Source organism: Adiantum capillus-veneris, chromosome 15 (genome assembly GCF_014529385.1).
Source record: "Adiantum capillus-veneris isolate H3 chromosome 15, ASM1452938v2, whole genome shotgun sequence".
NCBI classification, from domain to species: Eukaryota; Viridiplantae; Streptophyta; class Polypodiopsida; order Polypodiales; family Pteridaceae; genus Adiantum; species Adiantum capillus-veneris.
The window spans coordinates 53,656,016-53,778,119 of NC_140945.1; the positions used below are offsets into that span (position 1 = coordinate 53,656,016).

Below are 122,104 nucleotides of genomic sequence, written 5' to 3' on the forward strand. Positions count from 1 at the left end.
CAACATTTTGCCGATCTGCAACGCTCTTCTGTAGACGATGAAATTTGTGCATAGTCATGATTTCATTCACAACGATCTACACACTAGAAATATTATATTATATTTTGGCGAGCAAGAATTGTATGTTGGGATCGCAGACTGGGGACAAAGTACACCATCAAACACCGTTGGCGACATTTCCCAAGCTGCCAAATCTCAACCCTCAAACTAGAGCTCAATTCAAGCAAGATTATCCATGGACTATCCCTAAAAAAATCAACACCAAGCCTCCTCCTTTCACCAAAGCATCTGATATATATAGTCCCTCATACATTCTTAAATGCTTGGTTGTGTGTATTCCAGAGCCCTCTGAGGTTCTCAAGCGCGAATTTTTACAAAATGTAAGCAAACATCTTGCTAGTGAAAAATTCACCAAACCCTTAGATAGGCCTAAAATATGGGATGTAAGCCTCTATTTGAATAGATCCCATAATGTTTGCTATCACAATGTAACCAAATCTAGCTTGAGGACTATTGATTATCAAACCAGTAACAATACTTTTTTCCATTAATGCTGTGCAATGTGTGGTTATATTTCAAACTAAATCTTTAATCGTATTTTGAATTAAGTCTTTAAAGTTCTTCAAGTTAGGGTTTTAAAGTATTTCAAGTTGGATCGCCAAAATCCCTTAAACCGTCTCTCTTTTCTAAGTGCTAAGGAGTCGCTCATTAAAGTCCATTGTTTTGCATTTAGATATGGAAGATATTGCTTCTGACCAAAATGCACAGTAGCCTAATGATCCTTTGCTTAATCACGCATTGGCACAACAAATTTACAAAGAGGAAGAGACCGGGTGGCTCAAGGAGATCTTAGCGCTTTGGATGTGTCCCAAGAGGACGAATTAGAACTTCAAGGGGAGCCATTGAATTACGGGCAATGCAAACAGCTATGCCCAAATCATTTTGTATGCAATACATTGTTTTGAGTTAGTGGAAATGCTAAGGCAACACACTATCCTTGCGAGAAATATCCTTTCAAGATTTATCCACTTATACAAATCGCCACCAAATAATAATCAAGTGGCGATTTACTTTGTACAATAGTGCTATTGTTATTATGTATTGCGGCTCAAAGTAAATTGGAACGATCATCCCACTACAGAAGGCATTGGCAAAGGACGCCCGGTCGAAAAGATTCGTGCCCTGGAAGCCAATCAAGAAGACCCTCCTCGCAAAATGGGTTACACATATTTGCCCAAAGAAACCGTAGTCATTGAGTAGCTCGCAACCCAAGGCATGGATTTGGCAAGTCAAGGAGAGACCCCAACCATGCTGTGTGCTCGTATAACAGAGCTAGAAAGAAAGCTAGCATGGTACGAGGCAAGATATGGGCCTATAATCAAAGAAAAGATAGGCAATGCAGGTCCAAGCGATTCATTCGGCAATTCAAAATTTTGCATATCTGATCTTTTAGGGGATCTAGCCCATTATCTAAATTAAATCTCCCAAACAATAATGAGCTCCTTTTGTATCTTAAATCTCAAGATTTGTAACTAAAACCTCTTTTTGATATGTAAATCTCTATTTGCTAGAACAAATGAACATGCTGGATGTTGTTGCAATTCGAGAATGATAGAAAGAAGATGGCCAAAAAGAGAGACAATGAGAGAGAGAGAGAGAGAGATATTGTGAAGCTAAAGTCCACACAGCTTTTTCATTACAAAACTAATGGAGAATATAGTATAAGATTTATAGCTCATCCGTCTCTCCAATCACAGGCACCATGTCATCAATTTCTTTGACATCTGAATATTCCGGATCAATACTTTCGAGTTTCATTCCATTTCATCATTGGAGTTGAGATCATTTGCAATTGCTTTGTGTGTTTGAAAGCGTTCGAAGTTTTCTTTAGTGGCACGTGTGGCTAACTTTGTTGGCTTATGCATACCTCGCATGTCACAAAATACATACACCAAGTCCGCAGCTCGTTATGGACTTAATCGATTTTGTTTTTTAGTATGCATGAAAGAAAATGAAGACCAATTTTTTGCACAACTACCACTTGAGGTGGAAACAAACAATACTCTCACAACCACATGTTGAAGTTCCACTTTTTTTTCACCAAACTGGTGCGCTCATCGTCTTGATAGCATCTATATGCAAAGGATCCCCAAACATTCCTTCTCTGCTAGTATAGGCCATCTTCTGTGTGTATGCCACCTATCCATCCACATTGCCTAATAGTTGGGCACACACTTTCTTGAAATCACTGATCACTTCATTGTTTGAAGATTTCTCGTGCATCTGGAACTTGGGATCTAAGACAAAACTTGCTCCATGTAAAGGAGTATACAGCTTCTCCCATCGCCTTTTGACAAACGACATCATGGCTTTATCTTTTCTTGCATAAGATGTACAGTCTTTTAAATTGCAAGAGGCTTCATGCATGTATAAGTAAACCCGTTCAAAGATTCGTATTAGATGAGTGATGGATTCTGTGACATTTTGTCTACATTTCTCCAAAAAACAGGAGAGTTTACAAGCTGATAGCATTTGGAAGCAGCAGGGTCATACTCGGGATATTTATCAAGCCAAATGTCTCATCTTCTATCTGCTAGTGTTTCAACAAGAGCTGCTTTAACCTGCTGCTACAGTGTAGAGAGAACACAATACGCTGTCGCAAAATGGATCACACAAAGAGTCTATAAATTTTTTGTTGGGGATTTTGTTCTAAATAGAGCGCAAGAAAATTAATGCTCTCTTATAAACTTCACCAAATGGTTTGCATCTAGAAGACTTTGCTTAATAGAAGGATCTTCTTTAAAGTCCTTAGAAAACAGATTCAAAGTGTGGATAGCACATGCAGCCCATGTAATCTCAGGATACTTTTCTTCAATTGCTTTTCCAGTTGCTTTGTAGTTAGATCCATTATCTGTGACAACGACTGTCACATTTTTAGGTCCCCCTGCTCTTCTGATCAAACACTCATATACACCAGCAAGATATCCACTAGTTTTCTCTTTTAGGGATGCATTGATCACTTCAAAAAGGATGGATGCTCTTGGACAAATCAACGTCACATTAATCAATGGTTTCTTTTGATAACTTTTCCAACCATCTAGAGCGATTGTGCATCCGTATTGTTGCACATAATCAAGAGTTGTGCGCTTTAAAATATTCTCTGATGTAGCTTTCACTTTATCTAAATATTTTGTATGCATCTTATTATAATCAAATACCACTACTTACTAAATGCACATGTACAATCAAACTCTTATACCATTTACATTACTTTATTTGCCATCGTTTTCAAAAATATATAAATTTTCAACCTCTTTAAGTTGTAAATACCGAAAATATAATTTTTTTCAAGTGTGAAATTTCACTCTATACCTGAAACACGATAAATAAATTACTTAATCTATCTCAATAACTTCCAAGTGTGAGTAAACTCTACACAAAGCAAGATATCTTTGAAAATCCAACCTTAATTACCTCCAAGGTGAGTGTAACTCTACACATGGCAAGCAATCAAAATTCATTACTTATCTAAATCTCTTGTAGGTGTGAGAATACCTCTACACGAAGCAAAAGATTATTATCTAATCTACCTAAATTGCCTGCAGTGTGAGTATTATTCTACACATGACAGACAATCATTAGTTAAATCTAACCTAAGTTAGTTCCTGGTGTGAACATAGCTCAACACACAACAAGTAACTCCTAACTTTAACTATCTAACTTAAGTTACTTGTGTGAACATAGCTCGACACAAAGTAAATAACATCTAACTTTAACTATCTTAAATCACTTCAAACTGTGAGTTTCCTCTACACAAGGCAAGTAATCACTAACCACTTTACTTAATTTACCTCCCAAATGTAAGATATACTTCACACAGAGCAGATAAATTTTCAACTCAAAACTCATAGCTTTAAAAAAACTACATTTGACTAATTTAACTTTTTATCCTACACTCTAATATTTTACAAAAAAAGTATATAGCTAAATTTAAAATGGTTTTTCTATTATATTTTATTATGTTATAAAGCTCACCTATAGATAAGATAAGGGGAAAGAGAAATCAATAGAATGAGAAAAATAATCCGTTTTCTCGATATATAAATGACTATATTTCGATCAAAATCCATATTTGGATTGAGCTAAATATTTTGATCAAAATTCTAAGAAATTATATGATATGGTTTTTTTTATGATGTGGCATCGTATAATACGGCCGAATAAAGATAGGTGTCATATAATACGTATAATGCAACTTAGGACCGGATTTACTTGGATCCAGTCCCCCCTCCAAAAGGGTTTTGTGTTATAGATTCTCCCATGAAGAGAGACTTGGTACAATATATGCTTTGTGTTCCATGGGACCTTGTTGATGTAATGAAGATGGTAAACTTCATGTACCAAAGTTATGCACGTAACTACCTTGCAAAAACATTAACTTGTCCCCAGTCTCAATTCCAAGACCTTAAACACCTCTAATAGTAAAGAGAGCTAGCAGGGAGTGAGGGAAGGGAAGATGAAGAAGATGTAGCATACGAGAAAGAAGTAGTTTCTTCACATATCATGTAATGGAAATGGCCTTGAACTTTGAAAATAGCGGAATTAGGAGAATAAGAGAGAGAATTTTTGTGGGACTACTCTGAGAACATAGAGGGTGAACTTATTTAGCGGTAGTAACTTAGCCATAATACTTAATTAACTTAGCATGAACAATAGTTTTGCAAGAGAGAGAGTTTAGAGAACTTGACAATAGTTGAGGATTGGATTTATGTGGAGCCGGTCCCCCCTTCAATAGGCTTTTGTATTATAGATTCTCCCATCAAGAGAGACTTGGTACAATACAATCTTTTTGTTCCTTATGACCTAGGTGATGCAATGAAGATGGAAAGCTTCATGCATCGCGAGCATAACATAGACTTTGTAAAAAACATTAACCATCCACAGCCTCAGTCCCAAGGCCTCAAAAACCTTCAAAGGTGGAGAGAGCTAGCGGGGAATGAGAATAGGGAAGAGGAAGAAGAAGCATTCATAGGAGAAAGAAATAGTTTCTCACTTATCTTCACTCTTCTTGCTTAGCATACATAATAACATAGTAATGAAGATGAAAAAGATGTAAAGCTTAAGCATTGGAGCATGGCTCTTGGTTGGATTTGTATTCCATAGCCAAGAGTGTTTGTGTAGGCTCTCAACTTCTCTACAAGCTTGGAGAAGGAGATGGAGCTCTTGCACTTTGCAACTCACACGATGAGAGAGAGAGAGAGAGAGAGAGAGAGAGAGAGAGAGAGAGAGAGAGAGAGAGAGTGTATGTGTGTGTGGGAGAGTATTCCCCCCAAGCTAGCCCTCTCCTTGCTTTGGTCGACCCCCTCTTTTATCACTAGCTTGCACTTGATTGGACCTCCTCAATATTGTCCAATCACATGCTTAGTGCATATCAAGCAGCAAGGGTAGCCTTGGGACAAGTGTCCCCCTTTCCCTTTTGAGAGAGATGACTTGATAAATTCATAAAAAATTAATTAAATTAGCTAAATTATTATTGGACCCCTTGGGAGGCCAATCAATAGTCCTTAGGCACACTAAAAAGGCAGCATGAAGAGGAGCTTGACAAGTGTCTTATTTGCTTTCTTTGTACCAAGTTTGCCTTGTGTGAGGGTGTGTGTGTTCTCTCTCTAGCTCCTACAAAGAGGGATCGCTCCCCCCCCCTCATGAGTAGGGATGCGCTTTGACTTTTGAACACCTTAACCCCTCAAGCACCTTAGTCATTAAGCACCTCAAGAACCTTAATCGGCAAGCACGACAAGAACCTCAAGAACCTTAGTCAGCAAGCAAGACAAGCACTTCAAGCACCTTAGTTAGCAAGCTCAACAAACACCTCAAGCACCTTAGTCAGCGAGCACGACAAGCATCTCAAGCTTGGGCCGGGCTCCCACCTCAAGCACAGCCCTAGCTTGCCTATGGTCAAAGGAATATTAACACTAACCTTTGGAGGTCTTTAATGAAGCTAACCCTAAGGTCTTTAAACTCCATTATCTAGCCTTGATCTTTGACAAATCATCTCTCATTTGGACCCCTTTACCATTGGTCCTATGTTGAGATAGGTCTGTAAGCACATGTCTATATTTTTACTCTTGTTCCCGTCTATTCTCCCACATTAAATGATCAGTTTAATATGAGAAAATCATTTGGGTTGGCTGGATATTAGATTTTATGACATATCATTACTCATAGAGCATAGCATAGCATAGTAATGAAGATGAAGAAGATGGTAAGCATTACTTTAAAGAATGAATCTTGGCTGGATTTGTATTCCATAGCCAAGAGGTGTTGGTGTAGGCCCTCTACTTCTCAAGCTTGGAGAAGGACATGGAATCCTTGGTCAACACAATGAGAGAATGTGTGTGAGTGTGTGTGGTAGAGTGTATTGCAAAATCAACCCCCCTACTTGCCTTGGTCGACCCCTCCTTCTAGCTCACCCTTTTACTTCATTTGACCTTGCCAAGATTAGCCAATCACATGCTTTAGTCATAATTAGTAATAGTGGTAGGATTTGCACCAGTGTCCTCCTTTTCCCTTTGAGAGAGAGGGCTTGAATTGAATTAATTAATTAATTTAAATTCTCATTGGACCTCCTTAAATGCCATCCAATAGGCTTTAGGCACACTATGAGGGGCAACCTTGATAGGGGCTTGATAGGTGTCCTATATGCCTCGTGGGAAGGGTGCCCCTTGGGTGAGTGGTAGTGTGTTCTCTCTCATCCCCTACTCTTGGGACTCACCCCCTCCTTTGTAGGCAACATGTTGACTTCAAGCATCAAGCACCTCAAGAACCTCAAGCATCTTAGTCATCAAGAACCTCAAGCACCTCAAGAGCATTAGTTAGCTCAAGCACGACAAACACCTCAAGCACATGCCTAGTTTGCCTAAGGTCTTATGTACCTAAAGGTCCTAGGTCTAAGGACTTTTAGCACTAACCTTTGGAGGTCTTTAATGAAGCTAACCCTAAGATCGTTTAAACTCCATTACCTACTCATTTCTCTTTGGTAGACCATATCCCTTTTGGACCCTTCATGAGATATAGCCTTCTCTCCCTTTGGTCCCGTGCCGACATATGTCTAAAAGCACATGTCTATATTCTAACTCTTGTTCCCATTTATCTTCCCACATTAAATGATCAGTTCAATAAGAGCAAATCATTTGGGATAGTTAGATATATGCTTTTATGACATTGCTAAACGAATGTGGAGAGTAATAATGTGCTTCATAGACAATGCAATCAATACATGAGCCTACACATCTCTTACATCCCAACGAGCTTTCTCAAACGTAGGCAAAATAGCTCTAGCAACAACAGTCCTGCCACCAAAACCTGCAACATCCTGAGCATCAGCTACATCTTCAAAACTAGGACGTACATCAATTCATTGCACAATATTCCAAACTCCCTTTGATACAAGAACATGCTACATTATATAAGCCCATATCGGGTAATTGTCCCCATCCAATCTATCCTGAGCAGGGAACATCTTGAGCACATCGGTTGTTGCCAGCCATGGAAAATGTTGCACCTAAAGTGAAAACCGCCCAAAAAGAGGAGAAATGAAGCGAGAAAAACACACACACATTTAGCACAAACCATAGAAGACAATAAAGGAACTATTATGCAGAAAATGGCAATGACAAAAATTCTGCACAAAATGACAAAATAGCATATACAATACTGCTTGTAGTGGAAACGAAACCCGAAATGAGCCCAAATCTGAAGCTTCAAGAATGTCGAAACCATTAACCTTGAAAACGTTACCTTCTTGCTTGGGAGATAACGAAGATGAATCCATAGTGTGTAAGGCCACTCAAGTGAAAAGAGCTGAACAGAACCTAGAAGTAGCCAACATTCATTCAATCATGTCTACGTCCGTCCAATGCACTCTTACCTTGTGAGAACTGTTAAAACCCAGACCATACTTATGGAATTATTTACAGAAAACCCTAGAGAAGGTGGGGATAAGGGAGATAATCTCGAAAATTTGGAAATTTTGAAAAGTGAAATGGACAACAAAGAGATTCGATCTGTTCCAATGAACAAAGTTAGAGAATATTATGAAGGGGAAGAAGGAAACACCACCCTCCCAGTGAAATATAATGACATTGAAACCATGGCGATGCTGAATAGTGGAGCGGGCATAGCAATAGCCACTGTCATAATAATCAATATCTAATTCTCCTAAATAATTTTCTCATGTTAAACTGATCATTTAATATGGGGAAGTGCCCGGGGAGAAAAAGCTAGAATATTGGTTAAGCTAGCAGACCGGCCACAGTAGGGATCCAAAGGAGGGAAAATAGGGATCCAAAGGAGGGGCCATCTGCAAAAGAGCTATGTGAAACTATGGGCCCAAAAGACCCTAAGGTTTATCCCATTAAGACTTCCAAAATTATTCTGAACAGACCAAGCTTTGCGACATTTCTTGAAGTATTTGTCGACTTACTAAAGCTCGCCAAAGCTCACAGAAACTGGAAAAAGTGAGCAGGTGTGTGTTGAGCTACTGACGACTAGGCCCAGGAGGATTCAACTTGCTTTGATACCAATTGTTGGAATTAGGGCTGCAGGAAAACACACACATCTTGTAGAAGACAAAGGAATCTCAAGGCACACAACATAGAGTGTATTACTCAATGTGCAATGGAAAGATAAGATAGTCCTAGAGTGATAGGCTTATATACAATGCACGGGGGAAAAAAACCTCCTGATGAGGGAAAAAATGTGTCATAAAAACTAATCTAATACTTCCAAATGATTTTCTCATGTTAAACTGATCATTTAATATGGGGAAAGTACCAAGGGAGTAAAAGCTAGAATATTGGTAAGGCTGCCAGATCGGTCTCTGTCAGGGATCCGAAGGAGGGAAAATAGGGATCCAAAGGGGGACAATCTACAAAAGAGCAATGTGCATCAATGGGGCTTAAAAGACCTAAGGTTCAGCTCCATTAAGACTTCCGTAGGCTAAGGTTCCAAAAATTAAATTATTTATCCAATGGCCAAAGCAAGGGGAGAATTGGATGGTCATGGGAAGACTAAACAGTCTTCCCACATCCCTAGGAAGGAGGGGGCAAGCCCTTATTGTAGGGGATGAGAGAGAAACACACACACACACACACTCCAAGGCTCCCACTTTACACAAAGGAAATACTGGACACATGTCACGCTCCTAGGCCAGTTGCCCCCAACCTCCCCTCAAATCCTATTGGATGGCCATAGAGGTGGACCAATGAGAATTAGGCTAGAGTAAATTTAGTCTAATCAAATTGAAAATGCATGATAAAAGAACCAATAGAAATTAAGCTCCCTAGAAGACTATTGGACAGTCTACCAAGGGGTCCAATGAGCATCCAGCAGCCGAATGGCTTGCGTGATTCCTATTGGTCAGAAGACTAAGAGGTCCAATGAGAGTTTAATTGAATGATTTAATTCCCTACAGCTCTCACAAAAGGGGAAAGGGGGACAAATGTCTCAACCCTATTAACTATGCTGCTAATTTGTGATTGGCTAAGCTTTTCAAGAGCCAATAGGATGCCAGCATGAGCAAATAGCAAGAGGGTCGACCACGATGAGAGAGAAGGCTGCATTTTACTCCGTCTACGAGAGGAGGAAAAGATTTCAAAGCAAGCCAAGAAAGCTTGGGATGCAAATGAAGTTTGAAAAGATTCTTAGGGCAGTTTTATGGGAGGGATTGGCTCCAATCAAGACATTTTCAAATTGTCATAGTTCCAGTGACTCACAGAAGACTCAAGCCCGAGTATCACTTGTCTTCAATGTGGTCCAAAAGAATGAATGTATCTCATCACAATTTGATGCAACCCTTTAATGTATGCACATATTTTCCCATTCTCCATTGTCTTCAATTACTAATTTTCTTGCGGCATGCTTTGTGAAGCATAGAGGAAGTGTATTTCATCTCAAAACAAACATTCAATTAGCATCATTTCAGCATGAGCTCGGAGCCAGCATTTCAAGAATATGGAGTCAAGACCATCAAAGTCTCAAAACCAAAATTTAATTAGCATATCAGAACAAATAGTTTAGAAGCATATCTGTAGAACAATTCACATTAGGATTTTTGACATTATCATTAATATGCGCATAATAAAATTTTGATTAGCAACATTTTAATAGTATGAATTTCAAGTCTTGAGTGATATTTTTCTCACCTGTTTCGAGTTATTTGTAGCAAGGTGCGCATTATGCCCAATCTTGCTTCCGCACCATAGGCATTGTCCAACCAAAGCTTGGTTGAGTAAGAGAGGTTTTTCTCCTGCTTTGTTCAGTGTGAGCGGTTTTTCTCCACACACCTAGGAAAAAGTTGAAAGGATTACCAGTTTTGGCCTCAGCTCATGTGGTATGGGGATCCAGATTCTCTCTAGCTCCCTCTCTCCAATTTCTCCATTGCCTGACTTAGACCTATTCTTTGCCTCAACAAGGCTGCTCGTGGTGATACACCAGCCTAGGGCTCTCTACACGTGATGGTCAGATGACAAGCGTGCTACTACTGGTCCTTGATTGTCACTGAATGCACTCCACAATGCTCAAAAAATGGGGGCAAATTCTCCACATGACAATATGCCTTTTTTAAACATAGTGAAGATCAATTTGATTGCTATTAGCTGGGGAGGAACGACCAACGTGCTCATATTTTTTGGTGTTGGAGAGAACTGTAGCATTTACCTTTGGGGTAGCCTTATGGTCTTGTCTATGTTTTGAGCAGAGGCCTCGATTATGGTGTCATAGTATTGGCCCCTCCACTTTTAGTACCCAACTCAGGGACAGGCTAGGCCATGACACAGTTCTAAGTTGCATTTATACGCCCGTATAACAAAATTATACGTATATTTTGGTATTAACCATTTGTATACCCGCATTATGCGCGTATCTCTAAATAAACAATATTTTGATCGAAATATATTTTGATCAAAATATTGTTTGCTTTATTAAAAAAAAGGCGTCGCGACAGTTCGAACGAACTGTCGCGACAACGATTTGCTAATAGAGAGAGAGAGAGAGAGAGAGAGAGAGAGAGAGAGAGAGAGAGAGAGAGAGAGAGAGAGAGAGAGAGAGAGAGAGCACAAAGAGAGAGAGAGAGAGAGAGAGAGAGAGAGCAGAGTAGCTTGCTTTGATAGTGATAGTGCCCTCGTGAGTCAGGTTATTTCTTCTTCTTATTTTTTATGATTTTTTTTGTGAAATTTTTTTGCTAGTGTTGTTGTTGTGGAGCTTTGCTCGCACCTCAGTGTTAATCTGTAGATTTTTTTTGCTACCGCTGTTGTTGTGGAGCTTTGCTCACACCTCAGTGTTAGTTTGTAGGTTTAGACACCCGTCCTTATCTGTGTTGATCCTCGTGACACACTGCAAGGGGGGTTAGAATTTAGACGCTTCGTCCTTGACTTCTGCTGACCTCGGTGTCGCACTAGAGGGAGTAGCTTAGGTTGTACAACTAGATTTTCCATCTTTGGTTGTTGCTGACCACCAAGTCGCACTAGAGGGAGGGATTAGCTATCTTACATCTTTTCTTCCTAGTTGTTGTTGACCATTGTGTTGCACTACTGGAAGATCAGATTTAATAGAATAGATTCTACATCTGTATTTGTTGCTGACCACCGTGTCGCACTGCAGGGAGGGGTTTAGAACTTTTAAATCCTTCAATCTTGGATGTTGTTGACTATTGCGTCGCACCGCAAGAAAATTGGATTTAATATATTCTTTCTCTCTGTCTGTTGCTCACCACCGTGTCGCACTGTAGGGAGGGATTTAGGGTTGTCAAATCCTTTGTTCTTAACTATTGCTAACCATTTTATCGCACCGCAAGAATATTGGATTTAATAGATTCCTCGTCTCTGTCTGTTGCTATCCACCGTGTCGCACTGCAGGGAGGGGTTTACGATTGTCAAATCCTTCATTCTTGACTGTTTCTGATCATCATGTCGCACTTGAAGAAGATTGGATTTCTCCTCTCTGATTGTTGTTGACCACCGTGTCGCACTGCAAGGAGGAGTTTAGAGTTTTTAAATCTATCATTCTTGGTTGTTTGCTGACCATCACGTCGCACTGCAGGGAGATTGGATTTAATAGATTCTTCGTCTCTGGTTGTTGATGACCACCATGTCGCACTATAGGGAGGGAATAGATATTTTACGTTCTTCGATCTTGACTACTACTAACCATCGCGTCGCACTACAGGTTGAGTGGATTTAATAATTTTTTTGTCTCTAGTTGTTGTTGACCACCATGTTGCACTGTAGAGAGGGGTTAGGTATTATTAATCGTTCATCCTTGATAGTTGTTGACTTCCACATCGCATTAGAGGAAGATTGGTATTATACGCTTTTTTGTCTCTGGCTGTTGTTTGCTGACCACCGCGTCGCACTGTAGGGAGGAATGATATAGGTTTAGGTCTTTTGTTACTAGTTGTTATAATTAGGTCTTTCGTTACTGGTTGTTATTATTGTCCATGAAATATTTTTGTTTAGAACTATTTACAATCATATATGTCAAATTTATATCTATTCTAGATTTACCTTCTTATAATTGCTTCATGTATTTTTAGGCTTCAGTCATGGTAGAGACAAAGTTAGCGCATCAGCATCGCAAAATCATTTGTGATGCTCTAGTTTTGTCTCTCTATGGAGCTTCAAATGATCATTTGCGTCAAGCATTTAATCCACTGTAGGCAAATTTCGATGATTTTGTGATTGAACTTGTGAAACAGTGTTGGCTGAAACTGTGCAGTGAATTCCCTATTTCATTTGGCCTAGCTCTGCATACTAATGGAGTAATGCATAACACAGTAAAGCAATTATTAGGCCAGGTCACTAGAAGCCTTGAGAGTATGGTTCAAATCAAATCCAAACCTAGAATCAAAGAGCGAATGCAGCTTGTGGCACAACTACATTCATACATTGTCACCCCAGCTTAAAGGCACATTGTTCTTAAAGTGGGAGGTTGTTGGGGTGGTAAAGCCCATTGTGCCGTGCCTGAGTGTTGGGCGGTCGGAGACTAACCAAGAACTAACATTGGCCATTCATTCTACATAAAAGAATGAGGACTCATAACCCTAACACTATTGTGCATTAGGGAAAATTTGGACTCACAAAAGGGCCCTATAAGGAGTTTGACTTCCTCTCTCATGTCCAAAACGGGCGTGCAGTAAAATTTTTGCAAATCAACTCTAAACTTGGCGGAGATTTGACAGTTAGAATGTCCTCTTCAAGATCTTTCTAATGATATATAGCACGCCACGAGATTCCTCATATTTTGAAAGATTCTATTTTTGATTCTCTAGATTCTAGACGAAGTTGTCACATCACAAAAGAATCAAAAATAGAATCTTTCAAAATATGAGAAATTTCATGGCGTGCTATATATCAATAGAAAGAGCTTGAAGAGTAGATTCTAACTGCAAAATCTTTGCCAAGTTTAAAGTTGATTTGCAAAAATTTAGCGCACGCCCGTTTTGGACATGAGAGAGGAAGTCAAACTCCTTATAAGGCCCCTTTGTGAGTCCAAATTTTCCCTAATGGTTTGGAGTCCACCCAAACCTGTGTCTCATCTCTTCTCCTCTCTTCTCCATTGTTGCACACATATACACATGCTCTCACACGCACACTCACGCATTAGGGTGTGGTGGGGAGAGAGGGGCTGGGGTGAGTGTGTGTGTGTGTGTGTGTGTGTGTGTGTGTGTGTGTGTGTGTGAGTGAGAGAGAGAGAGAGAGAGAGAGAGAGAGAGAGAGAGAGAAACTTCTACTATGCACCCCATGGGCTATACGAGGGTAAGAGAGAGAGAGGGTGGGAGTGAGATATGCGGAGAGAGCAAGAGCTAGGGTGAGTGAGGGAGGGGAAGATGGGGTATGTTTTTGCGTGTATAGGGGTGTTTGTGTGTGTAGGTAGCGAGAGAGAGAGAGAGAGAGAGAGAGAGAGAGAGAGAGAGAGAGAGAGAGAGAGAGAGAGAGAGCTACCCTGTTGCACCGTGGCTACCGACAAGAGAACGAGAGAGGGAGTGTCAACGGGAATGAGGGAGGGAGTGTGGGGCTGAACAAGGGAGAGAGAGAGAGAGAGAGAGAGAGAGAGAGAGAGAGAGAGAGAGAGAGGGAAGGTATGGACAAGAGGGGAGAGAGGGGCTATAGTGGGCCAGGGAGAGTGGGTGATGGGGAGAGAGGGGGAGTGGGTGAGGGAGAGAGTGAGATGCATGGCAGCCTGCCTTGGTTGACAAACAAGATGGAGAGAGAGAGAGAGAGAGAGAGAGAGAGAGAGAGAGAGAGAGAGAATATGGACGAGAGGGGAGAGATGAGAGAGGAAGGTGTGTGTGTGTGTGTGTGAATAATGAAAAAGAGAGCGAGAGACTCTTGTCCCATGCATGGCGGTACCTCGTGCGTTGACACTAAGAAGAGAAAACTTATTCTATGCACCCTATGGGCTTGGTGACACAGGAACAAGGGAGAGAGAGAGGGAGGCAGGTTGGTGGAGCCAAGTAGGAGAGAAAGAGAGAGAGAGAGCTTGTCCTCTGGTGATAATAAAGGAGAGATGGAGAGAGTGTGGCCAAGCTGAGAGGTGGCCCACTGCATGCAAGCATGGGAGGGAAGAGGGTGGTGGGGTGGCAGCTTAAAAATGTTTTCTTTTCTTTCGTTTATTATTATTAGGCTCCCCCCCCCCGAGTGGGGTTGGCTCTTGCAGCCGCGGCTTGTGAAAGCCGGCCATTGTTAGCCTTCCCCTTCTGGCTAGAGGCATTCATGCCTCTAGCTCTGCTTCTGATTCCCTAGCAATGGAATTGGAGGGTTTTCCCTCCTCTAAAATATCTAGCATGAACTCTGGATCAAATATTAAGAAGCACCTTTTGAGCCTCCATCGAGTGACTCTGGTTTTGTGAATATGACCATCTATTTCCATCAATTTGTAGCTGCCATTAGCGTATCTCTTTTTGACAATGAATGGTATCGCTTCCCATTTGGACTAAAACTTCTTATCTTTCCTAGTGTCAAATCTGTTGTCCTATCTCAACACTAACATGCCTTTGTTCAGACCCTTTTCCTTAAGCCCTTGATTGAATGTGAGTTGGCGTCACTCTGCTTGCATTGCATAGTGGTTAATCGCATCCCTATCTAGCTGAAGCCTTTCTAGATCCAAGATGCGGTTGTGGAGATGGGCAATTGGGTGTTGTAACTGGCTAGCCATGCCTTGCAAGCTGGCTATCTGTACCTCGATGGGTAGAATGGCCTCCTTTCCATATACCAGATGGAAAGGGGTGAAACCTAGTGATGTTTGGAATGTCGTGCGGTAGGCCCAAAGAGCGGCCATCAGATGTTTATCCAAATCACTTGCATGGTTATTCATTTGCTTTGTGATGATCTTATAGATCATGTCGTTTACCTTTTCCACTAGACCATTGCACTCTGGATAGTATAGAGTAGAGTTTCCGCATGTGATGCCTAACTTCTCATCAATTCTCCCACCAAATCGCCTCTAAAACCTGGCACTCTATCATATATTATCTCCAGAGGTGTGCCAAAATGGCAACAAATGTGCTCAAATATGAACTTCCCTGCTTCTTGGGCTATGATGCGTGTGGTGGCTGCTGCTCCTTCCGCCCATCGGGTCATGTAGTCTACACCAACTAGAATGTAGAGTTTACCTGATTGGTCCCTTGATAAAGAACCAATTGCATCTATTCTCCACTTCTCAAACGAGCGATATGAGATGATAGGAGTCTGTGGCTCATAGATTAGTGTTCGATCACTGGATATTTAAAAATCTTTGCATGTTTTACACCAATGATGCACATTCCTGTTCAGACTAGGACAAGAGAATCCTACCTGTAGAATCTTCCTACTTGTAATATCTAGAGCAAAATGGCCGCCGCAGACACCATCATGGAAACTTGAGATTACCTCCGCGATTTCACTGGAGATTGGTACTCACCTAAGAATCTGGTCTTTGCCCTTGCAATATAGGTTGTTGTTTACAAGGCGGTATCTTGTTGCCTTTCTGACAAGCCATTGTTTTTGGCCCTTGGTATACCCTTTAGGACATTCTCTTCTATCTAAGAAGCTAATGATATTAGGCATAGCATCGCTACCTTGAAAGAAGGGTAGTTTCAGTTTGATTGCTCCTATGAGAACATCTTGTATTCTTTCCTTGGCTAGAGCATCTGCCTCTTGATTTTCTACCCTAGGGAGTTGCACTTCTTCAAACTTTGATGAAAGATCCTTAACTTGGCATAATTGGCCAAGCAAAACCTGATTTTTACAAATCCAAGTGCCATTTATCTGCTTTATCCAAAGCATGTCATCACCAAACACATTTAGTCATTGAACCCCTTACAAAACACATTGTTCTAAAGAAAAAATTAGGGCCACGTACTCTACTTTGTTGTTGGAGTGGGAGTGTAGCAGCTGCCCTATAGAGAATACCTTTCCCTTTTGCTCATTGAAAATGATGATGCCAGCTGCAGCATGGTCCACTATTCTTTTGTATGCTCCATTAAAGAAAATAGAATGACCTCTTTCTAGCTTAGGAATTTCTACCATTGGTGTCACTTATTTACCTTTTGTGTTGACCTTTAGCTTCTTCTCATAGTGATGATGAGTAAGAATACCTGCTAGACTACCCCTGGTGGAGTTTTCTACTTGCATGGTGTAATCAAACTATTGTAATCTAACAAGCCACTTAGAGATTCTAATGAGACATCCATGTGTTGCATCACATATGGAAATACCTCTTCCATGTCAGAATTACAAAGGGTCTAGGCAATAGATAAGAGAGGAACTTTGTAGTGGAAAAAATCAATGCAAGAACCATGTGTATACCGCGGTGAATCCTTTTTTTGATGGGTTCATGAAGCAACTAGAGAAGTAGATAGGACACATGAAAGAGGTTTGGGGGTCCTTTTACATTAGTATGGATCCAAATGTATCACTTCCTACACTGGGGTTAACATAAAATGGATCGTCCCATCTAGGGGGTTCAATGGTAGGAAGCGTATCCACGATCTGTTTCACTTCGGTAAACTGTTACTCATTTTCATCACTCCATAGGAAGACATATTTATGGGTAACTTGTTCTAGAGGGAAAACCACTTCAGAGAGAAATTGAATAAACCTGCTCAGATATCTTACCTTCTGAAGAAAAGAGACCAATTACTTAGCTGTGGTGGGTGATAACAAAGATACCAAAGCTTGAATCTTTCTAGGGTCATCCACAATTCCCTTTGCTGAAATTACATGCCCAAGAAGAGTGACCTTGCTTTCATTGAATGTGACACTAATCTACGTTTAGCTGGCCCCCCAAGGTTTGAAGCCTAGCCAGGACATCATAGACCTTGCTCAAATGGAGGGAGCGAGAACTATAGATAGAAAAATCATCTATGAAAACTCGTATTGACTCACCAAAGTATGGCTGGAAGACAAAAGTTACATAGTGTTGGAATGTGGCCGGGGCGTTGGTGAGGCCAAAAGGCATCACCTTGTAAGCAAAACATCTGGATCATTCTGGTACTCCAGTCTTTCTTAGCCTCCATAGCCATGAGCCATGGTCTTCCAAGAATGATAGGGTAGCCCTCCCCTTTGTGCAGCATGACAAAAATATCTACCTCCACTTTTGTGTTAAATGCCTTCTCTTTGACTCCATTCACAATGCCTCCGCACTTTACTTGACGTATTTAACATTTTATCTCGGCAGGGTGCCGGCCTACTTACCTCTAGGCCTAGATGGTGCATCATTTTCTCACTCATGACACATATCTGTGCACCACCATCTATATAGACATTTGATATATGTTGCCCCTTGATGTGGGCATCCATGATAGGTAGGATGTCGTCAAGATTCCTCCGAGAGATAGCCTCAGCTATCCTTGGTCTTAATTTTGTTGTACCTACCATCTTCGTCCATTGTCTCCTCATTCTTGGTGCAAGATGGAGTAATTGGGGCCAGGTTATCTTTGGACCCTGCATCACTACATCCTAAACTAGGTCATATGGTTTAGCATATGGTTTAGATGCCTGCTTGCTAGACTCGCCTTTTCCTTTCATCTCCTTCTTTCATTGAGAGGCTTCTTCGTGGCTGGCATGCTTCACTCACATGGCATACACCTCCTCTACTTTTCCTTTTCCTTTGTTCTTCTCTCGGACCGGTTCTTCTATCTTTGCCTTCCCTTTAGCTTCCAAGCTAATGAAAATCACTCCTTGGTTTTCAACAGGTGGTGGAGGTAGAGGTGGAATGAGAGGTTGTGGTGGTGGTGGTGGTTGTATGGGTGGTCGAAGGATTTGGACTGATGAAATTGGCCTGGTTGCCTAGGAGGTGGTGTTCATGCCCTTAGCGGAGAGATTTGATTCTGCCTTCCTCCTCTATTGAAGTTCTGTCTTCTTGAATGTGGGCAGTAATACATGTCATGGCTGTCCTCCCCGCAATTATAGCAGTGGTCTTCTTGGTTTTGCCTTCTCCCTTGTTCTGTATTTTTGATGGGTGCATGTCCTTGTTGCACCAGATGCACGGATAGACTTTCAAGGTGAGTAGTGATGCGACTCAATAGGTCTTGTTGCTCTTCTGATGCCTCTGGTAATTGGGTTCTCTGAGTGACTGTTGTAGTCACTAGGGTTAGTCGAACTGAGCTTGATTCCTCTTACTTGTTGACTCTTGCTTGCATGTGCAGCTTCCTATCTTTAAGGTGGGCTACTTCCACTGCCAACTCATACGTTGCAGGGAATCTTCCCTTCACCTTCTCTTTAAGCGGCGACCACATGCTAGCAATGAAACGGTCCTTTTTCAAGAAACGAGGTGCTCCTTCACATTCCTCCAGTGAGGCAACCCACCGCTCCCACCAATCCACAAACTTGGATTCGTTAATGGTATACTCTAGCAGACCTCCCTGCTTTGCCAGCAACTACCATAACGTTTCTGAGGTTGTGCCTCCACCAAACCTCTTCACAAAGGCAACATGTAGTACGTCCCATGCATTCTTGGTAGCTTGGGGCAAAGCATTCTACCAAGACTTGGCCTCTAATTTCATCAGTAGAGGAAAGATTCATAGTCGTGAGGCGTCATCATCCTTATTGTGGAAACCACACAAGGAATGTCAAAGTCATCCCAAAAGTCGATGGTGATGTCTTCTCCCTTTTTTCCACTGAATGTGGGAAAAGAGACACTTGCCATGGTAGTAACTCAATGAGCAGGAAATAACAAATCTTTTTTTTAAAATCACAAATGACTTAGCGGCTTATAGAGGCTTTCTTACAAGGTTGGGTAGATAGATTTAAAACAAGATAAAAATGGAAACATTGAAAAAGTGGTGGTAATCCAACAAGGGGAGGATAATAGGGTTTAGGGAGCTAAGGATCTCTCCTAGCACCGCAGCACCAAACAGATATACAATCTTCTATTGGTAGATTATTTTTCTATCTACATATATATTTACATGCATGTGTTGCAAAAACCTAAACAAAAAGGTAGTTGATCCGTTATCCATGACGCACAGAGTGTGGATTACTTACTTACACCCTTACCATGCCGGTGCTGATAAGTCGGCACATCCACAGGAGGTCATCGCCCTTCATAGGCTCCACCTTCCCTTTATCTCTCAGATAGTATGGTGTGATGGCGACGCGTTTGACTACTCCTATCGTTTTAGCTAGCAGCAACTACAAGTAATTACTGTAGTTGGCTCATTGCATGAACTCCACTCCATTTAGTTGTAACTCGTCTCTCGCCCACTGAGTTTCACCCGTGGTGGACAGTTTTTTCAGGATGAGCTGTACGAGGAGAGGAGGAAGACCCTCTACTCGCCCTCCAAAGCAGCGAGGACAGTAGCCAAACCACTCCTCTTTATGGCATGGGAACCTTCTTACCACTTCTGCTTCGAGGTTGTCGAAGTGGATTGGCAGCACTCGCATGCACCAAGCAAATCAATAGGCGACTTTTCCCCGCTTCGCAAACTAGGCACAATTCTGATTCCCGAACTTGAAGCACTGGTGTGGTCAGGTGTTTCTTCCTTTGGGGTCATGTGATTCAGGACTGGACTAGCCCTTCCTAATGAACACGGGACACCACCTAGCTTTGAGCAGGTAGGACGCGAACATCTCAGAATTGAATAGCAAGAATAAGGTCAAAGGCTCTTCAAACGTCCTATGACAGAAGAGAATGTGCCTCCTCCTTCAGGTGCTAAGCCCTTAGCTGTACACCTTGATTGTTGGGAGAAGAGGGGGAGATCGACCGCTTAAAATACTCAACACAAGCTTCCAAGAAATCACCATCAAACTGTCCACCTCTTTTTCCAATTTCCAAGCACACACACTCACCTAGACTATCACACACACACACACACACACACAGTAAACATAGAATTGACATAGACAAGCTTGTAAGAGAGTGTAAGAGATGTGTAAGAGATGGAGACTAGATTAGAGAGTACACAACAAAATAACCATAGCATAAGAGAGTAGAGAAGAGAATCTGCAAGAGAAAGGCCTAAATCTAGTCCCAAACTCCACGGCACCTCTCTTGTGGAGTTGGTATTTAATGTATTATTTTGAGTTTAAGGTGCCAAAAATTGAGGCCCCTCTTTTTACAACCACTTTACTTTTGCAAATGAGTGAAGCTCATTAGTTCTTGCATGACCCATAAGGGGAGTTCCCACTACAACTATTTACAGAGCCATAGTGGCTTATTGAAATGATGTTCTAAGATACTATGCAAAGATAAAATGGCCAAGAGTAATTGCCGTCGCCTCTTCATCAACTCTCCGCATTCCACTCTACAAAATCATCATCAACTCAATTAGTAAAATAAATAGACAGCACATAATTAACCATTACGCCCAGCTATCCCAATTGCAGCTAACCACTACAACAGGAGGGTGCCCAGTCTCATAACATCCCTCCCACCAGGAATAGCAACTGTCCTCAGTTGCTCAATAGAGAAATCAACTGGACCGTGAGTGATGGAAAGTGTGGAGAAGGTCGGGAAAGTTACGAAAAAACTTTTCAGGCATCCATTTGGCATTCTTTCTAGGGTGGCCCTTGAAAGTCAAAAGGTAACGGTTATAAACCATTCCAGTGCGTGTAGTGGTGGTCTCATGGTCAACTATTTTATCAGGGATGAGTTGCTCTTCTTGGTCTACAAGTAAAGGTGGGTCTTCATAAATGTGGTGTGTAGGTAGGGGTCCTCAGAATGGGCGTAAAAGACTAATGTGAAAGGCATTGTGAATGTGCCAATGTGCAGGTAGTTCTAAACGAAAAGAAAAATCATTAATGTGACAACTGAAATTTTGAAGGGTCCATGAAAACGAGGAGCAAGCTTAACAAAGACATTAGTATCAACACTTTTGATCCTTCGTTTTTCGATGCGAAGTAAAACATGATCACCTTCTTTGAATCGGTGTGCCTTGCGGTGCTTGTTAGCATGCTTGGTGTAAAGTTCTTGTGAGTGTTCAATGGCAGAATGCATGCTTGCATAAATATCATGAAAGTCAGTAGTGAAATCATCAGCGACAGGCACAACATTAGAAAGACATGAAGCAGGAGTAGGAAGAGAGTGACCATATACAATTTCAAATGGAGACTTACCCGTGGCAGTGTGAGTGGTGGTGTTGTATGAAAATTGCAAAATATATAGGTAATCATCCCATTTCTTAGGTTGGGAAGAAACATAAGCCTTTAACAAGTCAATAATAGTGCGGTTGGGGACTTCTCTTTGACCATTAGATTCAGGATGAAATGAAGAAGTGAAGTCAAGTGTAGTGCCAAGATTTTCAAACACAGTAGTCCAAAAAGCACTACAAAATGTTGAGTCTCGATCAGAAATAATCACTTTAGGCAAACCATGATGTGGGAAAACAGTCTTAAGAAACAAAAGTACAGCTTGATGTGTCGTGAGGGTTTTCTTACAGGTAACAAAGTATGCTTGTTTAGAGAAACGATCAATAATAGTACATATCATGTCATGTTTGTGCGTTGTGAGTGGTAAACCAGTAACAAAATCCATTGAAATATGTTCCCAAGGTCTTTCAAGAATGGGGAGAGGGTGTAAAAGTCCCAATTTCTTACCTGTAGCTGCTTTGATTTTTTGACAAATCAAACAAGTTGACACATACTTTTTAACATCCTTTGTCATTGTAAGCCAATAGAAATCACGACATAAATTTTGAAAAGTTGCACCAAATCCTCTATGTCCAGCGTAAGGAGGTTTGTGCAATTCTTCAATAATTAATGTACGGAAAGGTTTAGTCACACACAATTATTAATGTACGGAAAGGTTTAGTCACACACAATTTTTGTTTGACATAAAGGAAGTTTTCTTGAATAGTGTATTCGAAAAATGAGTGTACAGAATTATCAAGCATGTGCAACCATGTCGTTTTGAAGTCATCATCATGTGCATAAGTGTCAGGCATAGTGTCAAATGAAGTTCCCGTAATGGTTGATAGATGATTAAGTGAGGGTCTTCTACTCAAAGCATCAGCTACAACATTTTCTTTACCAAGTTGGTATTGAATGTTGGGCTGAAAGCTTTGAATAAAAGCGGCCCACTTAATATGTCTATCATCTATTAAGGGCTGAGAAAGTAAATATTTGATACTTTGTTGATCAGTTTTAATGATCAAGTCAGTACCCATTACATAGTGTTTCCAAATTTTCAATGCATGTACCATAGCAGTCAACTCTTTATCATAAGTACTGAACTTTGTTTCAGATGGTTTAAATTTACGACTTTCAAAAGCAATTGGATGGTGATCTTGCATGAGGACTGCACCGATACCTTTTCCACTAGCATCAGTTACTACCACAAAGAATGGTCTTTCAAAATCAGGCAATTGCAATACAAGTGCATTAGTCAAAGCATGCTTAAGTGCATTAAATGAGCTTTCTTGCAAATCGGTCCATTCATAAGGCGTGTTTTTCTTCAACAAGAGAGTCAAATAATGTGATTTGTAAGCAAAATTACGAACAAATTTTCTGTAATAGCTACAAAGACCAATAAAATATCGTAGCTCATGCAAGTTTTTGGGTCTAGGCCAGGATTGAATAGCTTCAATTTTCTTTGGATCGACATGTATTCCCTTACCCGATACAATATGTCCTAAATATTCAATTTCAAATTGGAAAAATGAACTCTTTTCAGGATTCAAATACAAGTGATTTTGTGCAAGCAGATCAAATACACGTGTTAAATGTTGCTTATGCTCTTCTTCAGATTTACTGAATACCAAAATGTCATCAAAAAATACAATCACAAAATCTTGATGGTCAATGAAAATTCGATTCATCATGCGTGTGAATGTAGCTGGTGCATTTGTCAAACCAAATGGCATGACAAGAAATTCATAGTGTCCAGTTTGTGTTCTGAAAGCAGTTTTGTAGACATCATGTTCAAACATTTTGACTTGGTGATATCTTGATTTAAGGTCAATTTTGCTAAAGATGTGTGCCCCTTTCAATTTGTCTAATAGGTCATCCACTCTAGGAATTGGAAACCTATTCTTAATGGTGATCTTGTTTAAAGCCCTGTAGTTGATACACATACGAAAGGTTCCATTTTTCTTCTTGACAAGAAGTACTGGAGCTTCGTATGGTGAACTACTCGGTCGGATTAGGCCTCGGTCAAGTAAATCAGTTATTTGAGTTTGTATAATCCTGTGTGCGGTAGGATTTACATGATAAGGTGCTCTACAAGGAGGTTCACTACCCGGTATGATGTCAATTTTGTGGTCTTCTGGGCGTGATGGTGGAATTCCAGGTGGCAGATCATGCATGAAACAATCTTAAAATTGTGAGAGAAATTCATTGTGTGTGGAATTACGTGAAGTTTCAGTTTCTGCAAAAATTTGATTACCAATACTAGATATGTTTTCCCCTGTTTTCGAATTGCTCATTTGGCTTGGGTGTGAGAGAGGAGTGGAAATTTTTGATGTGCCAGTGTTGCTTGGATGGATAAATTTTTATTATTATGAGTGAGAGACATTGTACGTGTTTTATAATTAATCAACGGGTCAAATTCATGACGAAATGGCATTCCCAAAATCATATCAAGACCATGCATGGTGCTACCAAAAATGTACATGCTTGTGTGAATTCACCAATGCAAACTTCAACAGTGACTTGAGTTTTACAATTAAAACGTTGATTATTAAAAACAGTTTTGACCTTGTGAGGTGATGAAATTTCAGAGAGTGATAGTTGTTGTGCCAATCGTGTGGAAATGAAATCATGGCTACTACCATCATCTAACAGAATGGTGACATTTTCACCCTTAACAGTGCCCTGCACTTTAAACAAAGTGTGAGGAGATATAGGAGTACCTGAGGATGGGTTGTCATCGTTATCATAATCAGGATCATATCCCTCACCGTAGTTAACTTCCACTTCGTTGTCGTCGGGTATAGCATCTTCGATGAGGTTAAGAGTAGCTCCATTGGGGCGGTTGTTGTTGAAGGGTTTTTGACTTGAATTTCTGTTGACTCCATTGGAATGGCCATTGGATTGACCATTGCCCTTAGCATGACCATTTGGGCACTTATCTGCATAGTGACCATACTGAAAGCATTTAAAACACTTCACCTTTTTGTTACCATTAGAATTTGGAGGAAAACGCTCGTTGGAAGGATGTTGGTTGCCTTGTTGCTGAGTGTTGTTGTTGTTGTTGCTCGTATCAGGTTGAGCAGTTGTAGGAGGATTGTCAAATCTTCGTCTTTTGAAAAAGGTACGGCTTTGGTGTTTGCTTCTGTCAAAGTTAGGAGAGAAAGGAGGTCTCTTATTGCGGTTAGTGTTAGCAGGTTGATCAGTGTGAGAGGAATGTCTACCTTTCTTCTCGTTGAGAGCCAAATTAATGGCCTTTGACAGAGAATTTGGTTCGAACATATCTACCTCAGCACTAATTTGTAGTGCCAAGCCTAATATGTACTTTCTCTTCAATTTCCTGCGACTAACATGTTCAATAGCTTGCAATTGAATTAGACAATTCCAAAAACGGTCTGTGTAACCCTGTACATCTTCATTTCTACCCTGTCGAATTAAATCCCATTGACGTCGTGCTTTAGCTTTGTACTGTGTGGGTAAAATTTGGGGTAAAAACACTTTTTTGAATGCATGCCAGGTGCGTGGTCTTCTACCGTGTTGTTTGGTTGCGTTCCACCACAAATGCAGCGCTGCTAGTGAGATGATTTGATGCACACTTTACCATTTCACGCTCGGGAAAGTCTTCATCATGAAAATAGTCATCTAACTGACTAACCCATGCTAGAACTGTGCTAGCATCTTTAGTGCCATCAAAATCTTTGAAAGTGAAGGCTTTTCTGCTAATTTTGTTTTTCTTGGGTGTGCCGGTGCGTGCAGAATGCAGTAATTTATCTTCAAGTTCTTGTCTTCGCATGCGTTCATATGTGAGTGACTGCTGCAAATTTTGAAGTTGTTCTGAAATCGTGGGTGCATGAGGAAGGTGTGCCATGATTGCGTGCCCTTTTTTTTTCTTTTTCTTTTTAAATTTAAATAAATACTTAAATGGCAGTGCTTAAAGAGGCTATTTGGTGATATTCACAGATGAAATATGCGGGATAAAATCAAATAAATAACAGAAATGTAATGTACTTAGTTGAGAAATAGCGGTGGCGTCCAGTCCAAAATGGCGATGCGCTAGGAAATTGCCAGAGAGTAGACAGTCCGACGGTGTGTCACCAAGCCAGTTGAATTTTACAGCGTCCAGTCCCCCTTAGTCCCAAAATTAATGGCAGTCAGTTGGTAACGAAAAGTAAGGTTTACCGTAGCTTGAATGAATAGAAACGGCTTCCGTGAAAGGTAAAGCCAAAGGTCATCGAACTGTTATTTTGATTAGTATCTGTACGTCGATTAAAGAAGTCGCCCTTTTTGAATTATAACCGTGAGCGTAGAAAGGGCAAAGAGCGGGACAGACGGACCTCAACTTTGAGCTTGATTTAACAATGCATTGAAGGTCTGCAGTGGGGAAGTGCAAGAGGTGTGGCTTAAGTGATCAAACCATTGCTTGTAAAGGCATTGGAGCCACTAGGTGAGGGTTTTTGTAAAGCCTTTGAAGGTAAGTTTTTGTAAAGCCTTTGAAGGTAAGCTATAATGGGCAGGCGGACAATTTAAATCCACCTTTTAATTTTATAAAATATGAGTGAAGGCTATCAAAAGCCTTGCATGGCGGGCTGGTCGTCTGCAAGCAGCGCGCGAGTACACTGCATCCCTCAGAGTGGCGTGCAGAGCGAGCTTCGGACCGCGAGGGGGTGACGGCCTTTACCCAGCAGGCCTAGGCGACGGCATATGTGGCAGTTGCGGCGAGTTTTGTGCACGTCGACATCTCGACTTGGAGGTCCTTCCCACGGCCGGAGCTCGAGTTAGAGTCGCTGCTAGGCAGCCCTTCCCACAGCACGGGTGAACCGGATGGCGAAATTTGTGGATGTAGTATGGTTGAATCGAGGAAGCACAAGGCAAGGAGAATTACCGAACTTGAGGTTGTCAAGCAGGAGAATTACGGCAGTTCTCCGAGGGTTTCGATGGCTCTTTCCATCCTTCCTTCTATCTTCGATCCTTCTTTCCTTCCTCTTTAATTAAGCCTTCCGATGTCGTTTATCATGACAAAACAGTTACTCGTTCGAAGTCAAAATCTTCCGATTCTCCAAGCTTTTATGCTTTCTTCTTGCCTTCACAATCCGCCATAATTATGCATTAGAATTGAAAGTGAACGCCCGACATACCATATTTTGGGTTGTTATGAAGCCGAATTGGAGATCAGTCGCGCTGAATAGCCACCAATTAACAAACGAGATTTCTTCTGCAAATTCGATCAATTATACTTTGAATCTCCACGATTCCTTGAATCCTTGAATTGCAAGGTCGATGAATTGCAATTGGGATTTTGTCGATTAGAGGAACTTCTTCTTAAAAATTGAAATCTAGTGCAGATTTATCCTTGAACCGGAGGCTCTGATACCACTGTTGAGAGAAGAGGGGGAGATCGATCGCTTAAAATACTCAACACAAGCTTCCAAGCAATCACCATCAAACTGTCCACCTCTTCTTCCAATTTCCAAGCACACACACTCACATAGACTATGACACACACACACACACACACACACACACACACACACAATAAACATAGAATTGACATAGACAAGCTTGTAAGAGAGTGTAAGAGATGTGTAAGAGATGGAGACTAGATTAGAGAGTACACAGCAAAATAACCATAGCACAAGAGAGTAGAGAAGAGAATTTGCAAAAGAAAGGCCTAAATCTAGCCCCAAACTCCATGGCACCTTTCTTGTGGAGTTGGTATCTAATATATTATTTTGAGTTTAAGGTGCCAAAAATTGAGGCCCCTCTTTTTACAACCACTTTACTTTTGCAAATGAGTGAACCTCATTAGTTCTTGCATGACCCATAAGGGGAGTTCCCACTACAACTATTTACAGAGCCATAGTGTCTTATTGAAATGATGTTCTAAGATACTGTGCAAATATAAAATGGCCAAGAGTAATTGCAGTCGCCTCTTCATCAACTCCCCGCATTCCACTCTACAAAATCATCATCAACTCAATTAGTAAAATAAATAGACAGCACATAATTAACCATTACGCCCAGCTATCCCAATTGCAGCTAACCACTACAACAGGAGGGTGCCCAATCTCGTAACATTGATGATACTACATGTCCTCCTATCCTACGCCTCCTTGGGGAACATTCTATCTTTCACTTGCAAGCACCCCAATTAGGTGAAGGATGCTTTGCAAATGTGAAACAAGTTTCAGTGGCCCATCCTCTCTTCAAAGATCCTGTATATGCAGCAAAGATCTACAAAGACCAGATAGGAAGCAACTGCTACTACTGTTCAACATCGTGGCATGATATTAAAAATTGTGCTAGAGGAAGCAACTGCTACTACTGTTCAACATCGTGGCATGATATTACCCCGTGCTCTTGTTCGTTATAGAAAAAGGCCTTTGTTGATCTTCAAGCTTTGGAATGGAGGTCACCTTGAGCAGCGGATTTAGGCATGTCATCGTGATGGAAGCAAGCCTGCAATCAGAGAGTTTCAACACACATTTGGAACTGTACAACAGTTCATGGACAACATTTTGCCGACTTGTAACGCTCTTTTGCAGACGATGAAATTTGTGGATAGTCACGATTTCATTCACAATTATCTACACACTAGAAATATTCTAGTACATTTTGGCGAGCAAGGAGTTATGCTAGAATCTCGGACTAGGGACAAAGTACATCATCAAACACTTTGGCAACATTTCCCAAGCTACCAAATCTCACCCCTCAAACTAAAGCTCAATTTGAGCGAGATTATCCATGGACTACCTCTAAAAATATTAGCACCAATCCTCCTCCTTTCACCAAAGTATCTCATATATATAGTATCTCATATATTCTTAGATGCTTGGTTGTGTGTATTCCAGAGCCCTCTGATTTTCTTAAGCGCGAATGTTTGCGAAATGTAAACAAATATCTTGCCAATGGAAAATTCTCCAAACCCTTAGATAGGCCTAAAATATGTGATTTAAGCCTTTGTTTGAATGGAGCTCATAATGTTGGCTATTATGTTGTAATCGAATATGGCTTGAGACCTGTTGCTGATTAGACCATTAACAATTTTTTTTGTCATTAATGGTGTGCAATGTGTGGTGATATTTCAAACTAGAATTTTGATCGTATTTTTAGTTACATCTTTAAAGTTCTTCAAGTTAAGGTTTTAAAGTATTTCAAGTTGGATAATTGAAATCCTCTAAACCATCTCTCTTTTCTAAGTGCTAAGACTTGTCTCATTAAAGTTTATTGTTTTGCATTTCAAGTATGGAAGATATTTGTCCCGACCAGAATGCACGACAGCCTAATGATCCTTTGCTTAATCATGCATTGGCACAACAAATTTACAAAGAGGAAAAGATTTGGGTGTCTCAAGAAGATCTTAGCACTTTGGTTGTGTCCCAAGAAGACGAATCAAAACTTCAAGGGGAGCCACTGAATTACACGCAATGCAGACAACTATGCCCAAATCACTTTGTACGCATTACATTATTTCAAGTTAGGGAAATGCTAAGGCTTCCGTTCCCTTGAAAGTTTTAGATTTGCAACACACTGTCCTCGCAAGAAATATCCTTTCAATATTTATCCAAACCAAATAATAATCAAGTAGAAATTTACTTCTTGCAACAATGCTATCGTTATTATGTATTGCGGCTCAAAGTAGATTGGAACGATCATCCCACTACAAGAGGCGTCAGCAAAGAACTCTCAGCCGAGAAGATTCATGCACGGGAAGCCAATCAAGACGATCCTTCTTATAAGAGAGGTTACACATATTTGCTCGAAGAAACCATAGTCATTGAGCAGCTCGTAACCTAAGGCGTGGATTTGGCAAGTCAAGGAGAGACCCCAGCCATGCTACGTGCTTGTATAGCAGAGCTAAAAAGAAAGTTGACATGGTTTGAGGCAAGATATGGTACTGTTATCGAAGAAGAGATAGGCAATGCCGGTCCAAGTGATTTATTCGACAATTCAAAATTTTGTGTATCTGATCTTTTAGGAGATCCAGCCCATGATTTAAATTAAATCGCTCAAACATCACTAAGCTCTTTTTGTATCTTAAATCTCAAGATTTGTAATTAAACCTCTTTTTGATATGTAAATCTCTATTTGTTGGAACAAATGAACATTTCGGATGTTGTTGCAATTGTGTAAGTTTTGTTCTCTCTCCCTCCCTCTTTCTGACAATGATGGAAAGCAGTTGGAGAGAAAGAGAGACAATGAGAGAGAGAGAGAGAGAGAGAGAGAGAGAGAGAGAGAGAGATATTGTGAAGCTAAACTCCACACAACTTTTGCATTACAAAATTAATTGAGAATATAGTACAAACTTTATATCTCATCCCCATCAATCACAGGCACCATGTCATCAATTTCTTTGACATCTGAATATTCCGAATCAATATCTTTCGGATTTCATTCCATTTCATCATCGGAGTTGGGCTCATTTGCAATTTCTTTGTGTATTTGAAAGCACATGAAGCTTTCTTCTATGGCATGTGTGGCTAACTTTGCTGGCTTATGCATAAGTCGCATGTTATAAAATACATACACCAAGTCCGCAACTCGTTTAGGACTTAAATAGATTTTTTTTTTTAGTATGCATGAAAGCAAACAAAGGCCAATTTCTTTCATAGCTACCACTTGAGGTGGCAATAGACAATACTCCATAGCCACATGTTGAAGTTCCACTGTTTCTGCACCGTACTCTTTCCACCAAACTGGTGTGCTCATGGTCTTGATAGAATCTATATAAAAGGATCCCCAAACATTCCTTCTCTACTAGTATAGGCCGTCTTCCGTGTGCATGCCACCTGTTCATCCACATTGCCTAATAGTTGGACACACACTTTCTTGAAATCACTAATCACTTCATTATTTGAAGATTGCTCGTGCATCTGGAACTTGGGATCTAAGACAAAACCTACTCCACGTAAAGGAGTATGCAATTGCTCCCATCGTCTTTTGATAAACGATATTATCATGGATTTCTCTTTTCCTGCATAAGATGTACAGTCTTTTAACTTGCGAGAGGCTTCATGCATGTACCAGTAAACCCGTCCAAAGATAGAGGCTTCTTTGTCCACTAATCGTATCAGATGAGTGATGGGTTCTATGACAGTAACAATTTTGTCTACATTTCTCCCAAAAACAGGAGAGTTTACAAGTTGATAGCATTTGGAAGCAGCAGTTCATACTTGCTTTAACTTGCTGCAATGTAGAGAGAACGTAATACGTTGTTGCAAAACGGGTCACACAAAAAATCAGTAAATTTTTTGTTGGGGATTTTGTTCTAAATAAAGCGTAAGAAAATGAATTCTCTCTTATAAACTTCACCAAGTGGTTTGCATCTAGAAGAGTTTGCTTAATAGAAGGAACTTTTCCAAAGTCCTTTAAGAGCACATTCAAAGTGTGAGCAACACATGGTACCCATGTAATCTCTTGATACTTTGCTTCAATTGCTTTTCCAGCTCATTTGTAGTTAGATGCATTATCTGTGACAATGGTTGTCACATTTTTAGGTCCCCCTGCTCTTTTGATCAAATGCTCATATACACCAGCAAGATATCCACTAGTTTTCTCTTTCAGGGATGTATCGATTGCTTCAAGAAAGATGGAACCTCTTGGACAAATCAACAACACATTAATCAATGGTTTCTTTTGACAATTTGTCCAACCATCTAAAGCGATTGTGAATCCATAATGTGGCACATAATCAAGAGTTGTGTGCTTTAAAATATTCTCTGATGTAGTTTTTAGTTTATCTAAATACTATGTACGCATCTTATTTTAATCAGGTACTACAAAACCATTCTTCACTGTGTACATTAAAGCATCTTTAAAGATAGGATTTCGAATGACATTAAAAGGAATTCCACATGCAACAAATGCTTGCGTCCACTTAAGATGGAGTTCAAGCAGCCATTGTTTATCAAATGCCTGATGCAAAGTAGGACCACTTGGTACAGCTTCTCCTCCAAACCATACTTCACTTCGGCTTATGTTAGCAGAGCTTGCGGTAGTATTAGAGCTACAAGCCCCAACAAAGGATGAATGACACCCTCCTTAACCTTGAGCAGGGATCAAGGGAGGGTTTTGATCATTCTCAAGTGTCATCTCCATGTCCCTAGCCATAGATGGAGCCATCATTTTGGGACCTCCTTTTTTTTGCCCTCAAGATGTACTCTCTTTGACCCGAGCGCCCACTCGGGAATTTTTTCTTCAATACCTCTTTGGGGGTATTTGCAAGCTGTCACGTTTCCAGGAATTTTAAACACATTTTCTTTTATCCTGTGAGCATCTCCGCTAAAATTATGGCGGAAGGTCTTACACCTCAACTTTGATGTAATCTTTCCACTCATCAATTTATCAACGTAGTTCCACTCATATACTTTCACCATCTTCTTAAGATCTGCAAACTCAAACATGACTAATTACTATATACACATTTAAAATCAAACTCTAATTCCATTTACATTACTTTATTCGTCAACATTTAAAAAAAAACATAAATTTTCAACCTCTTTAAATTATAAATACCATAAATAAATTCTTTTAAAGTGTGAGCTTTCACTCTACACGTGAATCATGATAGATAAATTTCTTAATCTATCTCAATAACTTCCAAGTGTGAGTAAACTCTACACAAAGCAAGATATCTTTAAAAGACCTACCTAAATTACCTCCAAGTGTAAGTGTAATTGTACACATGGCAAGCAATCAAAATTCACTACTTCTCTAAATCTCTTCTAGGTGTGAAAATACCTCTACACAAATCAAGAGATTATTATTTAATCTACCTTAATTGTCTGTAGTGTGAGTATTACTCTACACATGACAGACAATCATTAGATAAATCTAGCATAAGTTAGTTCCATGTGTGAACATAGTTCAACACACAACAAGTAACTCATAACTTTAGTATTTAACTTAAGTTACTTCTAAGTGTGAACATAGTTCAACACAAAGCAAATAACTGCTAATTTTAACTATCTTAAATCACTTCCAAGTGTGGTACACAAGGCAAATAATCACTAACTACTTTACTTAATTTACCTCCCAGTGTAAGATATACTTCACACAGAACAGATAAAAACTAAACTCAAAACTCCAAAGCCTAAAAAAAACTACATTTAACTAATTTAACTTTTTATCCTATTCTCTAAATCTTAACTAAAAAAATTATATAACTAAATTTAGAATGGTTTTTTTTTTTAATGTTGTAAAGCTCACCTATATATAAGAAAAGGGGGAAGAGAGATTAAGAAAATAGTCCATTTTCACGGTATATAAAGGGCTATATTTTGATCGAAATATTTATTTGGATGGAAGTAAATATTTTGATTGAAATTCTAAGAAATTATATGATACGGTGTTTTTGCTGATGTGGCACTATATAATACGGCCTAATAAAGATAGGTATCCTATAATACGTCCGTTTAAAACGTATTATACGTACATCAATAACGTACAATGTAGCTTAGATTATGTGTACTAAAAGTAGCAAGGGACTTTTAGGTCTTCCCTCAATGACTTTAAAAGGTGCGTTTCTCGTAGAAGTATGGAGAGTATTATTGTACGCATACTCTACAAGGGGTAGGTACTTTTCCCATTGTGAGAGTTGATCTACTTTTGTAACATAAGTCTTTAGTAGATCGAGAATCGTAAGATTGGCTACTCACTTTGGCCATCCGTTTGTGGGTGATAGGCTTAAGAGAAATTCAATCTTGTCCCTAGATTTTCAACGAGACCTTTCCAAAAATTACTAGTCATTCTAGGAATTCTATCTGACACGATGGATGTTAGCAATCATGATGTTTGAAAATCTAAGATATGAAGAGAGTTGCCATTTGGTGTGCCTTAATAGTCTTTTTGACAGGAATAAAGTGTGCTTGCTTGATAAACCTATCGACTGTTGTCCATATTCTCGTATTTCCATGGATAGACTTTGGTAATTCGAAGATAAAATCCATGGATGTACTCTCCCATGGTGAATTAAGGATTGGCAATAGGTGGAATAATCCAGGTTGCTTCCCTCTATCAAACTTAATTTGTTGGCATACCACACATTTTGAAACATACTCTTGTATGTCCACTTTCATGGTAGGCCAATAGAAGTACGTCTTTACTCCTAGAAGAGTAGGTTGAATGCCTCTATGTCCCGCATAGGGAGGAGCTTGGGATTCATACATGACTTTCTCACGAAGGGAGTGAGTAACACATAGCCTATTGCCATGGAGAAGATAACCATACTGCAAGGTGAATGTTTATTCTTTCTTCCCCCATGCAAGGGCTGATATTATGTCTTTAATGTCAGGGTCAGTAACATACTTATCTATCATAGAAGATAGACCATTGTGAGCTGCTATAGACACCACATTAACTTTTGGTCATCGTGAAAGTGCATCAGCAACTTGATTATGCTTACCAGCAATGTGAGCAATATGAAAATACAATTTTGAAAGAAAATTTGTCCACCTCATTTGTTTGTCAAAAAGCTTGCTTTGCGTCATGAAGTACTTGAGACTTTGGTGGTCCATTTCCAAAATAAGTGGAGTCCCCAATAGATAGTGCTTCCATGTGTCTAGGGCATGTAGAACAGCTAAAAGCTCTTTTTTGTATATGCCCAAGACTCGCTCATCAGCATTTAGCCTTCAACTCTCATATACTATGTATGGCATGCCCTTCTTGAAGCAAGACTGCTCCAAGGCAATCACCACAAGCATCACATTGGACCTCAAATGGCTTTGAGAGATCCGGAAGTATAAGGACTGGTTGGGAGGTAAGCTTCTCTTTGAGCTTGTTAAAAGTATTTTGCTTCTTAGCAATCCATGAGTACTTAACGTTCTTCTTTGTTAAGTCATGTAATGGTCCCACTATTTGAGAGCATTTAGCTATGAAGCATCTATAGTATGAATACATACCCGTTAAGCTTCTTAACTCATGTAGATTCCTTGGATTAGGTCATTCTTTTATTACCTCCAACTTTGATCGATCCATACGAATACCATCTTGAGAGATAATATGACCTAAGTATTGAATCTCTTGAAGGAAAATTTCGCTCTTCTTTTGATTGATAAAAAGTTTGTTCTCCCTCAAAGCTTGGAAAATTACCTGGAGATGTTGCTTGTGTTCCTCCAAGGACTTGGAGTAGATGATGGTATCATCAAAGAACGTTTGAGTGAATTTGCGGTAGGGTCTAAAGATTTTCTTTGTTAAATGATTGAACGTGGCTTGGTGCATTAGTCAAGCCATAGACATTGAGAGCGGATTTTTGAGATGGGGCTTAACTCAAGGCTCCCACAAGACAACCACTCCGTGAGACCCTACACACGCATATTTCTTAGGGGCACCACCCTCTTTTATGGAGAAAGAAGGAAACCAAAACAAACCACACACACACACACACACACACACACCTTCCTTATGTGCTTCAACACAAAATGCCCTTCAACCATTCAACACACACTCCTTAAGCAATCCCTTTGAACACTGCACAAACTCACATGCAAAGAGTGACCTTCACCATATTAGTGCTCATATACTTCTAAGAAAAATCAAGCACACAACCTCTTAGCAAAGCTCAACACTATAATGCACAAATACTTGACAACTCCTTTCCTTTCCCAAAAGAATAGACTACTTACACACATAAGGTGGCATGCATATAGAGCTCTTCTCCATCTATGCAGCCCCAAGACTTACTTACACACAACATAAGGAGAGAATCCAAGCAAATAGACACCATGGTGCACAAAAACTTTCTCAACAAACAAGCAACCCAATGAGCACAAAATATGAGAAGCTGCCAAGATATGCTTACCAATTTTACATGCGTTTAGAGCAAAAGTGTGACGACGACACCCCAATTGCAACAATTTGTTGATCAAACTATGATATAGATCATTGAACTTGATATCCTTGCTCTCATATAGAAGTTACAATCCTTATTTAGGGATGAGTATGGTAAGAGAAATGTTTGCAAGAGAATGGTAGCAATAGCATATTGATGCTCTCTCTATGGCACCGCTTATAATAGCGAGCTTAGGAAATGGATAGGGAGACAAGAGGAGAGAGAGATTAGGGCTTCCCTAACCTTAGAGGAGATTATTTGCAGCAATGGAGTAGGTGTGTGTATTTTTGTGCTTGCCAAAGGGCCTTTTTATAGCTGTACAAGACCTTGGGTTAGGTTAAACTTGACTAGGGTAGGTAATTAACCATAGTTAGGTTCCCTTTTGACCATTCCTTCAATTATGCAAATAAGGGACTTATTTTTCATTAAAAATAGCCTTTTAAGTCGTGGAGGCTCCATAAGGGTTGATAATGTATGTGGGCCCCACCATGATGTCCCTCTAGTGGCTCCTGCAGAGTGTCTCTGGAAGCATCTTGAGCTGACCCCTCCACATGCAAGTGGTTTTTAACTCCCCATTGGTATTTAGAATGTTGAAGAAGTCAAGAAAACTTTTCACCTTTGTGGTTTACCTGATTGTAACTTTGACCTGCAGTAACAGTGTCCGCAGCACCTTGTTTTCACCATAACTTTCAGCTTGTAACTCAGAATCGGGTGTTGTAAAAGGAAAAGTTGACCTTCTCAAAGTGTTTAAGATGATTTTGGAGTGTTTCTCAAGTATATCCACGAGCTAAGGCGTTCAAGATGCATCCAAAACACCTTTTGAACCAAATCTCCTTGTAGGGGACCCTTTAGCATGCATCCAAGGTGTAGCATGCTTTTTCAAAAGAGAATCCACCTTAAACAAATGAGGTAGGCTCCAATCAAGTTTTATTTATTGGGGATATATATTATATTTAAGATTTGTTGACCAACACAAGTAAATGATCCAAGAGTTGGGTCACATAGTGGTGGGGAAGGGAAGGCCTACAAGGTTAACCCTACCCTTGAGAGAAGATGGGTAAGATAAGTGCCCATAAATTATTTATTTACAAATTATGGGATGTAGATAGCTATTTAACTTAGTAAAGGTAATTAGTTAAAAGAATATACAGTAAAAAATTAGGAGAGTAGAATTAAGTTTACTATTTACATTTAGCATGAAGAGAGAAATATGATGTAAATGCATAAAGATCTAAGAAGGGTAAGGTGTTTGTATGAAAAAAGGCTATTACGGAAAGAGAAAATGAACACTTGGTTAAAAATTTGATTAAAAAATATATACATTTGAGTAGAAATGTAGTGCAAATGCAAGGTTATCGTTTAACGCTACTCAACATGACTAGATATTCATAAAGACCAAACGTTGTACAAAACGCGGTCTTTAGGATATCTTCATTCCCTATCCTTATTTGATGATAGCCACTTTTAAGATCAATCCTACTGAAGTAGGTAGAGCCTTGTAGCTTATCAAACAAATCTTCTACCCGTGGCACGAGAAATTTGTTTTTGATAGTGATATGGTTTCGTGCTCGATAGTCCATACACATGCGTTATGTACCATCTTTCTTTTGCACTAAAAGGACTAGTGAACAAAAGGGAGAGGAGCTAGGCCTCACCATCCCTTTGTATACCAATTCTTGTACTTGTCTCATGATCTCCTCTTGTTGAGCTTGGGAAACTCGATAAGGAGGCTTGTTAGGTGGTGAGCTTCCTAGTAAGAACTCAATTTGATGGTCATCATCCCCTCGTTTTGGAGGTAAGTCCAGAGGGATATCATCGATCAACACATCTTGGAATCCTTTTAGAAAATTAGACACGTCTAACTCTTCTTGATTCCTAACATTTATATTTGATAAAACATTAGGACCTTAAAATCATGTACGAAAAAACTGAGCTTTTCATTGATTTGTCAAAAGCAAGAGAATTTACAAGTTGTATGGTACAACCAGACTCACTAGCATCTATATACATGCTCTTTTTCCTGTAAGTGAAGTAGATTCTCATTTCAATTTCATGTTGGCAGCCATACGGTTGAACCATGGTGCCCCTAGGATAACATCCTCATGTTGAAGAGATGAAAAAGTCTTCTTTGTTGACGTAGCTTTGGACATGAAGCCTCAACTTCCCAATCAAGGGAGTAACGGAGGCTTGTTGTCCCTTGAAAACTGTATCGACAGTTACAATATCTCCCATCTCAAAAGATTGAATGACCAACTTAGTGGCCAACTCCATTGATATGAAGTTGTGAGTAGAGCCAGGGTCAAACAACATAGAGTCATCATGCTCCCTTACCTTTCCCCATTCATAGGAGAGAGGTGATCATTCGCAATAAGCATTATCTTTTGGAGCTTCCATAATGGAAGCTCTAGGAGTCTCATTGCGGGCATTCCTCTTGGGGCAAGAACGATATCCATGTCCTCTCTCCCCACACTTAAAACATTTGTGGTCCTTACGAAAAGCTTCAAGCTCTTCAGGAGAGAGTTTACTTTTACCTTTGTAAACTCCCTTCTCCTTGGAGAGATTGTTGTTGTTGTTGTTGTTGAAATTGCCTTGGGAAGAACTTTGGGCATTGGTTTTTTCCTTTGCATCACTTTTATCTTTGCTTTCCATGGGCTTGGAATTCCTTCTAGCCCCTTGTTGGAAATTGATGCACGAAGCAACCATAGTGTGGTGGATTACTTCGGTGATAGAACAAGGCCATTGGGAGTTGACGTACTCGTCCATCTCTTCAGGCAATCTCTTCAAGTAATCCCGCATAGAATTGTTTCTTTTGCTCGACGAAGTCTATCTTTTGAAAGACAGTAGCCTTGAGATGTAAATCTCAAAACTTGTCCACATATTTGTGGATAGACTTATCGAAGAGAAGCTTCAAACTCTGCCATTTGGTAAGCACTTTGTCCTTTGCATCGCTTGCAAGGAATTGCTTCATAATGGAAACTCGTAGAGTTTTCCATGTCTTTGGGGATTCACCATTGCCACGAAGGCTAGCCCATCATTGACGAGCTGATTTCTAGAAGTGCATAGCTACATGGCACATCTTGGATGACTGCATGAAGCCCTCATCTCCAAAGGCCGCATCAAATTGCTGGATGAAGGCCAATACTTTGTCGGTAGCACCAAAGGTACCATCATAGGTGAGAAAAGAGTACTCTTTCCTCCCTCTTTGAACTTCTTTAGCTTTTGGGACCTTTGCTATGCAGGGTAAGATTTGCGATGTCCTCTCCTCTTGTATTCTCTAGGAGAATAGCTATTACTTTCATTGAAAGAGGAGGAATGTGAAGAAGAAGAAGGAGAAGAGGGTGACCTATTTCTTGTCTTTTTCTTCCTTTGTTTCCTCTCTTCCCTTTCAAAGTGACGAGGAGAAGGACTATGGATTAACCATTTCCTCTTAGGAGGAGTTGGCGATAATCTAGTTCGTCGTCTTCCTGGAGCCACATCTTCAAAGGAACTTAGGGATTCACTTATTTCTCGTTCTTTGGATTCCTCTTCTCTTATGGGAGAGAGTCTTATTTTGGGAGTCTCATCAAGAGGGCTCCTAAGCTCTCTCTCCCCTTGGAGAGGAAAGAAAATCCCAAAAGCACAAATTAGTTGTTGAGTAAATTCGGCTTGCAAAGCAGGATTGCCCATAGCTTACTACAATCTAGTAACAAGATAGTTGACAAACATGGCGGCATCATTATTAGCACCTTGATGTGCAAAATCAAAGTTATCAATGTTCATTCTACTCTCTTGGTTATTGTTAGACATGCTAATTAAACTTATGTATAGATTACTTTGTGCTTTGGTACCCTCAAAAACCTTAGTCGTTACTCTTCTTTACCTTTGAAAATCAGTTCTCAAGCAGCCACACCCATGGTTAGACACTATTGATTGCAAAGACTAGTAAAGATGGTCTAACATTGCTCGGTTGATTATGGTTCCTGTTGAGCTTGCTCGTAGCTCAATAATGGTTAAGCAAAAGGCAAGCCCCGAGAGGCTCCATTATTAAGACTATAGTTCCCAATGCCAATGTAATGGAAATGGTCTATGGACTTTGAGAATATTAATAGCGGAATTAAGAGAATTAGAGCAAGCATTTTTGTGAAACTACTTTGAGAACATAGAGGGTGAACTTAAATAGCGGTAACAACATAACCATAGTATCTAATTAACTTGGCATGAACAATACTTTTGCAAGAGAGAGAGAGTTTAGAGAACTTGACAACAGCTGAGGACTCGATTTATGTGGAGCGGGTCCCCCCTCCAATAGGCTTTTGCATTATAGGTTCTCCCAAGCTTGGGCTTGGTTCCCACCTCAAGCACAACCCTAGATTACCTAAGGTCAAAGGACCTTTAACACTATCCTTTGGAGGTCTTTAATGAAGCTAACCCTAAGGTCTTTAAGCTCCATTAGCTAGCCTTGCTCTTTGACAAACCATCTCTCATTTGAACCCTTTTACCATTGGCCCCGTGTTGAGATAGATCCATAAGCACATATCTATATTCTAACCCTTGTTTTCGTTTATTCTTCCACATTAAATGAGCAGTTTAATATGAGAGAATCATTTGGGTTGGTTAAATATTAGATTTTATGACATTGTGAGTCAATGTGGAATAATATCATGTAATAATGAAGAAAATCTATAAAGAAATGATTCTTTCAATCATAACAAATCATCATGGATTAACACCATGGCATCTAAATCATTGTGAGTCAATGGGGAATAGTATCATGGAAAATGAAGAAACTCTATAAAGCAATGATTCTTTCAATCATAACAAATCATCATGGATTAACACCATGGCATCATGGCATATCATCATGGTACAATAACCATTTGAATTGTAAGAAATCATTACAAAATAACTATATCAAAATTATTTCTATCATAATGAATCATCATGGAACAATATCATCATATTAAAATGACTTCATCTAACAAAGAACCATTTCATTATTAGAAAATCATCTTAATAAAAAACGATCAATACAAACAATTTATAATCATCATGAAAATAATCATTATATCATGGAACAACTCCATAGAGTAATAACCATCTCATTAACAAACAGTCAATACGGAAGACTTATAATCATTATATATGAAAACACATCATGTCTCATTGAATAACTCCATTAAATAATTACTATCTTAGTAACAAACGATCATGAAAACACATCATAACATCATGAAGAAACACTACAAATGTATAACCGTCTCAGTAAAAACAAACAATCAGTACGACTTTCAATTATTAAAAAAATGAATCATGGCATCATGAAATAACACCATGAAAAAAAATCATCTCGAAGATAAATGATCAGTACGAACGATTGTAATCACCATGAAAATACATCATGACATCATGAAACAACTCCAAGAAATAATAATTATCTAAAAAATGAGCGATCTATATGAATGACTTCTAATCATGAAAACATATCATAAAATTTTGCAATAACTCTATAAAAGAATAATCATTATAGTGAAAAATGATCAATACGAGTAACTTCTAATCATCATGGAAATACATTATGAAATCATGGAACGACCCCATGAAAAACGATCAATACAAATAATTTTTAATCGCATAAGAATATATGATGGCATCATTAAATAAATCTAAAGCAATAATTACATTAGTAATCAATGAACGATCAATACGAGCATAGCACCAATCAAGAGGATGATACCAACCATATCACCAATGACGACAAGGGTGCAATACGATGATAACAATCATAGCACCAATGACGATGAGGGTGCTATAAGACAATAACAACCAACAACAATCAGAAGGACTCTAATAACCATAGCACCAATGACAAAGAGGGTGCAATGAGACGATAACAACCATAGCACCAATGACGTCGACGAGGGTGTAAAAAGACGATAACAATCATAACACCGATGACGATGAGGGCGCAATAAGATGATAACAACCATAGCAGAAATGACGAAGAACGTGCAATAAGACGATAACAAATATAACATCAATGATGACGAGGGTGCAATAATATGATAACAACCATAGCACTTATGACGATGAGGGTGCTATAAGACAATAACAACCATAGCCCCAATCATGAGGACGATAACAACCATAGCACCAATGACGATGAGGGTACAATAAGACAATAAAAACCACAACACCAATGATAACGAGGGTGCAAAAAGACGATAAAAATCATGGTACAATAAGACGATAACAACCATAGCACCAATGATGGCAAGGGGGCAATAAGACGATAACAACCATAGCATTAATGATGATGAGGATATAATAAGACGATAACAACCATAGCACCAATGACAACAACGATGCAATAAGACGATAATAACCATAACATCAATGATGACAAAATTACAATAAGATGATAACAATCATAGCACCAATTATAACAAGGGTGCAACAAGACGATAACAGCCATAACCCCATAAAATACCAATTTTGAGAGTGAAACTTCTCATCATCATACACTACAAGAGGTTGTGTGCTCTTGTGACGCTGTTAGCGACGGAAATACACTGGGTTTTTATAACCCCCGGCGTCGCTAAAACCGTCGCTACGAGAGCGTCGCTATATGCGTCGCTATAGGCGTCGCTATATACGTCGCTATAAGCGTCGCTATAAGCGTCGCTATATAGCGACGCTCATAGCGACGCATATAGCGACGCTCATAGCGACGCTACAGAGCCATAAATAGCGACGCTTATAGCGACGTCCGAGAGAATTTTTTTTTGGTGGCAGGGCATTGAATGCCCTGCCACCCATCAACCATATTGTACTTGATTCACTTTTAAAAAAAAGTGCAAGGGTAGATAATAGAACCAAAATAGTCACCCACAAGACGCATTGTTTGCAAAATTGACAATTGTACACATCATAGGCAAAATGAATTGATTGGCAAATGTAATAATGACAATTGTACAACATCATAGGCATGAAGAATTGATTGGCAAAAGGAACTGCGGTGACAAATGTAATAATATACATGGTTCAAAAAGACGTATAAAATCCGTCTCATGATACATAAGCTATGAGAAACCCTAAACTAATGCTATCTAGCTACGGCTAAACTGACGTCGTTTAGTCAGACGTCTCATCGCGTCCAAGCGGCGTATCTGTCGGATTCTGCAAAAAAAGACAATAAGACAGCTTTTAGTAAGTATAAACATATAACGACATTTATAAAACAATACAAAAAATAAAAAAGAGTAAACCCTAATACTAACCATGCCGCCGCGAGAACTGAGAATTTCCATCAGGGCGTTTAAGCCCTTCCTGCCTGCGTACTCGCGCTCGTACGGTGTGGGATCACGTCTTGTCATCGACCACTATCAAAACATACAAAGATTTCATTATGTTAGAACTAAAAAACTCATAAACCCTAAACTATCGAACATGCATAAAGAGCAATGTGAAAACACTTACAAAATCGGCCTCAAATGATGCCCATCCACCGCTCCCCAAGTGGTGCAAGCTCCCTGCCTCTACTCGCGCTCTGGCTGCATCCTTTTGTTGCTTCCACTTGTCGGGATTCTCGCGCGCTGCTTTCTTCGCATTCTTCCAATCTTCTTTGGCCAGCCAATCTGGCCTGTTCCACCCATTCTTGATTGCTTTTTGCACTTCGGAACGCTTGTGTTTGCAGTATTCGCGCATTCGAATCTTCATCAGGTCTTCATTGAAGCGCTGATCCCGTGTTGGAACGGGAAACTCATCATGAAGTATGCTGATGACTCTGTTTTTTAAATCACTTGGTACTTCACTCCATTTGTTTATTCATCAGGTCTTCATTGAAGCGCTGATCCCGTGTTGGAACGGGAAACTCATAATGAAGTATGCTGATGACTCTGTTTTTTAAATCACTTGGTACTTCACTCCATTTGTTTAGTATGTAGTGTCTAAACAACTGAGAGCAAAGACCACGCATGTGCGAGATCACCTTCTTGCCGTCATCATCCATGATGATGCCGCCGCTGATGTCGACGGAGTAAGGCAAGCCCTCTGGCTGGTGACGCGTGAACCTGGGTGTCCCGGCAGGGGTCTCTAGCGGCGTGTCGATGGGGGTACGGACGTCAGGTGTCTCCACCGGCGTCTGGGCCCCGAAGCGAGGAGTGTCGAGTGGGGTGGCTCCTGGCGGAGTAGGTAGAGGTGTGTAGCTTCTAGGAACAGTCAGCCGTGCAAAACCTGGCGTAGATGGCAATTCTGTGGCTGGTGTGGGAGCGGGCAAAGAAGGGGAGGGTAAAGAGCCTCGTCGAACACGAGGCGGTGTGGAGGCATCGGTGGCGGAATCCCCACAACAACCGCCACCGCCACCACTAGAGCGCCGGTGTCTAGACGAGTGTGAAGCTCGTCTCGTCGACGCCGAAGCTTCGGAGCGCGCCGAATGCTCCGAAAGAGAGGGAGATGCGGATGGAGTAGGAACGCGCGATGATGCGCCAGAGCGATGACGCTCCACGTACCACTGTCTCTGCTGCGGTGACAAAGAAGAAAGAAACTCCTCATCATCCATACCTGCATTAAACACACGAATATTTAAACTTAATATTGAATGAATAGAGTAGACAATGACGCAAAGACCATTAAATACAATGACGTAATGACGCATATAAATACAATGACGCAATGAATTGAGTGATAGAAGAGGCAAGTCGAAAACTCAGAATTTTCAATCAAAAGATATGAGCGCGTGTAGAAAAAAGCGTTATACACCATGGAAGGTACTTAGAGAGCCAGAGCTTTTACAACACGGAGCAAAATTGTTCAAATACAATATTTGTGGCTTTAAGAGATCTCTCTCTCATCCTCGCATAACTCAGCATAACTTCCTATATCTATATAGAGCTCTCCGTTTAAACACATATCCTCTGTTTCATTTTGTAGCTCCTCTGCATGCACCCCATATAGAGTAGTAGCATCTTGATGCTCGTCTGGCACCACCGCAGCGGCTTCTGATTGAGCATCTTCTCTGATCTCCTCCATTGATGTCGTTGTGATTGGCACATGGTAGCCTTCATACGTCCTTGCACTACGAGGGGCTACCTCTATGACGTACCACCAGTTTGATGTAGACTTTGTAGGATGAAATATTACCTGCCAGAGCCACATAACTTACATGAGAGCTTTCAAGCACATAACTTGTAAAAGGGGGATGTTAACTATTTACATACTTACTTGTTCACAATGCTCGGGTAGTACGAAAGTGTCTCTTAGGTCAGTCCATTTCTTAGTAGAATCCACCTCAAGAAAACCAGACTCTCCTCTACGCAACCGGTAAAATAAACTGTAAAGTATGTGCAGCAATGATATTAAAGTCCACATTTTATGCAATGATATTAAAGTCCACTATGAACGTACCTGACACATTTTATGCCAATCGTGTGACTTCAAACCGGTAAGCTTTCCTTCTTTAGTAAAACACGTTCGGAGCGAGTGCATTACGCCAGTGGGGGTCCGCAAAGATCGAATGGTCTCTTTTACTTTGCGTTCCTGGGCTCCTGTGAAAATCCATGGTGCTTTAGGGAGTTTTATCGATCCATCAGACGCTGTTTGCGGCCAATATTGCTCCACACGATCCACATTTCTAAGGTCAACTCTGGCTCCCAAAGTATCTTTCTTGCCGGTCAAATGGTCCCATAGTAGATTACCCACATTCTTGAATATGTGCATTGGATCGAGCAAGTGATTGATCATGAGTCGAGGCCAGTATGGTAACTCGTACCATAGAGATAGTCTCTTCATCCCTGGAGGCAATCCGTCATCGCACATCTCCTTCTGCTCTAACCATGCTTGTGCAGACATCCTTGGTGGCTCTCTTCCCAAAAAGCCGTCGCGTAACACATGATTCTCTGGAAGATACGCTTGATGACCTTCGTAGATTTGCTTCTTCAGTGAGGGTGCCCTACGTGCATTCAGTCTAGGTCCACATGTGACACATGCTCTGTGTCCGCTTGTTTGAAGCCCTGCATGTATACACATGATAATAGATCAACTATGGGAAAAAACAAGATTTACAGTGTCTGAGTGAGGAGTGTCAATAGATCACCTGAGCATTCTGTTAGCCCGGGATAGTCATGCATGGTCCACATTAGAATGCCTCTGATCAAAGCATTCCGTCGTCCTGTGTGTCGGCTCATATCCACCACCTCTATGCCAATCCACAATTGTTGTAGCTCTTCCAATAGTGGACGAAGATACACATCCATATTTCCCACTTTATATCGCCCTGGCACAATCAAGCTTAGCCATAGGTGCCCCTTCTTCGTAGTCAACCACGGGGGAATGTTGTAGTTGACGATGACAACGGGCCATACACTGTAAGATGTTGATCTTTGACCAAATGGATTTACGCCATCCATAGCCAGGCCTAAGCGCAAATTTCGAGCTTCCCTGGCAAAATCCGACCATGTTCCATCTATATGTTTCCACGCTACGCAATCTGCAGGAATTCGTAGCACACCATCCGAAGATTTATTCTCCTCATGCCATGATGCTAGGGCGGCCATGGACTTACATTCGAAGAAATGCTTGATGCGAGGAAGCAGAGGGAAATGTCGCAAAACCTTTTGTGGAATTTTTGTCCCGTGGAGATCTACTCGATATCTTTCGGAATCACATTTCGGACACTTCTCCATGTCTATGTATTCCCCTCTGAAAAGAATGCAGTCATTAGGACAAGCGTGGATAGAATTGTAATCCATCCCCAAGTTTCGCAAAATCTTTCTTGCTTCATCTCGGGAATCTGGCATCACATTGTCAGCTGGTAGTATGTGCTCTTTCAGCAATCTACACAACATAAAAATATGATACAGTCGTGTAAAAATCTATCAGATCATTATACATTTAGAGTTCTATTAAAGTAAACTAATTGTAATAGATCACCTGAAAAGCGTTGTGACGCTAGTGTCACTCCATCCAAACTTTGCCTGCATGTTGAGAAGAACCAGGATTGCTTTCAATCTAGACATACGTGCTCCATTATACAATGGCGTATCGGCTTCAATTTTCATATCATCATAGATAAGCCTTTCTGAATCCATGATCGTCTCGATCATTTCATCAATCTCGGGCTCAAACATTGCCTCCTTGGGAATGTGCTCTGCATGATCATCCCCCGAGCTGTCAGAGGCTACATCTTGTCGCCTCACATATGCTGCTTGACCAAAGCGCCTGCGAACACGTCTATTGGGTTGCAAGATTGCTGCTTGTTGGCCAGCGTCAGAGTCCGACGAGTTATAATTGGCAACAACTCGATCTATAATAGATGGATCGAACTCGCCAAATTCGCGAACGTGCTGCAAAGAAACACGTCTTGTCCGTCGCACAGCATGCTTGCATTGATTACAAGGACATAAGACCCTCGTTGAGAGATAGGTGTTTCGGTTGGACGGTCCCACATCCTCGTCGCTACTCATAATGAGGATAAAAAACTTATAACCTGGACAACAAATTTAATATTCTATTGGCATTCTTCGTCTTATCTCTCTCTCTCTCTCTCTCTCTCTCTCTCTCTCTCTCTCTCTCTCTCTCTCTCTCTCTCTCTCTCTACCTCACATTCTCTAGTCATGTCTAATCCCCGCACACCTCGGTCTAGAGGTGCACGGAGATCAGAACCACCGGGTTATAATCTCGTCTTTATTGGTCAATACCTATATTTGTGGGTACAAGAAATCTACACACCCACGTCTACATGATACTGCATGTAGTGGACAAAACCCCTTTGTCTCTTCTCTAGCTGTAGCACTTCACTTCATCTTAACATCTTTTCACAGTAGATCTTTTCACTGTTCGTCTAACTCTAAACCCTAAACCGTAAGTAATTCTTGCGTGGACTCGATCTAACGTAAATAAGCGTAAATCTAAATAAACGTAAATCTAACTAAAAATAAAGCTAAATCTAATTTAACGTAAGTCTAATGACTAGAGGTTGTCTAGATGGTCATTGTGTCGGGGATGTAGTGACTCTTGCCGCCCTGAAGATCCACCTTCTTCCCTATCTTCTGAAGACATTTCACCAGTACTTTTGGATCGACGGAGCCCACCATGAGTGAAGGCAGCAATACCCTATATTCCATTGAGGGCTTTCTTCACCCGCTTCATGCAGGCATCGCAGTCTATGGAGACCTAAATCTAGTCTAATATAACGTAAATCTAAATCTAGCTTAAATAAACGTAAATCTAGTTAAAAATAAACCTAAATCTAATTTAATGTAAGTCTACATATAACCTAATCTTTAACGTCTTTTAAGATAGTTTCCTACGACGTTATAACTCTCTTCTTCTTGTGTGTGTGCGCGTGTGTGGATGTGTGTGCCAATAAAAAGAGATAAATGGTATAACCTTTCTATCACCCATGCCAAGTATGATAGATTGATTATGCCATTTCCCTCTTGAATAATAGGTCTTGAGTTCAACTCCTCGTCGGCTAGATCTTTAGGTCTTTTAATTTTAATTAGTTTCCTACGACGTTAAATTAGTTTCTCTCTCTTTCTCTCTCAATGTGTGTGCGTTTTTTTGGATCGTATGCATGTTTTCTCTCTCTTTTCCTCTCTCAATGTGTGCGTTTTTTGTTTATGCATGTTCTCTCTCTCTTTTTCTCTCTCAATGCGTGCGTTTTTTGTTTATGCATGCTCTCTCTCTCTTTTTCTCTCTCAATGTGTGTGTGCATTCTTTGTTTATGTATGTGTGTGTGCGTTTTTGTTTTTGTTTGTACTCTCTCTCTCTCTCTCTCTCTCTCTCTCTCAAAAACACTATGTGTGTGTCTGTATGTGTGTGTGTGAGAGAGAGAGAGAGGGAGAGAGAAAGAGGAGAAGGGAACATGAGAATGAGGAGAGGGAAGGAGCATACCTGGCTCTCCTTCCTCTCCTCGTGTGTGTGTGTGTGTGTGTGTGTGTGGAGAAGAAAAAGAGAGAGAGAGAGAGAGAGAGAGAGAGAGAGAGAGAGTGAGGGAGAGCGTTACCTGCTCCTTGCTTGAGGGCGCCGAAAAACTCAGATCTGAGATCTGAGTTTTTGGGCGCGCTCGGTTATTTTTTTACATCAGCCGGCGTCGCTATGAGCGTCGCAAATTTCTTTGTAAATTATCGACGCTCATAGCGACGCTTATAGCGACGTCGGGGAATTTTTTTTTTGAGTGTCGCTGTGTGAGCGTCGCTAATATGAAGAACCTCTTGTAGTGATAGAAATGCATCATGGCATCATGGAATAATAACAATATCAATAAAATGAATGATCATTATAAATAACTTCCAATCATAAAAAATATTTTATGATCTTATGGAACAATTCCATAGAATAACCATTTCAATAAAATCAACCATAAGTACGAATGACTTTCAATTACATAAAAAATGCATCATGACATCATGGAATAACTTTGTGAAATGATAACCATCTCAATAATGAATAATCAGTAAAAATGACTTTTAATCATGAAAACACATCATGACATCATGAAACAACTCCATGCAAAAATAATCATCTCAATGAAAAACGATTAGTACAAAAGATTTGTAATCACGATGAAAATGTATCATGACATCATGAAACAACTCTATAAAGAAATAATCATCTCAATAGCAAACGATCCATACAAACGACTTGTAATCACCATGAAAATGTATCATGATATCATGAAATAATTCTATTATCACAATCTCAATTTAATAAGCGATCATAAGACATTATCATGAATAAAGCTATAAATCTTTAATATCTATATATAAAGAGTTGATATACATTAATAAATCGTGATGATTTGACATGAGTTATCAAGAATAAAAAATCATTAGAAGTATAAATCTTTGATATCTGTAATCAAAAGAGAAAATAAATCATCAAAATAGAACTCTTTAATAAACCATCAAAATCATAACCGTTGATATTCGCAGGAAAGAGAAATAATATGAATTATTAAAGCATAAGCTTCAATATTGATTGAAGATTATTAAAAGAATTATCAAAATCGTAAGTGTTTGTGATGTAGCAAAATAAATCATTGAAGCATAACACTTCGATATCTAAATGAAAAGAATAAAAGAAATTGTCCAAACATAATTCTTTGAATACGACATGAATTATTAAAATTATAGTTCTTTAATATCTACAATTATAACTCTGTATGAATTATCAAAACCATAATTCTCTATGATGCATACAAATTGCTTTTTTCAAGGAAAACATTATACATTAAATTTTTGTGTGAAAAAAATGATGGATATAATTCTCTCTACAGTAGCATCATGCAACTCTCAATATTGAACATAAGAAAATATTAATTTCATCTTTATTATAAATCATACACAATAAATCAAATTGCAAATGATACATGAAAAGAAAATCTAAAAATCATGAAAAAAAAGAAAAAAACACTCAACATGTATCAATATGTGAATCCAATTGAATATAATGTAATTTTAATTTAATTAACTTTTAATCTAGTTACTTTTATGCAAAATTGAATTGCATATTATCTATGAAAAGTAGATCAAAGATTTCTAACAAGAACCTTAACGTAAATAAATTTGAAAATATCTTATGATAGTTTTGATTGAAAACATATTGAAAATAGTTACCAATTCGTTGGAAGTTACTTTTGGCGCAGAATTTTACAAATCTATCATGACAAGCAGCCTCGAAACGCCCCAAAACCTTAAAAATAACTCTTTAAACACTGAAATCTAAGTTTCGAGCAGACAATTATGATGATTTTATGTGAACTGTAGATTTTTGCTGTGCACGGGAGGCAAAAAACGCCCTATTTTTGTGAAGAAAAAACAACCACATTTTGATACCATGTTGAGAAGATAGAGAAAGAGAAGAACAAGAGGCGATACACAGAGAGTGCACCCCAAAAGTATACAGAATATGTACACATGATGATATATATATAGAGGGGACCTAGAGATATATTTAGAGTAGCTTCACATATAAGCTCAACACCTCTTCCCCCCCCCCCCCCAACTAGCAATCTCAAAGTGATCAATCTCACCAATGCCAATGTCTTGTGTAATGCCGTAGGCCTTCAAGGCATAAGCATACATGTCATTGCATCTAAATAAATGCCTTGCCTTCGCATTTGCTAAAAATGGCCCAGAGCTTCCTTCCCATAGCCATGCTAGACATTTAAAATCGATGCACTCCAACAAATGACAAGATATAAAGCTCATCGAGAACTTTGTGTGCTTTCATAAGGGCATTGTCGTGCAGCTCCCGTCGGGTCTGACATACACTAGAACCGAAGCACCACCAAACACTGCATGGTTTTCATCAACCCTTGACTAACACTCTCATCGTGAATGCCACAAACCTTCAAGACGCAAACATAGGTGATTCCATTGAGAGAGAGGCCGAAAGCTTTGTTGCCACGAGGAGCTCTTGTTGGGCATATACTGCTATAAGCGCATGCCAAGTGGAAAGGAACCCTGATTTTGCATCTACTACAAACCACTTGTGTGTTGCCGACTTGTATAAGAATGTGAAGATCAATTTGACAAAGACAAACACTTTGGATGTAGAGCTCATAATCCATTGGCATCGGTAGGATTTTACATAGGATGTGTCCCTAAGTTCACATGTTTTGTTCACAACTCTACAATAGGGAATCTTGGATGTAGTTTAGTATGAGGCAATGGGTCAACTTTATATGAGGCAATGGGTTCCCACGCTGGCATTTCTACATGACACGTTCTAGTTGGCATTTTTGAGGTGTGTTTAGCGGCCATTACTGCAATATCCATGATAGCTTCTGCTTGGACTTGGTGTTCCCACATATGTCACCATGAGTTGTAGAGAGGGTGATAGAAGTTATGGTGCATCTCATATGAACATTCTTATGCCTACTTATTATTTCTATTATATCCATTTATAGGAAATATACTTATTGTAATTGAGGTTGGGCAAGTTTTTAGTGCCTTACAAAAGAGCATTCGACCCCTAGTAGAAAACCACTTCTCTAATTCATTGCTTACATTAACTCTCTCTCTCTCTAGTCAATGCTCCACTTATTTCTCTACTTCTACTTTTGGCATAAGCAATAGTTACAAGTACAATGAGCATAACCTAGCTTCTTACTGCCAAATGTCCCAGCATGATCAAATCAAAAAATGGGCTCAGTACTTGAGAAGAAAAAGAGAAGGGTTGAAATCTAAACTAACATAATATGACGGAAGAGGGAGTCCTTTACACGTGTCGAAATCTACGACATGAAGGTTAAATTCCAAAACTGAAAGAAGCCCCTGTGCACATACCGGCCTTACTAGTTGACTAAATGGTTGGAACTTTCTTAGTCTTGGAAGGTTTGGAAAGGTGAAGGTTAGGATTCCTCATCACTATATGGCACGTGCACCTTCAAATGGGATAAAGGGTGGAGGTGAGAATGGTGAGGCGCGCACATTGTAGGCCGTGCAATCGGACGGGCCGTATTTACAAAATTTATGCGATCCAAGTTTACAAGATTGTGCGGCCTGAATTTACAAAACTGTTGCGAATTTACAAATCGGTCCGGATTTACGTATGTGGCATTCAAATGCCACATACTTTAATGAACGCATGCGGGGGTGGTGGTTAGAGCACATACACCGCACGGGGGAGGTCATGGATTCGAGGCTCAAGGTGCAGACCCGAATTTACCTACTGGCCCAAATTTATGTGCTGACCCAAATTTACAAGTCGACTCGAATTTACAAAAACACATCCGACGGTTCGGATGACCCTCACCGTTGATCCCATTTGAAGGTGCCCGTGCCAAATAGTGCGGAGGGTTATGACAGAGCTGACAGCTGTGCTGTTTCTCTTTAGCGATGTGTCTTCTTTCTCAGGTGGCAGGGCTACTTGTGAAGGGGCAACATGTTACGAGGTGGATGATAGAGGAGAGTGGGGCAACGACCTCTGAGAACAAGAAGCTCAATGGTCTGCGCCACAGCAACAGAAACGTAGACCCTCTACTAGAAACCTGACTTTGCATCTACTAGAAACCACTTGTGCATTGCCGACCCGTAGACTGTGGAAGATCTTCAGGCTATTGTAGCAGTGACCACTTGGATGGGCTCTCGACTTAGCCCCTCTCTCAACAGTGCGTGAAGAATTCTGTGAGCCCATACAAGCTTGCAGGACTACAAACCTACACTTTCTGAAAACACTTTTGTGCTCATTGTCCTCCAATCACATGGTGCTTGTGGCAAATTCAGTTCTCTGTCGTGAAGGTTTTTCCACGCTTTTAGAATAAACTCTATAAAATTCAAGAATGTGAAGTAGCAGAAGCAGGCTATGGCGGATCATGAAGATCATAGACGAGCCCCCGCCCCCAAAACATCTCTGATAGAATCAAAGGTGTGCTTCACAAAGACGGCTCTATGAAAGGCCACATCAGGAGGCAGCAAAGAAGAAAAGGAAAGGAGTGGAGGCTTTTGATTAGGTTGTGGATGACGACAAGTCTGCGAGCAGGAGTCCAAGAAATCAAAACCTCCGAAAAACCATTTTAAGATAGCTCCTCATGCGTACACTAAGGACATTTTTCACATTTGTCAACCTTTGTTCGTGTTTGCTTCTTTGAAGATAGTGTCCCTGACGGACGTTATGTTTGAGAAATCCCTTCATTTGTCTTCGACTCGTTGGCTGGCTGAACTGGCTGCTGAAAATGCTGGCTTCTCCTTCTTGCTTCAAGCGCTAGCAGATGTCTTCTGCAACTTGTCCAAATGGGAGCTCTCTTGCTCCCTTTATAGGTGAGGTATTAGCCTTATGAATTAATTTAGGTTGAGGTAGGCAACTGTCCACCAGGTTTTCCAACAAATAATCATAAAAATGATTTATTAAAAATAGGCCGTGGGGTCCAGATATGTGTGCAATTGTCACACATCCGCCCAACTGAGAATCCAATCGACGCGCGATCTGGCACGTTGGATTCCTCTAACGTAGAACTACATGCTCGTCATGTCAGATGCCCACAGTAGTGTAATAACATCTGTTAAAACGCGTATACAAACCATTTATGCAAGAGGGTTCCAAACTAAAAAACCTAATCTAATGGATTTGTCCGGACATGCAAGTTTTGTGAATAGGCTCACAAAAATTGCCGGTACTAATCTTCCTAGGATTCTAGATATCCTTCTAGGGAAAATTGGCTTTGGAAGTCGATGAAGCATGTCCACATGGCACACAGAGCCATGTGCAAGTGACATCCACGCAATCGAGGAGCGATGAACTGGGACTTAGAGACTTACATACGTATCTTGCCCAGCGTTGTACCGAGTCAGAAGTCTTGAGAAGACGACCGTCAATGCACACTCAAAACAAGGGAAGTGGTCAAGGTCTTAAGTGGGTCGAAGGAGTTCAATAGGGCATGCAATTCAAGGATCCGATTCAGGATCATGAAGAGAACGAAGAGCTCAAAGTCATATGAGAGAGATACGCGCTCGATTTGTGTTGTTCACTGTGCGTACATGCACAGCGCATGTGGTTTACGAAACTAGTTTTCACTTGTGTGCATAGGAAGCAACACTCGGAGACATTGACAAAGAATCTAATGAGAGTTTAGACTGCTTGTTTGAGGGTGATGAAGGACAGAAGAGTAAGAACAAAACAAATTTCCACTTCGACATAGGTTTTCAGGTATGTATGTGCAATTGTGCATCAATTTGCTTAGCATATACCATGATGCGTCACTATTCTGATTTCTCAGTCTTTGAACAGGTAGCCAAAGGCATGGACAATGGTGTGATAGTTCTTATCATAGAGTGTAAACATGTTAGTCATGCCTCTTATCTTTGCTTGCTTTCTCATGCTTTTAATGGTGCAACTCATTTTATTTTCACAATGCATTTTCCGGTTCTTTAGAAAGCAATCAGTTCGTTGTAGGCTGAGTTGGATTTTACATTCCTTGGCAAGCTCATATTCTAAGTGATCTGTAGGGTGGAATTTTATAGTCATTGGTGTGTTGAAATATAAGTACTCACCTGCGTTTGTTACGTTGAAAGAGCGTGATGCTGATTCAGACTCTTTAGTGTTGTTATATCATACTTGGGTTGATATTTTGCATTCTGTAGACTTTTTAATGACTTCCATTGGGGTCTGTCATAAAGTTAGAGAGCTGAATGAGCAGCCAAGGTTTTCTTTGGATGAGGCCATTGTTGTCGGTGAAAGTAGCATATGAGGATTCTTTGAGATTCTTTTTTAGGCAGAGGATTTATGTATGTAGGCGAGCGCAAAACAATTGGACTAGTAAAAGCTTCCACGCCCTGCTTCTGCAACCACACATATTATAAAATTTTCATACGGATGACCTTATCTTCATGTTTGTGAATACTAGATACTCCTACTGTTTGTGGTCTTTGAGATAACATATTAGCAACCACCATTTTTTTCCAGTCCATTTTCTGCTGAGACTAGTTTGTCTGCATCAAAAATTATCTCAAACTCTGATGATTGTTTTCAATGGCAAAGTCTTGCTTTATGGATCATAAAACTGTAGTTTGTTCATCCTTATGGAACACTCGGTTCTCATAGGCTATGACTTGCTTTTGTCGTAGTAAGCCCCAATACTGCTATCATAGGCATCACAATGTATATCAAAGTAAGTCAGAATGATTCAGCATTCATCCCACAGTCAGCTTTTTGTTTAATCTTTAGAATCGGCACTTCTTGTCGAGCCCATTGAAAAGCAGGCATTGCCTTTCAAGTAAGCTGATGAATGGGTGAAGCAATATCTGCACACATATGAATAAAGTGCTGATAGCAGAGCATAAGCCAACATAACTACTGGCATCATATAGATGTCTGAAGGTCGCGGAATCTTTGATCGTTTCCAGCTTTGTAGGGACCATGCAAACACCATTTTTAAAAGTAATGTAACTGGATCTCCTTGCTGGGTCTGCGTTTGGCCATCTGAACAGGGTGATTGAAGGCTGATTTGCATGGAATTGATGTAGGCGATGGCTGATGGCTACTGCAGAAAACACTGTCAATGTGGCAGCAGTGGCATGATATTTGGAGAGGATGGTGTAGATGGTTGTTATTGCTGATGATGGTTGCAAGCCAGGCATTGGGGAAGCTAACGTAGGGGCTGATTGGGGCTGTAGTGGCGATGAAAAAGGATGAGATGGATGCGAGTGAGGGTGATGGTAAGGGAGAGAGAAGGGCAATGGGGGACACCACGAAAACTTGTCCAATACACCATAACGGTAAGGGGGGAAGAGCGATGCTGAAATGGGGTACACATAGTAGGGTGCAAGTAGGGGTACCCGGCTGGAGAAAATCAAGCAAAAAAGGAATCGAGGAAGATGCGTTCAGGAGGTGAAGCTGTGCGGACGAAGCACTGACGACGGTGTGCGATAGCTGATGCGAGGCGTCAGTGAGGCGAGAGGAGGCAACAAACGACGAAGGTACGGGCATGAGGGGTCACGCACATGGGAGCTGAGGGTCGTTTACCTTTTTCCTCATTTAAAGGTTCCACCTTTTTGGCAGCATCGTCGAAATGTTGGATTGGCTACATGAGGTTTCTGTAACGTCATTGGTGGAATCTGTGTGAGTTCAAACCTTGAGTATGACCTTTTGAAGTGTTGATGAGCCCTGGCAGAAGGAAAATGTTAACGAGGCCCAGCATAAGGGGAAGAATCTTCGGAGTAAATAAATATAATATAGAACGAACCAGTATGTACCAGTAGTAGAGCAATGAATGGCATAAAAATATGGGGTAATGAAGGCGTTTGTCCTAGGGTTGATGGTCTAAGATAAAAGCCCCTCTCAGATTGACCAAAAGTAGTGTTTGAAACCATTGAGCTTTATGAATGTCTGAGGACCTACATCAATGTTAGAGGGTTACGTAATGTGCAACTTAATGAACATGGTCGAGCATGCATGTCTTGCAAATAGGTGTATGATGATGCCGAATACTAGAGGGTTATGTATTTTGCAACATGGTGGACATGATCATGCATGTAGTTCTTGCAATTAAGCTTTCGGTGGTGCCAAGTCTAGAGCTAGACTTGTGTGCGGTTGGGCGGTGAATTCGTTTAGTTTTGAAGATTTGCTCTCCCAGAGGGTGGTTTGTGCCAAACTATACGTCAAAGATCTTGATAGACCGATTCTTTTCCTTGTTTTCTTCTTTTTATTCAAACAAGAAGCTTCTATTAGTTAATCAAAAACTTGCCCAACAGGTTGCAACAACTTCTGTGTATAGAGAAATACAATAGAAAATCCGATGTAACTTAGGAAGTACAAGGACTCTCTTATAAAATGAGAGGATGAAAAAGCTATAGAGGTTGTTTATACAACCAACGAAGGCCATGCTACAGAGTGAAGAAACGTCGTGGCTGCCATGTATCAATGAACATCTAGCTTCTTTGCTTCCCTGGTAGACGACCTCAATGCGATCCTAGTGACCTTGTAGAGTGTGAATTGGTTCTTGCCAAAAGGCTCTTAAAGTCTTCACACATGTCTCTAGATGCCCCTCAATACCTTTGAAAATTGAAGCATTGAGCTTGCTAAATGAACCAAATGGTGAGGCTGTTGATCAGCTCCACATTGCTCGTGCTACTATCCTTAGTTAGGAAAAGGAATCTAGTTTGGCACCTTTGTGAGCCTCTTAGAGGACGTGCATGGAAAGACAGGTCATTAGTTGGTGTCACAAACTGATGATGTGGCATGACCTTGCGGATAGAGACTGAATGGACTGTTGACGTGGACAGCGTACGGACCTGTTGACGTGAAGAGCGTACGGACCTACTGACGTGGCACTGTACGGACGTTTGCTTTTGCGCCGACATGCTGACGTGGCAGCTGTACGAAAATTTCGCAAATTGTGCTGCTGCTTTTTGCTGGCAGATTTTGAGATTGATGATTTTGGGACTCAATTGCCTTTGAGTTTAGCGCTTTTGGGGCTCTGTTTTTAGCATCCCTTGTAATGTTTATAAGTGACTCAAGGGTCTAACTTCTCAGAGCATTTGGACGCAGAGTCTGAGAGCGAGCACTCGCAGGAGTTGTACTTTGCTCAAAGGTTAATATAAAAAGAAAAACCGAAAGGGGCACGAGTCTTTGGGGCCAATCTCTCTTGGCACGGAACTACGTCGGGCCATGTCGACTCTTGAAACTGTGAAGTATATTGAAGTGATGTCACGTGCACATCTAGCCCTATGTGCATGTGGACAAGCTACTTCAGGTTTAGGGTTAAGGTCAGCTTAGGAAGTGTTTTGGCACCTTTGTGAGCCTGTGCGTAGGCCGTGCATGTCCAGGCACTTAAGAGTAGTTGCATATCCTCTTGTTGCACACAACATGATCATCAGCATGACATTCAATACCCATCATGAGCATTTTACAATGCACAAAATCCATTGTTTCTATATATCCATTTTTCACTTATTATTTAATAAGTGACTTTGTTGAGAAACTGGGTAGGGCAATTTGCTAAGTGTCTATAAATAAAACCTAGTGCTAGCACTTTCTAACAGAAGAGGCAGCAGAAGTTTCAGTAACTTGCAATACACCTTCTCAGCAAGACTGGTAGTAGACCTAGCGTTTTTAGCCAAGAGAAGCAGAACATTCTAGCGTTTCCATCAACAGATCAAGCCTAGCGTTTTGCTACAGATTCAGCCTCGCGTTTTTCAGTTTGCAGACTCAGCCTAGCGTTTGCAGATTCCGGCGTCGGGTCAGCCCAAGCACATCAGCGTTTCTAGTTCTCAGTACTTAGACACAACAGATCCAGCCCCTAGCCTCGCAGATCTCACCTACCCGCAGCAGATCTTCACCGTACCGTGAGATCAGCCAGCATTTTCAGATTCAGCCCGCTGTCCACAGATGTCAGCATCTTCATTTTCAGTGCATCGTCGTCCCGCCGTCGCCATCGCCGTCCTCGCCGGCACAGTGTCAAAATTCAACAGAAAGTCAGCATTTTGCAGATTTCATCCCTAGCGTTTTCAAATTTTAGCCCGTCCTCGTCATCTTCATCATTGTCGTCGACAAGTACATTGCATCTAGACCATTGTACAAGATTTGTGCAATCAATAGCATAGACCTCTCTCGCCATAGAGAGGGGGGCCCTTGAAGGAGGGTTTGAGAACCGTCTGGTGTCATATTTCTCTCTCTCTCTCTCTCTCTCTCTCTCACACACACACACACACACACACACAGTCTCAACACCTTCATTCACAGTAGCATTCACTTTGTTTGTGATCATTTTACTTTCTCACTAAAGGAACGGAAGTCTCTCCCTCCTGTAAGTAAAAGGAACCCTTGAGCAGGAATCTCTTTTTGTGTCGCGACAGAATCTAGACTTGGGGTGTCCAAGTTTGGTATAGTCGTATCAGAGCAGGGCTGATTTCTCTTCTATAGGGAAATTTGATCCTTCTTCTCGCGGCACCTATGGATTTTGAAAAGAATCAGTTGACCTCTTCTCCCATCGCTGAGGTGGGAGGAGGCAATACGGAAAATTCAACGACTTAGCAGAGACTGAGTACGGGCCATCCTGGCTCACACAGTATGAACTCAGGAAGATGCAACGTCGACAGCAGGTTGATGAGTGCACAAAGTAGATGCTTTAGTTTTCTAAGGATCCCCTTAATGCAAAATTTTTGACCCAACAGTCAATGGCTGAAGTGCATACCCAGTGGCTCGATGGCAGAAAGCCATCGAGCCACCAATCAAACCGGCAATCAAGAAGCCTCCTATTCCGAGGATGTTGATTGCAGAAGAACTCCATGATGTGGTCCAAACTCAAATTAGTCAGCTTCTGGACACGAAGAAGCCATCGAAGAAGCAATTGAAGAAGAGAAAGAAGGGGTCTGATTACCCCGGTTATCAAAGAAGCAATTGAAGAAGAGCAAGAAGGGTACTGACTACCCCGGTTAGCTGGGCCGTCAATCTTCTTTTGCATTTGCACGAAAACAGAAGAAGCGTGTGCATTTTGAAGGACTACCCAGTTCTTCTTCCTCTGCTTTCGACAGTCCTTCTAGCTTTCCTCTTCCGACTCGAGTGAGTAGGATAGAAAGTGCCAGAAGCGAAGCAAGAAGCAAAGCTTTGGAAAGAACAAGAAAAAGGTAAAGAAGATCAGATTCTTACCGGATTCTGATAGTTCTACGGAGGAGTCATTCTCTGATAGTTCGGACTCCGACGGCCACATGTTTTATGCAAAGAAGAAACACTTTGACAAAGTCAACCAGTATGATTTCCTCGAAGATAAGAGCAAGAAGACAGAGGAATTTAAAGAGAGTGGACAATCAATAAAATTTGAATCCTTATCTGGATTTCGAGATGCTCCAAAGGCTTTGGCTTTCATTCAGCAGTTTGACATAGCCTTCTCCGGAGGTCATTACTTAGAGCACTCCAAGATCAGGAGGGCGCAATCGTTTTTAAAGGGAAATGCTCGAACTTGGTGGTGCACTCTTCTTCCGAGGAAAGAAGCTCCGACCAAGTGGTCGAAGTTCAAATGGCTCTTTATTTCTTCTTGGTTGACCCAAGAGACGAACGAGATGTGAGAACCGCTTGGAACCATCTTTGGATGACCATCGGATGACCAAGGGTGACACTTTGGATGCATATTGTGAGAGGTTTTGGGATTCTTTTCTTCGGATCTCTTCGTTTAAGGTCACTTTAGAAAAACAAACTGAGCGGTTTTGCTGCGCATTCCCTCCAGGGATCCAAGATTACTGCTTTGAACAAAAGTCCGAGTCTATTGTAACAGACTTGGACACTTTTAGTCGAGATTCTACCGCGATACCACAAGAATTCACTTCAAAACAGTTCACAGTTCACAATTGATTCAACACTGGCCCGGCGGAGTTCCGTGCCTAGAGATATTGGCCCAAAGACTGGCGCCTCTTTCGGTATTTCTTTTTGTATTAATCTGCAATTCAAAGTACAAGGGAGTGGTCGGGACTCTCTCAGATTTTGCGTCTAGATGCTCTGAGAAGTGAGAGCCCAAGCCACTATTAAATAGGTTTACAAGGGATGCTAAAAGCAGAGCCCAAAAGCTTCAAAATCAAAAGCTGTCCCAAAATAAAGCACTTTCAATTTTTCCTCTCAGGGAAATAAAGCAAGGCTTAAAATTAAAAGCTCTCTTTGTCTCTTGCGTAGCTACTGCGTAGCCAAAAAGCAGCCCAAAATCTACTGATGCCGTCCGTACACTGTTGCCACATGTCAGCAGCCCCGCAAAATGCGGGTGTCTGTACAACAAGCCACGTCAGCATTTTTGCACTGTACAAGGCATTTCCGGGAGTAGCCAACGAGTGTGTGTGAGTATTGGGCAGCCATGTCACTGAGTTGTGACATGCCTCCCTTTTGAAAGCATTGTAATCGCCCTCGATTATGCCTGCAAAACCAGACAGAAGCGATAAACTGTCTTAGCAGACATTGACTGTTGTATTGATGCACTAGGAACACATCTAGCACATGTACCAATCGACAATCACATCACACGACATCACTCGACATCACTTGACATCACAGGACATCACATGACAAATCACATTGAACATTCAGTCGGATCTCAGACCTCAGACCATGATTTATCGGCAATGCAATTAGGAATCGCATCTAGATCCACTGAGGACATACAATCATTTCGTCTATTAGTTCCTGCACTTAAACAAGTCAAGAACAATTCAGTATTATATTAGTGGGAATTCCAGTTCATAAAGTCATTACAACAGCATACTGTCAGCTCTCAATATCCCTGAAGCTCAAAGAGACATTAGTGACTCTAGTATCAAAAATCGAGGCATCTGTTGACAAAGGAGCAGAGTAACTCCCCTCTTGTGCATACCCACTGCACTAGATTTCCGGCCAAGCTGAATTCGGGAATAGACTATGCTAAACCAAAAGCTTCAAGGTAAAGTTTCACAATCTGAGGAGTATCTGCTAGGTCCTCCTCCTCCATCCACTTCGCATCCAATGCAGGATAGTTTTTGAATTTAACCAAGAACCGCCTACTCACTTTACCCTTAATCTTTCTGTCCTTATGTGCCAATATCTGTTCTGGAACAAGGATCTCCTCGTTTTCTTTCACTTCGGGTTGCTCATCAGGCTCCCCATCATCGGGCACATCGCCTTTAAAAGGTTTCAAGAGACTCACATGAAAAGCATTGTGAATTCTCCAAGTGTCGGGCAGCTTTTATCATTTATCTTTTCGGAGATCTGGAAAGGTCTGTAGTATCGTATACTAAGCTTTGGAAAAAGCCTCTCTTTTCCCTTTTTCTTTCTCAGGCATGCCTTCTCAAAACGTAAGGACCCAATCGTTTTCCTTCAATTTCAAATCGCGACGATGGCGATCTGTTGCCTTTTTCAGTCTCTCTTGACATTTCTGCAAAGCCTCGCGGACCTTGGCAAAAGCCGTGTCCAAGTCTCGCGTGTACTCATTGGCTTCAAAAATTTTATGTTTCGTGCTTAGGAGGGGTGGAACCTTCGTAGCACCTTCAATAATCTCAAATGGCCCCTCCCCGTCGAAGAGTGTATCGTGTTGTAGGCAAATTCCACCAAAAAATACTTTTTCCATTGAGTCTTCTGATCCGAGATGTAAGACTTCAATAAATCTAAAACCACTGAATTGGCAATCTAAGATTGCTCTTCAGTCTGCGGGTCGAAAGATGACGAGAACTGCAACCACGTGCCATTGTTCTCCCAAATTGCCTTCCAAAACAAACTTGTGAATCTGGGGTCCTTGTCAGAGACAATCGTCTCGGGCATGCCATGTAATCTGAAGATTTGGGCCAAAAACGGTCTCGCTAAATGATCAGGCTTGATTGTTTTCTTCACTGGAATGAAATGAGCTTGCTTGCTAAATCTGTCAATAACAATCCAGATACCATCGTGACCACTCTGTGTTCTCGGGAGAACAAAAATGAAATCCATTGCAATACTTTCCCAGGGGCGGGTGGTATGGGCAAAGGCTGTAACAATCCCTGTGCTTTATGCCTGTCAAACTCGAAGCTTTTGGCATACCAAGCAACTGCGCATAAACTCGTCCACATTCTTCTTGAGTCTCGGCCAACAGAAGTATCTCTCTACCCCTTTCAAGGTGGTAGCAATGCCGCGGTGACTCGTAAAAGGTGGACAGTGGCATTCGGTCATAACCTTTTCCCTCAACGGTTGTGTAACGCACAACATGGTTTTCCTCATCAAGTAGCCATCTCGAATGGAGTATCCCGCTACTATCTCCCCATCCCGTATCCGTGTGAAAATGTCTGCAAAATCTGTATTCGTGGCATACTGATTGACCATATCCTCGAAGCTCCCATGATGTATTGTGGAAATAGCGAGAACCAACGGCTTCCGAGACAAAGCATCTGCCACCAAATTCTTCTGTCCCTGAACATGAACAATCTGGAAGTGAAACTGTGACAAGATGTTCGCACACTGCATCTGCTTTTCCGATAGCTGCTTCTGTGACAAGTAGTGTAAACTCTGATGGTCTGTGAAGACAGTAAATCCGCTCCGAGTAGGCAATGTCGCTACTGAGTAAGAGCATGGATAACTGTCAAAAGCTCTTTCTCATAAATCTGTGTTGTCAATTCCGGCCTTGAGAACAATCGGCTCTCGTAGGCAATGACATGGCCTTCTTGCATTAAGACCGCACCCAGACTACGACCACAAGCATCACAATATACTTCAAATGAGTTATGCAAGTCCGGCAAAGTCAAAACTGGTCCTGTAGTCAATTTCTCTTTCAATGTCTGAAAGGCAGTCACCTCTGTGGGTCCCCACGAGAAAGGGACTCCTTTCTGTGTCAAAATATGCAAAGGGGAAGTAACCTCTGCAAACTTTCTAACGAACCGCTTGTAGTACGAACACAAGCCCAAGAAGCTTCTAACTTCATGGACATTCTTCAAATTGGGCCAATTACGGATAGTCTCTATCTTGATCGGGTCCATCTGCACTCCTGCTCTGCTGAGACAATGTGTCCCAAAAAGTGTATCTCTGGAAGGAAAAATTCACTTTTCTTTGCGTCAATCACCAACTTGTGATCTCGTAATGCCTGAAAGACCTGAAGCAGATGTTCTCTATGTTGTGCCTCATCCTTGGAGAAAACAATGATGTCGTCAAAGAAGGTGCCAACAAATAGTCTATACTCTCGAAAAATCTTGTCCATCATCTGGTTAAATGTCGCAGGAGCATTGGTTAGGCCAAAAGACATCACCAAAAACTTAAATAACCCAAAAGTCGTCCGAAAAACTGTCTTGTAGACATCTCCCGGCGCAATTCGGATATGATATCCATTTTTCAAGTAGATCCTGCTAAAGCACGAGGATCCCTGTAGTCGGTCAAGTATATCATCAATCCTAGGAATCAGAAATCTGTTCTTGATGGTGATTTTGTTAAGAGCTCTATAATCGATGCACATTCTCCAAGATCCGTCTTTCTTCAAAACCAACAATACAGGAGAGCAGTACAGTGAAGTACTAGGCTGGACAAGACCCTTTTCCAAGAGGTCTTTCACTTGGTTCATAATTTCTTCGTTTTGGGCTCGGCTCACACGATAAGGTGGCTAGTTCGGTTGTGTGCTTCCAGGTATCAGATCAATGGTATGACCCTCAGGACGAGCGGGTGGTAACGCGCTTGGCAGGCCCTCATAAAAGCAATCGGTATGAGTGTGGAGAAAATCTTGGCGTTCTTTATCACCTTTAGACATATTTGTCCTATTCTCATCATTCATCTCTCTCAAGAAGATCGAGTAAACAAACAGACTGGATTTCATTAATTTTGAAATGGCCGAAGCTGATACAATAGGGACAGACTCGTCCTTAAGTTTTACATCAAGTACAATGGGTCTGCCCTTCTCTGTAGTCAAAGTCGCTTCCGGTTCTGCCCTTCTCTGTAATCAAAGTCTCTTTTCTTGCCCGATAGTCGACCACGGCGTTGTTCTTATGGTACCAGGGAATTCCCAAGAGGACATCACAACCTTCCAAAGGCATTATGTAGAAGCCCTCATGCCCCAAATACCCCTAACAATGCAATCGAAGTTTGCCAATGACAGGTGTAGTGGCTACATCCATGCCGGGTACCTCTAGAACTGCCTCTGCTAGTGGTCCCATCCGATCGGGTGTGATCTCGAGCCGCACCGCCAATTCAGGTGAAATGAAGTTGGCCTTGGCTCCTCCATCAAAAAAGATCAGGGCTTCTTGGTCTTTCACTTTGCCCCATGCTCGACAAAGTTCTGTACTCTCGTCCATCATGCTTGGGTCAGTACCCACGCAATCTGGAACCAGTCCTGTTTTTATCTTGCCTTTTCGTCCACGTTCCTCAGCTGCTTTCGAACCTTCAGGCCTGTCTTCATCCTTGTCGTTCTGTTCTTTCGGTGCCTTTTTAGGACACCTCGCGGAGATATGCCCAGTTTCCCCGCATCCAAAACACTTCCCCTCTTTGATGTAGAGAGCTCTCTCTTGAGGAGTGAGTTTGGGTCGTGCATCCTTTTCTTTCTATTCTGGGTTGCTCTTCCTCTTTCTACTTCCATTTTTCGAAGTCTGTTCGGTCCTTTGCGTCATGATTTCATCCGTGGGGCAAGTCAAAACTGCCCGAGTGAATGGCAAAACCCCGTTTCGCACGACTCATCAATTCGTGAATGGAATCTGACTTTTGCTCTAAGCAGTGATCTCGGATCTCTGTAGGAAGACCCAAGGTAAACCGCTCAATCTGTTCTTTGAACGATATCTTCTTAAATGAAGAGGCGGGTAGAAAAGAGCTCCAAAATCTCTCGCAATATGCGTCCAATATATCCTTCTTGGTCATCCGAAGATGGTTCCAAGCAGTTCGTATGTCGCGTTCATACTCTCGAGTCAGTCAAGAAGAAATAAAAAGCCTTTTGAATTTCAGCCATTTAATTGGCGCCGTCTTGTTTAATAGAAGCGTGGACCACCAAGTTCGAGCATTTTCCTTGAAGTAAGAGGTAGCCCTCCGAATCTTGGAGTGCTTTGAGTAACGCCCTCCAGAGAAAGCTATGTCAAACTGTTGTATGAAAGACAAAGTCTTCGAAGCATCCCTATAACCAGAAATCGTGTCAAATTTAATTGACTGTCCACCTTCCTTAAACTCTCAAACTTTCTTGCTTTTATCTTCCAAAAAGTCATACTGGGCTTTATAAAAATTTCTTCTTCTTTGCATAAAAGCTGTTGTCGTCGGTCTGAACTATCCGAAGACGAATCCTTTGTAGAACTGTCAACAACTGGGCGAGATTTAGGCTTCTCTCCAACGCTTTGCTTTTTGCTTCGCTTTTTTCCTTTTTTGTCTTCTTCGCTCGAGTCAGAAGAGCTAGAAGAATTGTCAGAAGAAGAAGAACTGGGTACTCCTTCAAATCGAATATGCTTTTGCTTTCTTGTCGATGCAAATGTAGACTGGGGACCCAAAATAACCCGGGAAGTCAGTTCCTTTCTTCTTCTTTTTGTCGTGCTTTTTTGCTTTGTTTCGCGCGTCAAAAAGCTGAGCAATTCCTGCATCAACCACCTCTTCTAATTCTTGCTCTGTATACATCCTTGGGGTAGGAGGTTTCTTCAGTGCCAGTTTGAGAGGTGGTTCTGTGGTTTACCGCTACTGTGCATGCACCTCGTCGAAGGAGGTCTGGCTCATAAATTTTACAATTTCGGGTCCTTCACAAAATTGAGTATCATCTTGTTGCATCGCCGATTGATCGTCGACGTTCCATCATCTCTTCGAGCTCCGTCTGAGTAGGCCGAGGCGAGCTGTACTCCTCGTGTGAATCTTCGTCGTGATCTCTTCCCGCATCTCCGGATGCAGAGGAAGTCGACTGATCTCTGCTTGAAGCCATAGGTACCTTGTAAAAAGGATCGGATTTCCCGTAGAAGAGAAATCGGCCGTGCTCTGATGTCACTGTAACACACTTGGACACTCCAAGTCGAGATTCTACCGCGACACCACAAGAATTCACTTCAAAACAGTTCACAGTTCACAATTGATTCAACACTGGCCCGGCGGAGTTCCGTGCCTAGAGATATTGGGTCCAAAGACTGGCGCCCCTTTCGGTATTTCTTGTCAGGACTCACTCTCAGACTCTGCGTCCAGATGCTCTGAGAAGTGAGAGCCCAAGCCACTATTAAATAAGTTTACAAGGGATGCTAAAAGCAGCGCCCAAAAGCTTTAAAATCAAAAGCTGTCCCAAAATAAAGCACTTTCAATTTTTCCTCTCACAAGCCCTCTTAGGGAAATAAAGCAAGGCTTAAAATTAAAAGCTCTCTCTCTCTCTCTCTCTCTCTCTCTCTCTCTCTCTCTCTCTGTGTGTCTCCCCTCGCCCGCTGCTTGCCCCGCTGCCTGCTCGCGTGCGGACTGCCGCTCCCTGCCTGCTCACGCAGCGCAGTGCCTGCCTGTTTGCTCGCGCAGAATAGCTGCTGCACCTGCATCAACATTGCCGCCCCCATCCCTCCCTGTTGCTGCCGCCCTTACACACACACACACACACACACACACACACACACATTGCTCGTTACTTTTTCACAACACACTACCTCGCATCCGTCTGTTGCACACACACATACACAAATTTCACATTGCACTTTCACATCACATCACTATATTTCAACATGACTCTCCTCAACACTTGAGTCACGCAAGGCAAACGAACAAATCGAGAAAGCTCCGAGATGGAAAAAGGGGGAGTAACCAAGGAGGAATTAACCAAGATGGACGACAAGCTCAATGCCACAATCAAGGAGAACAAGAAGATGGCGGACTCCGCCATCAACACTATCATCAACCGTCTCTCCAAGCTCGAGAAGGAAGTGGAAGCCTTGAATAAGGAGAAAGAGGAGTGGGTCAAAGAAAAAGAGATTAAAGACGAGGAGACAAGGAAGGAGCTCGCGATGTGGAAGGAGGCCCAAGAAGGATGGAAAAAGGAGAAGAAGGAGATGCAAGAACAAATGGCCATCCTCAATGCCTCAATCCCATCCCTCACCCCCGAGGAAGGCAAAATAAACAATGAAACCAAAATGGCCATCAAGGAAGAACTCACCAAAGCTCTCATCGAAAGCTTGGAAGACAAGCTCGAGGCCTCAAAGGAAGGGTGGGTGGAAGTGGTCAAGAACCTTAAAAAAGAAGCAAAAGAGGATGCTCACAAAGAAGAGGCCCTCCTTGTACACACCACACTTGAAGAGGAGAAGATGAGGCATGCCCGCCGCCTAAATATACGAGTCACTGGCATGGAAGAAGGGAAAGGCTCCACTCCCGAGAAAGATGGCAAAACCCTATGTACCAAACTTGGGTACAAGATAGAAGACCCAACCCCCTTCACCAAAGCTTGGAGAGCCGGTAAAGACCCAACCAAAAAGAGGCCCCTCATCCTCCAATTTCCATCGGAAGAAGCCCGTACCCTCTTCATCCGCAAGAGGGTCATTCTACGAGGCCTCACAGGGGCCCCTTTTACCTTGTTGATGACCTCACAAAGATGCAAGTAGAACACAGGAGAGCATGCATGCCTCGAGTACAACAAGCATGCAAAGAGGGGAAACGGGCCTCCTACCTTGACGGTTGAGTCATCATTGATGGCAAGGCCGTAGCATAGGGACTCACGGCCTATGGGACACTATACGAGGAGATACACATGGCAGTTTGGAATTGCAATGGCTCTCTATGGACACATCCAGGGAGACTAGAGGAGGTGATGCATGACCGAGACATTGTTCTACTCACAGAGACATGCGAGTCCCGAGAGAGGCCTACCTCGAGTACATGATTACCAATGGGAGTTTCTACAGAGGAAGTGCACACGACACAACACTTCTAGAGGATCTGGCGGGGTACCAATCCTCTATCGCCGCTCACTTCGCAGCAGGATACAGATAGTAGCCCGCGACCCAGAGGCACGCTACATGTGGATACGGATTGAGCTATCGGAGGAGCACACTCTATACATTGCCATTTGCTACTTCGTGCCTAGCGGTTCTAGATTTGCACATAGAGGAGGAGCAGGGGTAGAGGAGACCCATACACATGTAGGAGAGGAGGAAGATGATACACAATCACCATATACGTGTCTCAGGGAGGGGATCATGGAGTAGTCCAGACTAGGGGAAGTCTTCCTTATGGGGGATTTCAACGCCAGGACACAAAGTAGACAGTGTGACATCTACGACTTCGATGACCCATAACTACTCTCCACCTTGGAGAACACAGAGGCAGAGAGGACCTCCGGAGATACCACCACGCCCACACCATATGGGAGACACATACTCCGCTTGGGATCACAACACCGTCTCGTTATCTATAACTGGATGGTGCAATGGCCATCATCTGGAGGCTTGACTTTTATACCACCATCGGTATCTGGTGGAGGTAGTACAATGGATTACATCATCGGCCTCAGAAAGGCAGCTCACTTGCTCACATCCTTCACCATCCCACCACTACCTATCGGGGCTGACCACGCATACCTTGCTCTCTCTTTCACTGGCTCACCCATTTCACACACACCACCCACACCCACGCCACACACTACCATACATTTCACACATGAGCTTGCCAGTCTTTTCATCACATGTGTATGAGGGGATCTATGCTCTCGATCCAGATACACCACTCTCTACACTCACTAGCCAGCTCTCTTTAGTTCTTCACACTTCAACCCTCAGTTGCTTCCCACACACCATTCACAGTGGCCGACCCCCACCCTCTGGGACGATGCCCCAGAACAGATGGTATGACAAGGAGTGCAGAGACCTCTACAGACAGCTGCGGGCTCAACGAGCCTTGGAGGAGATCCCAAAGAGCGAGGTCAGGAGACAGATAAAGGCCATTACACGTCGTAAAAGGTGGGCCTTTGAGGAGCAGTAGGAGCTTGAGCTATACCACCTTCTCATGAGTACAGACTGAGCCACAGCATGGAGGATTCTCAGAGAGCCACGTCCTACTACCCCACTAGAGGACCCCCAGACTTGGCATGACTATGCCGAACGCCTATACCAGATACCTGAGCAGCCACTAATCCCAGAGCCATCCGACCCTCGACCTAACACTTCGACTTTCTTTACATCTACTATGGTGGAGAGGGCCATTCGGCGCCTACAACACGGCCGCTCAGCAGATCATACCGGCCTACAGAGCGAGCACCTCATCTATGCGGCAAACACTCTCTCCCCCCTGATAGCACGTCTCTTCAACCGTGCATTGGTTGAGGGACTACCAGAGGAGTGGACCATGCACACCATTGTGCCTATCGACAAATCTGGCGACACCGTGGATCCAGGGAACTATAGGACTTTCATGATTGGCCACACACTGGCCAAACTATACGGGGCAGTTCTTGAAGCAAAGCTTAGCACACATGCAGAGGCATCAGGGATACGAGCACCAGGTAAGGCAGGTTTTAGACGCACTTTCTCGACTATTGATCACATTTTCGTGCTTCACTGTCTGATAGATGGAGCGAAGGCACGGAAGAGGAGACTCTACTGTTGCTTTCTTGACTTCCGCAAGGTATTTGACACCATCCCGAAAGATAGACTCTTTCAGCGCCTTTAGGAGCTATAGATACCCTTTGACATGATATGGGCCATTCATTCTTTATATGCACAGGTCACAGGTAGAGTGCGATGCCTTGGTGGACTATCAGATCCCATTCCTAGCACCATCGGTGTGAAGCAAGGATGCCCTCTCTCCCCGACTCTATTTGGTCTCTACATCGACGAGATTTCATATTACATCCTATGAGTAGGCGGCGCGGGCTCAGACTTGGCAGGTATACCACTCCACATTATGCTCTATGCTGATGATACCATCCTTGTTTCTGAGACACAGGAGGGATTACAGAGCCACTTACGAGCCTTAGATGATTTCTGCACACACAGAGGGTTCACAATGAACCTTGGCAAGACCAAGGTCATGATCTTCCATACCTCCAGGGTAGTTCGTAGTAGAGCAGTACTTATAGCAGCAAGCGGACAGGTCGAGGTGGTTGACTCATATGTTTACTTGGGGGTGACTTTTACTAGCACCATTGACAGATTTTCCATGGCCCAGGCAGCCGAGACCGGATTACACGGGGATATGGAGCACTGGCCACCCTAAACCACAGATGCCATCAGCCCCACTTCCAGGAGCCCCGCACCAAAGGGTGGCTCTGTGACACTCTAGTCACACCTGCCATGATGTATGCCGCGGCAGTATGGGCACCAAGACTCTCAGCACCTCTATGGACACAGATAGAGCGTCCACATATCATTATGATCTCTCGTTTGCTCCATAGCAAACCCTCAGTACCACATGACATCATTAGAGCAGAGCTAGCCACACCACCGATGCTAGTAGAGGCCCTTTTTCAGACGATCTGTTTCATTCAGCGCATGCGAGAGCTCCCACCAGACAGACTCAGGCATCGATACAGCTGCATTGGGAAGGTGACACGAGAGCATGGTACTCACAGGTCACAGAGTGGTTTACATCCCATGGTTTGGACATCACATACCTGCCTCCTTTTCAATATGATCCTGACTCTCCCCATACACGCCTCTCACACACTGAGAGGAATCGTGTTCTCAGACAGGACCTCTGGCAGCTCTACATTAGGGAGACATGGATCACACACAGAGAGCCTCTCCCCACGAAGAGGCAGTATTACAGAGATCACTTCCTGACTATCCTAGTAGATGGGTTCATCCGGAGATCGAGATACATGGATATCTACATGCCACATAGAGCAGGGGTCGCCATCGGACAACTCATAGTGGCGTCACACCATTTAGAGATTGGAGGCAAGACGAGCTACACATGTCCCCAGAGCATAGAGGATATACAGACTTTGCACAACGGAGATTGAGAGCGAGGAGCACTATGTTTGCAAATGTAGAGCACATGAGGAGATCAGAGGTAGATACCCGACCTTGTTCGCAGATCAGACCACTCTACATCAAATTTTTGAGTCCAGAGACCAGCAACAGTTCGGCCGCTTTCTCCTCGAGATACAGCACCATCGGGACTCCCTCTTCCAGGTAGCATCAACTGGGAGAGATGAGCGCCAGACACAGCTCACAGACTTTTTTCAGAGGACCATAGCAGAGCCATCACCTCTGACCATCCAGAGAGGAGTGGCTCTACAGCAGGCTGAGGAGGTCCGAGCTCGCAGACGCCCACGTATCCATGGACGCTGGGTGCCTCGCCTACACCAGAGCGAGATCCAAGAGATCTAGGAGCACTACTATAGATCTTTGGAGGAGAGATGCCTCCGGGCTTTTGCAGATCCAACAATCATCTTGCGAGGACTACTCATACCCTACCCGCCCATGCATCCTGTACTACACCCGGGACTATGGTACTGGATGGAGCTAGAGATAGGATAGCATTTCATCTTATGATTGTACATTCTACCCCAGCATATAGAATTACATCTTTTCCCCAGTTTTGGAGCTCCATCCTCACCCTTGTATCACTTTCCTCCCTCAGTCATCATACAGGATAGTCACTTTTACTTTTGTACCTTTTATCCTTTACGGATACACAGAGGACACCCACCTCATGTACTTTGATTTGTCTCATAGTCCGACTTCGGCCTTTTATAGACGTTAAAATCTCTCTCTCTCTCTCTCTCTCTCTCTCTCTCTCTCTCTCTCTCTCTCTCTCTCTCTCTCTCTCTCTCTCTCTCTCTCTCTCTCTCTCTCTCTCTCTCTCTCTCTCTCTCTCTCTCTCTCTCGCGTAGCTACTGCGTAGCCAAAAAGGAACCCAAAATTTGTCGCTGCCGTCCGTACACTGCTGCCATGTGTCAGCAGCCCCGCAAACGTGGGCGTCCGTATAGCAAGCCACGTCAGCATTTCTGCTCCGTACAAGGCATTTCTGGGAGCAGCCAGCGGGTGTGTGTGAGTATTGGGCAGCCACGTCACTGAGTTGTGACATCTATACAACAACTAATGGGACATGCAAAACGAGGATTCTCGATACATTCGAGGAATTTGACCTACCCCACTGATGAAGTTGTCTCAAAAGACTAGACAAACCTCGACCAATGAAAATAGAAAGAAAAAGAATCCCCAGAAAAAGAAAGATGCACGACCCCGATTGACTGCAGAAGCGAGAGCTGACTATCTCAAAGAGGGGAAGTGTTTTGGTTGCGGGGAACAAGGGCACATCTTTGCAAAGTGCCTACAATGAGAACAGGCCAAAGACATGCCAGAGAGTTCTAGAGCAGCGGAAGAACGTGACAAAAAAGAAAAAATGAAAGCAGGACTGGTACTAGATTGCATAGGAACCGACCCAAGCCAGATGGATGAAAGTAAGGAACTTTGGTGCGCATGGGGCAAAGTGAAAGATCAAGAAGCCCTTATCTTTTTTGATGGAGGAGTCAAGGCCATCGTCATTTCACCTGAATTGGCGGCGCGGCTCGAGATTACGCTTGAGGATGGGACCACCGACGGAGGTAGTTCTAGCGGCGCTCGACGGGATGTAGCCATTACGCCTGTCATTGGCAAACTTCGTTTGCATTGTCAGGGGTATTTAGGATACGAGGACTTTTACATCATGCCTTTGGAAAGGTGTGACATCCTCCTAGGAATCTCTTGGTACCATAAGAACAACGCCCTGGTCGACTATTGGGCTAAGAAAGCAACCTTGACAAATGAAAAGGGAAGGAAAATTATACTTGATGTAAAATTGAAGGGCGAGTTCGTCCCTATTGTATCGGCTTCGGCCATTTCAAAATTAATAAAATTCTCTCTTTGTTTACTCGATCTCTTTGAGAGAATCGAATGATGAACAACGAACGAACATGTCTAAATTGGACAAAGAACGATAAAATTTTTTGCACACACATGCTGACTCTTTCTTAGAAGGCCTGCCAAGCGAGTTACCCCCATCTCATCCTGAGGACCATACTATTGATTTGATTCTTGAAACCACACCACCAAATCGGCCACTTTACCGTGTTAGCCGAGCTCAAAATGAAGAAATCATGAACCAAGTGAAAGACCTTGAAAAGGGTCTCATGCAGCTTGATACTTCATCCTACTGTTCTCTGGTTTTGTTGGTACTCTTGGAGAATGTGCCTTGATTATAGAGCTCTTAATAAAATCACCATCAAGAATAGATTCTCGATTCCCACGATGATGATATTCTTGATAGACTTTAGGGATCCTCTTGTTTCGGTAGGATTGATTTGAAAAGCGGATATCATCAGATTAGAATCGCTCCGAGAGATGTCTACAAGACAGCCTTTGGATAAGCTTTGGTTTATACGAATTTTCGATGATGTCTTTTGGACTTACCAATGCTCCAGCAACTTTCAAGCGAATGACAGATAGGATTTCCCAAGAGCATCGATCTTTTGTGGGTACTTTCTTTTATGATTTTATCGTTTTCTCCAAGGATGAAGCAGAGCATCGACACCATCTGCTACAGGCCTTTCATGCGTTGCGTGATCACAGATTGGTTATTCATGCCAAAAAGAGCGAGTTCATGAGGTTAGAAGCTTATTGGGCTTGTGTTCTTACTACTGGTGGTTCATTCAGAAGTTTGCAGAGGTAGCTTCGCCTTTGCACTTCTTGACCCAAAAAGGAGTCCCTTTCTCGTGGGGACCGACAGAGATGACTTCCTTTCAGGCACTTAAGGAAAAATTGACTATTGGATCAGTGTTGGCTTTGCCAGACTTGCGAAAGCCATTTGAAGTATATTGTGATGCTTGTGGTCGTAGTCTGGGAGCAGTCTTTATGCAAGAAGGCAATGTGATTGCTTATAAAAGCAGAATGTTTTCAAGGCTAGAATTGGTAGCACAGATTTATGAAAAAGAGCTATTGGTAGTGATCCATGCTCTTACACAGTGGCGACATTATCTACTCGGAGCCGATTTCATGGTCTTTACTGACCCCAGAGTCTACGCTACTTCTTGTCACAGAAGCAGCTTTCGAAAAAGCATATGCGGTGGGTTAACATCTTGTCACAATTTTACTTCGAGATTGTCCATGTTCAGGGACAAAAACTTAGTGGTAGATGCATTGTCTCGGAAGCCCCTCGTCTTGGCTGTTTTTGCGATCCAAGCTTTGAGGATATGGTTGACCAGTACGCCATCGATCCATATTTTTTTGATGTTTTCACTCGGATACAGAATGGGGAGATAGTGCCAGGATATTCCATACGGGATGGCTACTTGACGAAGAAAACAATGATGTGTGTTACACAGTTGTTGAGGGAAAAGGTTTTGACAGAGTGCCACTATCCACCATTTACGGGACATCACGGCATTGACACCACCTTGAAGGGGGTGGAGCGTTATTTCTTTTGGCCGAAATTCAAGAAGGATGTGGACGACTTTGTTCGCAGTTGTTTAGTATGCCAGAAGGTCAAGTTTGACAGGCATAAGGCACAAGGATTACTACAGCCTTTACCCATTCCCACCCACCCCTGGGAAAGTATTGCAATGGATTTCATCTTTGATCTCTTGAAGACACAGAGTGGGCAGGATGGCATTTGGACTATCATTGACAGCTTTAGCAAGCAAGCTCACTTCATTCCAGTGAAGAAAACAGTCAAGCCGTACCATTTAGCGAGATTGTTCATTGCACAGATATTTCGATTACACGGCATGCCTGAGACAGTAGTATCCGACACAGATGCTCGATTCACAAGTTTGTTTTGGAGGGCTATTTGGAAGAACATTGGAACGCGGTTACAGTTCTCGTCATCATTCCACTCACAGACAGATGGACAATTTGAGATCACAAATTCAGTTGTTCTGGATTTATTAAACTCTTACATCTCTGATCAGAAGACTAAATGGGAATTTTTTCCTTTGGTGGAATTTGCCTGCAATAACACGGTTCACTCTTCGACGGGGAAGGCGCCATTTGAGATAATTGAAGGTGCTCAGAACACCCTTTCTCAACACTAAAGACGAGATTTTGGAAGCTGACTAGTACACGAGGGACTTGGACATTGCTTTTGCCAAGGTCCGTGAGGCTCTAGAGAAGTCTCAGGAACGACATAAGAAGGCAACTGATCGACATCGACGAGATTTGAAACTAAAGGAAGACAATTGGGTGCTCTTACGTTTTGAGAAGGCATGCCTAAGGAAACGAAAGGGAAAGGAGCGGATTTTTCTAAAGCTTAGCATGAGGTAGTATGGTCCTTTCCAGATTAAAGAAAAGATAAATGATGCATGCGTGTCATGCCAGATGTCCATCGTAGTGTAATAACACCTGTCAAAACGCATGTACAAACCATTTATGCAAGAGGGTTCCAAAATTGGAAAACCTTATCTAACGGACTTGTTTGGACATGCAGGTCCAGCGAATAGGCTCACAAAATTACCGGTACTAATCCTCCTAGGATTCTAGACTTCTCTATCTAGGAAGAAGGGAAAAACTGGCTCTAGAAGCCGATGAAGCATGTCCACGTGGCACATAGAACCATGTGCACGTGACATCCCCTCCTGCTTAAGATGAGGTATTGGTACCGAACTCCATGCACACCATAAGTTAGTCTCCGATGAAGTTTCTGCTAGATGAAGTCCTCTACGTGACTTTTGAGGGAGAGGCTCCCTTGGCTGATGTGGAAATGTCCAAAAGACAAGGATAGTGATTATGCATCTACTCACAAACCCTGGACTTCCTCTTGGATCAATGATGCCCTTGTTGGTTACCGGCCAACAATAACCTTTGCTGCCCCAACTCGGATGGTGTGAACCAAATTGCAAACCGGATGGATGCTCATAGAGCGAATGGCTGGATATGCAAACACCGATGTCCACGAAGGTTACCAGCCAGCCTATGTTGCCCCTATGCGGGAAGATTGGCGAGAGCAACGCCGAATAGGAGATGGCACAAACGATGGCAAATCCTCTGTATGGTGTCTCATGAAACCACCAAGTAACTCCTCAAAGATAAGAGGCTCTGAGAGCTATGAGAGCTGAAGCACTTCCACCTTCATATCCTCTTCTCGCTACTTGTTCGCTCTCTTGCCCATTTTTTATAGCTGTCATTTGCAACTTGATCAGTGACTCCCCACGTTTGGTCATCATCACTTCATGTTGGATGGTTCCTCGTTTCTTTGCTTGCGTTCTTCTTAAGATTTTTTCTGCTATAGTCATTTACATGATGATGCTATGAGAGATGAGGTACTTTCACCTTCATATCCTCTTCTTGCTATTTGTTTTGTCTCTTGCCCATTTTCTATATTTGTAATGTGCAACTTGATCTTTGGCTCCCCTCGTTAATCTTCATCATCGTTGTTCCTTGGCTGGCGTTCAATTTTGGCTTCTTGAGATTTTGGCGCGCAGAGAGAGAGAGAGAGAGAGAGAGAGAGAGAGAGAGAGAGAGAGAGAGAGAGAGAGAGAGAGAGATCAACGTCTCGAAAGAGCCAAAATGGCCCATGAGACAAGAAACTATACATCTGGTAATACATCTCTCGTCTACTGAAACAGAAAAAAAGATCTACTCAACATCATAGTGATGTTTGAGTCTACAAAGCTAAAACTAAGCTAAAACTGAGAATATGTACAAATACATGATCGATCCCATCCAAATCTGACCATCAACTCTCTATCTCCCTGTCCTCTATCCCAGGATATCCCAGATGGGTAGATCCAGTATAGAGAGGCCGCTGAAAGGTGGCACTCGTGTCCGATTTCGAGCGATGATGGCTCTGATTTGGTGCAAATGGCGGGGTTTGGGTCGAGGACCGGGTGGTCGAGGACGGCGAGTACGACCCTGTGCAGTGGCCTGATCAAGACGGACTCCTCTAGGCCTCGATGGACGTGGTCCTGGGGGTGTGGCTGTATCCATAGACGGAGTCTGTGTCCCAAGGTCCTCTCCCTCTCTACTGAAGAAGTCACGCATAGTGCGTTGTCGATCTGCTGGTGGAGAATTGTCTTGTAATAGTCTGTCCCTGTGCCTCCTCAGCTCTAGTAAAAAGAGTCCGAGGCATCTGTGGTCCTCATAATCCATCACCCGACGTAATGGTCCAAAGCCCTCTCTGAAAAGGCAGTGGTATCTCCCCCTGATCTCGTAATAGATTGTGCAGCGGCAAATGTAATGCTCCTCAGATTCCACCTCTTGGTGGCATAGCTGACATGTCCTATCTGTCCGGGCCATCTGCATGTATCTGCTTGTCTCGATGCGTAGTTGATGGGAGGAGGTACGAATTTGCCCAATGGCACTGCTCAACCCATGTGAGAGATGTACATGTACGAATCTGCCCAATGGCACTGTGCAACCCATGTGAGAGAGAGAGAGAGAGAGAGAGAGAGAGAGAGAGAGAGAGAGAGAGAGGGTTGGATGTGTCACGTGACACATCCAACCCTATGTGTCCGTGGACAAGCTACAACATGATCAGGGTTCAGTCAGTCTAGAATAGGAAGTGATCTGGCACTTTTGTGAGTCTGTTCACGACTGTGCATGACCAGTCACGTAGAGTAGATGCATATCCTTTGGTTGCACACAGCATGATCATTAGATTCCCATCAGAACCCATCAGGAGCAGTTTTACAATGCATAGACCTATTTTTCCCTATTTTTGACATTTTTCACTTATTATTTTTAAGTGACTTTTGTTAGAAAGTAGGTAGGGAAAATCTACTAAGTCTGTATAAATAGAAACCTAGCACTAGCACTCTCTGGCAGAAGAGGCAGCAGGAGCACCTTGCTCAACATGCAACTTCTTAGCAGAACCCCACATAGGCCTAGCGTTTTGCAAGAGACTGCAACACCTAGCGTTTTTGGACAAGATCAGCCAGCGTTTTTGATCTTGCAGATTCCTGGCGACAGCAAGAAGCAGAAGACTCCCAGCGTTAGCAGATTACCCGCAACCCGACCATTTTCAGCCCTAGCGTTTTTGTATCTGTCAGGCATTTCAGCGTTTTGCAGATCTACCGTGACGAAACCAACACAAGCACCAGCGTTTTCAGTTTTCAGCACTTAGACATCGCATAACAAGTCCGAACCTCGCAGATCTCGCCTTCTCGCAGCAGATCCTCGCCGCACGGTCAGATGCATCAAAGTTTGCAGTTTCAGCCCGGAAAACGCAGATTTCACCATCTGCGTTTTTTGCACGTCGTCGTCGCATCGTCTTCATCGACATCGTCCCCGACATAGAGTCAGAATTCAGCAGTTAAATATTTGTAGATTTCAGCCATTAGCGTTTTCAGATTTCAACCCGTCTCATTGTCGTCGACATCGTTGGCAAGTCCAAGCATTGTAGAGATTTGTGCAATCATAAGTAGACCGCTCTCGCCATAGAGAGTGGGGCCTTCGGAGGAGGGTTTGACAGCATGTCTGGTGTCGTATTTCTCTTCTCTCTCTATCTCTCAGTATCAGCACCTTCACGCACAGTGTCTATTCACTTTGTTTGTGATCACTTGCACTCTCTCATTAAAGCACGGAAGGCTCTCCCTTCCCTAAGAAAAAGGAACCTTGAGCACAGTTCGGAGCACTCATCTTGAGCAAAGTTCAACATTCACTTCCGCTGCACCTTACATCGGTATCAGAGCTTTGGCAGTGTTCTGTATCACTTAAGGAAAGAACCACAAGAACCACATAATTTTTTTTGCGTGTTGAGGTCGCACGTAACCCAAGTCCTCTTGGGCGTGTCGATTCCTAATCTAGCCTCTCCTTGTGCCTCTTTTCGCTCATTGAGAGCAGACCGTGCACTTAGCGGCTGACCACTCGACGTGAGGTGGGAAAAAGCAACCTTGGTGTGAGCGCAAAGCCGCCAAGGGGTGCGCCCGTAGAAAAGAGCAGAACTGGGGTGAAGAGAAGATCCTTCTCTAACACAGATTGCAAGCGAAAGAAGAACCTCAAGAACCCCAAGACCCTCAAGAACCTCAAGACCCCCAAGAACCCCAAGAACCAAGACCCCCAAGAACCAAGACCCCCAAGACCCAAGTTCCTCGTGAACTTAAGAATCCAAGACCACAAGAACCCACAAGAACCCACGCCTTCAGTGGATGGTTATCACTTGAAGCGGAATGGATACTTCGCTTGGAAGTGATGAGCATGAGAGAGGCGAAGAAGAATTTTCCCCACCAGGAGGTTTTTCCGACCCTCCCCCTTCCCCATCTATGCCAAGGATTGCACTAACTCCTATGAAGGAGTTGACGCAGTTGTTTATGGACAACAAGTTTGAACGCGAAGCAAGAGAAGCAGAAAGAAAGGCCTATGAAGAAAGAAGGGCAACCATAGATCGTGACTACGGAGAAAGCGTGGCAACCATAGAGCGTAAGTACGACTTGGAAGACAAAGCAAGACAAGCAGAATATAATCGTGAGAACAAAGCAAGAAAAGAAAAGAGCGACCAACACATGAAAGAACTCTTGCGACTCTTTTCTATTGTGCAAGCGCAGTTTGTAGAGAATCAGGAACAAGAGACTCTCTGAGTCTCTACTTCTCCAAAGCATGACACACATGATTTGAATGATAATGATTTGCATGATTATGATAAGCATGATGATAATGATGAGCATGATGATTTGCATGATCAAGATGTGATTATTCACGAGCATGATTTGCAAGAAAAAGATTTTGTTCACAAGGATGATGTGTTAGTTGATACTTTCTCTAGTGAAGCTAACCTCATTGCAGATGCGGTCAATCATGAAGAAGCGATCTTGGCTCTCGAGCCTAGGTCCAAAGAACCCTCACAGGAAGTACTATGTGTTCGAATGATTCGTCAGCACGCATTGTTCGAGTGTTTCATTCGTGGTCGTTTCCTTGATTTTAGTCAGTATCTTTATGTAATCCCTTTTCCTAGGCATGACATATTGTTCGTTGAGCTTGTTTCACTCATGAATGAGCACGGATGTATGCGGATTATTCATGAAAAGCTGAAAAGTATCATTCAAGGATGTCACATTCCATGTCTCTTCCTTGGCACGCCACAGTTGTAGAAAGAGCACAAGAAAGTATGAGCACCAAGCATGGGCATTTTCGTTGTGAATTGCCATAGCTGATTGATTTAGATCAGCAAGACAAGATTCGATTTCATTGTTTGCGTGTGTGTGGTGAACGGTTTGGCACTCCGTCTATTTGTTCATCTACATTGCATGCATAGTCCTTTAGGAAGACGAGATTTTGTCCACTCACTTTACATGGAATAGGTATGTTCATGTTTTTGTGTTGGAAGTGGTTTCAGGAATTTTCAGCCATGGAGATTCTTGAAGAAGGAAGAAGCATGACCCTAGACGAAGTAGAAGCATGGAAGAAGCCACAGAAGATTTTGTGTCGCTTTCGGCGCGGCCCAAAGAAGCAAGAGTTGTAGACCTTTCTGAAGTTCAAGTATCGCATGACCCAGGCATCAGAGTGGGCCGACGAAGAGTCCTTCCCAGCATTCATTCAGACGCTGTTGGCGATCTCCCTCGACGCCATACAGTTCGGTAGCAGTATCTCATTTTGAAAAGGAGGGGATGTCACGTGACACATCCAACCCTATGTGTCCGTAGACGCTTAAGCTACAACATGACCAGGGTTCAGTCAGTCTAGAATAGGAAGTGATCTGGCACTTTTGTGAGTGTTCGCAGACCGTGCATGACCAGTCACGTAGAGTAGATGCATATCCTCTGGTTGCACACAGCATGATCATCAGATTCCCATCAGGAGCATTTTTACAGTGTATAGACCTATTTTTCCTATTTTTGACATTTTTCACTTATTATTTTTTAAGTGACTTTTATTGAAAAGTAGGTAGGGCAAATTTACTAAGTTTGTACAAATAGAAACCTAGCGCTAGCACTTTCTGGCAGAAGAGGCAGCAGGAGCACCTTGCTCAACATGCAACTTCTCAGCAGAACCCCACAGAGGCCTAGCGTTTTGCAAGAGACTGCAACACCTAGCGTTTTTGGACCAGATCAGCCAGTGTTTTTGATCTTGTAGATTCCTGGCGACAGCAAAGAGCAGAAGACTCCCAGCATTAGCAGATTACCCGTAGCCAGACCATTTTCAGCCCTAGCGTTTTTGTGTCTGCCAGGCATTTCAGTGTTTGTAGATCTACCGCAACGGAACCAACACAAGCATCAGCGTTTTCAGTTTTCAGCTCTTAGACATCGCAGAACAAGTCCCGAACCTCGCAGATCTCACCTTCCCGCAGCAGATCCTCGCCGCAGGGTCAAATCCATCGAAGTTTGCAGTGTCAGCCCGGAAAACACAGATTTCAGCATCTGCGTTTTCTGCGCGTCGTCGTCGCATCGTTGTTATTGACATCGTCACCGACATAAAGTTAGAATTCAGCAGATAAATATTTGCAGATTTCAGCCATTAGCATTTTCAGATTTCAACCTATCTCGTCGTCGTCCTCATCGTCGTCGACAGCGTCAGCAAGTCCAAGCATTGTATAGATTTGTGGAATCATAAGTAGACCGCTCTCACCATAGAGAGTGGGGCCTTCGGAGGAGGGTTTGACAGCATCTCTGGTGTCGTATTTCTCTTCTCTCTCTATCTCTCAGTATCAGCACCTTCACGCACAACGTCTATTTACTTTGTTTGTGATCACTTGCACTCTCTCATTAAAGCACGGAAGGCTCTCCCTTCCCTAAGAAAAAGGAACCTTGAGCACAGTTTGAAGCACTCATCTTGAGCAAAGTTCAACATTCACTTCCGCTGCACCTTACACACACACACACACACACACACACAGAGAGAGAGAGAGAGAGAGAGAGAGAGAGAGAGAGAGAGAGAGAGAGAGAGAGAGAGAGAGAGAGATATCTTTTTCTTGTCTAGGACTAAAGATGCAAGCCCTTCTCTTGCTCTGCAAGGCTGAATATGCAGAATTGCAACAATGCTAAAAAACGCAAGCACCTTTAAGGTCTTTGTGATGAAAACGCTGCCAAGAGTCGCTTGCTCTCTTTGGCAAAGAAAACACATGTTTTCCACCACCCTCCTTGTGAAGATACATCCACAATTTCCCTATATACTGGCTGAAAATCTACGCGCAAACCAACGTCCATGATGAGGCTCCTTCCACGCTATTTACCGCATCCACAAGCCTTGAGCACGAGGCTTTGATACCATGTGAGAAGTGCACCGGAAGTGGACAAAATGGGTGCATGATAAACACAGGTTTGCAACAAACACATTGAGAGGGAGAACACACACACACACACACAGAGAGAGAGAGAGAGAGAGAGAGAGAGAGAGAGAGAGAGAGAGAGAGAGAAAGATTGAACAAGCTACAAGTTTGCAAATAACGATACAAGAATGATGCAAGAGGGGGAGAGAGAACGAATGAACAAGCTTGGAAGGCTCCTCTATACAAGTTTGCAAATAACGATACAAGAATGATGCAAGAGGGTGACCCCTTCCATGCATATATACCTGTATAGGACACCCTTACAAGTAAATTGCCCTTGCATTAACAAGAATCTCGTAGCTGAGAAAAAAATGTAGCTGAAAAAGCTTGCGCTTGCATTAACCCGAGACAAGTTAAATTAGAAGGTTGACTATAGTGCATAAAAAAACTTGCATTGGGCTGCAATAGAGAACCAATTGATTAAATCATTGGGAGATTTAAAAGCAGAGAGCATGACAAGGCACAACAAAGCTTAAACAGGATTTAGAGCTCCAATCATAGGTCAAAAAGTGATCAGAGCGTAGTTTTGGAGTATTTATTTTCAAGAGTTCTCATACTATTTTTATCTTAGTGTTAAAGAGTTGGTTATTTGTATCCTTTAAAGTTGTATTAAGACATCTTCCTTTTGTTGTAACGTGAGTCCCTTTCACTCAACAATCTCTTTCAAGTTGCCGCATATGTGTACACCCTAATAAAAGGCAATACGGGAAAGGGTTGATATGAGGCTCTCTACGTGGAGGTTTGGAATGAGGGTTTGTGAGGCATTAGTTGATGTACTTCTATCAGCGAGTCAATTATGTTGTTGTGTGGATGATGTAAAAAATTGCTTTACTTCATTAGGTATGCTATTTTTTACCAGAGAGGCTGCTAAAGATTGAAAATTTCAAAACAACCAATGTAGGAAGAGCAACGTTAGTTTGTCTCTTGTGAGTATTATGGTGTAAAAAAAATTTAAGAACTTATGTAACTAAGTTGTTTCGCAGCATCCTCAGTGAAGAATTACAAGAAACCTTAAATGCTTGCAAGGACTTCTTATGTAGAGAGTATGCATTGTCGGATATTTCTGATGATGTATATGTGCATGGTCTCCTATGCATATACGTGAGAGTAAGTTGATTAACTAAAAAATATTTTGGTGTCAAGGTAGGGTATGTATGGGTAACATTAATGTGTATTGTTTGTTGTAGAAGTTTGTGCTGTCCAATACAACTGATGATGGTATGATGTCAAAGGATGCAAAACTTTCAAAAGTTTTGCATCCTTCGACATCATACCATCATCAGTTGTATTTGGGAGCACAAAGTTTTAAAAAAAGCAATACACAAAAATGTTAGCCATACATACCTTATCTTGACACCAAACAGTCTTTTAGTTAATCAACTTACTCTCATGGATATGCATAGGAGGCCATGCACATATACATCATCAAGAATATCCGATAGTGCATACTCTCTAAGTATTTAAAGGTTTCTTTGCAAGCATTTAAGCTTTCTTGCAATTCTTCATTGGGGTTGCTCTGAAACAACTTAGTTACATCAGTTCTTAATTTTAAAAAAACCATAATACTCACAAGAGACAAACTAACGTTGCGCTTTCTACATTGGTCGTTTCGGAATCCTCAATCTTTACCAGCCCCTCTTGGTAGAATATAAAATACTTAGTGATGGTGGTATGATGTTGAATATAAATACAAATGATGGTGATATGATGTCGAAGGATGCATTTTTTTTTTCAAAGTAAGCTCTGTATGATCATCGGTGATCAGTACTTGGCTGTTGACGTAGAGCCAGTAGTGCGGGCGAGGATAAAACAGTGTGGGCGAGGATAAAACAACTAGAGGAGAAGACAATGCGTAGTTGTTTAGGTGAGTAGTGTATGTTCTTATGATGTTCAACCCTTTACTTGACTTTTTCTTAGTTATGTATTCAATCTGAGGGCTCCAGCATTATGTAGATGCTGGTGTGTACACTAACCCTTTGAAAAGTATACTTGTATCTCGGTTGCTCTATTAATTGTTATAACTTCCCATTTATTATAATGGTTGAGAACTGGTAGGAGCAGCATTATTGCCATTCAAAACGTGCCTTACTGTGAGTGGCATTTTTTGAGCAAGGAATTGAGGGAAGTTCATATTTTTTATTGGTGGGGGATGGGGAAGGGGCTATGGCAGTAAGTTAGGGAGGTTTGAGGGCAAAGCAGTTGGCAACAACGGGCAAGGAGGAGGTTCAACTGCAGTAGGGAGCAGGTGGACAGAGAGAGCAACAACACGTTGCTAGCAAAAGCAAGTGGCGTGACAACAACAAAAGCAGGCAGCACGCGCGACAGTAAGGAGGCAACAGCGGGGCAGTAGGGCGAGGCCCAACAAGTTCACAAAGAGCAGCAGGCAACAACCATGTGTGTGTGTTTGAGAGAGAGAGAGAGAGAGAGATTTATGCATTAACTAACTAATGTAACTGCCTGGTCATGCACGTCGTGCAAAAAGGTTCATGAAAGTATCGGGCATGATCCCCTTGGAAAGATCTAACTTACTAGCCCTAGTTATGGCGCAAGTATGGCACATGGCACACATGGCCATTGTGCATGTGACTAGTTTAGCCATTTTTTCTCATTTTTAATGAAATTAGGGACAATTTATCAGGTCGGGGGAGATTTTTACCTATCCACACCCCAGGTAAACACCCCTGGCAGTTTGGTCTCTCCTTTCCTTCATCCATTCACTGTCAACTGTTAGTTGGGAGGAGCTATCCATGTTTCTTCATGCTCCCATTCTTGCCATTTTTTTAGCATATAATCACATCTCTACATAACCAATATTTTTGTTTTGCGCTGCATTTGCATCCCCCCCCCCCCCCCCCCCCCCCCCCCAACATCCTACTGGACACCTTCGTAGTTTTTCGTGGCTGGTTGGTCAATGGAACTGGCAAAGCATAATTCCATTGTGTCATATACAAAGCTCTTTTAAGGATTGGGGATTTTACTTTTATAGCGGCCTTTCCACAATCTTCTAGTCTGCATCTGTAGGCTTTGTCACTCCTCTTTCTGCTTCACCTATCTCCCTCTCTCCATTTTACTGTGCACTTTGGTAGTTTTTGATGGTTGGTTGGTTCAATTGGATGGTGAAGCAAAACCTCAATCAATTTTACCTAAAACTGAATATTGCTAATCTCATATGTATTGACCTCCCCTCACTGTGTCATGTGTTTTCGTTTTGGAACAACATTTCGATAAGCCAACTCATTGATTGCAAATGTTTGGAAGTCTAGTTTTGCAGAATAAGGCTGGCCTGATGTAAACCAAGATTCACTAGCCTCAATGTCAAAGCTGAAATAATGTGATTGGATGGAACTGGCAAAGCATAATTCAATTGTGTCATATACAAAGCTCCTTTAAGGATTGGGGATTGTACCTTTATAGTGGCCTTTCCACAATCTTCTAGTTTGCATCTGTCTTCGTCGCTCCTCTTTCTGCTTCACCTCTCTCCCTCTCTCCATTTTACTGTGCACTTTGGCAGTTTTTGATGGCTGGTTGGTTCAATTGGATGGTGAAGCAAAACCTCATTCAGTTTTACCTAAAACTGAATATTGCTAATCTCATATGTACTGACCTCCCCTCACCTTGTGTTACATTTCTTGGAGATAAGCCAACTCATTGACTGCAAATGTTTGGAAGTCCAGTTTTGCAGAATAAGGGTGGCTTGATGTAAACCAAGATGCACTAGCCTCAATGACAAAGCTGAAATAATGTGATTGGATGGAATAATGTGATTGGATGGAACTGGCAAAGCATAATTCGATTGTGTCATATACAAAGCTCTTTTACGGATTGGGGATTGTACCTTTATAGCGGCCTTTCCACAATCTTCTGGTTTGCATCTGTCTTTGTCACTCCTCTTTCTGCTTCACCTGTCTCCCTCTCTCCATTTTACTGTGCACTTTGTAGTTTTTGATGGCTGGTTGGTTCAATTGGATGGTGAAGCAAAACCTCGTTCAATTTTACCTAAAACTGAATATTGCTAATCTCATATGTACTGACCTCGCCTCACCTTGTGTTATGTGTTTTCTATTTGGAACAACATTTCTTCGAGATAAGCCAACTCATTGACTGCAAATGTTTGGATGTCCAGTTTTGCAAAATAAGGGTGGCTTGATGTAAACCAAGATGCACTAGCCTCAATGACATAGCTGAAATAATGTGATTGGATGGAACTGGCAAAGCATAATTCGATTGTGTCATATACAAAGCTCTTATAAGGATTGGGGATTGTACCTTTATAGCGGCCTTTCCACAATCTTTTGGTTTGCATCTGTCTTTGTCCTCCTCTTTCTGCTTCACCTGTCTCCCTCTCTCCATTTGACTGTGCACTTTGGTAGTTTTTGATGGCTGGTTGGTTTAATTGGATGGTGAAGCAAAACCTCATTCAATTTTACCTAAAACTGAATATTGCTAATCTCATATGTACTGACCTCCTCTTACCTTGTGTTATGTGTTTTCTTTTTGGAACAACATTTCTTCAAGGTAAGCCAACTCATTGACTGCAAATGTTTGGAAGTCCAGTTTTGCAGAACAAGGGTGGCTTGATGTAAACCAAGATGCACTAGCCTCAATGACATAGTTGAAATAATGTGATTGGATGGAACTGGCAAAGCATAATTCGATTGTGTCATATACAAAGCTCTTTTAAGGATTGCGGATTTTACTTTTATAGCGGCCTTTCCACAATCTTCTGGTTTGCATCTGTCTTTGTCACTCCTCTTTCTGCTTCACCTATCTCCCTCTCTCCATTTATTGTGCAGTTTGGTAGTTTTTGATGGCTGGTTGGTTCAATTGGATGGTGAAGCAAAACCTCATTCAATTTTACCTAAAATTGAATATTGCTAATCTCATCTATACTGACCTCCCCTCACCTTGTGTTATGTGTTTTCTTTTTGGAACAACATTTTTTCAAGATAAGCCGAGTCATTGATTGCAAATGTTTGGAAGTTCAGTTTTGCAGAATAAGGGTGGCCTGATGTAAACCAAGATGCACTAGCCTCAATGACAAAGCCGATGTAGTGTGATTGAATGGCACTGACAAAGCATAATTCGATTGTGTCATATACAAAGCTCTCTTAAGGATTGGGGATTTTACTTTTATAGCGGCCTTTCCACAATCTTCTGGTTTGCATCCGTCTTTGTCACTCCTCTTTCTACTTCACCTATCTCCCTCTCTCCATTTTATTGTGCACTTTGGTAGTTTTTGATGGCTGGTTGGTTCAATTGGATGGTGAAGCAAAACCTCATTCAGTTTTACCTAAAACTGAATATTGCTAATCTCATCTGTACACAGACCTCCCCTCACCCTGTGTTATGTGTTTTCTTTTTGGAACAACATTTCTTCAAGATAAGCCAACTCATTGATTGCAAATGTTTGGAAGTTCAGTTTTGCAGAATAAGGGTGGCCTGATGTAAACCAAGGTGCACTAGCCTCAATGACAAAGCTGAAATAATGTGCTTGAAGCTAGTTAAGTAGATGCTTACGGTTTGACATGGTGGCAACTTTTGAGTGAGAAAAGAGCATAGAGGGTTGCCAATGACGGGATCGTGTTTGGAAAGGCAATAAATTTCTACATATCACATGTGGATGTAGCCTTAAGTCTGTTCTCATTTGTGATTTTAAGTTAATCAAGAGGTCTTTAACCACACAGTTGTTTTCAGTGCCAGCTTTGAGCACCTAGTACATGTACTAAAGGTTCACAAAAGGATTATTGAAGTCTCTTTGTTTGAAATACCCCGTTTTTGTTTTTGTACCGAATGAGTGTTAATGCACATTAGGTTAAAGTGTTTGATTTCACAATTGATAATGAATATGGATTGTAAGTGAAGAGTCCCGTTTGTCGAAGTGTGATACCTTGAGAGCTATGGGAATTGTCGAAGTGTGGTACCTTGAGAGCAATGAGCATACTCATAAGACAAGGTGAGGTACTTGTGACATAGTCACAAGGGTATGGGTGCGCTTGCGTGTGTCCATGCATGCGCGCGCGCGTGTGTGTGTGTGAGAGTGAGGGAGAGAGAAGAAGAAGAAGGGAAGAAGAGAATTTTAACGTTGTAGGAAGCTATTGAGAGAGAGAGAGAGAGAGAAATGAAATGAAATGTTATATTAATGTCTTCAAAAGGCCAAAGTGACCTATGAGACCAAAAAGTTACAATGGTGGATCTGATACAAAGTCAGAGTAACAAAAGTAACAAAATGACAAAATGAAAATACTATGCTATGGAATCCTAAACTGCTAGGTGTGAACTAAGTAGCTAGCTGGGATAGCTAAATCACAAGAGAGATCACAAGAGATCCAGCATCGGTCGCTGTCGGATATCATCAATCTCCTCGATGGTCAGTAGTGTGACCGGGCGTCGTGCATGTCGGGCCAAATTGATCCGGATCCTCTGATGTAGCCTCCGTCGATGCTGTGTAGTCCTCCGTAGTCGTGGCGTCTGGATCTCCCCATCTCGGTCGCTCGATCGATTAGTGTGCCTTTGGTGTAAGGCGACAAACTCTGTCGTGGTGGTAGCTCCTCCGGGTGTCCAGTGTCTTTTGTAAAGAAGGCTGTGATCTGTGAGATTGCCTAGCCTGTCCTCTCGTCAGGCTCTCTCTGTGTTTGCGCAGCTCAAGCAAAAACAAACCGAGGTATCTCTGATCCTTGTACCGCATGACTCTGGATAGTGGTCCAAATCCCTCTCTGAACAAGCAGTGGAAGCGGCCTCGTATCTCGTAGTAGACGGGGCAGTGGCATGTGTAGTGCAACTCTGTCTTAAGCTCCATGTCACACATGGGGCATGTCTTGGCCTCTACTGGTACTCTGCTGTATCTCCCAGTCTCGATCCGCAGCGGGTGTGAAGATGTGTGTATCTGGCCAATAGCACATCGTATCCCATGAGACAAGTGGGTGTCCATGTATCTGGGCCTCGTCACAAAACCGTCCTCCGTAAGTTGGAGAAGATTCTCTCTGTAGAAAGCCATCTTCGTGCCCAGCTCCTGTACTGGTTGTATCCATGTCCTCCTGGTGTCTAGCTGAGTCAAGTTCTGGCGGATGAGCTTGGTGATCTCAGACTGCGTAAGAGTCAGAGAGGGTGCATGTAGTGAGTATTGGAAGGGGGGTAATTTGTCTATGTTGAAACCATGCGCTTGAAACCATGATGTCATCTCCCCATACCAGCATTCTATATCTCCTTGCATGGCTAACTGTCGAGAAGCCTCAAGTGCAAGGCGAGCATATCTGTCTCTGGGAAGTTCCCATATGCGGTGTATGAAGGAGACGGATATGGTGAGTGCCTCAACCACTAGTGGGGGGGCAGCTAGCTCTGCTCCGATAATGGCACGTGGTACTGAAGCCTTGGATCTAATGAGCCGCGAGATCATAGAGACCAGAGGCTTCTCAATGTCTCCCCATCCATCAGTGCGACCCGTCCTCCCGTGATGATCCAATCAAGGTCTCCATATCTCAGCTCCATAGAGCAATGCAGAAGCCACACCAGTGTCAAAGAGCCAAAGCTTCGTCCGAGGTTCCTGAAACTGAACCTGTGAACACATTCTCTCCAGTCTACCCAATGCTGCATGGGCTCTGGTCAATCTAGTCTTTGTTGCTCTCCTCAATGAAAGCTGGTCCACTAAAAACCACTCCAAGGTAAGTGTAAGCATCTGTATACTCCACTATCTCCTGGCCGTATGTGAATGCGGGTGATGACCTCCTGATCCACTGTGAGGTGGTATTAAATACCATAACCTTGGTTTTACCAAGGTTGACAGACAAACCACTCTCATGGGCAAACCTATGCAAAGCATCCAAGCGACGTTGCATTCCCTCTGGAGAGTCAGAGATCAACACAATATCATCAGCATATAACAATAGTGGAATCCATGTCCCTGCCAGCTGTGCACCTCTATCACCATCTCTCTCAATGTAGTCAGAAACCTCTCCACATACATACCAAATAGAGTAGGAGAGAGCGGGCAGCCCTGCTTCACCCCAATAGTGGAGTAAACCGGTGTAGATAGACCCTCCGAGGTGCGTACATGCCCCACTACTGACCTGTATAATGCCATGACCCCCAAATGAGCTGTGCGGGTACTCCCATCTCTTGTAATCTGCGCATTAGTCTAGCTTTGGGTACTGTGTCAAATGCTTTGCGGAAGTCCACAAAGCTACAATAGATCCGTCTCCCATGTGATCTGCCCTCCTCAATGATGGCTCTGAGTGTCAAGATATGGTCAAGAGTAGAAAAACCTCTCCTGAACCCTGCCTGTCCGGCTACGCGTATCCCCTTCCTCTCTGCCCATCTACTTAGTTGCTATTCAAGAATGGATGCGTACAACCGTGCCAATGTGTGTCCAATCATGATAGTGTGATAATTCCCAGGCTCCATAGGGTCTCCCGACTTGAAGATAGGTACAATAGTAGATGGGCTCCAAGTATCAGACAAGCCCTCACACATGGCACGGTTAAACATAACTGTTAGAAGCTTTGCTAGTAGATCTTTGGCATGCATGAAATGCTCAGCCACTAAGCCATCATGATCATATGCTCTCCCAGTCCTCATTGTCAATAGCCTTCTTCACCATCTCAGCGGTGAAAAAAGCACGTGTGTGTGGGCATGGATCAAGGGGGTCGCGAAGGGGCGGCTGTCTAGGAATTGTGTACAGAGATTATGCGTACTGGCCCCAGGCCTCTATAGAGGTAATGACAGGGGGGGGGAGTGCTCTTGAAAGAGCCGCCATGCCTCACGTGAATCCTGACTCAGTTATAGATCTTGTTCTAGGTGAGCCAAAAATGCCCTCTTCTTCCGCCGCACTAGGCATCGCAAGGCAATCTGTGACTGTCTGTGAGTGATGTCCCCCAAAAGCACCTCTCTCTGAAGTCTAGCTCTAGTCTTGCGGCATTCTTTATCATACCAACTGTTTTGGGGCATGCTCCCAGAACGGCGTCTCTGCTCAAGTTGGGTGTGTGGGATATGCCTGTGCTGCTGCATCATGTAATGTCTGTGTTAGTATAGTAGTAAGCTCCTCCATAGGTCGCCCTGGCTCCTCTGTGCACAGGCGTCTGTAGATCCCATCTATGTATACAGAGTCCGTCTCCCGCGTGAAGGTGTAGCGAGTAGAGGCTGCTGCCCATAGCCTGTGTGCTACACTAAACTCGAAAGAGATGGTCAACGACACAAGAGCATCATCCACTGCCACACCAACAGGTGTGGGTCCAATCGTGAGATCTTGAATACTAGAGATGAGGCTCGACTGTGGCATGACATAATCCACTGTAGTGGCTCCAGGTCTGTGTGGAAAGCATGTAAAACCCCCTGTAGCAGGAAATCTATGTAGGCCATTCAAGATGACCAATCCATGTGCAGTCCCCCATGTCTATCAAGTGTCGTCCATACTCAGTATATTCCCCATCATGTGATATTCCCAATCATGTGATAGTCTGGATAGGCCCTTCTCTGCAACAACTAGCTCTCTCAGCATCTCCTCTGAAGTATCATAAAATACTGTCTGATGATGGGCAGTCCTAGCATTGAAGTCCCCTAGAATCATGATGTCACCATCTCTAGAGAACTCCCATATGTCATCATCCAAAATAGAAAATGTCATCATCCAAAATAGAAAAGGGGGATTGTCCTCTGGGTGGTGCATATACTGGGAAGTAGCAAATAGCGATGTAAAGATATTTGCCTGTCTCTGCTCTGAATCTCACCCACATGTACCTAGCTTGCTCATCCCTGCGGACTATATGTATCAATGGCTGCAACTCCTCCCTGAATAACATTGCCACTGTCATGGGGACGTGGCAGCTATTAACTATGTCACGAGGACGTGGCAACTGCTAACTTTAGTTGTTGGTTTCTTTCCAATGGGTTTTGTTTTATTTTTGAGACTCTCTTTTTGAACTAGCAAACGGTCGGACATTGAATGGCCGATGTGAACGGTAGTTTAACCCGCAGACGAGAAGTGGTCGGCGCTGGAATTCATATAGTAAGAGGATGTCTAGGCTTAGAGCAAGATCATATTGGTCCCCTCGTCGCACTTAGTAAGTTGGTGGATACTAGGAAGTGAACTCAATAAAGGCATAAAGTCAAGGTGGGACTACCAGCAGAAAATATTTGACAGTTGGGCCACATTGCATTTTTGGATGCGGTCCCAATGAGGATAGATGGTCAGATGACCACAGGGAGCCCAACAGAATCATTTCCTAAAATTTAGGGAACTGCTATTTTGGGCCACGAAATGTGTGCGTCATTACCTCCGGTATGACTAGGGGAACAGTTTACAACTCTGCCGCGAAGTCAACTAGGCAACCCCAAAACGGGCAAAAGCTTGTAAATGCGCCAAGTGGCAATTTTTCAGGAACTTGCCTCATGCAGAAAAAAGGGCGCTGATTTTTAAGCTGGGATAGGATTCATTTGGGTTTTTGTCACAGGTTAAGAGCTATGGAGTGCTTTCTTTCCCTCCCATGTACAATGTGGTGCTAGGAGTGATGCCCTGCACACTACACACTGCTCTCTCTCTCCCCTACGTGCAGTTATGTGATGCCCCACAAGAGGGCTCTTCATTTGACTCATGTACAGTTGTGTGTGTTCATGCGCGGTTGCCGAGGCAAGAGCCTCTTGCACATGTACTGGGTTAGCTAGTGGCTAATCCCCCGCAGGTACAGGTGAGTTCGGAGAGGTTTCACGTGAGAAATCTCGTCCGATTCAAAGGGCAAGTAGCCCTACAGGTGCGGGAGCTTGAGGTCTTGCTACAGATGCGACCGGCACGCAAAACAGAGCCCAAAACAGGGAATTACAGCCTGCTGTGTATTTTTGCAGGTTTAGGGTTTCGGCCCTAAACGGACCCTAATACCCCCAGGAGGTTCGGGGACGCGAGGGGACCGTTGTAGAGGTAATCTGGTGCATTTTCGGGGCAGAAAACAGAGAATTCAGAGTGCTGCAGATTCTTGCCAGGTTTTGCAAAGTGTCCGTATGCGTTGGGAAAGTCATCTATTGCATGCGGATATTGACTGTGAAGCGTCCTAATACAGATATGCTATCGAAATCGGGCGAGAACAGGTGTTTCTCAGCCTGGATTGTGCGGGGCAGCTCGTAGGAGATCACAGGTTTTATTCCCTCTGTTAAAGAATAAAGAAATACCGAAAGGGACGCCAATTTTGGGGCCTACAAGTTGTCGGTGTCTGCTCGGGGCATTCTAGCTTCCGAGCCGTGTGTGTATTCAAGTATTAATTCCCGTCGTAGGTTCTCTTTGCAAAGTGCTCTGTGTGTGTGTCTAGAGTAAAGAATTTCGGGTGAAAGCCAACGCCTCCCGCCCCACGGGTCGGTTTCATGGTTCCATTGCCGGGACATCAATCACTTTTTCCTCAAAGAGTGAGCCTCGGTTGTTTTGGGTAAAGACACAGAGTGCAGGAACGCGGGATTACACTATGGCCAACAAAGGGAAGGGCTTTATGGAAGAGGGTTCCTCTTCAAAGGACAGGTAGGAGACTCCTATGGTCTTCGAGACTGGTGAGAGTTTACGGCCACGTCAGTCTGTACCTCCTGTCAATGTGAATGTCCCTCCAGTAGTACAGGGCTTTATGTGTGGGCAACTTGAGGATGATGCATTCAGGATTCAGTTAGTTGCCGCGGTGAATGTCTTTTCGCAGCTGGTGCAGAACCCAAGGTTTATGGAGTTCTTGCAAGCGCCACCAGTGCAACAGCAAAATAGGCAACCTACGCGGCGTACGGAGCTTGTTGATGCTCAAGCCCAGGTACTTCATGCGGCTCAAGAGGAAAGGGAACACTCGCATGTTGCGGAGTCGGGGGCTCCAAAACAGGTTCCTCCTGTTCTTGAACAGGTGGCTAGAGTGCCTATTCCCCAGGTTATGCCAGTTCAGCCCGCCACCTTTCAGAGCCACCATGCTGTCTTGAATGGATAGGGAAACTAGATGCCAAGCTATGCACTCAGTTTTTCCACCACCCACGGTACATCCTGGGTATTTCTGGGGTGGATGAGTGTTCCAAAGTATGGCTGGTTATGCGCCTGGAAGTCAGCCGTACATGCCAGGAACAGTGTTTGGGGGTATGCAAGGAATCATGCCAAACCCCATGTATGGTAGTATCGGCATGCAGCAGGGTTTTCAGAGCAACCACGACCAGTTTGGGGTGCCACAGGGTCATTTTGGCATGGCTGGTTTTTCTGGAAAGCAGCCAGATATCGCAGCTCTGACGCAAAATGTGAATAGCCAAGATGTGCCAATCATGCCTACTACAGTGTCCATGTTGCAGACCATTCTTTATGACAACTTGGGGGCACTAGAGAAGCCAAAAGCTTACAAAGAAGGGGGTGCAGCTGTAAAGTTCAGTACCTTCAGTGGTTTCGAGGATAAGACAAAGGCTCTTACCTTCCTCTAGTAGTTTGATACAGCATATGCAGGAGGGAATTTTACAGAGGCCTCGAAAGTCAGGAAAGCTGCCACTTTCTTAAAGGACAATGCGCTCACATGGTGGACGACATTGTTAATGCAAGGGCAGGCACCCGCCACTTGGGTTTACTTCAAGCAAATGTTTGCATGTACTTGGCTGTCAAATGAATTTGAAGCCGACGTCATGACAGATTGGCACCAGCTTACTTCCGCTTCATGCAAGAGCTTGTTGGAGTACAATAGGAGGTTTTGTAAAGCGTTACTCTCAGTGAACTCCTACATATTTGTGCCATTGACAGAGCAGATAGAGAAGTACTGTTGTGGGCTGCCTAAAGGGCTTCGTGATTACTGTACAAAGAACAGAGTGGCTACCCTCACTCAGCTTATGGAAGTTGCGAACACTGGTCTTGCCTTGTTGAAAGGAGAGGACAATGGGTTTCCCAGCAATGAGAAAGGAGGGCAGCAAAAGAAAAATTCAGCGAAGAAGCCCTTTGTGAAAATGGCTTCTGATGCGTCACAGGGGTCAGAAAAGGCAACCAAAGACAAGGATTCAGCTAGGACTTTTGGAGCGCACGAAAAGAAACAAAAAAAGAAGCCTTTTGTGCGCAAGTCGCTCGAGGAAAAGAAGGTCCTAATGGCTGAAAATAAATGCTTTATATGCGAGCAGCCTGGTCACTTTGCTACCAATTGTCCACAAAAGAAAAGACCAGCTGACTCATATCATAAGAAGACCAGAAAAGCAAGAAACTTTAACCCACGACAGGTTTAGTGCCAGACATGGTGGGTGACAAGCCCGGCACAGATGCCAGTGAGTTATGCAGGGCATGGGGTAAAGTTAGGGATCAAACGGCACTCATTTTCTTTGATCCAGGTGCCAAAGCCAACTTTATCTCACCAGAGTTAGCTATGAAGCTGGGCATCAGAGCTGAAGAGATGGGGTACATAGCAGAGGTAGGGTTGGCATGTCCTGGCCACCTAGAGTGTGTTACTCCCATTATTGGAAAGCTGCGTCTGCATATCCAGTCATATGTGGACACAGAAGAGTTGTATATCATGCCGCTGGAAGGATGTGATGCCTTGTTGGGGATCCCGTGGATGTTCCGAGTGCATGGAGTCTTGGATGCCTACAACAAAAAGATCACTGTACAGCATAGGGGCAAAACTCACATCTTGGATGTAAAGCTTAAAGGAGAGTCAGTCCCTATTGTATCTGCTTCTGCTATCACTTCTGTAATAAAGAATCATCTTTCTGTGTACTGGATTTTTACACGTGATGTCTCAGATAGTGATCAATCAAATTTATATGTGTTAGATAAAGAACGGTCAGCATTTTTGCAAAAGTTTAGTGACTGTTTTTCTGATTCATTACTGTCGCAATTGCCGCCAGAGAGACCTGAGGACCATCGGATAGATTTTGTGCCAGGGTGTAGCCCACCAAATAGACCTCCCTACAGGGTTAGTGCGGCGCAACAAAAAGAGATTATGGGCCAAGTTGAGGAGTTATTAGAGAAGAGGCTGATTCAGCCTAGTTCTTCACCCTTTTGCTCCCCAGTGCTCCCAGTGCACCCAGTGCAGAAGAAGGATGGCTCATGGCGCATGTGTATCGATTACCGTGCACTGAATAAAAATACCATCAAGAATAGGTTTCCTATTCCTAGAATTGATGATATTCTTGATCGTTTAGAGAGTGCTGCAATTTTCAGCAGGATAGACCTTAAGAGTGGGTACCATCAGATTCGTATAAGGCCAGAGGATGTGCACAAGACTGCGTTTAGAACGACATTTGGTCTTTATGAGTTTCTAGTGATGTTGTTTGGGCTAACAAATGCTCCTGCCATGTTCAACAGGATGATGGACCGGATTTTCCGCTCGCATCAATGTTTTTTTTTAAAAAAAAGAAAAAGATCCTTCTATTAGTTAATGAAAACTGCCCATAGGGCTACATCCACCTCTGCAAGAGAGGGCTACAACAAGCATGGTGGGGAGACTCTTCCAATGAAAAAACAGCATATGTACAATGGGGCTAAATCAAGAGATGGGAGGAGGGAAAAGCCACACAGGTGGACAGTAGTGCCATCTGAGCACCCCCTGGACCATGGAGTAGAACGGCCCAGGGCGCCAGAGTCGAAGGAAAGCCTCGCGGCGCTCCCGCATGCAGTGGGAGCTGCCCTGTAGTCCCTCAAGCTGTCCTCTGAGAGTATGGATCAACTCTAGCCAAAAGTCACGAACAGTCTCTGCTGGTGGTACAAGGCGAGCCTCAAAGATGCGAAAACAACGGGCCCGCCACATGAACCAGAGAGCTAGGCCGCTGATGAGCTCCCAACACTCCACTCTCTCACTGCTCCACTCCTGTGGAGTAAGGTCTGTAGCAGGCTGGAGTGTAGGTCGACCCCCCTGTATCACTATCATCCTGCTGGTGGAAGATAGCTCAAACTGAAGTGCCGGGCCCGTGAGGGTGGACCAAGCCGCTGCCCCCCAAGTGTACTGTCGAGCCGTGGAGAGGGCAGGCATCAGCCGAAGAACTCGTAGCCACACCTGCTGGGCCGAGGGACAGTCCCAAAGACAGTGACACTGACTCTCCACCAACTGGTCACAGGTTGTACATGCGGCCGAGAGACCACTATGTACAAGCCAGCTCCCTACTGCTGTGGCTCTGTGTGCAACCAACCAGTGGAACAAGGTGACGCGCCTCGGCTGTCTGGAGTCCCACAGCCTCTGCCAAAAAGCTGCCAAGAACTCAACTGTGAGACCCTCCTCCTGCCAATGACGTGCTGCAGCGGGGCGGGCCTCACTCTGTGCTGCAAGTATATGACGTCCAAGCCGAACAGTGTACTGAAAGAAAGGGACTCCTGGGCGGTCTGCAAAAGAGAATGGGTCCCTCCAAAGCCACTCACCAGGATCCCACTGTACTCGTGCCAGTGGACAGCACTCCCAAGCCCATAGCCTCCAGTGTCCTGTCTCAAGAGCTGCTGGGTCAGGGTCTATGACGCAAGTCCTCCCACAGATGCCCACAACTCGGATCCTCTGGAAACAACACTCTGCTACCTGCGGGGCCTCTACTGCAACTCTCTGTAGTCGTCCCCCACCCTGAAGCTCGAAGAACAGGGCTGGGACAGTCTCTGAGCAAGCCCTGACTGAAATGAGAACCTCCAGTTGTGTGAAGGCTCCCATCCACCGGGGTGCCACTGGCTCGAGAGGCGTGAGCCAGTCAGCTGGAACTGACTCTGAGATGTCCTGACACATGCTCTGAACCCCTCTCATGCCCTGTAGCTGGACAACCTGCACCTCCTCTGACAAACCTGTGAACTCTAGCCAGTCACCTAGAGAGCGCGCTGGACCTGCTGCCATGGGACCCCAAGAAACATGAGACCTACTCCCAACCAAGTGGCCTCGCTGAGTGCTAACCATGGGGTTCCAGACGAGGGGCTGCCGTAGGCGCTCCTCCGTGCACGTCGGCTGTCTCTGCTCTAGGCCACGCCGTAATAGCTCCCAAGAACGAAGCAGACTCACAGCGAATCGGTCCTCCAGTCTCCTGCTCAAACCAACTCGACGCAACTCTGTAAAGATCCATCTGGTCGAAGGTTGCCAAGGGCCTCCTGACTGAGGCACCCTGGCACGAAGCCTCTGCAACAAGAACTCCTTCCAGGGCTCCTCGCCTGGAAGAAGTCCTCTGACGACGAACTTCCCAAGAAGGGCTCTGCTCTGTTGTGCTGGATCAATGATCCCAAGCCCTCCCTGAGAACAAGGAAGTGTGATGACCGACCAAGCCACCTTGGCTCGGGCAATCTGAGTGTCGTGACATGACCAAAGGAAGTTCCTAATCAGCCTCTGTACCTGGCTGATGCAAGAACTCGAGAAGATCCAGCAAGAAGTGATGTACCACATAGTCGCCAACAACACCTGGTTGGCAACTACTACTCTACCAGCCAGCGAAAGTCGGGCTGAGCTCCAATGTAACAGCTTTCTCCTGATGGACAGGAGAAGAGGAGCAATCTGCTGCTCGGGGGACAAATCCAAACCAACCTGACAACCCAAGTACCGAACTGCAGTCCCTGGAGGAATCCACTTGAAACCCTCTCCTGGCATCCAATCTGGCACAGGAGCACTACCAACCGAGAAAGCCATTGTCTTTCTCCAGTTGATCAGTGCGCCCGATGCACAGTAGAAGGTCTCCAAAGCCTGCCCACATCTGTGTAAATTGGCCTCCTGGCCCTCTAAGTACAAGGCTGAGTCGTCGGCAAACTCAGCGTCCAGAAGCTCATCTCCCCGTAGAGGGAGTGCTAAGCCCCTCAAACCAACCTGCTCTGACACCAAAAATCTGCTCATCGCCTCCGCATAGAACAGAAAGAGAAAGGGGGCAAGAGGACAACCCTGTCTGACCGATCGTGTGAGCATGAAGCGCTCACCTCTACCTCCTGCCAAAAGCACCCGACTGTGAGCCTGTCTGTACAAAGCTGACACCCCTCTGATCCAAGCCTCTGAGAAGCCCATCCTGCGTAGCGTGCCCTCTAGAAAGTCCCAGTCGACTCTGTCGTATGCCTTCTCAAAATCGAGAAGAAGAATCACAAGGTCCTCCCCACGGAGCCGTGCAAGGGCAGAAGCCTCCCAAAAAGTGAAGATGTTGTCAAGGATACTGCGTTCCTTGACAAAACCTGTCTGAGTCCCATGTATAAGGCTCTCCAAAAGTGGTTGAATCCTCAAACTCAGAGCCTTGGCAAGAATTTTGTAGGCTGAGTTGAGAATGGTGATGGGGCGCCACTGTCGAATCTCATCCAAGGAGCCACCCTCCTTAGGAATGAGGTAAATCAGGCCCTCACTCATGCTATCCGGCATCACTCCTGTGTGCAGAATGTACTGAAAGGCACTACAAAGATCTGGGCCAAGCAGGTCCCAGTACTCCAAGAAGAAGCTGGGAGTCAGCCCATCCTCACCTGGACAGCTACCACGAGGGAGGGCCCTAAGGGCCGTGTGCAGCTCCTCAAGCTGAAGAGGTAACTCAAGCCTCTGCCGCATCTCCTGAGTCACAAGACAGGGCATCTGTGCCCAAACCTGCTCCCTGCATACATCCTGTCTCTCTGACTCGGGCTCAGCCGACAGTAGCTCACGGTAAAAGTCAGTAGCGACTGCACGCATATCCTCAAGCTCACAAACAACTGACCCATCGGGTCTCCTCAACTGATTGACCTTGGCATGCGAGTGCCGAGGTCCCACTGTCTCAAAAAAACCACCTGCCACCCTGTCACCCACCTGAGTCCACTGAGATGCCTGTCGATGAAAGGCAAACTCATGGCGCCTCTCCTCTGTGCAAGCAAGCTCCTGTCGAGCCTGCTGTAACTGCTCCTCCAACCATGGACTGTCTGGATGCTGCTCCTGCATCCTCTGTAGTGAAGCAATGCCTCGTCTGAGACGCTGCACCTCCTCTCTCGCTGCAGCCCGTCGAGCCAGAGACTCCTGGAGAAAGAAGTGGCTAAGCTGAGCTAGGCCTGAGGCCACTCTGTCTGCAGGTGGAGCCTGGCTGTCCATGCCCTCTGTCCATAGAGCCTCGACCCTCTCTCTGAGTGCTGAGTCCAACAAGACCCGCTCTGGGATGCGAAGCATCATGCTCCCACTCCTCTGCCTATCTGCCATTGTGAGAATCACTGGTGCATGGTCTGAGAAGGATGTCCCTGCCAGGATGCCCACTGATCCCCCCAAGTCACTGAAGTGGTCACTAGTGTAGAAGCGATCTATGCGCGATAGATTCACTCCTCCCACTCTGCGGTCCGATCTAGAGAAGGCAAGACTCTCTGGAGGCCTCACAAAGCCAGAATGCTGCCATGTATCCGAGACCCTCAGCGTCATACAAAACCTCTCCCAAGCTGCTAACTCGACTCCATGCACAGTAGCATGGCTGCCTTCGATCCTGTTAGAAGGGTCCTCCAACATGTTGAAGTCCCCTCCTACACACCACTGGTCAACCTGTGGCAAAGACTCAACAATCTGTGACCAAAACTCTGCACGAGCACTCGCCACATTGGGCGCATAGATGTTCAGGAAACCCACAAGGCTACCCCTGGTACAATATTCTGCCCACAATGGCCTGCTGAAGTGAGTCCGCAATAGTCATACATACCCCACCCTGGATGCCTCCAGGTCCAAAAGCAGCTGACCAAAAGGTATCATAGCGTCCACGCAAAATCTGACCACATCACCGAATGCGGCTCTCAGACAAATGGTGCTCCTGAAGCATAAGGAGATCAATCTCTCCTCCCACAAGGCAACGCTGAAGCTCCTGACGCAATCGGCCCCGCTGTCGTTGAAACTGGGGCCCACCTAGTCCCTGCACGTTCCACGAGACGATCCTCATGGGGAGCGAGAGAGTACAGATGCTGCCGCAGCAACAAGACGAGCTATCTTCGAAGCAGGCTTGGATGGGGAGTAATCCGCATCCGAGCGTCCTCTAGATAGGCGAGATTGCAGTGAGTGCCTGGTCCAAGCCCAAGCAGAGCGAGCCGTGCGTAAAGCAACCTCCCTTGTCCAGGAGTCCTCATGAATGAATACATAGCAAGGCAAACACTGCGTATCAGCAAAAAAGTACACCACAATGTGTCTACATCCTGCTGAGTCTGGGGGTGTCACCGCAAACTTGGCCAGTGGCCACAACGTCTGCAACAAATCTGTAACGCCAAGTTCTCCCATGTGGTGAGAGAACTCGAGAACCTGTGTATGCAACCATCCCACCACTGAGTCGAGGGACCACTCTGTCTCAGTCCTGCCACAGAGGGGGAAGGAGAAACCAACTGCTGAGTCCAAGGCCTCTGTCCCCCTAGCGGCGAGGAACAAAGCGTGAACTCTGAAGCAGGCTGCCTCGTGGTCTACTGCGGAGTCGCCAAGAAAACGAGTAAACCCGTAATCGAAGAAATCCCAGCGGCGTCGGAGGTCAATGCTCGTCAAACCACGCGGGATAGCTGCAAGAGAAGATGTCTGAATCTGCAGAGGGGGCCGCATGAAGGGCTGACCCTCTCTCGCTAGGCGACTCGTGGCAAAGGCGCTGCCAAGAGATCTCCTAGCCGCCGACGAGGGTCCAGTCTCCTGAGCCGACTGAGGTACTGAAGCAGGAGGAGGGGGAGAAGGGGCTGGGGGGGGGCGGGGGAGAGGAGAAGCGGGGTGGGGCGGCAGAGACATGGGGGGGGCGAGGTGGGGGGTGAGCGGTAGCAGAGGGCGGGGGAGGGCATGAGGAGGAGGAGGGGAGATCGGAAGGCGGAGCGGCTGGCGAGGGTGAAGCGGAGGAGGAGGCTGGCGAAGGAGGCTCCTCCTGCTCAAGAGGCCCAAAGCGGTTCCCCGTGGGAACCCATTGCTGCTGAGTAGGCACCTGGGGGCCAGGCTGAGTGCCAGGCTGACGCTGTGGCCCCTGGCGTCGACGGCCACGGGCCTGCTGCCACCCCTCCTCCAGGTTGGGGCTGAGGCTGGGGTGCGGGTCGTGGTCTCCTCTGTGGACAGGCCTTCGCTAGGTGGCCCATGTGTCTGCAAATGAAGCACTTGTTCGGGAGACCCGAGTACTCCACACTCTGTCGAAACCAACCCCCACTCACCCGAGGCAAAAGGATGACCTTCGGGAGCGTGTGGGTATCTTTGACCAAAACTCGAACTGAAGGGATGCCAGCCGCCTTGGCAGCTACTGATGCTGCCGTACGAGGTGTCTCCAGGACTGTCCGATGGCAGAGCCAATCCTGGAGAGAAGTGGAAGGTACTCCCTCCGTAAACCCGGAAAGCAGACTGAGATGGGGATGTCTGCCTCCTCTACTAGCACATCCGAAGTCGGGTCAAAACCATGTCGCCACTGTCGAAAGTGGGCGCGTGATGCTCGGATGGCCAGTGGACTCATAGCAATGACCTTGGAAGCCATCTTGGAAGTCTCGAACTCAATCTGGTAGTACCCCCATCCGAGAATCTGGACATCCAAGATCTTGCCCACCTCTGAGAGAAGGCGGGCCTGGAGAAGGTCTCGCAGCCCTCCTCTGCTAGGTCGAGTGCCGAGAACCTTGCAGATGACCGAAGTCGCCTGCAATCTCTCCACCTCTGCGGCAAGGCTCGCTTGCTCTGTAGGCGAGAGAGCAAGTCGAATGGTGGGCTCAGCGGGGTCGGGCGAGGGGGCTTCATCAGAGTCCCTCTGTGGCGAAGCTGGAGCCTCCATTTGTGTCTGCTGCTGTAGGGGAGGGGCGGAGAAACGTAGTCGAAAAACGAAGCTTTTGCAGGACCGAACCCGTCACTGGTACTGGCGAGGCCCGACGAGCAGGATGGCCGTCGTGAGGAAGGATTGGGAGGCGGGGCTGGGGGGCTGAGGCAGAAAACGGGGCGGCAGGCGGGAGTGGGGGAATGCTGGCGAGCAGGTGGGCAGGGCGGGCATAGGGCTGCGGGCAGGCTGGGCAGCGCGTTGGCATACGCGCAGCAGGTGTGGGCGGCGAGGGCAGGGGGGAGTGGCCAGCGGTGGCGCGCGAGGGCAGGGGGGGGAGGGGCAGGGGGAGGTTGCGATGGCGAGAGGGTAGCGCAACAGCAGCAGCGAGCTCCTGAGGAATATCCTTCACGAGGGAAATGCTCGCATCAATGTTAGGAAATAAGACGTAGCTAAATAGATAATTGAGTAGATTACTTAATGGAGAGAGACAGATTTATATACACGAGATTATAGAGTAGAGAGAGAGAGAGAGAGAGAGTACACACGATATACGTGGTTCACCCAATGTGGGCTACGTCCACGGGAAAGCAGCCACTTGGCTTTAGTACTTCAAAACAAGAAGTAGTTTACAAAGGGATTATACCCTTAATGGAGCTCCCGCCTTGCTTCACTCTCACCACCTCACACTCACCTTGTTGCATCAACTTCACACTATGAAATGTGTGTAGAAATGGCCTCCTTTTATAGGCCAAAAGGGCTGCCCTCTCTTATGAGAGACAGCCATGTATAGCCGCCCTTGTGCGAATAAGTCCAAATCGGACCCTCCAATCCACCCATGTGTGGCCGCCCTTGAGAAGACAAGTCCGCTTTTGAATTCGGCCATCGGCCACCGGCCATTGACTTCCGACCACCTGCCACCGGCCATTGACTTCCGACCACCGGCCATCGGCCCTTGACTACCGGCCACCGGTCAACCGATCGGTTGTTTTCCGACCACTTTCCGGCCGCCGTCCGGCCATAATATTCCGGCGAAAAAGAATATTCCGGCGAAAAAAAGGTCTTGGGGGCCTCCGCCCCCGAGGCCTTTAAAGTTGCCCCTGATTCTTGTCCGTGAAAATTTTGGTTTCCGGTGAGTGATTTTCCTTCACGCACGATGGCTTCTCCTCATAATGAGAGCCTTACAAATGTGCACTTTTACCACTGAAAATTACAAGGGTAAATCAGGCTCCATACTTAACAATCAACAGTTTGTTGAAATGTTCTTCGATGACATGATAGTCTAATCGAAGAATGAAGAGGAGCATAGGCGTCATTTGACCATTGTGTTCGAAGAGCTGCGCAGTCACAGGTTACTTGTCAATCCTAAGAAAAGTGAATTCTTCCTCGAAGAGATCCACTTTCTTGACCACATAGTCTCAAAGGATGGTGTTAGAATGGATCCCGCATAGGTGGAAGCTATTAAGACATGGCCAGACTTGAAGACTGTGCACGATGTCAAAAGCTTCTTGGGATTATGTTCCTACTATAGAAGGTTTATCAGAAATTTTGCAGAGATAGCATCGCCTCTTCACGCTTTGCAAAAGAAAGAGGTCACTTTCAGATGGACCCAAAAAGAGATTTCAGCTTTTAGTCTCTTAAAGGAAAAGTTGACTTCAGATCCAGTAATAGTGACGCGTGTGGCAGTAGCATCGGAGCAGTGCTAATGCAAGATGGACGGGTAGTAGCTTATGAAAGCCGAATTTTGCAAGGGCCAGAGAGGACTATGAAAGTCTATGAGAAAGAGCTGTTGGCCGTGATTCATGCGCTTTCTAGCTGGAAGCACTACCTCTTAGGTGCTGATTTTGTTGTCCAAACAGATCATCAGACCTTGCGATACTTCTTGACACAGTCAAAGTTATTCGAAAAGCATATGCGATGGGCAAACATTCTTTCCATGTTCCACTTGCAGATTATGCATGTGGAAGGCAAGAAGAATGTTGTGGCTGATGCGTTATCAAGAAGAATGTTGTGGCTGATGCGTTATCAAGAAAGCCACAAATTTCAGCTGTGTCAATTCCTTATCATCATGAGCTAAATGACATGAAGGAACAGTATACTGCTGATGAAGATTTTGCAAGGATCTTTGAACAGTTACAAGAGGGGCAACATCACGAGCACTACCTCCTCAGAGATGGTTTTATGATGATGCATGGCAGACTTTGTGTCACTAGGCCACTGCGACATAAGGTCATGGAAGAGAGTCATGTCCCACCGTATGCAGGGCATCGTGGCATTGATGCGACAGTTAAAGCGGTAGATGGCATTCTTCTATTGGCCTACCTTGAGGAGAGATGTAGATGCCTTTGTGCGAACATGCATAGTTTGCCAAAAGGTCAAGTTTGACAAGCAAAAAGGCACCAGGGTTGTAACAACCACTGCTGATTCCGGATAAGCCATGGGAAAGCGTTGCTATGGACTTTATCTTTGATCTTCCAAGAACGCCAACAGGGAATGATGGTATATGGACCATTATCTGCAGGTTCAACAAGCAGGCCCATTTTATCCCTGTCAGGAAGAAGATAAAATCTGATCAGATGGCACGCTTGTTCATGTACAATGTATTTAAGTACCATGGTATGCCACAATCGATTATCAGTGATCGTGATCCTCGCATGACCAGTTTGTTCTGGAGAGGATTGTATGAGAACATGGGCACTACGCTCAAGTTCTCGTTTTTGTTTCATCCACAAACTGATGGACAGTCAGAAGAGGCTAATTCTATTGTCTTAGATCTGCTGAAATGCTATGTGTCAGATAATAAGGGCAAGTGGGAACAATATTTGCCTATGCTTGAATATGCATACAATAATACAGTGCATTCCTCTACTGGCAAAGCACCTTTTGAGATTGTTGAAGGCGGAAAAAAAGTTCCTCCCATTTTGCATACAAAGGACAAGATCTTTGAGGCAGATCGATATGTTGAGAACATGGATGAAATGTACAAGAAAATTAAAGTTGCCTTGGAGAAGACTCAATCAAAACAGAAAAAGGCTGCTGATCGTCACCGTTGTGAATTGCTGTTATCACCTGGTGATTGGGTTCTATTAAGGTTCGAAAAGGCAAGGCGAAAGAAAATGAAGGGCAAGGAACGGTTGTTTCCTAAGCTCAGTATGCGTTACTATGGGCCTTTTCAAGTGCTTGACAAGATCAGCGATGTGGCTTACAGGCTGAAATTGCCTGATGCGTGGAAAATTCATAATGCGTTTCACGTGAGTCTTTTAAGACCCTTCGTGGGTAATGTGCCAGAAGATATGCCAGATGAGGATCAGCCAAAAGTTGAGGAACTTGATGAGATCCCAGTGCCTGAGCAAGTTTTGGCACATAAGGACATAAAAGTTAAAGGACAGGTTGCAAGACGCTATTTGGTGAAGTTCAAGAACTATCTGCCTATGGATGCCAAGTGGATGGAAGAGCATGAACTATCAGAGTCACCAAATGTATTGCAGCTTTACCTTGAAGCCTTTGGGTTACAACCTACATATGCCCCAACCCAACATGTGCAAAGGAGGGGTAATGATAGAGCTAGTACATCAACTGTACATATGAATTCAGTGTAATAGATGGAAATTACAAAAGTATGAAGGTCTCATTAAGTCATTTGTATCTATGTGTTACGACCTTTCTTGCGGATACATGCGATGATAAAAGAGTGTTAGTAGCACAAGATAATCAGTGGCGTGTATTTATGGTATGCAATCGAGGACGTTTCTGATTTCAAGAGGGGGGTATGTCACGGGGACGTGGCAGCTGTTAACTATGTCACGAGGACGTGGCAACTGCTAACTTTAGTTGTTGGTTTCTTTCCAATGGGTTTTGTTTTATTTTTGAGACCCTCTTTTTGAAGTAGCAAATGGTCAAACATTGTATGGCCGATGTGAACGGTAGTTTCACACCCACAGACGGGAAGTGGTCGGCACTGGATTTCGTATAGTAAGAGGATGTCTAGGCTCAGAGCAAGATCATATAGGTCCCCCCGTCGCACTTAGCAAGTTGGTGGATACTAGGAAGTGAACTCAATAAAGTCATAAAGTTAAGGTGGGACTACCAACAGAAAACATCCGATAGTTGGGCCACATTGCATTTTTGCATGCGGTCCCAATGAGGATAGATGGTCAGATGACCACAGGGAGCCCAACGAAATCATTTCCTAAAATTTAGGGAACTGCTATTTTGGGCCACGAAATGTGTTCGCATCATTACCTCCGGTATGACTAGGGGAACAATTTACAACTCTGCCGCGAAGTCAACTGGGCGACCAGTCGGGAGATTTTTAGGCGGCAACCCCGAAACGGGCAAAAGCTTGTAAATGCGCCAAGTGGAAATTTTTCAGGAACTTGCCTCATGCAGAAAAAAGGGTGCTGATTTTTAAGCTGGGAGAGGCTTCATTTGGATTTTTGTCACAGGTTAAGAGCTATGGAGTGCTTTCTTTCCCTCCCATGTACAATGTGGTGCTAGGAGTGATGCCCTACACACTACACACTGCTCTCTCTCCCCCCTACGTGCAGTTATGTGATGCCCCCCAAGAGGGCTCTTCATTTGACTCATGTACAGTTGTGTGTGTTCATGCGCGTGGGGATATTGACTGTGAAGCGTCCTAGTACAGTTATGCTACCGAAATCGGGCCAGAACAGGTTTTTCTCAGCTTGGATTGTGCGGGGCAGCTCGTAGGAGATCACAGGTATATTGCCTCTGTTAAAGAATAAAGAAATACCGAAAGGGGCCGTGTGTGTATTCAAGTGTTAATTCCCGTCGTAGGTTCTCTTTGCAAAGTGCTCTGTGTGTGTGTGTCTAAAGTAAAGAATTTCGGGTGAAAGCCAATGCCTACCGCCCCACGGGCCGGTTTCAGCCACTCCTCCTGAGCCCCGCCCTCTGTGCTCTGAAAGTGTCTCCTTTCCACAAGCTGTCTCCCATCTATATCCACTATTGTGAGGCATAGACTGCCTAGGGGCCTGATGTGTCTCAGAGTAGAAGAGGATGTCTCTTCCTGTAAAATTATCCTCAAAGTACACACATCAAGGTGCATAGATCCATTACAATTCCAGGTGGCAACTTTGAGTGTGGTCCCATAGGTCTCACACCGTCATGTGGAGCGCCGCTCGACGATCACCACCTGACCATCTCTGTAGAAGGCCGTCTTTCCCTTCTCCCTTGCTATGTGAGAGTGAGGTCATCTCCAAGGAATATGCTTGTTTTCTGCCTCTTCAAGAAGTTCTTTGTAATAGACTTGGACACTCCAAGTCAAGACTCTACCATGACAGCACCAAATAACCACTTCAAAACATTTCACAGTTCACAATTTATTCGACATTGGCCCTACGGAGTTCCGTGCTTACAGATATTGGCCCCAAAGACTGGCGCCCCTTTCGGTATTTCTTTTTATATTAATCTGTGTTCAAAGTACAAGAGTGTGGGTAGGCGCTCACACTTAGACTCTGCGTCCAGATGCTGTGAGTTGTGAGAGGCCTGCTCACTTATTTAAAGCTACAAGGGTTGCTAAAAGCAGAGCCCAAAAGCTTCAAGTAAAAGCTTTAATAAATAAAGCAGAGAGGCTTTCTCTTTCTCTCTCTCTTGCTAAAACAAAGCAAAGAGGGTTCTCTCTCTCTCTCTCTCTCTCTCTTTCTCAACAATTTGCGTAGAAAAAGCAATGCCAAAAAGCTGTCCAGCTTTCCGTAAATCACACTGATGTCCATACAACAAGCCACGTGTCAACCTGCCACGTCAGCAAATCAGGGTTAGGGCAAAATTAGGGTTTTTGATTTTAGGGTTAGGGTTTCAACAAAATTAGCGTTTTTGATTTTAGGGTTAGGGTTTCAATAGAATTAGGGTTTCGGGCAGTCGCGTCATCACTTTGTGACATACAACCCTCTTGAAAGCATTGTAATCGCCCTCGATTACGCCTGATAATAGACAGAGGCCATAAACTGTCTTAGCAGATACTTACTGTTAGTACCTATGTACGAGGAACACACATCTAGCACATGTACCAATCGACAGTCACATCACACGACATCACAGGACATCACTAGACATCAGAGGACATCACATGACATTCAACATTCATTCGGATCTTAGACCATGATTTATCGGCAATGTAGCTAGCAATCGCATCTAGATCTAATCGGGACCTCATCGATGTCGGATTGACTAACCAACTCTCAGTATCCCTGAAGCTCAAAGAGACATCTAGCAGAATACTGTCAGCTCTCAATATCAATGAAGCTCAAAGAGACATCAGTGACTCTAGTCTTCAAAAATCGAGGCATCTGTTGACAAAGGAGCGGAATAACTCCCCTCTTGTGCATCCCACTGCACCAGATCTCAGGCCAAGCTGAATTCTGGGTTCCATTTGGAATAGACTATGCTAAACCAAAAGCTTCAAGGTAAAGTTTCGAGGAATATTTGCTAGGTCTTCCTCCTCCATTCGCTTCGCATCCATTGCGAAGTAGGTCTTGAATTTAACCAAGAACCGTGAGTTCGCTTTACCTTCTTTCTTTCTTTCTGTGCCAATTTCTGTTCTGGAACGAGTATCTGCTCGTTTTCGTCCTATTCGGGTTGCACATATGGCTTCCCAATGATTACCCCTTGTAATTTCCTGTATTGAAAACGCACATTTGTAAGGCCCCCATTATGAGGAGAAGCCATTGTGCGAGAAGAAAAATCATTCGTTGGGAAACAAAATCACTCGTCGGAAACCAAAATTTTCACGGCTAGTCTCGAGCATATTCCTTTTCACCGGAATATTATGGCTGGACGGCGGCGGAAAGTGGTTGGAAAACGGCCGGTCGTTTGGCCGGTTGCCCGATGGCCGGTGTGCCGATTTCAAAGGAGAACTTGTTTTCTCAAGGAAGGCCACACATGGGCGGATTGGAGGGTCCGATTTGGACTTATCTACACAAGGACGGCCACACATGGTTGGCTCTCATGAGAGAGGGCAGCTCTTTTGGCCGATAAAAGGAGGCCATTTCTGCACACATTTCATAGTGTGAAGTTGATGCAACAAAGTGGGTGTGAGGTGGTGAGAGTGAAGCAAGGCAGGAGCTCCAAAAGGGTCTAATCCCTATGTAACCTACTTCTTGTTTTGAAGTACTAGAGCCATTGAGTGGCTGCTTTCCCGTGGACGTAGCCCACATTGGGTGAACCACGTATATCATTTGTAACCACCAGCACAGGGTTGTACCCGCATTCATACGAGAGGCACCCTCTTTGACATGGAGACTGATCTCGGGAGATCGAGACGACCACGACCGAGACACAGGAGCACACTACATTGACGGAAACTCCAGCAGAGGATCAGAGGCATTCTAGCACGACACCCAGATTGTCATTGAGGGCCTATTCTACATTTTCAGATTTCACATTTCACACTTCATTTTCAGTTTTCATTTTTACTTTCAGTACTTTTTGTACTTGTACTTCGGACATTGTATTAGATTCACCACTTTGTATTTGATAGTCTCATAGGTCATTTTGGCCTTTTGAAGACGTTAATATATCATTTCATTTCATTTCATTTCTCTCTCTCTCTACTCTATAATCTCGTGTGTAAAAATTATCTCTCTCCATTAAGTAATCTACTCAATTATCTACTAAGCTACGCCCTATTTACTAACGTATACCCTCCAAGCACACCCTCAGCTTGCTTTGGTCGACCCCTCATTGTAGCTAAAGCGTGCATTTGATTGACCCTTGCAATCCTAGCCAACCACATACATAGTTCATATCAAGCAACCATGGTAGCATTTGGACAAGTGTCCCCCTTTCCCCTTTGAGAGAGAGGGCTTGGAAAATGCTTTAGACAATTAATTAAATAACTAAATGCTCATGGACCCCTCTTTAGCCTAGCCAGTAGGGTTCAAGCACCCCATGTGGCTAAGCATAGGGAGAACTTGACATGTGTCCTTGTGCCCCTTGAGGAAGGGGTGCCCTTTGAGTGAGTGAGAGGTTGGTCGAAATTTCCCCTATCTTTGGGACTCGCCACCTCCTTTGTAGGGCATCTCTTTGACTGAAGCTCCTCAAGCTCTTACCTTCCAAGCATGGGGAAGCTTCTCAAGCACCTTAATCAACATGTATAGGCTTAGCATGAGCATGGGTTCTCTCTCTCTCTCTCTCTCATGTCCCTAGCTTGTAGGCTCGCCCCCCTCTTTGTAGGGTTTAACTTTGACTTGGACTTGGACACCTCAAGCACAGGGCCAACCGGGCCAAGGACCTTAGCTATCAAGCATGTGAAAACACCTTAATTATTAATACTTAAAACATGAACCTAGCTTAACCTAAGGTCTAAGGACTTTCACACTAACCATTGGAGGTCTTTAATGAAGCTAACCCTAAGGTCTTTCAAGCTCCATTAGCTAGCGTTGCTCTCTGACAGACCATCTCTCATTTGGGCCCTTTAACTTTGGCCCCGTGTCGAGATAGATCCATAAGCACATGTCTATATTCTAACCCTTGGTCTCGTTTATTCTCCCACATTAAATGATCAGTTTAATATGAGAAAATCATTTGGGTTGGTTAGATATTAGCTTTTATGACACAATCACACTCACTCTCTCTCTCAATCACACTCTCACTCTCATTCACAATCACCATTACAGTCGAATAGCCTCTTTCTGATATGGGGCTGTCTTCTTCACGAAAAGTGGCTATTTTCGTCCTCTCCTCCAGTCTTTAGCAAAGCGCCCCAAAAATAGGCTCGCAAAGAGGAGTCTTGCACATGAACACATAGGAGCTGCTAAAAGACATCCCACACATGCGAGTTAGTCCTAAAATTCTTGGCCATTTTCAATGACTCGTAGCTCCCAAACGGTTCACAATTTTCCTAGGGTCGTCTCATATGAATTTGTCCGTCTTGTTGAGGTCTTTGATAGTCGTGTCAGGCAAAAAATCCATAGCCTGCTCGGTTTGGCGGAAAATTTACATGCAAGTTGCCAATTTCTACAAAAACATCGTAAAACAGAAATTTCTCATTTTTTGCTTAATCTACGGGCTGAAACGAGCACAAAATGAAGGAATCTGAAAAAATTTGAAGAAGCAATATTTTTTCTCACATTAAGGACTACATTTCCTACATACAAAACTTTTCCAAATTTTGACCTTAGCACCTTCAAAACTGGTTCCCAAGAGGTGTCCCGAGTCAAATTTTGAAACTTCACGGAAACGATAAAAATAAAACCCTTCACTGTGAAAAAACTTTAAAATGAACAAACTTTGCTCCAAACAAAATATATGTCAAAAAATTTACAAAATAAGTCCTATTATAGTATTCCAAAAGATGGCATGGAAGCTTGTCAAGCACTTTTTGTGCTATACAAAGTACACCACATTTGGCATAGATACCAAGGCATGCCAGGCATGACGATTTTTGTCAATAGCCCCTCACTAACAATATCACCGTGAACTTTTTTCTGCCCATACCAACTTGTGTAGGGGGCCACCCTCGTCGATAAAGCACACGGGGTGCACTCGAGGGATCAACGGCCCGAGTGCATCCCACCGTTGAATCTCAGCTGGCTGGAAAAAAAATGCGCGCTGCCTGTCCCACTTCCGCCTCGAGCTCACGACCCCTTTCCCATCCGCTCGCAATCCTCAACCATCCCGCCTAACGCGTCTCCGTGCAGGCATTTTGCCTTGACCTTAAGTGACACGGGGGGGGGGGGGGGGGGGGGGGGGGGGGGGGGGGGGCGGCGGCCACGGTCGGGGCACAGGAGGCAGAAGCACGAGGCGTAGTGCAAGTTCAGACTTTTCGTATTGTAGACTCAAGACGACGGTCGAAGCGTGAAAAACGAGTTGGCCTCTGACGACAGCTGATTGCATAAAGAGGGCAAAGGCAGATCCAGGCAAGTGGATCCCTCAAGCACAACAGGATTGGGACATAGAAGAGACCAGGTGCAAGTTGTTGGGACGGCACATGGACCCCAAAAGAGACAACGGTGAAGTGTCCTTCTGTAGCAGCACCAGCAATGATGCTGTGTTTTTGCCTTTCCATCTCATATTTCCCAGGCTCCCTGGACGTCAGCTTTTCCAACTCCGATGTGTATGCAAGCTTTGGAATTCGATGCTGCCAGCGCCTGACATCACCACCACGATCATGGAATGCAAGCAGCAGGAAGAGTATTGGTTTATCATGTCCCAACCGCTTCCACATGAAGGACGAAGTTGGAACTTCAAAGGCTTTAGCAGCCTAGACCAGACCATGTTCCGCTGCCCTCTGCCCAGCCATAGCCATCGTAAACTATCCACCTTGCGTGGGGGAAGGCACTGTAGCCTCATGCCCCAATTTGAGCATCGATTTTATGTGGGTGTGGCTCGGCCTCGTCTAGTCAGTGCAGGGGGCCTTATGTGTGCCTTTGTGCTTAAGTCAGATGCATTAGAGGATTACTTTGTTGCTGTCTTGCTGTCTTCAATTGTCTCACGGGCTCTGTGAGGCTGCTCCCCCCTCCCCTGAATGTGCACTACCTCTGCACTGACCCTCGCTGCTCTCATTCTGTCGGCTGCCAGATGTACATGTCAGTTGATGAGCAGGACCCAGGCCGGTATTATGTCATGCTCACACATCAGGAAGCAGTTGTGAGGGGCACTGACAGTCCATATTTTGAGATTTTTGACTCCAGGAGAGGCTCTTGGACGGTTGCGTGCGACATTGAATCGGCAGTGGCCGATTCTAAGGTGCCTCTTGGTTACTTCTTTTTTGTAGCATCTGAAGGAACTCTGCTTGTATACCATGCCGCGGATGATTTGTGGAGCAAGTGTTGGTGCCAAGAAGAGAATCTGGGGATGAGTTTGGGTATTCTCCGACCTTTTTAAAGTATAAAGCAAGAATTTTGCAAGCTCGCTCGCTGGAACCAAACGATAGTTTTCTTGGATTTGTTGTGTGGGAGCTGCAGCTTGTTTCTTCCAAACCTGGTATCTGGGTGGAAGTGGCAAGAACCCCCCAGTGTCTCTGGCAGCGGCTTACTTGCATAGATTGGGCTCCCACGATCAGGGAAGAGGGAGGCATTTTCTGCATGGCATTTGAAAATTCATTTCTGCAGGGGACATTCAGGCCGCCTCTTGTGTATGACATCACCCAAAGTTTGTGGTATTACTCCCTGGCTCGACCGATTTTGGTTGCATATCTTGGTGCACAGGCCAAGACTAAGTACGCGTCTGTCCTTTCTTGAGGGGGAGGAGGAGGAACAGGGATAAAATTATCCCCTCCTATCATATGTAGAAAGGTGTGTGTTGTGCACAGCTTGTGCAAAGCTCCGTATCATACCTCTTGCAAGTTGCTTGTATTAGTTTCTCCAAGTCTAGTCTGTTTGTTATAAGAATTTGTTCATTAACAGGCCTTGTGTTAAGGTGAGGTGCTTAGTTTGATAGTTTCTATTATATTATATGTATTTACATGCTGTCTGGAATGCAAGTGCTTTCCCTGCTCGAAATGCCTTGTACAGCATGTGGATGGTGCTCTGTGCTTGGTGTTTGGCTCTCCTTGTACTCTTTAAGGGAAGACATGTTGTTAAGCTTGTCCATCCGCATCTTCTGAATGGGCACTAGCATCTTGTTCATGTTTCAAGATAGATGATATTTTGTAAGCAACTGAGTAAATTTTTTGAGTCTCATTGCCATGGTGTGTGTGGTATAGTAGAAAGTAGTCGAATGTACTCTCATCGAATGCATTTATTGCGGAACCAGCAAGCTATGAATATATGCAATTAAACTTCTTAGATTAGATAGAGATGCAGTATTTAGCACTTCGATGGTCGTGTGAAGAGGAGCATCTTCTTTGGTGTTGAACAACTTTCGTTTAAGAAAAGCACATTTTTCTAACTAGTGCGATGTGAAGCCGGTATGTTTAGGCTTGTGGTAGCATAATTCAGCTAAAATAATGGCTAATTGAATGTAATACCTGATGGTTCTCATAAGGAATGATGAGGATAAACCTACAAGAACTAGTTGTATGGCTGATTGCATACAAAGCACCATAAATAATGCGCTTATCAAGTGTACAGGTAGTTTTTTGAGTTGAGATGATCTGAGATTACACAGAAGTTGCCCAGGGTGTTTCATTGTGGCCGGTACCTTATGTTCATACTGCATCAACCTCTCCCCCTTGCACAATAGATGAGATGCATTGTTGGCGTAGGGCCACATCGCCGATGGATGCGAGGAGTACCTCCTGAGAATTCATGGATAAGGCAGTTGCCATTGAATAACTCGCTAATGTGAAAGTTTTGGACAAAAATTGTTCATTTAGTATTATGGCCATGTATTGCAAGGAAGAGGAAAGCCTGTTAATATTATTGTGCTGTATAGGACATCCCTCCTCTTTGTTGCATATTGTTACAAGCCCAAGGACTCCCAACCTCTATATGCACGTTCACCCCTTTTGTGGAGTTATGAAGAGGACATTGCTTGACTTCAAGGCAAATGACTAGATTCATTACACGACTATCGTGCAATGTATCTCCTGTGTTGGTAGTGTGGACACACATGATAGGCATTGTATAGAGGTAGTAGAGCCCAATACACAGAGAGAAACTTGTACAAGCCTCTTGGTTGCACATGAAATGACTTATGCCAAAAATCTTTGCCCACACAAAGATTGATTATGCCATGGACTACCTCACACTAGCATGCATTAGGTGGAAGACACGACACTTGGCCAAATCCCTGTCTACTAGAAGTAGAAGGTTTGAGAACTTATGTTCTCTATAAAGTGCCTATGCCATTGTTAACCACCGACGTCCACTTCTAGTAGTCATGGGTCGGGCTTGTCAGTTGAATAAAAAAAGAGTAAAGAGTGATCGTCGATGAGAGGCGCACTCTAATTGAAACATTTAAGGGTTAGTTCGCTAAGCATGGGCGCCCAAGTGTGAATGGGTAAGCTCATATAAAAGTCACTTAAACCTAAAAATCATTCATTCTCTCATTTGTGCAATTGAAGAGTGCTCTTGCTCCATTTCTATTTTCTTCTTCATCTCTTTGTGTGTGTATGCGAGAGAGAGAGAGAGAGAGAGAGAGAGAGAGAGAGAGAGAGAGCATTGCGACGACGGCATGGCAGCGGTTGAGCACGACATGATGGTAGCTTCTCCTTTTTTGTGGCGATGAATCCTCCGCGAAGGCTAGCATAGAGCGGTGAGTGACATACCCTTGCTCTCTTGAACTTGCTACATTAGTTTGGTTGTGTGCTTGCAGCCATTTGTTGCTCGTACACAGTGTGCGGCAAGTCCGTTGCTTTGACACGTGCGACAGATATGCACATTTTTGGCGTCGCTATCGAAGAAATGCTTTGCATTAAGCTCGAATAGCACTCTATGTTGCTTCGACTTACGCGAGTTCTCAATACCCACCTACCTTAGGTTTCGGGCCCTCGACGGAAACCCAAAGTAGTACAACCCAAAACCCAAACATAGTGGTTTGTGACTCTTCCTGTGACTACGACGTTATGGAGGGTTACCCAATGCCTAATCCTGATAGCTCAAGCCAAGACATGCATGCCATGGGTCCTTGGTCCCACGGTCCCAGCTGAGCGTGCTTAGCCGCTTGAAGGAAACCTTTAGTACAATCACTCGCTCCGAACATGGAGCTAGCGATGTAAATGAGGGGGGTAAGGAGGTAAATTCGCCATTTTTGACCAATGTAAATCCCATGCTCCTAGAGAGTGTGCACGTGAATACTCCATTCACTGCATCTTCTGACTCTTCAGAGCTATTTCCCTCCGAAGTTATATTACCTGCTGGTAGAAGACTTACCGAAGTGCAAGAGGTTGAGCAATATATCATTGCGGCTAGGGAAAAGGAAATGGAGACCTTATGCAAGGCGAAACAACGATGAGAGTTAAAAGCGAAAGCCTCTATGTCAATATCCTTGCTAAGAGAGCAATCGAGTGCTCTTGAATTAGCGACCACTAAGGATCAACCCATAGAGAGCCATGTTGCATGTAGTTCAAAGGACACCCCTAGCACCTCAATCCTAGATGGAGCGTTCCTAAATGAGGATTGGGACTACGAACTACAAACGGAAACTCTAACCGACCTATATACATGTCGCACCTATCACCTGTATTCGTTAAATGTCCTACAATCCACAACGGGTGCTACGAGTGTAGAGGATCAACAACAAAGAGTTTGTGAGGTCATCCATAGGGTTATTGAGCTACATAGACAAAACAAGGGTATCCACATGCCTTCAACGGGTCTCATGAGATTCTTGGATACATGGAAGGCTAAATAACCAACCTCATCGCAAATGAACACTCCCTCGGTAAGTTTGATAGATCCTCCATATGTTGTTTCCCAAGGGGTCTTAGTGCAATTTAAGCCCACACGTGATAGCTTTATCTTTCCAAGTCTAGCTCATGTTTCTCTTGATGACACCATGGCTACCATGCCTACCCAATGAGGGGCATGCCAAGAAACACGCCATGGCTCTCATTTGTTAGTAAAGCACCGCTACATGCATTAGGAAATTTCAGAGGTCATTTGGAGGGCCATATGAAGAGAGAGAAAAATAGAGCGCGTCCAATGAGCATGAAGGCTACGTTACGTAGGAAAGTACGTGGAAAGACTCAAAAAATAGGAAAATAGCAAAGAACTTTCACGAATCTAGGATTGTAGCATAGTAATTTCCTTCCTTTTACCGAGCTTTTAGGTGCTTGCATGTGGTCCCACTTCTGATATTCTCTTATGATCATTAATGTACTGGAGAGTGACCATTAAGCCCGCACAAGATATTGGAATTCTAAAACACTTTCCCTCCATTAGAATGCTTTCAAAGTGAATCTCCCTCCACTAAAGCTTTTCTCTGAGAGCTATGGCGTCCACGTCTGCTCGCCCAAGAGGCTCCAGGTGTTTACTGTCTCTCACACCAACAACCAACAACTGCACTTTGCCTAGAAGGCCAAGTAGTAGCATATCCTCAATTACAATACCAGCTTCAATAAGTGCAGAGAACCAATGGGTTGGACAAAGGATAAACAAAGGTTCATGGGTCCTCATGCAACCAAGAAGACCCAAGAGGTCTAGTGGTATCAATGTTTACTGCTCAGCATGGAAGGCCAGAGTGTTGGATTTCAAAGTTGAAATCGGCAAAAGATCTGTAAAGGAAGTTCTTGTTCAGCATGTGTTTACCCATCCTGAGGTGATAGCAAACGGTGGAAATGTATCAGATATACATCAACCACGTTGCAATTGTAAGTACTCTTGACATGTGAACTTACTGATACTCTCATTATAACTTTTCTTATATATTTTGCAATGTTTCTCCCGCTTGTTATGAGTAATGTCTCCATTCTTCACAGCTCAATTACATTAGATTTGTCATTTGTACTTATTGATACTCTTAGTTTAACTCTTCTTATATATATTGCAGATGTTTATCCCTCTTCTTATGAGCAATGGGAGCCTGTGGAGTGCATAATAGGCCTCTTCCATGTTGTTCATGCCCACATTGGTTCTCTACAGTACTCAGAGAGGAGCAGCAAAAGACTGGCTGATGAGGGAATCTTTTTTTATGACCACTTTTACCAACTCAGCTCAGGGAATAAGAATGGCATGTTGGTGAAAGTGCCTCTACCAACCGATTGGAACACTGTGGACTGGCCAGTTCCCGAGGAAACAATGGTGGAGGCAATGCGAAGTAAGCTCTACAAGGATATACAAAGGTCTCTACGTAGCTCTATTCCTACCAAACTGGTTAGAATTGCAAACTTCTGTCCTGTTGCACTCTTCATAGAGCTGTTTCATAGCTACAACATCCGAGTTACAAAAACTATGTTTATGTGCAAGTCATTTCAGCAGTCATCCTGTGACAAACTTCTTGACAAAGGATGGTATGCAAAGGAAGAGATTGGTTTACGGTGCGAGGTCGCGCTTGATACTCTAGTTGTCAAGTACATGATTGCAAGCCAATCACTGTTACTCTCGTTTTGGTATATGCGATCACAAATGCTAAACGGTAAGTACATTCCTATGGACCAGGTTTCTGCAGGTTTGGAAGATAATCCTACTGTGGATGTGGAAGTGATTGATAAAGAGCATGGCCTACTATTGGTGGTTACAATAAGGGAGCTATGCAGTCTTCAGCATTTGCGAAATGACATCATTGAAGAGTCAATGGACAAGGATCTATCAGATTTTTTCTTTTTTCTAGCTGGCCGTAAGGTGATGCGGCGAAGGGAAAAAGATATTTTGTGCAAAGAGTTGGATGGTCGGGTTGAAGTAGTGTCAATGTAACAGATATTCTTGTGAACCCAAGTGTATACAAATGACTTTTAAGACATGAAGTTTATTGAGCTCATTTTTCAATTGTGCCCTGTGAAAAAGTGTGCTTGAAATACATTTCTTTACCACGTCAAATCTCTCTCTCTCTCTCTCTCTCTCTCTCTATATATATATATATATATATATATATATATATATATATGTTAGACAAGACAAAGACATGATAGAAGAATCATCTTAATTAATTAGAAAGTACAAACTCGTCCGTGAACAATGGACTAAGATACAATTTCTGTAAGTATGGAATCAGAATGTCTTCAAGGTAAAAATCGAAGGAATGCCCCTTGAAAGAAGGTGGTGAGACAGTTGTTCTCGGCGGATTTAGTTCTCCCTTTTCAGGAGTATCATCAATTAGTAGTGTATTAGTTGCATCAAAGGGTACACCGATTTGGCTAAACGGTTTGTACAAAAGAGGTAAGTGTGGTTTTTTAGGGTGGTAGTGGCCCTCAACGGTAACGCATTTTCTTTGATCATACAAAAAGGTAAAATCTGACGTGTGAGCGTGGCATACACTGCAAACTATTGCAACTAGTGGCGACAAGTTTTGCCTTTGCATTGAAGACCATATGGCAACTCTGAAGCGCGGAAGAAGAAATTGAATAAATTCCTTGGTTCCTGGACGAACCACGACTCGACAAGTTCCCATCCGAAACGTTTGCAAATCCTCAAAGGGTCCTCTGTCACCGAGAGGCACCCGCATCAGCAGCAATCCATTGACGTCCAAGATAATCAACCTCTGTAAAAGTTGACAAGTACATATAAGTAGTTAGAAGCTGAACATATTTTGCCATACTTGAATAGACATTACCGGAACAACCGTATCTACAGGTAGCAAGGGTCCATACTGGGTCTCTGTAGTGTTCATGTCGTTGTTGCTCTCCTCCGCTTTATCTTCATAGTCATCATTCACATCTTCATCAGGGGTCTCCCCCATGGCTCTTTCTGCCTCATTCAAGGTTTCCTCCAAGGTCTTTTCGTCTCCCTCGGTTGATCGGCTTGCCTCATACATCCTTGCCTGATCCATATCATTTTGCTCATCCCTAGGCCTGCTTTCCTCATCCATATCCTTTTGCTCATCTATATGCCTGCTTTCCTCATCTTGGGTTTCAGCCATAGGCTCTTTTGGCTCCTCCACTGGCTGACTTGGCTCTTTCATTGTCTCCTCCGGTTGTACCTTAGCACCTTCCATATGCTCATTTGACCTTTCCTCATCCTCGGCTCTTTCATCTTCTGCTGATATGACCCCCTCGGCCCGTTGTGATTCCACTGTATCGGATGTAGGGGTTTGTCGTGGTGGTACGTCATGTTTTGTAAGATCAATAGTGCGCTCATCCAAGCCGCTATCTTCAAGCTCTCTAGGGCTAGACATAGTAAGCAGGTGTTGTATTAAACTTACCCGGTATCTTTGCAAATAATCATGTGTAGTTTTTTAAAGCACTCTGCAAAATTGAAAGACCACATGGTGAGAATTCTTTTATAGACTAAACCAAAACTAACTGAATGCATTGCCAAATGGGTACCTTAGTCATGAAAGGTTTTAATGCAAAGTAGCTTTGCAGGACACATTCTGCATGGAGAAGATATCTCCAGCCGCAAGAATTTCCATCGGTTTGATTTGGGACAGGTACTTCTTTGATTGGGGCCTTGTATAGTTCATACCTTCTACATAGCTTGCCATAGGCAAGAAACAACCTCTTTATACAACTGCACAAAGCAATGTCAAGATGTTAGCATGAGGCTTCAAATTTACATGGATATCTATAAGAAACACTTTCTGATACAAAACACTTACAGCCTAATTTCAGGGTGGGTTCCTTTTATTGAATTGAACACCCACACTGCTGGTTGGTCAACATCAAGGCATATGAGACTCCAGTGATGGTTGTTCTCATATGGAAAGATGATCACAGTAACTTCCAGCATAGCACAATGGAGAAACCAACTCTCAAAGGTCCCAGATGGACTGTTCTTTTGTCTAATAATCACTGACATTTGTGGATCAAGAAGAAACACCTCTGTGTGAGTGTGCAGTGGGAGTTGACTTTTGATCAGGCTGCAGAGACTCTACCTGAGTTAGCAAACCTATTATCTAAGTTTTCAAAGCTAGCAAGATAGTAACACTTACTTAAGACAAGCATAGATAATTGTGTCTGAAATCTGAGCATCTGGATTCTGCAATAAATTAATGTCCACTTTTTCCAGAGCTAGCTTTATGGCTTCATCTACAAATGGTATCTCTGCAAGCAAACCATCCTTCATTGAAAGTAGAGTTTCTTGATTGCTTGCCTCTATGGACAGGGTCACATTGCACTCTGTTTGCCTCTGGGACTCCACTACTACTTTTGCTTTCTCCTTAAGCTCTGCTTCCCTCATGTCCTCTGTTTGGCGAGCAATAGTCTCTGCCCTTGCCCTTGTATTCACATCATGTGTGACATCTACAACTGTGAGTTGTGGCACTAGCTCCGGGGGGTATAACAAAATTTCCCTCATTTTCTTATCCTTGCAGACATTGGGGACCAGTAGTTTGTCATACCTCCACCTTATTCTTTTCAGTGTCTCACTATCTTTGTCCATTATAGTAACCCTGTGAGCATGGGTTGCAACAATGGTCATGTCACTGAAGTACTCCAATAGGAAGTCCTCTGTTGCTTCCTGTAGAGCCATTAATGCCACCACCTTCCACCTTTTGGTGCCCCAGGTAGCTTCATCACATATGGACCTCACCATCCTCTGGAAGGGCAGCTTTGGTATGCATAAATCTACACATTTCTGTGCCTTTCTGATTTCTCTGAAAAGTCCCATGCAGGTTTGCAGCTTCTTCATCCTTGGCCCTTTCA

General features: G+C 43.5%; 1 protein-coding gene and 1 pseudogene across 3 annotated transcripts; both read left to right on the forward strand.

Annotated features, from left to right (window-relative positions):
• The first annotated feature begins 53,586 nt into the window (after nucleotides 1-53,586).
• LOC147440674 (uncharacterized) lies at nucleotides 53,587-87,793 on the forward strand. Of its 3 annotated transcripts, XR_015184278.1 has the most exons (5): nucleotides 53,596-54,051; nucleotides 54,133-54,186; nucleotides 85,659-86,259; nucleotides 86,519-87,121; nucleotides 87,381-87,791. XR_015184278.1 is itself a non-coding variant. In XM_086482522.1 (2 exons), exon 2 carries the CDS (start codon nucleotides 67,014-67,016, stop codon nucleotides 67,821-67,823), a length of 810 nt encoding a protein of 269 aa, XP_086338648.1. In that variant the 5' UTR covers nucleotides 53,587-54,051; nucleotides 54,133-67,013; the 3' UTR covers nucleotides 67,824-71,917. The 3 variants fall into 3 exon arrangements, 1 of the variants encoding a protein (XP_086338648.1); XR_015184277.1 differs by having other exon boundaries at nucleotides 53,594-54,051; nucleotides 85,659-87,121; nucleotides 87,381-87,793; XM_086482522.1 differs by lacking the exons at nucleotides 85,659-86,259; nucleotides 86,519-87,121; nucleotides 87,381-87,791 and having other exon boundaries at nucleotides 53,587-54,051; nucleotides 54,133-71,917.
• Nucleotides 87,794-112,681: 24,888 nt separating this feature from the next.
• On the forward strand, nucleotides 112,682-114,326 carry LOC147440675 (uncharacterized; annotated as a pseudogene).
• The last annotated feature ends 7,778 nt before the right edge of the window (nucleotides 114,327-122,104 follow it).

Coding starts and splice junctions, on each gene's coding strand:
- LOC147440674 (XM_086482522.1), top strand. CDS start 67,014: ATGGAAAAAGGGGGAGTAACCAAGGAGGAATTAACCAAGATGGACGAC.